General features: G+C 57.7%; 6 protein-coding genes and 2 long non-coding RNA genes across 12 annotated transcripts; 5 read left to right on the plus strand and 3 right to left on the minus strand.

Moving 5' to 3' along the window:
- The first annotated feature begins 13,925 nt into the window (after positions 1-13,925).
- Cdc42ep1 (CDC42 effector protein 1) lies at positions 13,926-21,701 on the plus strand. The gene is made up of 3 exons (XM_046429444.2): positions 13,926-14,054; positions 18,049-18,756; positions 20,165-21,701. Exons 2-3 carry the CDS (start codon positions 18,294-18,296, stop codon positions 20,821-20,823), a joined length of 1,122 nt encoding a protein of 373 aa, XP_046285400.1. The 5' UTR covers positions 13,926-14,054; positions 18,049-18,293; the 3' UTR covers positions 20,824-21,701.
- A 4-nt stretch (positions 21,702-21,705) lies between these two features.
- Positions 21,706-46,297, minus strand: Lgals2 (galectin 2). 2 transcript variants are annotated; one of them, XM_058574285.1, is made up of 4 exons: positions 46,199-46,297; positions 23,430-23,512; positions 22,119-22,275; positions 21,706-22,032 (listed from the first exon to the last, which is right to left on the minus strand). In XM_058574285.1, the coding sequence occupies exons 1-4, from the start codon at positions 46,280-46,282 to the stop codon at positions 21,886-21,888; spliced, it is 471 nt and encodes a 156-aa protein (XP_058430268.1). In that variant the 5' UTR covers positions 46,283-46,297; the 3' UTR covers positions 21,706-21,885. The 2 variants fall into 2 exon arrangements, with proteins under 2 accessions (XP_058430268.1, XP_046285401.1); XM_046429445.2 differs by lacking the exon at positions 46,199-46,297 and adding an exon at positions 26,710-26,839.
- Positions 45,214-64,633, plus strand: Gga1 (golgi associated, gamma adaptin ear containing, ARF binding protein 1). 3 transcript variants are annotated; one of them, XM_046429749.2, is made up of 17 exons: positions 45,214-45,632; positions 49,569-49,653; positions 51,393-51,468; positions 51,950-52,048; positions 52,962-53,085; positions 53,694-53,794; positions 54,429-54,509; positions 56,420-56,560; positions 56,638-56,719; positions 57,835-57,942; positions 58,809-58,961; positions 61,427-61,491; positions 61,831-62,003; positions 62,388-62,575; positions 63,214-63,383; positions 63,566-63,676; positions 63,761-64,633. In XM_046429749.2, exons 1-17 carry the CDS (start codon positions 45,590-45,592, stop codon positions 63,869-63,871), a joined length of 1,911 nt encoding a protein of 636 aa, XP_046285705.1. In that variant the 5' UTR covers positions 45,214-45,589; the 3' UTR covers positions 63,872-64,633. The 3 variants fall into 3 exon arrangements, with proteins under 3 accessions (XP_046285705.1, XP_046285707.1, XP_058430267.1); XM_058574284.1 differs by lacking the exon at positions 45,214-45,632 and adding an exon at positions 46,951-46,968; XM_046429751.2 differs by lacking the exon at positions 49,569-49,653 and having other exon boundaries at positions 45,565-45,632.
- On the minus strand, positions 62,122-69,515 carry LOC124083155 (uncharacterized). The gene is made up of 2 exons (XR_006848658.2): positions 69,255-69,515; positions 62,122-68,589 (listed from the first exon to the last, which is right to left on the minus strand). It is a non-coding gene; the product is annotated as an uncharacterized LOC124083155 (long non-coding RNA).
- On the plus strand, positions 69,491-80,265 carry Sh3bp1 (SH3 domain binding protein 1). 2 transcript variants are annotated; one of them, XM_046429747.2, is made up of 18 exons: positions 69,491-69,636; positions 70,777-70,819; positions 71,015-71,119; positions 72,143-72,219; positions 72,447-72,558; positions 72,645-72,721; positions 73,136-73,277; positions 73,619-73,687; positions 73,829-73,973; positions 74,257-74,402; positions 75,027-75,138; positions 75,384-75,465; positions 75,540-75,620; positions 76,305-76,421; positions 77,129-77,226; positions 77,507-77,660; positions 78,311-78,405; positions 79,504-80,265. In XM_046429747.2, the coding sequence occupies exons 1-18, from the start codon at positions 69,578-69,580 to the stop codon at positions 79,914-79,916; spliced, it is 2,127 nt and encodes a 708-aa protein (XP_046285703.1). In that variant the 5' UTR covers positions 69,491-69,577; the 3' UTR covers positions 79,917-80,265. The 2 variants fall into 2 exon arrangements, with proteins under 2 accessions (XP_046285703.1, XP_046285704.1); XM_046429748.2 differs by having other exon boundaries at positions 69,494-69,636; positions 73,829-73,919.
- Positions 73,474-79,504, minus strand: LOC124083154 (uncharacterized). Its single transcript, XR_009225420.1, has 4 exons — positions 78,415-79,504; positions 75,370-77,274; positions 75,007-75,157; positions 73,474-73,894 (listed from the first exon to the last, which is right to left on the minus strand). It is a non-coding gene; the product is annotated as an uncharacterized LOC124083154 (long non-coding RNA).
- Positions 80,266-83,447: 3,182 nt separating the features above from the next.
- On the plus strand, positions 83,448-89,627 carry Pdxp (pyridoxal phosphatase). The gene is made up of 2 exons (XM_046429344.2): positions 83,448-84,070; positions 88,317-89,627. The coding sequence occupies exons 1-2, from the start codon at positions 83,485-83,487 to the stop codon at positions 88,631-88,633; spliced, it is 903 nt and encodes a 300-aa protein (XP_046285300.1). The 5' UTR covers positions 83,448-83,484; the 3' UTR covers positions 88,634-89,627.
- A 10,388-nt stretch (positions 89,628-100,015) lies between these two features.
- Positions 100,016-103,185, plus strand: Lgals1 (galectin 1). Its single transcript, XM_046429345.2, has 4 exons — positions 100,016-100,153; positions 101,374-101,453; positions 102,665-102,836; positions 102,988-103,185. Exons 1-4 carry the CDS (start codon positions 100,145-100,147, stop codon positions 103,132-103,134), a joined length of 408 nt encoding a protein of 135 aa, XP_046285301.1. The 5' UTR covers positions 100,016-100,144; the 3' UTR covers positions 103,135-103,185.
- Positions 103,186-107,048: the final 3,863 nt, after the last annotated feature.

Raw genomic sequence — 107,048 nt, forward strand, 5'->3', positions numbered from 1 at the left:
CACTTGGCTGCCACCGCGCGGCCCACCTGGAAGAGGCCCCAGGGGTCCTCCTGAGCCTTCAAGGCAGCACGGCCTCTCCACCCTGACTTCAGACCCCGGACTCCAAAGTGAGAGAGAGGACATTTCTGCCCACGCCGCCGCGCAGTGGGTGCGGTTTGCTGACGCAGGGCAGGACGCTCAGTTCTCTCCTGCTGCGCAGCCTGCTGGCCGCGGTCTCCAACTCCTGACCCCACAGTTCACCCTCCAAACCCCACTTTACCGTGACCGCGGTCCCCGGACACCCAGGCTCTCCCGCTGCTCTGAGCTGCCCTCCTTCCCTCGTGGCCCCCACCCTGGACGACTCCTACACACCCTTCAAAACCCTCCTCCAATATCCCCTGCGGGGTGTGGCTTGTGCTCCTCCATCTCCCTTCGCCTGCTCGCTCGGTGCATGTCACCGTGAGCCCAGCGACATGTCCTCCCCGAGTCCTCATGCCCGGCCTCTCATCCCTAGCTATGCCCTAACTCAGGCCTCCCCGTCTCCCACCAGGACCCCTGGGCCACCTCCGCGCCGGTCTCCCTGCCCCAGCGGGGCCCCTTCAGTCCATCCCACTCCACGGCCCGATGCTCAGCTACGCCTTATCGCCCTCTGCTCCAAAGCCTTCCATGGCTCCCTGTGTCCCTGAGGAGAATGTCCAAAGGAAGGACGGTGCCTTCAAAAGCCCCCTCCACCTCCCACAGCTCTCCTTGCTCACCCATCCCGTGCGACACACCTTCTGGCCCCTGGTGCGGGCAGTGCCGGCCGCGGGTCTGCCCTCTCCCGCCAGCCAGGCCTGTCATGTGTGTCCCCAAGACAGTGCCAGCTTTCAGCAGGGAACAGCCCAGATATCACAGGGCTCCGTGGGCACCAGGTGCGGCTCCAAGCCTCCTATGGGTCACCCTCTGAGTTCTGCCAAGGAGGCCGGGGAGCAGGCGCCCCCCGGTGTCCAGCTCTCTACTGGGAAAAGCAAGGGCCCAGGGCAGCGGAACCATCCAGAAGAGGCCCCAGAGCAGAGCCTGTGCTGATGTCCCCAGGCAGGAGCCGCAGAACCGTGAACCGCCCCCCAACCGCAGAGGGATCGGCCCTTCTTCCCTGGACTCCGCAGCCATCACCCCCATGACCCCGTGGTCTCCCTACAGGAAGCTCCTGGAAAGCCGCTGCCCTCGGCGGGTGCCAGCAGCACACAGAGGGTTGAGCCAGAGTGGAGGGTCTCCAGGGAACTGGGCCTGGGAATTTCTCACCCTCCGCCCAGAAAAGAACGAATCATGCAGATTCCCGGGCTGAGGCTCTGGCCTCCCCACTCTGGCTGCCTCCTCCGCCCCTCCCCCCGGGTTTCTGGGAGGGTACTGGGCTCGCCAGAAAGCGCCCGGGGCTCTCCAGCGGCGCGTTTCCTGATTACAGATGAAACTGGGGCTTAAAGCCGGTGAATCACTGGCAGCCGCCAGCCGGGGCATGCTGGGGAGGCAGGGACCCGGCGGAGAAGCCAGCTGGGCCCTCCTCCCCGACTTGCCTCCCTCCATGGGCCATCGCTGCAGAGGCCAGTGACGCTATCTAGGAAAGGGCCCGGCCCTGGGGACAGACACCTATAAGCAACTCCTGGTAGTCCCCAGTCCCCTTTTTCACCAAGAACCAGGACAGTTCTCAAGCCCGCCCCGTGCCTGGTCTCAAGGACACAGTGACGGACACAGAGATGTCCCCACTTCAGAGGAAGGGAACGGAAGCTCGGGGCCAGGGACTCCCCAAGCCCACCACAGAGTCAGCTCCGCCTCCTCTGAGGGGCCAGCGGGACAGCCACTTCTTGGCCCAAAGGCCACAACCTTGGGAGGCCGAGGAGTGAAACGTGAGGACCCCCAACCCCATCCCAAGACTGCTGGAGGATCTTTACCAAGTGTCCAGGGTCCCCGAGGCAGGGAGGGAAAACCAACCCAGAGCCCCGGGTCCAGGTTCAAATCCCAAAAGGCTGCCTCACAGGCTACAGGGTTAGGACCCTGGACAAGTGTCTCGGCCCCTGTGGGCCTCAGTTTCCCCACCAGCAACTCTAGGTCCTACTACATCCTGTTGTGAGACTGAGGGGGCCCACACTGAGAGGTGAGGGGTGCCTCCACCCACAGCCGCTTCCTCACAAGTGACATTGAAGCCTGCCACACCCCCGTAATCCTGGCAATGCGGAGGCTGAGGCAGGAGGATCACAGGTTGGAGGCCAGCTTTGGCAGCTTAGCGAGACCCTTCTCAAAATGAAAGGGCTGGGCCTGTAGCTTGTTGGTAAGAGCCCCTGGGTTCCATCCCCAGCACCAAAAGAAAAGGGGGGTGGTGGCTTCCCCAGGAGGAAGCATTCAGAGGGAAGGCCTGTTGTCACCAGAGAGGAATGTTCCCCACACCTGCAGGGAGAAGGCTGGCCCATCCTCCCTGTCAGTCCCGCTGGTCACCCCAGACCTGCCCGGCCAGGGTGCAGGAGGGCAGCTGGCCCGGTTCTGTTTTGCTTTATTTTTTTAACCAGAGTCCCAGGGGTTCCTTGGATCAGGCAAGTCTGGGGATCCCTGGGGCTGAGGCTCAGGCTTCTTTGGGGACAGCTGGTGAAACACCTCCCGCCCACCTGTCCCGCGTCCTGGGAAGAGAACCAACTTTCTCTTTTCCTTGGTTAATGATCATGCTTTCAGGGTGGAACAGGGGCCCGGGCACCAGGTGCTTCGCTAAATTGTCAGTTAATTAATCTCACCCGCCAATGGCGGCCGAGGCCGTTACTTTCCCCTCCGTCTCACGGGGGACAGCCGAGGCCACCGGATAATAAGGAGCCCTCGGCCTCACAGCTGGAACTTGGCAAGGCCAGGATGCCCTTCTGCACCACGGCACACCCAGGACGAGCAGAGCAGCCCCAGTGCCCGGGACAAGCACAGAGCCCACGGTCAGCAGGTGGGGGCTGGGAGCTACTGTCTTCTGGGGACTGGAGGCTGCTTCCCCAGACAGAAGTGGGGCCCTGCCCTCCCCCCACCTGCAGGGCGAATCCCAATCTATTAGCTGGCTTCTCACCGAGGCTCCCGAGCCAGGGGAAGCCCAGATCCCAAGGTGACTTCAACCCACTACCCACCACTCCAGCCCCACCCACCTTCCCTTTTCACTGTCTCTGCCTTTCTCCCACCCCACTATGTCACTAGCATTTCTCTGGAAATGCCACACCTTTGGACAGGCTGTTTCCTGAGTCAGGCACACCCTGTCCCTATTTCAGGATTCTATACTGAGGGAAGCCACCTCCAGGAAGCCCTCCCTGACTGCCTCTGAACTCGATATTCCCAGCGAGCCTGCCCAGCAGCCCTCTGCAGCAGGATGGCTTCGTGCACCTCAGGGTCTGTCTCCAGGTCCTCTGAGCTGGGGACCCTGTCCGGGAGCGGACAGGACAGGAGTCACCTACTTCCTTCTGGGTCAGGTGGGGGGAGTGGGGACCGGGTACATCTCTCTCCATCTGGCCTATTTCCGCTGATTGTGACCCTCGGGTCCTCGTTCAATACCTGTTGGGCAATCCCAGGACAGATTGGCTGGGCTGCCTGGCAGGGTGGGCAAGGCCAACCGCTCTGCGGAGACGCCTCTGGCCAGCCATCTCCTGCTGTGTGCCTGGCTTCTGGTGGGGAGGGATTCTGCCAGATGCGAGGGCACACCTCTGCCAGAGCTCCCTGCTGCGGGCCCAGGCCTCTGGACAGCACCCTTTCCTCTGGGGGGCGGGTGGAAATCCCAGTGGGGGGAAGAGGGGGGCCCCCCGCTAACCAAGAGCGGCCACCCACCTCCCACCCACCCCAGGACTGAGAACGGAGGCCGGCGGAGCAGCCTCGCCGCAGCCAGCCAGGAAAGAACCCGAGCTCCTCCTTCCTGGCTCCCCTAAGCCTCCCCCGGGAAGGGGGCCCTGGGGCGGGGCACCGGGGAGGGGGCTGGGGCCAGGGGTGCTTCCTGCAGACTGCAGACATTTGACTCCCCCACGGGCCATTCCCAAGTCCTCTCTCCTCCGCCCTGTGAAGGGGAGGGTGGCCTGCCTGGGTCTGAGCGGGCTGGAGGGCCTGTGGGGCCCTGGGGGCCCCTCCTGAGGAGCTGGACTAGAGGAACTGCCCCAGGCCTGTCCAGGGCACGCCCCGGGGGTCCTGTGATTCTCATAAACAGGAAGTCCCCCCTCCCCTGCGATGGGCCCTGTGTTGTCCAGGCCCTGGGCTCTGGAGGCCGGGCACTCTGGGACTCTTGACCTCTCCGGCTGCGTTTCCTGTTAGCTGGGCCAAAGGAGAAAGGGAGACTGGGGAGGGGGGTGGCGGAGAGGCCTGAGGGAGGACAGGAGCCCAGTGGGCGCGGGGAGATGAAGGCCAGCTCCTCCGGCCCTAGTAGGTGCTCAGTGAAGCATCTGTGGCCTGCGGCGGGTGGAGAGGGGCCTTTAGGGAGGGCAATATGTTGGGGAGGGGAGACCGGGCCACCTGGCCTGGCAGTGCCCTGTGGCCTGGCCCCATGGCTCGGCATCCCTCCCATTGTCCCTGTCTGGCCCCCTGCCCCGCCCGCGGCTGCCTGAGCCAGGCCACTGTCTCAAGGCCCTTTATTTTTAAAATCCCTGCGGTGTTCCTGCCGCAGCCGGCCGAGCAGAGCCAGCCCAGCTCAGCCTGCGGCCTGGGCTCCGGGCCCAGAGGCGCCGGGGGCGGGGCATCCGGCCTCCCCACAGCTGCTGCTGCGATTCTGGGAGGGCTGCTGGGCCAGCTGGCTGCAGGGCAGGGCCAGGGACCCCTGGAATGCACCCCCCCCCTGCCCGCAGGCATTCACCCCGGGTCCTCAGTGAAAGGACAGAGGCCCCTGAGGTGGCAGCTGGGTCGCATGTGGATGCAGCGGAGAGGTCTGTAAAATGAATCTGTCTCCCACGTCCAGTCAGTGACACGTGCCCAGCACCCACTAAGGGAAGGACCTCATGGTGATGAAGAACCAGGCGCGATCCCTGTTCCAGGGCCGAGGGGCTGCAGGGGAGCTGGCAGAGCGGGGCGGGCAGTTCTGGAAAGAGCCCCAGGCCCCAGGCTGGAATTCAAGAGGCCAGTCCAGCCCTGGCTCCATGGCTTCCAGGCTGTGTGGCCTTGGGCTAGTCACCTGGCCTCTCTGAGCTTCAGGCTGCTCCCCCATAACTCGAGACAATAACAGCTACTGCGGGAGCCTGTGGTCCCCACCCTCGTGGAGCTGGGGTGAGATGGTCCCCACTCCCCACAGGGAAGGAGGTGGTGGCCGTCACATAAAAGGCAGCGTGAGGTGGGGCAGGGATGGAGAGGGGAGTTCACTTAGACCCTTGGCCCCAGCTGGTGGGACCTCTGAGCCAGTGACAGGAGCTGAGGAGGAGGGGGCCTTCATCCCCTTCATCACCTGGGGGACGAGTGGAGCGTTCTCGGCAGAAGGAACTGCAGTTGGGGGGACCATGAGAGTCTCGGGGCTGAGCCGTGGAAGGAGCTGTGGTTGTTACTACTGTTGTTATAACTGTCACTTGGCAAAGCCCAGAGGTGGCCGGGTGTCAGACTCCTGCCACAGCCAAGAGCCGGCTACCGTCAGCCGAGTGGGGCTTTTATCCACAGAGGCTGGCGCTGGCCCGACTGGTTCTGCCTTTGATCCTCCCAACAGCTGGGAGCCGTGCCCGCAGGGCTTACTGTGGTCTACCTGATTCACGATGGGGACACTGAGGCAGGCGGGCAGGATGGTGGTGGTGGGTGGCTGAGCTTTGCTGGATCCGTGATGGCAAAGCCGAGTCACACACCCAGCCCTCAGTTCCCGGGGGGATCCATGGGTCCCGTGGTGGTTCCTAGGTCATCTAGCCTTGACTCCCCCCACAAAATCTGCTGCCTCCCCCGGCCTCTCCCAGCACCCGCCAACCCGATGAGCTGTCTCCACACACAGACTCCGCCAGGAGGTGCCACTCACTCCCCGGGCTCCGGCAGAAGAATGTGGCCTGACCCTCCCGTGGGAGCCCTGGCCAGCAGGCCTTGGCAGGAGACAGAGGCTGAGTCAACAGAGGCTGGCAGGGACTCCGGCTGCCCACCACGCGGAGACAGAGGCAGCGGGCTGCCCACTCCCCGGCCTCTCTTCCCAGGAGACCCTCGCTCCTGCTGCTCTGGGCACTGGCCCGTCCAGTTAACCCCTGCAGGCCCAAGGGGGAGTGAATGACCTGCCGAGAGAGAGTCAGCGCCCCTGTGGAAACTTTCTGTGTGACCTCAGGTAGGTCACTGAATGTCTCTGGGCGGGGGTCTTCACCTGTGAGGGCCTCTTCTTACCCTGAGGGTGCTGTCAGAGTCTCTGAGTTTTAATGGCGACTCTGTCCCCTAAGCGCTGTTCATTGAGTCTGGTCAGTCTGGTCTCTGTAAGCTGGGGTGCGAATTCCCAAGTTCCAAGTCAATGGCTGGGCCCTGCTGCCCGGTGCGGATCTGAATCTGAGGAGTGACAGGACAGCAGAGTCCACACAAGGAGCCCGAGCGTCCAGTCATGGCACACACCCAGCCTGCGTTGGCGGGGCCTCCCGTCTCAGATGTCTTCTTTGATGGCAGGAATTATTCTTCCCACTTGAAAGATGAGAAAACTGAGGCAAGGGAGTGGGAGGAGTTTGCTGGAGACCCGGCTGGGACAGGCTGGACAGGCCCACCCTGCGGCAGGGTGAGCGCGCAGGACCCCTGCGCAGCCCCCAGGGTGGAAGGAGGAGTGGGCAGAGGGCGGGGCCAGGTGATTTTTGCTCCATCTCAGGGGGAAATTCTTGGCTGGCAGAGCTGCCCTCTTGGGAAAGTGGTGAGTTCCTGGTCGCCCAGAGCATGTAGGTAAAGGCCATGGTCATCGGCTGCGGGTGCTCAGTCATTCCTGCCCCAGGAGGGGGGTGGGCACACCAGGGGCAGCCTCCTCCACCCTCGGCCCTGCAGAGACCTTGGCCCCTCCCTGCGGCCTCAGAGCCTCTGCCCTCAGGACAGCACCATGGGTGCCACAGACCTGGACCCCAAGGAGTGTGACTACCTCCTCGCCTTGGTCCCTCGTGTCCTCATGGGGACCACAGACTGAGAACAAGGATAGCTGAGTCTGCCCCCAGGAGAGTCCTCGTCCCTGCAAAGCCAGGAGGCGTCAGGAACCAGGAGGCAAGGTGGGGTGGGATGAGCCCAGGAGTTGGGAGTCGGGAGGCCACAGGTTCGATTCCCGCCCTCGTGTGACCAGGCCAGTGCCTGGGCCAGTGCTTTGGCCACTTTGTTTCTGTCTCCACCACACAAAGGAGACAGTGGGCATGAGGGGACTTACCAACCAGCCCAAGTGGACGGGCTTTTGTCACAAGTCAGGAGACAGAGCCCGTGGGCAGGTGAGGGCGAGGGAGGAGGGCACATGAAGCCCCTCGGGCTGAGCTGGGCTGGGGATGGTCAGGGCCGTGGGGCGGGGCTGGCCACGGCCCACGGCCTATCTCTCAGGCCAGGCTGGACCACAGAGAATAGACCATTGTTTCTGCTCCTCAAACGCGTTTCCTGTCCCCCAGCCCCTCCTCTCCCCACCCATCCCCCTCACCCCATCCCCCGCACGTTGAGCACCAAGGTCTCCTGGAGACCCCTCCTCACGTCTCTCCAGGCCCAAAGCAGCCTGGTTCGGCTCTGAAGAACGCAGTCTGGGCACCCAGTTCACACCACGCAGGACAATGGAGTCACCTGGCCCTGACCCCTTCAGTGACAGGCGCCTCAGACCCCCCACTCCCCCCTCTGTACATCCATCTGTCCGTCCTCCTGGGGTGGGGCAGGAGGACCAGGCCCCACATCCTTCCTCGGCCCCCCTGCCCAACGTCTTGTTCTCCAGGAGGAGGCCGGCGCAGGGCTGGGTCCTTCCCCGCCCCCTGTCCCTGCACATCAGCGGCCGGGTCCAGGCGAGCAGCTAGAAGCTCCACCCGAGGACACTCTTCCACCCGCAGCCCTTTCCCAGAGCCTGGAATTCCAGAGGCGTTTCCGGCCCTGACAGCTGTCTCCTGGAGACACGGCTCTCTGTGGCCTCTCAGTCAGGCCCTCCCCAGTCCTTTGCTGCTCCCAAGAACCCTTCACACCCGGGAATGGAGAAATAGCCGGCAGACAGACTGGGACTCATCCGCTGTCACCAGGTCCCCAGGCCACCCTGGGCAGGCCCTGACTCTGAGGTCTCTGCATCACTCAGCCGACACCCCATGGCCACACGCACGCACCAGACACACACACACACACACACACACACACACTGAGTGTGCCCAGTCTGCTCTCAGGCCTCCGGCTGGCCCAGCCTCACCTGCCTCCTCCGGGCAGTCTTCTTGGGAGCACCTCGGCCTGGAGCGGGCACGCAGCGGGCACTCAGGTGAAAGCGACCCTGAGAGTGCGGCACCTTGGCTCTGCTGCAGCTTGCTGTGCAACCTCGCCAAGTCCCCAGGAGCCTGCCGAGGACCCTGAGAATCCCCACCACAGTGACTCCTGGGACTCTGGGGTAGGAGGAGGGAACATGAGAGCTGAGGTCCCATTCCGGAGGGTCTCCGTCTCCTGGCCTCCTCCGAGCACTTCCTGTCCCTGAGGTCACCGCGGTCAGGTGTGGACATGGGAGTGAGGATCCTGAGAGTCAGCAGGGTCTGTGATCCCTGCGCCCAGTGGTCCAGCCCCAGCCGGTGCCACAGAGGATCGCCCCTCCCCGCTAAGCCTGGAGCTCAGCGCCTCTCAGGGCCCCCTCCCCAGCTGACCCCTCCTGGCTCAGGTGGGCCCACCCCGTGTCCACTCTTCCCTGAGGCTGCTGTCCCCACCTCTTAACCCAAGACACAAGGCCCAGCTCCAATGTCACCTCCTCCAGGAAGCCTCTGGGCACCTCCCCTATCAGAGCTTCCGCCACTCTTCTGGCCCTTCATCCCCACCAATAGCCCAGCCTCTGTCCCCACCAGACTCTGACCTCTCGAGGTGGGACTGCATCCCTTACTCCCTGTCCCCTCAGGTCCTTAGCTCAGCAGCCAAATAGTAACACCAGCTGCCCTCCCTCACCACCAAGGACAGGACAGGCAGTAAAATTTATAGCTCACCACAGGTATCCAACTAAGGCCAAGGCCAGGGGGCCACTGTCCAAGGTCACTCCACTAATAACTTGAACTTGGGCTTGTCTGGCTTGGAAATGCATCCTGGGTCCTGGAAGGGAGAGTAGGGGGTGCTGTCCCCTTGGCCCCAATGCCAAGTCTCCCCTAAGCATACGGCACCTCTGAAGAGCTGGTGACGGCACAGACCTTTTGAAGACCCCAATGCTGCCCCTTTTCCTGGGGGTGCACAGGCGTGTCTGGGCCCCTGTGGGAGTCTAGCCAGTGAGTGCCTCTGCAGTGGTCTCAGGAGGAGGACACCTGCCCTTATGGGACTTAGTCCAGGTAGAGACAGGGACCCCTTCATTTCCCAAATGTGCCAGGAGAACAGACACTGGGCCCTGGGCCACAGATGCCCAAGGGGAGGATGGACTGGACACTTCCCTGTCCTGAGGGAACCAGGCCCCTGGGGCTGTGTCACAGGGCTCTGCTGCCCCCCATCAGGCCTGCAGACTGGGGGCCACGCAGTCCTGGGCAGGGTGAGGAGGAGGCAGGACATGGCCCGGGAGGGGGACTTTCCCCTTTGGGTGCCTAGGGATGCCCATGGCTGCTGACTAGAGCCCGGTGAGGTTTGGAGTGATGGCCTTGGGCTCAGTGAGTCAGTGTGGCCAAGTTTACCAGCCGCCATCCCAGCCGTCCCCAGGGAGCAAGTGTCCTTTGAACCTCAAAGTCTGGCTGGGTTTTAGCCAGTTCATACATCTGCTCATTGACCCCATTGATTGATCTGCCTGGCCTCTGTCTCCTGGGTGTCCAGGGGCCCATCCACCTGCAGCTGTAACCACCAGTTCATCCACTAGAACATGGCCCCTCCTATCCATTCACCTACCTGCTCCATCCATCCATTCACCTACCTGCTCCATCCATCCATTCACCTACCTGCTCCATCCATCCATTCACCCGCCCTCTTGCCCATCCGTGGATCCGCTGCCTATATCCACCCAGTTACAGCCACTCCCGCCTCCATGCCACCCTCATCCATCCTCCCTCCACCTGCCCATCTGTGCATTCTTCCCCCTCATCTGTCTACCCAGCCATCCACACAGCCAGCCGGCCATCCATCCACCATGTCCACTCACCCTCTATCCATCCAGCATTCCTCTATCCACTGCCCACAAACATCCACACATCCACCATCTGTCCATCCATCCATCCACCCACCCATCCACGCATCCATCCACCATCCATCCACCCATATATACATCCACCCATACACCTACCCATCCATCCATCCACCCATCCATCCACCCATCCATCCATCCACCCATCCATCTACCCATCCATCCACCCATCTATCTATCCATCTACCCATCCACCCATCCATCAATCACCCATCCATCCATCCATCCATCCACCCATCCACCCACCATCCATCCACCCATCCATCCATCCATCCACCCACCCATCCACCATATATCCACACAGCCATCCATCCATCATCCACTCACCACCCATCCACCAATCCATCCACACAGCCAGCCAGCCAGCCATCCAACATCCACTCACCATCCATCCACCATCCATCCACCCATCCATCCATCCAACCACCCATCCATCCACACAGCCATCCATCCATCCACCATCCATCTACTATCCATCCACCCATCCATTCACCATCCATCCACCATCCATCTACCATCCATCCACCCATCCATTCACCATCCATCCACCCATCCACCATCCATCCACCCATCCACCCATCCATCCATCCATCCATCCACCATCCACCCACCCATCCACCATCCATCCATCCATCCATCCACCCATCTATCCATCCACCCACCATCCATCCACCATCCATCCATCCATCCATCCACCCATCTATCCATCCACCCACCATCCATCCACCCATCTATCCATCCACCCACCATCCATCCACCATCCATCCATCCATCCATCCATCCACCATCCATCCATCCACCCATCCACCATCCAGGTATCGGTCCACTCGTTTCCCTTTCCATCCTGTGATATACTTACATTGACCCACATCCGGCTGCTGCTGAGCCATGTGGCCCTGATGGCCTCGTCTTTCTCACATGCACACGCCTTGCCTACTCATTAGTAGGTCCTCCTGGAGGCCCTCCTTCAAGCTGAGCCTGCCTCCCAGGCATCCCACCTCCCAGCAGCTCCCTTCCCCAGCTGGGAGGCATCTGTTCTGAATCCCGGTTGGTGATAGTGAATCTGCCAGGGTTAACCCTGGCACTCCTGGCACAGCCTCTTAGGAGAAGGAAGGGGCACTGCAGAAGATAGGAGAAAAGAAAGGGGACATGCCCACCCCTGCGTCCTTCTCAGGGACACCAAGACCCTCCCTTTCTCCCATATTCCAGAGACACACTGAGTTGGATCCTTAGGTCAGGAGTGAAGCCAGGAACAGGAAGGTGGCTTACCTGGAGATAGACTTCTACCGGGAAACAGACTGGAATGAGAGATGGGGGGGGGGGCTCTTTCCAACCTCAGTTTACCCTTCTGTAAAATGGAGCAAGGCCTCCTGACACAGATTGCCACATGTGAGCTGGAGTAGACAAAGTACCTGGTGCATAGCAGGGAGATTCTCAGCCACAGGTGCAGGGGTGCAGGGGATAGGGTAAGTGCGGAGCAGGTAACAACCACGTCCATTAGGACTGCTTTCTCGGCCAGCTACCTGGGGCTTGCAACACTCCTGCAAATACTGACAGTGGCTCTGGTACTATGCCCATTTCATAGATGAGAAGCTTGAGATGCAGAGAGACCAGGTGCTCTGCTGGAGGTCAGCCATCAGGCCAGGAATTAAGCTCAGGACCTTTGACATGACATCAACTGCTTACTGTGCCAGGTGTTCCAGGGACCCTCTGACTAGAGTGATGTATCACTTACTGTTCAACCAGGTCACCTTTGAGAGTGAAAACAAGTGCCATTAATAATTACCCTGAGACAACAGGTGTCCCAGGCAAATTGGGAAGCATGGTCTTCCTGCCCAAGTAGAGGCTCCAGACAAGTCACTTCTCTACAAAATGGAAGTGAAGACAGTATTGTCCCCATGGGACTCTCATAAAGGTTCAATGTGATAATGTATATAAGGGGCTAAAAGGCCTGGTATGCCCGGGCACAGTGGCACTCGCCTGTAATCCTAGCAATTTGGGAGGATTGCTAGGCAGGAGGATCGCATGTTCAGGGCCAGTCTCAGCAATTTAGCGAGACCCTGTCTCAAAATATAAAATAAAAAGGGCTGGGGATGTGGCTCAGCCTAGGTTCAATTCTGGGTACCAAAAATATAATAATAATAAAATAAAAGGCCTGGTATGCATTTGGTGCTCAATAAAAGCTGGTCATAACTAATACTATGACAATAGCCATGGTAGTACTGGTCCCTGTCTCCAGCACTGTCCTCCGGTCCCTCTCTGCTCTCACCCAGAGCTTCCAGCCGTACCTCCCTGAGCTGCCTGGCTCGACGTCCTGCTCCTGAGCCCTGACGACTCGTGGCCCACAGGTGACACGGAGCCCTGGCCAGTTCTCTCCTAGGCCTTGACGGTGCCACCACCGCCCTGATCCCTGTCTCTCAGGGGCAGCCGCCTTCCTCCTCACTGCCAATCCTCAGCGCCTCTGAGACTTGGTGCTCTCAGTCCTCCAGGGGACAACACGCTCCTGGGCCTGCCCCAAAGAAAGATGTCCTGGGCCTTGGTCCTGCTGCAACGCCAGGTGCCTCGTCTCTCCATCCGTCTAGCTGCAGAGATAACCCCGACCTTGATGGCCAGAAAGAGGGCTCAGAGCCAGGGGAGGGGGCGCAACCCGCTGGGGACAGTAAAGACCTTGTCTCCCCCACCTGTGAGTCATGGAAGCTCCCATCCCAGCCCCTCCTGCCTGCCCCACGGGCCCAGGGCGCCAGGCCTTTGCTTGTGGTGACTCCAGCTGTGCACGGCCATAGCCCTTCCTCTGCCTTCGGCTCCTTCAAGACTTAACTTCTCCCCTGGGAACCTCGCTGAGCCCCCACCTGCTGCAGGCCGTTGGGGACCTCTCTGATCCAGGACTCCCTGCCTACCCTTAGGGAGCTCACAGACAGAGGGGGAAGGTAGGGGGCACACCGTGAGGCAGGGGTCAGAGATCTACCTCCCCTTCCTGGGGTGAGAGCACTGGGTCCCGGGCACAGCTGCTTCCCCGTGGGGGAGACTCAGTACTTTTCTGAGTCGTGACCTCATTTACCTGTTCAGTAAACTTCCTAGGCGCGCAGAGCAGGGAACATAAAAACACCTGCCACCGACTTTGGCTTTGAAGATCCCAGTTTACAGAGGTGGAAACTGGAAGGGTAGGGAGTTGGCCAGGTAGAAAGGGACCCAAGCTGTCTGGCACCAGGTCCCCTGCTTGACCACCACACTACACCTCTACAAGGGGCCTGCCAGGGGCTCGTGCCGGGTGTGGACATGCCTGTCTTGCTGGCACCTGCATGGCCTGTATGGGGTGGAAGGGTGCCGCACGTTGGGACAAAGAGAGTGGACATCCCCAGTCAAGGTCTAAGGAGGTCTCATTGGCACTCGGATTCTAGCTTCCATCTCCCCAAAGTAAGGCAGGGAGTGGCTGGAGAGTCCAGAGCCCAGCCGGATGCCCCAGGCCTCCCCGGGAGCTTGTGGGGAAGGGTGGGCAGAGGAGAGCCCAGTGGCTTGCCCTGGGCAGCGCCCCTCCCTCCGGGCAAACTACGCATTCCCACCCTCGCCCTGCCCTGCCCCGGGGCGGCGGGCCGGGGCCTGGCCGGGCTCTGGCGGCCGCGGCAGCTTGGACAGTGCCCGGGAGGGGGCGCGGCGCGGCGGGGCGGGCGCAGCGGGCGGGCGGAGGCGCCCACACCCCGCCCCCGCCCCCGGATCCAGCCGCGGAGCCCGCGGCCAGGGCGGCGCAGACCGGCCCAGCGACTCTCCCAGCTGCGCGCCGGGACGCGCTGCTGCGGTCGCCGAGCCGCCCTGGGACCCTCGCCCCGGGGCTCGCCGAGAGGAGGTAGGAGCCGCTGGCCCGCGGGGCCTCGAAGACCCGCCTGGGTCCGCGACGGCCTGGGGACCCTGCACCCTTCTGGGCGCTCGGGGAGGGCGGGGACCGAGCCCGGCCGCGGAAGGCGCGTCCCGTGCCAATGGCAATGCCAAGGCCCTGGTGCTGCGGCGGTGCGGCCGGGACGCTTCGAGTTTTCGGGTGCTTTTGCCCTGTTCCCGGCGGGCGAAGGGGGACAGCGAATGGGAGCGGCGAGAGGCAAAAGGCGCTGCCAGGAGAGGGGCGCGCGGAGGGCCATCTGCGCGCCTCCCGCGCCGGGAGAGGAAAGGGGCGAAACGTGGGGCGTCGGGCCCCTGGGCGCAGGCCAGCGCCGAGAGCGGGAAGTTGTGGGGTCCGGGCAGACGGACGGGCACCCTGCCCCCTCCCCAGCCGCCGCATTCCAAGCTGGAGCAGCGGATGAGGTCATCCCGTCCGGTTCCCCTCCGGCCAAGGCGACCCTGCTCTTCTCCCCTCCCTGTCCCGCAGGGGAAGGTTTTATAGTAAGTCCTTCCCGGATTTCCCATTCCGCCTGCCTCCTGATTGTTTTTGCCCTACTCCAGCCATTCCAGTCCCGCGAAGTTTGAAGCCCATTTTCTAGACTAGGAAACTGAGGCTCAGAGAGGCGCCGAAGCTGGCGGGAAATCACCATCCCGCCGCGGTTTCACTCGCGGCCGGGGCTGATTGGGCTCTATCTTGGGATGGTGGGACCAGAAAAGCGTTTCTCCCTCCCCCTTGGTGGTTCCTCCCTAACGGCCCAGGGTGTTCCCTTCTACCCGGCTTGGAGTGGTCCCCCACAGCTGACCACCGGCAGCTGGCTGTCCCTTTCTAGTCTCCGTCTCCCTATCTTCCACCTCTAAGCTCCTGAACTTTGGGGGGCAGGAGATGCCAGCCCCTCACCCTCCTCAGGCACCAGAGCCTGTTTCCGGGAGCCCCCATTCAAGCCCGGGACACGCAGGCCAGTCTGGCAGTGTTACCCAGTGCGAGGACGCCCTTGGAGAGAGGGCTCCTGCAGGGAACAGTGGCCTTCAGGATGAGACGTGGCGCTGCCTCAGGGAGTGGGGGTAGGGACAGGGTGCAGCCTGTTGGTGACCCCCAGAGTGCTGCTGCCCCCGCCCATTGCCCTCCACTGTCAGACAGTCCCTGGCCTCCTCTGGACCTCTTGTGGCCTGTCCTAGTGTGTGGTCCCTGTCCCCCAGCCCCAAAACTTGTCCTGGTGCTCCTTACTATGTAGTGACCCCTGACCACCTGCCCAGGTCCCCAGTGAAGTCTGCAGGGTGAATATGAGGCCTCTGGGTACACTGAGGCTGCATGGTGACCACTCTCCCCAGGTCACAGGCACTGAATCTGCGGAGCTGAGTCTCCTACCCCCTCACACTTGCCCTCTCTGTGCTGGGCAGCCTGGCAAACCACCGCTCCCCAGCAGTCTTCACCCCAACCTTGGCCATTTCCTGTGGTCAGGAGGCTCCTAGCTAGGCCCAAACACACTATTTTTTTGCTCTGTGACCTGAGGTAAGTCATTCTCCCTTCTGAGCCTCATTTTTTCATCTGCATAATGGGTATGTGGTATTCCTGCGTGGCCGATAGGAGGGACTTCCACCAGGATACCCAGTGTCCTGCTTACTCCAGTACCTGGTGAGGCACACCTGAGGGCCAGCAACGCCTGTGATCAGCATCAAATGCCAAGTGACTGCCACCAAGTGTCCCTAGGATGAAAGATGTTAGCCTAAAGGTGTGAGATTTGAACCCAGGGCCACTCTGCTTCTGGCGTGGCCTTTCCACATCTCCCCCCTCCTTTGGGAGGACCCTGCTGGGGATGCTGTTTCCATTTTCCACCTGGGAAGGTCAGTGCCCTGCGCAGCGCCCTGCCTACCCTCAGAGCAGGGCAGGTCTCTCCGCAGCAGGCAGGTTACATGTAGGAGCACTATTTGGAGATGTTCCAAGGCATTCAGGAAGTGGGACCCTGGCAAGATTGGGAAGGAAGCTGGTCTCCCAGTCAGAATGACCATGGGGTTGAGTGGGGGCAGGAGCCCCTTTTGCTGGGAGAACAGGGGCTGCCCCAGAAGCTGGGAGTCGGGATGGGAGTGAGGTGGGTGTGGCCACAGGGCTGACACTTGCGACTCCGCCACATGACATTTCCCAGGGTGGCCTCTCCCCCACCAGCTAGTTCCTTCCCCCCAAAGACTTCATCCTTAATCTCTGGAGCAGCGAACCTGGCCCCTGCCTCGTACCTGCCACGTGACTTTGGACGGGTCTTTCCCCTTGGGACCCGCCCTCCCTGTAGCGCAGGCCACCCCCCCCACCCCCGCGCAGGCCACCCCCCCCCAGGCTGGCGGGCGGGGCTGGCGGACAGCCGGATGACGTCATGGGCTGGTTGGCCAACTGCAGGGCGCTTCACAACTTCAGCAAACATTCCGCGAGGACTTCTCGGTGCCGGGGGTGCCAGGGCCAGGGATGATTCAGAAGTCCCCCCCAGGGGGAGGAGCCAGGGCTGGGGGAGGGTCAGATGGTGGGAAGGGAATAGAATGTAGTCAGAAAACAAAGCGAGCTTTGTCCTGTGTCCTCTTTGTCTTTTATCTTGTTATTTAACCTATTTTGAATTTCAAATAACATTAGAAGGGCGGTGTTAGGTTTTCACGCTCAGAGGTGGCACAAAGTGGTAGGGGGTGGGCACTTGGGCCTCTGTCTAGGTGTTCTCGCCAAAGATGGTTATCAGCTTTATCTGCTAGGTCCTAAGTTTGTGGAGGTAAGTGACTTGCCCAAGGTCACACTGTGAGGACATTGAGTCCTAGCCTCCCTCTGGGGGGGGGTTGGCCCTTGAGCTTGGAGGTTATCGCTGGGATCTGTGATCAAACTGGTCTTGATTTGGCCCTTGCCACGTGCAGAGCCCGGGCTGGGAGGGAGGAAGAGAGGGAGGCAGGAAAATCCAGGCAGGTGCCCGCCCTCCCCGGAAGTGGGTCTGTGGAAACCAGACTGGCGGGCCCCCTCGGGCCAGCCCAGGGCTTAGGTGAGTCAGAGCCCTGGGTTCAAGTCCCGACTGGCTCTCTGGATGCGACCTGGAGCGGGCTTGGCCTCCGCTGGGCCACGGGAAAGACAGATGTCAGACCAGGATCCTGGCGTCTTCCAGCGGGACTTTCTGTGACCCTCTGGGGAAGGGGCCTCTTCAAAGGGTGCTTAGAGAAGGGGAGCTGGGGAGGATGTCGTGGGGGGGGACCCAGGAAGGGGGGAAGGAATAGCTTTGGGCACCTGCTGAGGGGCACCAAAATTTGTTCCCTGACTCCGAGGCTCCTACATCCGTTTGACGGACTGTCCCATCAAGCCCTTTGCTGGGTCCTGCTCAGAGCCTTCAGGAGGCAGCTGGGAAAAGCCACTCTGACCACAAACCCCTTTTGCAGGAAGCACGGTGAAGGCACAAGTCCTGAGGGACCTCTGGGCGGCTTTTTAGCGCTCCCGAAGCCTGCGAGGGGCCAGGGCCTCCTCCTCCTGACTTCTGGGGGTGGAAGAGATTTTAGCCCCGGAGGAGGTGTCTTGCTCCAGGGCTGGGACATGGGCCCCGCGCACCATTCCCTGCAGTGTAGACGGCTCATGGCCCCTGCCTCAGTTTCCCCCTTTGAATGCCGTGCCTTGCTGGGCACTGTGGTGTGGGTTTAGTGACTGCGGCAGGGCAGGCGCTGGCACCTCCGGCCCTGGGCAGCGGCCACTGTGCCAGCGCACCGGGCAGCCTGTAGCTTGGTGGGATTGGGCCCTGAGCGCCAGCACCCGCGTCAGCGCAGCATTTCAGACTCCTCTGCGTGGACCCCCACGGCGTGTCCCTCCTTTGAGCTCAGCCTTGGGTCAGTGACCTCCATCCGTGTTGTGGGGAGTTGTCGTTTGTTTTCTGGGCCGTTGTTTGGACCCAGGATTTCCTCCTCTGCACCAGGCCTCCCGTCACATTGTCACATCGCATTACTGTCCTCTGTCCTCCTTCCAGGTCTCCACCCCTGAGCAGGAGAGGGACCGCCCACCTTTGAGGCCAGGTCTGTGCCTTCTTTGCTCCTGGACCAAACGGGACTGTCTGCAGCTGCTCCCCCAGGGCTTGGGAGAGTGTGGACTCCCAGGGCCAAGGGCCACCCCCTGCCATCGAGAGGGGGGCTGAGAAGGGGGCCCTGAGCCTAGCCCACCAGCCTCCCCAGCCCCCGGTGGGCATGGACCAGCAGCCCTGAGCTGCCAGAGCCCATGCCTGGCCCCCAGGGGGGCGGAGGAGCCCCCACCATGAGCCTGGGCAAGCTCTCGCCCGTGGGCTGGGTGTCCAGCTCCCAGGGAAAGAGGCGGCTCACTGCAGACATGATCAGCCCCCCGCTCGGGGACTTCCGCCACACCATGCATGTGGGCCGAGGCGGGGACGTCTTCGGTGACACCTCCTTCCTCAGCAACCATGGTGGCAGCTCTGGGGGCACCCACCGCTCACCGCGCAGCTTCCTAGCCAGAAAGCTCCAGCAGGTGCGGAGGGTTGGGGTGCCACCCCGAAGGATGGCATCCCCTCCAGCGCCCTCGCCGGCTCCCCCTGCCATCTCCCCCATCATCAAGAACGCCATCTCCCTGCCCCAGCTCAACCAGGCCACCTACGACAGCCTGGTGGTGGGCAAGCTCAGCTTCGATGGCAGCCCCACGGGCCCCGCAGATGGCCGCTCCAGTTACGGTGAGATCCTGGGTAAACTGCCCCTTCTCTCTCTCTCTCTCTCTTTGGCACCAGGGATTGAACCCAGGGGAGCTTAACCACAGAGCTGCATCTCTAGCCCTTTTAATTTTTTAAATTTTGAGACAGGGTCTCACTGAGTTGCTTAGTGCCTCACTATGTTGCTGAGGCTGGCCTTGAACTTGAGATCCTCCTTCCTCAGCCTCCCAAGTCACTGGGTGCACCACCATTCTTGGCTCTATCTGCCCTTTTCTAATGCAGAGGCCCAGAAGGTTGTTGGCTCTAACCAAGACTTCCAAGTGAGCCCTTTTCCCAGGGTGGGGAGGACTAAGGTGGTGGGAACCGACTTGCCACACACACCCCCCCCACACACACACACACACACTGGTCCAGAGGGAGAAGCACTTTCAGTTCCAACTGCCCCTTGCTTGCTGTGTGACTCTGACAAGCCCTTCTCCCTCTCTGGGCCCTAGTTGGGCCTATCTACCCTTTCTTTCCCCTTTCAACTAAAGCAGCCCCCTACTGTCAAAATGGTGTCGTGGAGAGGCTGAGAACCTGTTTCTGCCTGACTCCTAGGAAGTCCACTGACCTAAGTTCAAGTCCTTGCCCATCTAATGAGTCCCTTGGCAGCATGGCTGGGATTCAGTGAAATCATCCATGTGCCAGGTGAAATGAGAGCTGGCACATAGTAGATGCTCAGGACACTTGAGCCATTAATGTTACTTAAACCAAAATTCCTGTAACTTGATGAATTTGCAAAACTGCTCTCACGGAAGTGCCACGCTGCAAGACCCGCTCACCTGGGAAGCGTGGGCCCCTGCTGCCACCTGGTGGCCATGCCTTGCCCGTGGCTTTGCCTGTTGGTGGGGGTGCTGCTCCGAACCCCACCAAGGACTGGTCCACACGAACCCTCATGCTCAAGTGCTGGAGGCAGGGGCTCCACCAGATGACCTTTGAAGGGCATGTGCCGGTCCTTAAAGCCTGTGAGGTCCATGCAGTCACCCGCGGGCTGCTGGTTCCATCCTGTGTCCACAAACCAGCCTCCTGGTGTGGGTTCACCTGCTGCCGTTTGCCAGTGTCATAGCAGGGTACCTGGGGACCGCGGCTAAGTTCACATTGGGCCCAAGAGTCAGGAGATCGGAGCGCCACCCTTCTGCTGTGGCCTTGGGCAAAACCTTTCTTTCCCCAAACAGCCTGCTTTCTTCCGCGTACTGGGAACAGGGAGCAAGACCATCTTCAGTTCCCAGGATGGCAGGAGACCAAGGGCTCCCCCATATCGGGAAGAGGGGTGAAACAGGACAGAGTGGGGAGTGACTTACTAGAGGCCACACAGCCAGCCAGGGCTCATCCTCCTGGCCCTCCCTCCCCGCGTCCTGCTCCCAGCTCTGACCTGCTTCCATTTCTCCTCTAGGCCTGGACTCCGGATTCTGCACCATCTCCCGTCTGCCCCGCCTGGAAAAGCCCAGCAACCCAGACCCAGACCGAGACAGCTCCTTCCCCACTGAGCCTGAGCTTCGCCGCTCTGACTCCCTCTTGTCCTTCCGCCTTGACCTTGACCTTGGGCCCTCTCTCCTCAGTGAGCTTCTAGGGGTCATGAGCCTCTCCGATTCCCCTGCAGCTGAGACCCCAGGCGCTGCCACAAAGCCCCCAGAACCTGCCACAAAGCCCCCAGAACCTGCCACAAACCCCCCAGAACCTGCCACAAAGCCCCCAGCACCTAACCCCACTGTAAGTCCTCTGTCTCATGGACATTTCCCCAATGGGGTGACTGCTAAGCTGGGCCCAGTGGCTGAAGTGAGGGCCAACCCACTGGGAGAGGGTCCCCGGGGACCTGCCGACATGGCCCTGGGCAGGCGTTGGGGAGCAGGATGGGGGGGCAGCCGCCACTACACCGAAATGGATGCCCGCCGGGAGCTGGTGGAGGTGCTGCCCCAGGCCCGGGGCTCCTGGGAGAGCCTAGAGGAGTGGAGGGCCCCCACGGCGGGCATCAGGGCCCCCGTGCCCAGCACAGTACAGGCCCACACCTTTGCGTTTGCAGATGCTGAGGAGGATGACGAGGTCAAGGTGTGAGTGCAGGTCGAGGGCTTGGGGACCTCATGGAGAGCCGGGGGCAGACCAGCCCCTGGCCTACCAGAGTTGGCTCCTGCCAGACAAGATGGGGGAACCCACGTCCCCCTAAACCCCTGCAGGTCTCTGCAGGGCAGACATGGGAGAGAGGACAGGAGACCCACTCTGTCGTGGGACCTGGGTCCCCAGCGGCCATGCTGAGCTAATAGGCCTCCCTTAGGCCCCACCCCAGCCACGCCCACCAGCTGGGGCCCCCCTCAAGACGTGTGGCCTTGTGCCAGATGAATGCCATGGGGACTGGGGGGGGTCCCACACGGGGCCATGTCTCCTCTCCCAGTGGCACATCTGTCCCCAGAGGGTCCCTGCTGTATTTCCCCAAAAGCCCCATCCCAGGCCACCCCCCCAGCCCTCCCACTTGTCTCAGAGAAAGGTCCTTTGCAACCCCTTGGGAAGCACCCCGCCTTCCTGTGGACCCCAGACCTGCCTTTGGGGCCTGATTAAAAAGGCTTTTTGATAAAAGGTGTCCTGCAAAAAGCTTGGGGACCAGCATTAGGTCCCCTGCAGAGACACCCTCCCCTCCTGGGAATTTGGAAAGCCAAGGTCACCCCTGGGGAGGGCTGTGGGGTGGTGAGTCACGGGCAGGAATGCCCTGAGATAAGGGCCCAGGTGGGAGCCTTATCTGCAGTTTCTGGAACAGCCCCTGCCCCAGGTGCCTGGAACCAGGTCTGTCCCACAGGGCAGCGTGGCATTTGCTCTGGCGATAAGCAGGGAGGGAGGCAGCGTCCAGTGCTAGCGTCTGAGAGCAGTCCCAGGTCCCCTGCCACCCCCACCTGGGAGACGCAGGAGTATTAAAACACGGGAGTGCCCCCCACAGGCTCCAGGAGGTGGGTTTTTGGTGTTTATTTGTTTGCTCTTGGCTTCGAGGGAGGAAAATGCGATATCCGAGGAGCAGGAACGGGAAACACCTGGGTCAAGGGTTGGGGGTGGATCCAGGACCCAAGGCTGTGAAGGGCGAGGGTCGGGGACCAGGGTTGAGAGCTAAATTCTTCGGGTAACTGCTGCCGCTCAGTTGAGCTTGAGAGAGGACACCTGGAGCCCCCCCTTCACACACAGGTAGCTCAGGTGGCTGTAGCCCAGCCGGTTGGGAAAGGTCAACTCGTACCCATCTGGGAGCTCCACCTTGAACTCATCACTGTGAAAGGCCAGGGTCACCTGCAGGGGAGGGAAGGTGTCAGGGAGCAGGAGGCTCCCTGGAAATGGGCCAGGGCTCCCCTCCTCCTGCTGTCCCTTGGCCTCACCTTGGTCTGTGACCCGGGGCTGAAGCACAAGTGACTGTCCCGATGCTCTTTCCCCCAGTTGCCGTCCCGGGTGTTGCAGACGATGGTGGATTCCTTGAAGCGTGGGTTAAAATGCAGGCCCAGCTTATCTGTCCCGTGGCCCAGGTTAATCACAAAGCTGCAGGGGAGGGTGACAGGTGGCATCTAGGGGCAGCCCCGGGTAAGGTAGCTTGGGTCAGGTCAGCTACCACAAGCTGCTTCCGGCTTGGCAGTGAGATCTGGGCGCTAGAATGAGGGAGTCAGCCTCGGTGCTATGTGACATGTTCCATTCGGAGCAGAGACCAAGGCTGCTGGGGCAGTAGCTGATGGTGACGGTTGAGAAATCAGGGGTGTCTGTCATGGGGAGAGAGCTGCTGTCCTTAGATCTCTGAAGACATTAAGGTTGACCACAAAGATCAGTCGACCTACAGGGATGAGCTCTCTGTCACTAAAGGTATGCCACCAGGGGTTGATCTTGGCAGGATCACTACGGGAGCCTGGGTTAGACCTTTGGGGAGCCCGAGAATGGGCATCCTGGGTGGTGGGCTTCTTCATCGGGGAGGCATGTCTCAGGCCTGTGTTTCTGCAAACTTGAGTGATGAGGCAGGAGAAAGGACTCCTTTATCTCTAGGCTCCTACTTCACACATCTGCCCACCACCTTCCCAGCCCAAGGGGGCAAAGTTCAGTCCAAGAAATGCCCAAGTTAGCCAGGCACACGCTTGTAATCCCGGCAACTCAGGAGGCTGAGGTAGGACAATCGCAAGTTGGAGGCCAGCCTCAGCCACTTTGCGAGGCCCTAAGCAACTTGATGAAACAATCTCAAAATGAAAAGGGCTGGGGTTCAACGCCTGGTATCAGAAAAAAAAGAAAGAAATGCCAGTGTCATCCTGCAGGCTTGAGAGCCTGGAGCAGGTGGTGGGGGAGGTGGGCCGGTGGCACCCCCTGGTGGCCGTCTCCAGGGGCTCGGGAAAGGCCGGTTGGGGTCCTTCGGGCTGGGTTAACAGAGCCGCGACCCTGGGGGTTGGCCCTCCACACAGGCACGGAGGCCAGGGGGCTGGGGGAGCCCTAGGGCTTCTCCCCCTGCCCCTTCAGTGGCTGCTGGGGCCAGGGAACAGCACGTGGATGCTCGGGTGTGAAGGCAGGTCCTGACCCAGGAGTGTGGGAGGGAGCAAGGGTGTCCAAAAGACCCCTAGGCTTGAAGTCACCCTGCGCTGACCATGCCCGGGGCTGTCCGGCCTGCCACCCCCCCACACCCCTTCTCTGCCTGTTCCCGCTCCCCCCACCTCGCTCACCCATCAGCTTCATCCGCGATCCTGCCCTTGATCTTCAAGGTTGTCCCCGGTTTCAAGTCCAGTTTTGTCATCTCCAGTTCTCCCTGGGCCCGGGGAGAAGCACTCCATGAGGAACTCGGAGACCCTCCACAGCCCCCTCTGCTGGTGACGCCACCAACTTCCCCTCCAGTGGACCCGTTATCCCCCTGCCCACGAAGAGAGCCCGGGGCTGCAAGGGGAGATGGTGGGATCCAGGCTTCCCAGAGGCCCCGCGGCCCTCTCTCCTTTGCCCTCCACCCAGCCCGACTAGGGAGCCGCTGAGGCCCAGCAGGGAAGCCTCGGTTAGCCCGCGGGAACCCGGGGACACGGAGATGATGCAGAGCAGGACTGTGTCAGCGGCCAGCCGGCCTTACCCCACCCCCATTGGGAACCTACAAAACCTTCCAAGTCCTCTGTCTGAGTGGGTCCATCAAAGGCCGCTCCAGACCTTCTTCCCCCATCTGTGGAGCAGGCTGCGGGGGGCATTTTTATTAAAGAGCCCTTGCAGGCGGAGCTCACCTAGCAAGCCCGAGGCCCTGGGTTTGATCCCAGCAGAAGAAAAGAAGAAAGTTGCTAAGTGCCCTGTGACGGATGCTGCCAGGCCTGGCGGGTAACGGCGGCCACCTTCAAGCTGGTAGCCGAGGTTCGGCTTCCTGTTTGCGAAACCCCAAGCATAGAGCCTGGCCCACGTGCAGGCAGATTCAGGGGCCACTGTCATGGTCACTCACTCCTTATTTGGCATCTCCTTTTCCACGGGGCCCTGGGACATCTACACTCTGATGGCTTCGTCCATCTCCTGATGGTTAATGGGAGGTCCTCAAACCCAGGCTTCCAAAGCTCAATACCCAAGACTCAGAAAATGTCCATCTACATGTCCCTGATGGGAGCCGCAGGGAGGGGCTGGACAGGCACCAAAGACGTAGCACCCAGGGCAGAGCTTGAGGGGAGCTCGCCCCACAGAGGAGGAGCAGGGGAGACGCGCACCCCAGCCTACCCCCAGAGGGAGGCTGAGCCCAGGAGCATGGAGCCATCCTGGTGGGCGCTGGGACAGCTGGACCCGCTGGGTGGGACTCTTGGGTTGTGACTGTATGGCGCTGGGAAGCCTCCCTGACCGCCAGATGCCAGGAGCCGCCTTCCCCCAGCTGTGACAATCAGAAATGGCTCCAGACAATGCCCAGTGTCCCCTGGGGGCAACATTTCCCTGCTCTAGGAACAGTGGGGTTTGGAGGTGGAGGCTTAAGCCCTCAGATTCAGGCTTAATAACAGCTTTTTGTTTTTTCAAAAAAAAAAAAAAATTTGTACCAGGGATCGAACCCAAGCCCTTTTTTATTTTTTATGTTGCGACAAGATCTCCCAAAGTTGGGGAGATCTTGTCTCAACATAGGGCCTTGCTAAGTGGCTGAGGCTGGCCCGGAACTTGTGATCCTCCTGCCTCAGCCTCCCGAGGTGCTGGGATTACAGGCTGGGCCACCAAGCAGAACCTTGGTTAATGCAGCAGCCACATCCAGGCTTTGGGGCCACGGACTGGATGCAGGTTCTCTCTCGGCCTCTCACTGACAGACAGAGGTGGTCGTCCCTGGGAGAGAAGGTAAGTGAGGAGAGCACCGTCCCTCCCAGATGAGAGAGGAACCCAAGTGCGCGGCCACAGAGTCACTCAGACGTTGGCTGTGCAGACACACCTGACACCAGCTGCCAGGAGCCAGCCACGAAGGCAAAAGCCTCTCCCAGAGACACAGGCAAGGACAGCACAGCACTGGTCTTCAGCCAGGGACCCTGGTCAGGTTCATGTCCTGCATGGCACTGGTGCTGGCTTGGACAGTGTCCTGCCACAACTCATATCCACCTGGAACCTGCAAAGGCCACCTGTTTGGAGTAGGGTCTTTGTGGCTGTAATCAAGATGGGGTTGAACCAGGCGCAGTGGAGAAAGCCTATCATCTCAGCAACTCCAGAGGCTGAGGCAGGAGGATCGTAAACTTGAGGCCAGCCTCAGAAATTTAGCAAGGCCCTAAGAAAGTTAGCGAGACCCTATGTCTAAATAAAAAATAAAAAGTTGGGGGCTGGGGCTGTAACTCAGTGGCAGAGCATTTGCCTCGCACATGTGAGGCACTGGGTTCTATCCTCAGCACCACATAAAAAAATAAACAAATAAAATAAAAGCATACTATAGTATCAGTCAATCAATCAATAACAAACAGGCATGGCGGCACACCTGTGATTCCAACAGCTCAGGAGACTGAGGCAAAAGGATCGCAGGTTCAAAGCCAGCCTCAGCAACTTAGTGAGGCCCTAAGCAGTTCAGCAAGACCCTGTCTCTAAATAAAATATTTTTTTAAAGGGCAGGGGGTGTGGTCCCCAGTACCAAACACCAAAAAAAAAAAAAAAAGATGAGGTCGTACTGGAGTAGGGTGGCCACTAAACCCAGTGTCACTGATGTCCTTGTCAGAGGAGGGATATCTGGACACAGAGGGACACTGTGTGAGGTAGGGCATCACTCAGTAATGCAGCTGCAGGCCAAGGATCGCCAGCCGCCACCAGAAATTGAAAGAGACGATGGGACGCTCGCCCAGAGCCCGCGGAGAGCGCGCCGGGCCCACACCTGATATCAGACGTCTGTAGAGCTTGAGAGAATGAATATTCTGAAGCACCCCCCCCCCCTTCCTTTTTGTGGTACTTGGTCCCAGCGGCCCCAGGAAACGAATATGCCATCTAATCCCCAGAGGGTGCCATCGGATTCCATCCCACAGATCAGGGAGACTGAGGCTCAGAGAGGGTCAGAAACGGGTCCAAGGCCAATCAGGAGCCTGCAAGAAGAGCCACCCAATCCCCCACAACTCGCAGGTTGTGACCTTGGCCAATTAGATCCCAGAGCCTCGGTTTTCTGTCTTCTTGTGTGTCTGGGTGCTGGTGATGGGGTCCACTGAGCCCCCCACACCCCACGGTGAGTTACAGCCTCAGCCCCGAACCTCAGCTTGTTCATCTTTCTAAAGCTCAATGGATGGTAGCGGTCGTCATCATCATCATCATCATCATCATCACTGATGAGGTAGCTGAGGCAAGAGAGGGGACACACAGGCCCAGGCTCCCAGGTAGGGCGGTGGCCGAGGGATCCGGGTGCCTGGGCGGGGGCTGGGGAGACCGTCTGGCCAACTTCCTTGCCAGGTGGAGGGGAAACCGCAGCGACACTGAACTCCAGAGCACCCTCCCCAGCCCACCCAGGCAAAGACGCGGAGGGAGTGGGCCGCAGGGGGCCGGCATCCTCACCGACATGGTGGCCTTTCTTGGTGACAGCTCCCAGCAGTTCCCAGCCGCTGAGCTCAGGTTCCCACCCCGTGGTCGACCTTTATATCCCAGAATATCACACATTAACTGCCCCAAGGCCATAAATGAGGACTTTGGCCCCATGTACCCAAGTAGCCCCCTGCCTGTCCCTCCAGGCACCCAAAGCAGAGCCACGAAGGCTCCCCGCCCCAGCCACCTCCCTCCAGCTCAGCCGCCCCTCTTGGGTGCTCCCAGGGCCCTTTGGGAAGCGGCCCCAGCTCTGGCCCCGCACAAACCACAAACACCCCGGGCTTGGCGGGCCACCAGCCTCCCCGACTGAGCCGGCTTCCTGGGCCACAGAGAGAGCGACTTGCCTATAAAAACGGCCCGAGCTGCTCATTTTCTCTGATGTCATGATTCACTCGGAGCATCTTTTTTGTTCTCTTCTCCCCTGATTATTTTTCTGTTTGTGTATGGGAAGTTTTGAAAGCAATACGTGGTAAATCCAAAGAAAACGTTCCAAAGTATCGACCACTCTTAACAGTGGAGAAGGAGGCCAGGCGGGGTGGTGCCTACCCCTAATCCTAGCGGCTCAGGAGGCTGAGGCAGGAGGATTGCAAGTTTGAGGCCAGCCTCAGCAACTTAGGCCCTAAGCAACTTAGCGAGGCCCTGTCTCAGAACAGAATATAAAAAGAGCTGGGGTGTCTGTAGGTCAGTGACCACGCGCCCCTGGTTCAACACCTGGTACCAAAAAAAGAAGAAATAAAAGCCAAGAAGAAAGCAGGAGGCTTGGGAGGTGCGGCAGGTTGGAACGCTCTGCCCTTTGTTTCTATTTCTTAGTAACCGACGTGCTTAATGTAGACAGAGACGTTAAATAAGAAGAAAAACAGCCCGGACTCTCACACCACCAGGAGGAAGCGGGCCCTGCTCACTGCCTCGACCCATTTCCTTGCCAGTGGTTTGCCGTGTGTTTTATTGTGGGCATCCCCCGCCTGCGCGACTGTCCCTCCACTTCACTCAGGAAACGTTAAAACCCACAATCTGTATTCCAGAACTATATTTCAATGACTGGGAAATATTCTGACTTTCAATGGCTCCATTTACTGAATCAATTCCCTTCTGTGGGGCATCTACATTAATTCTAAATTCTCACTATTTAAAATACTGCCACAGCCGGGCGGAGGCGCACACCTGTCATCCCAGCAGCTCGGGAGGCTGAGGGAGGAGGATGGAGAGTTCAAAGCCAGCCTCAGCAAAAGTGAGGCCCTAAGCAGCTCAGCGAGACCCTGTCTCTAAATAAAATACAAAATAGGGTTGGGGACGTGGCTCCATGGTCCAGTGCCCCTGAGTTCAATCCCCAATACTAAAAAGAAATTGAATTAAGTTTTTTAAAATATGCTACATGACGTCAGCACACAGGGTTGGTCTGCACCCTGACACATGGAGGGAGAGCGTTTCTCGAGCTCTGGATTTGGTGGCCCGACGTGTTCCTTGGGAGTGGCGGGAGCCACTCTGCCGGGTGCTGGGAGCCCGGCCCTGTGAAGGGGAGTCTGGTGCCAGGAGCGGTGGGTGGCTCTCTGCCCAGTGCTCACAGGGGACACCGCCTCATTCCCTGCCAGCCCAAGACGGGGGTGTTTCCTTCTCTCGCCCACAAGGAAGTTGATCCTTTCTGGGCCCTTCTCCTGGGGCCAGAGCCAAACAAGATAAGGAGTTTCAAAGTGCTCCCGGGCGGAACCGCCCTCAACAGAAACTGGCATTTTTCGGATTATAATAGTAATGCGAGCGCCGCACCAGGTTTGGGAAACTGTACAAAGTTGAAAAAAAAAATCTTAAAGTTCGCTTATTTGGAAAGAACGCCCCGGTGTGGGGGAGTGACTCGGGGCAGAGTTACGGCCTGTGTGCAAGGCCCTGGGCACCGTCCCCAGCCAGAAAAGAGGAAATCTTTAGTGCTTTTCTGGGTATATATTTCACATCAATGAAAAATTTTTTTTTTCAAAGGAAAAACTATAAGAGGAAGAGCATCAAAATCCCTGGCCCCCGCCCCTCCCATCCAGTCCTCTTAATTGGTAACTTCTTTTTTATTTGTACTGGGGATTGAACTCAGGGGCACTCGACCACTGAGCCACATCCCCAGCCCTATTTTGTAGTCTCATTGAGTTGCTTAGGGCCTCACTTTTGCTGAGGCTGGCCTTGAACCTTGGATCCTCCAGCCTCAGCCTCTGGAGCCGCTGGGATTAGGGGCGATCACCTCCGTGCCTGGCTCCCCCTTTTTAAAATATTTTATTTAGTGACAGGGGCTCGCTGAGTTGCTTAGGGCCTTGCTGAGTTGCTGAGGCTGGCTTTGAACTCCGGATCCTCCTGCCTCAGTCTCCCAGAGGCTGGGATCTTGGGCATGTGCCCCTGTGCCCGGCTTAAGTGGCAGCTTTGGAAGGCTGGTGTCCACCCAGCCAAGCACCTTGTCCAGCCCTTGTCCCAGGAGATTCACACGAGATTCTCAGGGGATCTTGGTTGTCTTCCCGCTTCCCAGTGGGAACTGAAATCGAAAACAGAAAAAGGGCAGGGTTGTGGCTCAGTGGTTAAGAGCCCCTGGGCTCAATCCTCAGTACCCTCCCGCCCCCCAAAAAAAGAGGTGATGGGGTATTGCTGTTATTGCAGGAGTAGGTGGCTGATTCCAGGATGAATCTGGGGCTGGCCATGTGGCTTGGCCAGCATGCCCAAGACCCTGGGTTCAACCCTCAGCAGCACCAAAAAATGCACGCCTGTCATCCCAGCAGCTAGGGAGGCCGAGGCAGGAGGATGGCAAATTCAAGGCCTGCTTCAGCAACTTAGTGAGGCCCTAAGAAACTTAGTGAGACCCTGTCTCAAAATAAAAATTAAAAAGGGCTGAGGATATGGCTCAGTTTTTTGTACCTTGGTACAAAAAAATATATAAATGCTGGGAAACACGGGTTCGGCCATCTGTCCCCGCATGGTGCCCACTTGCCCATCTGCTCGTCGTTGTCCCAGCCTGGGGTACCCTGACACAGCAACAGAAAATGGACTGAGGCAGGTGGCCTCTCTCTGCCCTGCTCTGGGCTGGTGGCCGTGAAGCCGTGAAGAGGCCCCTACGCCTGATGCTTCCAGCCAACCTCCAGTGGAGACCGGGGCTTGCCAGCGGCTGTATAGTGAACTTGGCATTGATCGTACACCACCGAGCCTTGAGGTGACCTTATGGCTGACACTCTGCTGTGGCCCTGAACCAGAGACACCCAACTAAAGGCCATCCAGCTTTCGGACCCACGGGAAATGTGAGAAATGTTGTTCTTATTTAGTGTCGAAGTTTGGGGGTCGGTTGTTCCACAGCAACGGTGACTAGTACTGTGCCAGGGGGTCCCTGCTGAAAGTCTGTCAGGAGGGACGACGGGAAGGCTCCTCACCAAAGAATCTCAGCTCTTATGTGTCCTGAAGTTCTGTGATATTCATCGTGTCAAAGAATCATCTCTTGGTTTTGCTTTCTTCGTTATTTTCTTCCTTTGTGTTGACTGACTTTTTCCTTTAACTTTTATTTTATGATTCCTGGTGTCTTGAGATTGAATGCTTAATGCATTAATTCTTCACCTTTCTTTTTACTAACAAATCCACTTCAGGGCTATCAGTTTTCCTAGGAATGCCACCGTGGCCACTTGTGATAGGCTTTGAGACGTTCTGCTCACTGCTCTAAATATCATCCTTGAATCAGTCCGATGGCCAAAAAGTTGTTCTTCGCGCTCAAAAAGTGCCGAACACACACGTATCAACGACTTACTGAATAACAAAAATAACATCGATCATCATCATCACCACTGGGAGGAGGATCGGCTAAGGAAAGGATGCTACGGAGAAACAGGAGTCTTTTTGCAGAATCACGATCTTCGAATGCCCCCTCTGGCCATGCTGCTTGGGTCGCTGTCACTGTACCGTGGGGACTAAAATGGCTACCGAAGCAGGTTCCTAGGACTCAGTGATGCTCTCTCCCTAAGCTGCCCTAGATGAGCAGGGACAGGGGCCGGCAGGGAGGACATCACCCAGCTGTCCTCAAGGGTCCCCCTACTGTAAACACAAGCACATGCATGACTTTAATCAGGATTGAGGGCATCCATAGAAGGAAAGTACAAAATCCAGCCCAGTCTTGAAGAGACCAAGCCTGGGGGCAGATAGCCGGGGCAGGGAAATAACTAGAAAACCACTGATCCCCCTTGGTGGAAGGCCTCAGGCTTCCCAGGACCCTGGGGCAAGAAAGGGTCCTCTAATGTCCTATGAGAAATCTTGTTTCTACCACTTCCTTGCTGTGTGACCTCAGGCCAAGTTAGTTAACCTCTCTGAGTTCAGTTTTCCTTTTCTGTAAAATGAAAGAACAGTGTTGAGAGGATAAAAGGAAATAATCATTAATACTTATCAGGTGTTATTTAAGATTATGATCGGGAGCACAGAGCCTCGTCTATGGAGGCTGTGGGGCAGCCTCTCACTGGCATCTGGAAGCTGTGTCCAAGCCCGAGGCCTGGGGGAAGGTTCTCCTTACAGTCCCCAGACCCCGTGTGACTCCCCAGCTCCTGGGTCCCCCCTGCCTTCCCGGTCCTCTACCTACACACATGTGCGTGATGCACACCCACGTCTGTATGCACACATATGATCCTACTTTATAGAACCATTGAATGAACTCATCAATATTATACATCAACATTTTTTCAACCCAAAATTTCATTTTTTTTCTTCTGATTTAATAAAAAATCAAACCCCTTTGGTATCAAGGACCTGAGGCAGCTTATTTGCTAAGATTGATGGAGAAGTGGGTCTTGTGGCTTCTGGGAACTCTCGCCCCCAGCCACCTGCTGTTGGGGGACTTTGGTCCTGGGTGCTATCTCCTTTCCTCTTTTCCTCCCAGAGAACAAACAGATCCACACCTCAGTGACACCTGTCACCCGGCCCCTCCCAGATGGCCTCCTTCAGAGCAGATAGAGGGAGCTTTGGGCATCAAGTGGGTCAATGACAAGTCCAGGCTCTGTCATCTATAAGCTGAGTGGCAGGTCACTTAGACCCTCAGTTTCTTCATCTGTGAACGAGAGTTGAAAGCATCTTTTTCCGATGCAGTTGGGAAGATTTTTTTCAATTAAAGATGCAGATATCTGCCTTCCCTCCAGGGAGGATTCTGAATGGCCCGCGACTAGGCCTCCTGTCCAAGAGAGCAGTGGAAGGGTGGATGGACAAGGACTCAGCCAGAGAGCGTCCAGCCGTCCTGACTGTGTCTGGGGAGCACACTCCCCTTGCTCCAGGGAGGACGGGTCTCGGGGGAAGCCAGTGTCTGTCCTCCCATGACTGAAGCTTACGGTAGGAAGAAGGATGCTGGCAGTTGACAGCAGGAAACTGTGACGCCCAAGGAGCCACCCCCAGGGACTGGACAGGTGTGCTCCATCTCTGTGCAAATCAAAACCCCCCTGGGTCTGCAGCCTCTCTGCAGCGAGTTCTCCCCCGGCACCCGGAATGTCCGCCGTTAGGATGCTTCTGAGGTCGCAGCTCGGGGCCCCCAGCCGGATGAGCGCACTAAGCGCTTTCAAGGGCCTTGGCCATGGTCTGAATGTGTCCCCAGAATTTCACGTGTAGGGAATTGAACCCCAAAGTCAAACGCTAATGTTATTTGGAGGTCACTAGGATTAGATGAGGTCCTGAGGGTGGCCCCAGAACGTCATTAGCGGCTATAAGAAGAGGAAGAGATCCCAGCCCAGTGTGTTTGCTCTGTCCTGCCCGGTGACACCCTGTGCCAGTTACAGCGCAGCAAGGAAGTCCCAGCGAGCACTGGGGGGGCCTCCGTGGCTGAGCGCTGACCTCGAAGGCGCAAAGCCCTGGGTTCGGCAGAGGGCAGCGCCAGGTTCTAGACCTCTTGGCCCCCAGAACCATGAGCCCAAACCCTTGTGTTCTGTGCGTATCTATCTTCCTGTACTGGGGACTGAACCCAGGGCTTCATGCTGGGCAAATGCTCCTCCACTGGGATGCGTCCCTTTTTAAGTTTAATTTATTTGAAGACAGGGTCTCACTAAGTTGCTGAGGGTCTTGCTAAATTGCTGAAACTGGCCTCAAACTTGTGATCCCCTGCCTCAGCCTTCTAAGTTGCCGGGATTACAGACATGCACCATCACGCCTGGCTGTGATCTGCTGTTATCACCCAGTCTCGGGTGTTTTGTTATAGTCACAGAACAGGCCACAACAGACTTCATAGGACCCTGCTTCATAGGCCCAGGACCTTCCTTGTTTCACCTGATCACCGGGTTCTGTGGCTGCTGAGCTGGCCACCTGCCTCCCCAGAGTCCCTCCAGGGTCCCTAGAGCCCAAGGGTCTTCTTACCTACCTGGAAACAGGGCTATCCTTGAGGGAGGGCGGGGTCACCCCAGCCTTCCCTGCTTCCTCCCCACATCCTCCCACTGCCCCCTGGGGTCTTTGTAAAGTGTCAAGGGCCACATCCCACTCTGCTCCTTTAAGACCTCTAGCAGCCAGCACAGTGGCACCCGCCCCTAATCCCAACAGCTCAGGAGGCTGAGGCAGGAGGATCTCTAGTTCAAAGCCAGCCTCAACTTGGCAAGGCCCTGTGTCTAAATAAAATACAAAAAGGGAGGAGGTGGCTGGGGATGTGGCTCAGCGGTCAGGTGCCCCGGGTTCAAACCTCCAGCGGCTCACCCAGAACAAAACGCAAGCTCCTTCTGGGTGACAAGGTGTGCGCCCTCTGGTCCTGGTCACCCTGCAGCCCTATTCCACCCACAGGCTCTGCGGCCACGACCACCTCTGGTCTCCTGCAATCAGAGCTCGACTCTGTGGTGGCTGTCCCTCCCTGAAGCTCCCCCTCGCAGGTGGGTGGACAGCGGGTGGGTGGGAGGGAGAAGAGGGGAAGGTGGGGTGGGTGGTGGACAGCAAGCACCCCGAGGGCTCAGGGTGCGTTTGCAGGGCACTGTCTCCTGCCGCATAGCCCCTCGGCCACCCCCTGCCCTGCCCTACTCTCCAGGCCCCTGGGCCCCCGGGGCTCCTGCTCAGGGCCACCCCCTCGTGCACACCAGGCACTGGCTGCCTTTATAGAAGAGACCAGTGTGTCATGCTGCTTCTGGGGACCTGGGGTGCCGTCCTCACAGAGGAGAGACCCGGCCCCCAAGCCCAGCTCCTCTACCCAGCCCGGGGCCCGGGGATTCCTGGGGCCACCAAGACTGCCCAGTGACAGCTAGGGTGGGTGGGGTTTTTGCCTGGGGACAATGGAAGGACAGCTGGATCCCAGCCCCACCCTGGACAAACCCAGGGGCAGGACTCTACCGCCTGGGCACCAGGCAGAGGAGAGGGCTCTCGCAGGAGGGTCCCCAGGGAACCTGTGGTCTACCTGAGCCCGAGGTCCCTGGAAAGCCCGCCCTCTTAGTGACTCCTGACCCTGGGGACAACCTCCTGACGTGCAGCTGGCCACAGCCGCTCACAGTGGTTGGCCTTTTCCCCCAGGGAACCCGCCTTCACCTCCTCCCCTTTCCAGCCACCTTTTCAAGGTGGTCAGGTGGTTCTAGGACAGGACAGTGGCAGTCAGCTCTTATTGATGACCTACTGTGCCCAAAGCCCCCGGGCTCCGCTGGTCACTAACTCAACATAATTCATGCATTTTTTTTCTAAGAATGTGACGGCCCGGGGACAGGCATATTGGGTGTTCGTTGTCACCAGGTGATGTGACAGCCCTGTTCCATCTGATCCTCACCTGCTCTCCTAAGGGCTGCCCTGCCTGTTGCATGGATGAGGAGACTAAGGGTCCGAGAGTCGGGTGCCTTGCCGGGCAGATGGCAGTCCCCGGCCTCCTGCATCCCCGCTGCCTCCAGGGGGCTGGACACAGAGTCCAGAAGGAGCCTCGTCCTGGGCTGAATTCTATTCTCCCAGTCCCTCCCTTTCCTGTCTTTGTGCCCTGTGTCCTCAGCTCTGTCCCCAGGAGTTGAGTTTTTTTTTTTTTAAGAGAGAGTGAGCGTGAGAGAGAGAGAGAGAGAGAATTTTTTTAATATTTTTTAGTTTTCGGCGGACACAACATCTTTGTTTGTATGTGGTGCTGAGGATCGAACCCGGCCGCACGCATGCCAGGCGAGCGCGCTACCGCTTGAGCCACATCCCCAGCCCCAGGAGTTGAGTTTTAAGAAGAGAAAAGAGATGTCACCTGAGGTCTCACCTGAGCCTATTTCCTTGGTAGACAATTGACACCTGCTTGTTTTATTTTTTTTCTTCTCTTTCCACATTTTTTATTAGTGCATCCTAGCTGTAATGATGGGATTCATTGTGACACATTCAACATGCACCCAATAGCAATGAAATTTTGCCAATATGGCTCCCCAGCACTCCCCCTCCCTCCTCGCCTCCCACCTACGACACATTTGGTTTAAAAAAAAAAAATCAAGATTTCAGCCCAGGTGCGGAGGCACACGCCTGTGATCTCAGCGACTGGGGAGGCTGAATCAGGAGGTTCATAAATTCAAGGCCAGCCTCAGCCAACTTATGGAGACCCTGTCTCTAAATAAAATATAACAAGGGCTGGGGATGTGCTCAGTGGTTATTCACCCCTGGGTTCAACCCTGGTACCAATCAATCAATCAATCAATTCAAACAAAAGACAGAAGTTGGAAAACCAAAGGTGGTTGGCTCCAGTGGGACCTCAACCGCTGTATAAAGGGGTAAGGTGCAGACATGCCCTACGACGGGGTGACCCCTTTGGAGCATGTGTCCGGTAACAGAAGACCCAAGGCCGGCTGTGGCGTGTTCCGCGTCCAGGGCACTGACAACAGGCGACTCAGAGACGGGAAGTGGAGCGGAGGCGCCAGAGCTGGCGGGGGAGGGTGGCTATTGTTTAAAGGGCCTCGTTTCTGTTCCAGACGGTGGAATGGAGCGTGCAGATGGCCGCACGACTCTGTGAATGTAATTAGTGCTGCTGAATTGTGCCCTTAAGTGGGACATTTACGTGACATGTCCTTTGCCACAATTTTTTAAAAATTATTAATATCCTATTCCAACTTAGGCAGATCACATGGTATATGAATCCAATCTCAACAAAGCTATTTTTTAAAACCAGGGTGTCCCTGGGGTTCGAAATGGCAACTTATTTTCCTTGCATTTCCTTTTAGGGCCCAGCAGTGAGACGAATCCCCACCCCGGCCTCAGGCTGCGGCCTCCTCCAGGCTTTGCAGAGGCTGGTGGGTGAGGTGTTGGAGAGGGATGGCATCTGTCTCCCCCTGCTGACCACGAAGGGGATGACGTTATCTAAGAAGAAAAATAGCTTGTCCATTGCTAAGTAGCTACTTCTAAAAATTGGGAAAGGAAGACACACATTTGATGAAAAAACACTTTACACGGCTCAAAAGGAACCTGCAGGGAGAAGCAAGTTGCCCTCTTACGAGTCCCCACAGACACCCAGAAGCCAATCCCTTCCAAGACTATTCCACGGGCCACACAGGTGACCACGTGCTCTACGCACAGTTCTGTTCCCTGATTTTATTCTCTTAATATATCCTGGAAGCCTGGCTTGGCGATGCCCACCTGTAATGTCAGGTACTCAGGAGGCTGAGGCAGGAGGATCACAAGGTTAAGGCCAGCCTCAGCAACTTAGCAAAACCCTCTCTCAAAATAAAAAAATTAAAAGGGCTGGGCATGTAGCTCAGTGGTAGAGCGCCCCTGGGTTCCGTCGCCAGCACCGCGAAACAGAAACAAAACACAAAAACGGTATATCTTGGAAACTGCTCCATACTACCTCCGTCTGTTAGGGGCGGGTCTCCTGCTGGTGGGTGGCATTGTTTCCAGTGGTTGGCTCTGTCTGTCTGTCCTGTTGTGTTGTTATTGTTGGTGTTCTGTCCGGGGTGCTGGGGATGGAACCCCAGGCCTTGAGCACTCCAGGCGAGTACCCTACCACTGAGCCACACCCCCGCCCTGGCTTTTGCACAAAACTGCACCTCCATCCTTGAACGCTGCCCTTGCACCTGTGTGTCCTGGCTTCCAGGGGCAGGTCACACCAACTTTGTACACCTTCACCTCCACCTCGCGGCAACCTCTGAAGTGCAATTACTATCTCCGTTGTGCAGAGGAACAAGTCCAGACCCAGGGTTGTGAGATGGTGTGCACAAAGTTGCCCAGGAATAAGGACTTGAGTCTCTGGACAGGGCTGGCAGGGGGCCATCAGCCTTGTGTGAGCCAGGAAGAGACACAACCCCCACCCCAGGGAGCGGGTTTGGCAGATGGAGGTGGGCTGGTGGGACCTATGCACAGTGTACAACTTGAACAACCTTTCACAGTGTCCCTGTGGTGTTCCTGAGTTGTCACCTAAAGGGGAATTGTGGATTCGGGTCTAAGGCTGGGGAGAAAGTGGTCGACGCATTTGCTTTCATTCATTTTCCTCCTTCCAGTCTCCACCTACGGAACCTCTGTGTGAGCAGGGCCCAGGGATGCACCAGGGCGAAGCAGTCATAGCCCTTAAGCTCATCCACTGCGAAAGGAAACTTGAAGTTGTTTAATGGCGGCAGAAGAAAGGACCACAGACCGGGGGACAGGTGACAGGACCCCACTTGGGGGTGGCACCTGCTCTGTGACTTTGAGTGACTCACTGCTCTGCTCTGGGCTCAGGTTAGGCTTGATCCAGCAGACTGCAAAACAACAGAACAGAGAATATCAGTGTGCTGGCGCCCGGGTCGCGGGAGAACTGTCACAGGAAACTCGATTGGTGTTTTCTACGGATGGACTGTGCTTACGGTCTCTAGCACAGATGGATTCACCATGAAGCCCGTGAAGACAGCATCAATGCCAGGGCCCCTTGAAATCGGGAGCAGCCCTAGAAACATGTTTGCAAGGTCAGATGTTAGGCAATTTGCAGAAGCAGGAGGATCGAGTCATGGCCGGTGAGGACGACAGTCCCTTTCCACTGACCCGCACTTTCCCTGCAAGGCCATACCCGAGTGGCGGCAGCATTTCTGAAATGTGACTAAGGAGGCTGAGTTAGTCACAAGTCTGGTTTGAAGTCAGTGGGTTTCAGTTGCGAGGCTGGCAGCCACCTAGGAATAGCTACATAGTGACGCCGTCCTGATGTGGGAACCGGCTTCCAGAAACTCCGGCACCTGACTCATTGGGTATCCTGACTCGGAGTCACTGGGTAACCACCGTGTCCATCCCAGGCGCCCGGCAGGGGAGGAGAAGGAGATCCGCCCCATGTGGAGCTGGATGGGAGGCTGGAGAATTCTTCCAGTTATCAGATGGCTAAGTTACAAGTGGACGATTCTGTGGCCATCGGAACGCCATGCCTAGGGGAACACAGCTGGGGACGCAGCCTGCGTGGTTATGAACACAGCCCGGGCTAGTCTACCTTTTGTTAGAAACCATGTGCAATAGAGTTTATAAGAGCACCTCTGTCACGTAGCACTAGAGCAGGACTGTGACCAGCAAGTGTGATGTCCTGTGAATGTTTTATTTTTATATGGAGATTGAACCAAGGGGTGTTTTATCCCTGAAACCCATCCCCAGCTCTTTTTTATTTTGAGACAAGTTCTCGCTAAGTTGCTCAGGGCCTGCCTAAGTTGCTGAGGCTGGCCTTGAACTTTTGATCCTCCTGCCTCAGCCTCCCAAGTCATTGGGATTACAGGCATGCACCATGGCACCCGACCTAATGACTGTCTTATATGTTATAATACACTCGGGTTGGGTCTTAGCATTACCAGTAACAGATTCTAAAGCTGAGAAAAACCTTTCTAATATTAAAAAATAATAATAACGAATGTTTTCTAATCAATCATGTAAGCAAGTTGACTTTGTCTTTCTCTTGGAAAACTCAGTAAAATCATTACTATATGGCTGGGCATGATGGCGCGCACCTGTAATCCCAGCAACTCAAAAGCCTAAGACAGGAAGATGGCAAGTTCAAGGCCAGCCTGGGCAACTTACTGAGGCCCTGTTTTAAAATAAAAAATAAATAAAGACTGGGGGTGTAAACCCAGAGCAGTGACACATACCTGTCATTCCAGTGGCTCAGGAGGCTGAGGCAAGAGGATCATGAGTTCAAAGCCAGCCTCAGCAAAAGTGAGGCCCTAAGCAACTCAGGGAGACCCTTCTCTAAATAAAATACAAAACAGGGCTGGGGGTGTGGGTCAGTGGTGAGTGCCCCTGAGTTCAATCTTCAGTAACAAATGAGCTCAAAACAAAAAAGACTGGGGGGTAGCTCAATGGTAGAGCATCCCTGGGTCCAATCCCCACTACCACACAAAAAATAAAATGAATAAAAAAGAACAAAAATCAAACAGGCTGGAATGTGGCTGAGAGATAGAGTGCCACTGGATTCAATCTCTAATGCCACCAAAAAGCCACAGTGCCATTTCATACAGCAGTAAGATCATTGCTGTGCAAACAGTGTGCAACTCAAAATCATATGAAAAAATATTATAGTACGCGTCAGGTAGCTGAGTGCAAACGTCTTGTTTGGATTAAATGGTTATGTTATTTGTCATTTTTAAAGTTTGTCATTTATTTAGTTTATTTCTCACTGTAAATAAATACGTAATTCTCCATCAGTGGTTTTAAGATGTTTGAAGAACAAATCGCCAACTCCAGGCGCCACAGAACGTGAGTCGCACCTGGTCCTGTAAACTGCACTTCCTACACTGCACATCCGTCAAAAAAGATTGAAAAGCTCTGGATGAGGTAGATGAGCTCAATTCTTCTGCCAGATTCTCTAAATTTGTGGGAACTGCACTGCTCCCCTCCCCCTAGCAGCTGTGACTCTGACAGAAAGACAAGGAAGTCCCTTCTGGAGCTTCTCCAAGTCTTTCTTGCTGTCCTTGGAGTCCTTGTCCTGCCAGAAGCATGGAGACAAAGTGCCAGTGTGCAGAGTTGGGTGTGGGGTGGCGGGTGAAGAGATGAAGACAGGGGCTTGGAAGTTACATGTATGTTTGGGGGAAAGCCCCAAACTAGGGAATGGAATTGAGGACCTCTCCGGGTGTGACAACAGTTGTCACTACTTGGAGCTAGCTTTCCTTCCTTCCTTCCTTCTTTCTTTCTTTTCTTTCTTTCTGAGATTTTGGGTCTCCCTCTGTTGCCCAGGCTGGCGTCCAATTTCCGGGTTCAGGCCATCCTCCTGCCTCAGCCTCCCGGGTAGCTAGGGCACCACCGCCGCGGGCTTTGGCGTTTTATTTTTAAACGTATTAAATACCTCTTGTGGTCTACAGGTTATTTCTAATCCTCCGTTAACTGCAGGCTCTGGAGGTGAAGGGACACAACTGTGCTCGTCCCGCCCTGCATCCTAAAGAGGCTTCCCACATACTGTCCTCCTCTGTCCCAGCTTGAGGAGAAGCTGGCTCGGTTTCTCCAGTCCCGCTGCCGGGCACCACCTTTGGCACCCTGCAGGCCCTCTCCGCAGGATAATCGGTGTCGCCCTCCTCTGCAGCACTTTGAATAACCCCCAAGGCGACCTGCGACGACACTGCGAGCTCACAGCTCCCTGGTCGACTGTGGCATTGTCCCTTCTGTGCTTATTAGATTACTAGAATATAAATTCTACCAGGGCCGCGCCTTGCCTCTCTTATTCACCCCGGGACGCCCGCTCCTGGCACAGGGCTTGGCATAAGGTGGGCGCTTTGCTTTTACTTGCTGAAAGTTACGCGTCAAACTCCCCTGGGCTAGAGCGCAGGAATGAAAGGACCGCATCTGCCCATCAGCCAATTAGCGAGGGGCAATATTTGCCTGTTGCCTTACTATTGGTGAGATCCAGGGTCCTGGTTTTCTTCTGGCCAATGAGGTGAGGGCCACGGTATCGGCCTCTGTGGCCACACCCACCCGGCCCGGAGACGGGTGGGAGTGGGGTTGCGGGAAGCGGACTACTCGCTTCCTGGGGGCCTCTTCACTTCCCAGACCCGTCTTCCTTCTCCCACTTAGGCTGGCACACAGTGTGGTCACTGGCAAGTGAGGCTCCACCTGTTACACCTGAGCACTCAGAGTAGGGAGGGGCTGATTTTAAAGACAAGGGCTGTGAAAGGCCGGGACGGCAGATGACCCACACCGTATAATCAGACCCTGGGACAAGTCGGCCTTTCCCGGGGATCTCATCTCAGACCCTGCTCTTGGGAGCCTGAGCAGGCAGGTGCAGTGGGCCGGAGACCACGCAGCACCCATTCCTGGTTCACACCCGCAGAGTCCAGGGGAATCTGGGTGCCCATGAAGAAAGCCAGCAGAGTAGACCAGCTGCACATTGAAAACCAAGCAGAACTTGGCCAGAGCTCTCCAGCTATCTTCCTTAACCCCTCTGGACCTCAGTCTCCTCTATAAAGTGGGAAGGCTAATAGGTACCTCAACGTACTGGCACATTGTATATGCAAAATTCATGGGGCACAGTAAAGGAGTCAAGAAAAGGTAGAAATATTTTTATCACGGAATCAAAGTGAAACAAACTGTTTCACAGGAAGATCCCTACCTATCCACCCCACCATTCCAGAACTTGGAAAAGCCCGATGAACAAGTTCAATTCTCTAGTGGCCATAAATCTACTTCCCTCGCCCAAGAAATGGCCCAGTTTCCCTTGAACCAAATCTTACTTTTGCTGTTCCGTTATTTCAGGCAATCCAGATTTTCTGGGAAAGCATTAATTGCAAACAACCAATCAGTTCATCTTCTGTAGCACAGTCATTTATATTTGCACTGAATTTATAGTTCCTTCCATCTAAAGGTCATTGTTTTCAACAAAGATAATGTATTAAATGTACAGAGAAATTGAGTTGAATTTTAATACTTGATAAGCCTATTATTATTTTTATTATTATTATTATTATTATTATTATTTTTGCTGTGCAAAGTATCCAACACAGGGTCTCATTCATGTTAGCCAAACACATCCCCAGCCCTTTGAGATTCTTTTGTTGGATGAAAAATGGCTTATACTATGCATCCTAGTTCTGATTCAGAAATATAAGCCCTTTCCCTGTCCCCTGCACATGAGCCCAGGATTTGATGTGAATACATAAGTTCCAAGGGCTCTCCCATCTTGCTGGTGTCTGCTCTCTCGTTGGTCAGCACTGAGACCTGGAATCATGATTCCTAGGATCAAGCGTGGACTTTGGGTACAGAGACTCAAGTTGAATTCAAATTCTGTTCTGTTTTTAGCTGTGTGACCCCAGAGCCTTTGTGCTTACATGCTTCACTACCTTCCCAGGGGACGTGGCACAGGTGACACACTCCCTACCACAGGCTTCTTCTCAGGAGCAATGTCAGCTCCTCAGAAGGAGTTGCCCAGGCCACTTCCCAACCGGCTCCCGCTCTCCTCACACCAGCCCATCTGGGTCCCTCCGTAATTCCTCAGCGTGTCGCTTTGGTTTTCCAGTCTTCAAAGGCAGGGACTTGGTGTCATGCAGGCTTTCGTGATGGAGGCATGTGAGGACCTTGGCCAGCCACATTACTCGGGGCCTCAGATTTCTCAACTGTGAGATCTGCATGAGGGCTAAAGGGGACAATGACATCCACAGTTCTCTGTGCCCTTGCTTCTGGAGGTCTGTCTAGATGGGACGCATGAGCCAGGACTTGTCAGGGTCACAGGCTGAGGCAGTTCCCATGCTGCCCCATCTCTCTCTCCTCCAAGTTCTCAAGGACGCCTACCGTCTTTCCTTTCCTCCTCGCCCCATCCTCACCAGCATTTCTGGAGGGTTTTTCTGGGAAGGGGCTGAGGTGTGAATCCCTTGGAGGCCAGCAAGCGCCAGTGGTCAGAGCTGCAAAGACAGCTCAGCTTTACTCACCCCTCCCAAGGGCTCCCCAAGTCAGAGTAAACCCTTTGAAAGGCGGGGGTGGGGTGGGGGGTGGACAGGAACAACTGCCAGAGGCCAAAGCCCACATTTCCCATTTCCCGTATTGGGTGGGTTCCATTCACTGGGCTCAGGTCCCCCTTCTGCATCTCCTCCTCTGACCCAAGTCTAGGCCAAGTCCTCCTGCAAAAATCGGCTTCTGATTCTCCCTCCCCAAGCCCAGCTCCCCAGGACCCACTTACAGACAGCCTTAAAGGCTTTGTTAGGCCAGTGTGGTCTGCCCCCCTTCACCTCCAGCTCTCTGGGCAACCTCAGACACAACCATTCATTCATCTAATTTATAAAATTGAACACTGTAGGGTAAGAAGGGCTTTCTCAGCCCCCCTAGAGTTCCTGGCTAGGTCTGAAATAAAACTGACAAAGACAGACGGATGGGAGAAAAGCATAACGAATTCATTTCATCCGTTTTATGTGACATAGGCGCCTTCAGAATGAAGACCCAAAGACCTGGGGTGAACTATGCATTCTGCTTAGGTTTTAAAAAAGCATCAAATCATAGAAATATGATGGGACAAAAGGGTGTGATTTAATGGGGAGACTCAGTGGGACCCAGTGGACACCCAGCAAGGCCTGTCTGTTCCCACTTGGCCTCTCATCTGGGAGGACGGTCTTGTGACCTACCACCAATTATAGGTCAAAGAATTTCTCTCTGGCAGCTCTTACACAGAAAGGAGTGGGGTCTACAGTTATATTTCCAGGTTTTATGAGTTGCTTTGAGGAAGGGCATTGGGGAAGAGGAATTCTAGTTTCCAAGGTCCACCTTAGTGGGAAAGGGGAGAAGGAAAAAGGAGGACAGGAAGTCAGAAAGACCTCCCTTGGTGCCCTCTCAGGTTTCCTTCAGCCTAGGTGCCATACTGTGGGGTACCTGCTTTGAGCCCTAACGCCTGCTAGGTACCAGTTACTCTTCTAGGCCTCAGGGGATTCACCAATCAACCAAACAGATGAAATTCCTCAAGGTGGATAGAGGTCACTCGCCAAGGCGACAGCCCAAGTTCCTAGGGGAGCAGACATTCTTCAGGGTAGAGAGACAAAGAACATAATGAATCAAAGAAAAACATAGAATGGAGAGAAGTTTAAGGAGAAAATCCAGCAGACACAGTGGTGGGGAGCCCATGGTGTGGTATTCACTTCCTGCCTACCAGGTTCCACTTCCTCTTTGGTCTCAAGGCCACACAATTTAGAAAGCAGTGAATCCAGTGCGTGCACCCAGGTCAAATCCATGTCTTTAAAAAGTGACTCTTGGGGCTGGCATGTAGCTCTGTGGTGAAGCTCTTGCCTAGCAGGGTTCAATCCCCAGCACCACAAAAGAATTAAAAAATTTAAAAAGACTTCTCACCGCGTGGATGGGCCTCTAAATCCAAGTGGTAAATGTGGTTTGCCTTTTATTTCAGTAATAATTCATTTCAATAATCAAACAAACAAAAAAGATTCCACGTGCATATTACGTTACAGCTTTTATTGAGGGATGCAATAAATAAACGTATTCCTTTCTTACAAAATTTTAATGGCCTGAGGAGAGAATTTAGCGTACCCGTCAGCTGAATGGTTGAATTTAGGGGAAAAACTGATCCGGATGAGGTCACTGCGGTTCTGCAAGGTGAATCGAGGTCACTCGCCAAGGCGACAGCCCAAGCAGAACCGGATTCGCCAGATTCCCTAGTCGTGCCTTAACCCTTCCCGGCACCGGGCCGCTGGACAGGGCACTCAGGGCAGGTTTCCCGGAATGTCGCCAGGGGGAGACCGAGAGCAATTTACCAGCCCCGCGGGGCGTGAGGTCCCCAGGCCGGGGAGGACAGGGCAGGCGAGGGAGGGCTTTGGTAGACCAGAGGCTAGGATGTCTGTCCTCCTACTCTCCTATTTGCAGGAAGGTTCCCACCAGTATCTTCTTCGCCCTGTTGCCGCCTGGGCCTCTCAAAAATCTGACTTCGTCACCACCCCTAAGGCTGTTGAACACCTCCAACACAGCTTTCAGGAGGAAAAAAAAAAAGCCGACCACGGGATCTGCGTGACCTTGCCCGTCTTCCCCAGACGCCGCTGGAGCCGCACTGAAATTCTTCCAATTCCTTGAATTCCCCTTACTCTTTCTCCCTGAATATCCTTTTCACACCAGGTCTACCTGGGGAAACCCGACTGTTTTCAGCTAAACGTCACCTCTGTGAGTCCTCCCCTGGCAAGATCCCCGGCCCCGCGCCCCACACCACCCCCTGTTTGGGGAAGTGGCCACTCCTGTGTTGCCATTATTCCTTGGGCTTTCGCCACCATCGCGCGTGACAAATATCTGGCCCTATCTTTCTCCTCCAATGCCTATCACGGAACAAAACAAATGCAGTGAGTTCATTAAACGTTGGCAAGCTGAATGCAAGAGGCAGGACAAGGGATCAAGCTGTCACCGGGACCTCTGGCAAACCACCTGGCTCTCGGGTTTGCTGTGAGGAGTAATGGACTAATGTGAGTGTGTGTGTGTATGTACATATATACATAAACACACAATATACATACACACACACACACTTATGCTTATTGTGCTTAGAGCAATGCCTGGAACACCGTAAGCAGTTACTTTCGTCATTTTCACAGCGGCCAATATGGGTTATTGCCCTTTTAAGGCTACCCTCCCAACTTCACGTCTAAACGGAAGTACCCCTAGGGCTCCGGAAGTGACCTCAGAGCCCCTCAGAAACATGGCCCCGGAGCGCCCTTCCGGAAGCGGTCACAAGTAGCTCCGTGACGCAGAACGAGTTAGAGCGTCCCGTAGGGTTTCCATGGTGTTGCCCTCAGCACCCTGTCTCTCCGCTTCCTCTCCCGCCTGAACACCGGGAACGGGAAGGCAGGCGGCGGGTCCTTCCCAGCACCGCCTCCCCGTCTGGGGGAGGGGTTGGACGAGCGGGTGACGCTCTGGGCGAGCTCGTTCGCCTCTCTATGGTGCCCAGCTCTCCTGCGCGCCGCTCCAGCGCGTTGGAGCGGACGCTGCCCCTTTAATCGACAGAGGGCGGTGCCGAGGAGGTCCCGCGAGAGCTGCGGGGGGCGGGGGGCGGTGCCGAGCCGGGGGCCCGTGGCGGATGGAGCCAGCGATGGAGCCGGAGACTCTGGAGGCGCGAATCAGTGAGTGTCCGGGAGGGGCGCGGGCCGGACCGGAACCGGAACCGGGGGCGCGAGGCAGGCCCCTTCCCGGCGGGGGCGGGGTACGCGGCGCCCCCTCCTCACGCCCCGCCCCCGGCTCGGGAGGGGCGGTGTCCCGAGTCGGCCCCTCCGACCCTGACCTGCGGGAAGACCCCGCGGGCTGCGCCGCCGCGCGGTGGCAGCGGGCACCGCCCACCCACCCATGCCGGGGCCTGGACCCCGGGCCGGGAGTGAGCTGCGCCCGAACCCCCGGGACGGAGGGCAGCCTTCAGCCCCCTCAGGCCCGGGCTGCTCCGCCGAAGAGCAGGCCCCCGAGTCTTCGCTTGGGCCCAGGGAGGGAGCGAACGAGCGGTCCCCAGGGCTGCATCTCAGACCCCGAAAGGACGCACCCTTCTCAGGCCCCTTTCACTCTAGGGCCCTGGGTGGAGCGGTACCCTCCTGTCCATCCTGGATCTTGCAACTACTCTCAGATTTGCTCTTTCCCCGTCCAGACGGGGACAGTCAGGATTCCCCCGCGGTCCCCACCGTGAGGAACCCCCAAGACCTACATGCTTGGAGGGTCCGGTCCCAGGCTCCATAAGTAAATCCAAGTTCGCTGTCACTGCCCCCAGCCCGGTCCTCTTACTCTGCATCTCCGTCCACGATTGCTTTTCCAGCTCTTGCCGAGCTTCCTCCAAAGGCCTCTGCACCTTTTCCCAGTCTGTCCCCAGAGACAGCGTCCTGTTCAGGCTTCTGAACCCCCACGCCCTCCAGCTGAGCTGCCTGTCCTGCAATGCTGAGGATCCTCAGCCCTCACTATCCCCTTCCTAGACTCTGCCCTCCGAAAGCCATGATTTGCTTCTCACTGGTCTAGTGACAGCTCTCTTCCAAGGTTTTTCCTCCTTTGACCCCTTCACTGGGCCAGGTCTGCAGGGAAGCCTCTTGGGCCCGGACATACCAGGGAGCTTTGCAGGGTGGTTTGGGGTCGTGACCAGCCCTTTTTAAGCCATTCTTGAGCAGAGTTGAACTCTGAGTTGGCCTTGGAACCACGCCATCCCCAGGGATGTGTCAATCAGTCTGGCCAGTGTGGGGAATGTGGTGGGTAAAAAGGAGGCACTCAGAGACCATTGACTGTTCCAGAATGCTACAAGTGTCCAGGTCTCAGCAGCAACTCGGAGGGTTGGGTTGGGCCCTGGTTGACTGATTTCAGGCTGATTGCAAACTTTTTAAGTTCTTTTTTAAAGTATTTATTTTATAGTTGTAGTTGTCAATACCTTTATTTTATTTCTTTATTTTTATGTGGTGCTGAGGATCGAACCCAGGGCCTCGCACGTGCTAGGTGAGCGCTCTACCACTGAGCCACCACCCCAGCCCCAAGACAGTTTTTAAGTCTGAGTGATGCACAACAGTCTCAGGTGTAGCTCAGGGGTAGAGCCTGGCCTGGCATGCACCGTCCCTGCATGGTGGGTTGGGGGCTCAGCTGGAGGGACAGATTTAGCAACAGTGGGAATTTTCAGAGAGGCCAGAGTCCAGAAACAGGCAGAAGTTGGGGACACCTGGGTTTGACTAGTTCTGGATAAATTAGGGCTGAGATTGTTTTCTCTTTTTCTTTCCCTTTGAATCCTAGCAAAATTTTGAGCTTTTCCTTAGTGGCGGTTGGAGGTAAATAATGATATTGTCACCACTTTGGAGTGACAGGGTGGAGTTGCACCCTGTTGTGAAACCCACCCTCCCTCCCTCCTCTCCCAAGGCGCTCTCCCCTGCTGCCTGCCAGGGAAGGTCTTGCCCAGATAGAGTTGAGAGGGCCAGGGCAGTGGGTCAGGTTTTCTTGGACTTTAAGCCCCATGAAGGGGAGAGCCGGTGGCCTGTAAGACCCACGCTTCCTCCACAAGTTGTTTCCAGAATCAGTGATAGTGTCCTTATTCCGGCTCACATGTCCTTGACACTTGAGACTTCCTATTTTGCCCACCCCACCCCCAGCTGAATGTCATCAAGTGGACAGGGCCTCCCTCCCAAGTCTTTCTTTCTGACTGGTGTTCCCCAGCCTTTGGCCATGTTGGGGGCCTGGGAGGCGGAGTATGTAGGGGAGGGCATATTCCTGGTATTTCCAGGGGTTCAGCAAGGTCTTCTGTTCCTTTAAGGGAATGGGAGGTCCTACTGGGCTCCTGAGACAGAAACTTAGACCTAGGAAGAAAATGCTTCACTTGATTCAGCCCATCTTCTCTGAGCAGTCCCAGGGAATGGCCACCCCCAGCGTCTTCTACGCCACCTTTTGCTCTTTGCTTTGTATTACCTTGCAACAGATAGTATGCAGTATCCTGTGTTTGTCTATTAGTCTTAGCATTGTGTTCCTCTTGCTGGGCCATTGGCCGCAGGAGGCAGGCGTTTAATCTTGTTTGCTGCACTAGGCGCAGCACCCCAGGCTTACTGAATAGATATGCCCTGAGTGGATGGCTGTCAGGCACTGGGACCCCAGGCTCTGGCCCCCTGCCACAGCATAGGGCCCCGGGACAGGCGCCACATGCTGGGTCCCCAACTTCCTCCTCTATAGATCCTTCTGTGTCCCACCTCCTGGGCTCTGTTCCCTCCACACCCAGCTCAGTGTCCAGATGTGGGCAGAACTGGCTGGGAACAGGTGAAGCTCAGAGACGGGCTGTGAGGAGCGAGGGTCCCCCTCCGTCTCCCCAGGGCCTTGCCATGCACAAAGCGTTTTGTCATCTTAAATTAGTCCCTGTTTCTTTTCTTTCTTTCTTTTTTTTTTAAAGAGAGTGTGAGAGAGAGAGAGGGAGAAGAGAGAGAGAGAGAATTTTTCAATATTTATTTTCTAGTTTTCGGCGGACACAACATCTTTGTTTGTATGTGGTGCTGAGGATCGAACCCGGGCCGCACGCATGCCAGGCGAGCGTGCTACCGCTTGAGCCACATCCCCAGCCCTAGTCCCTGTTTCATTCTGACTTTACAAGTGGGGAGTTGGAGGTCCAGGGAAGTTATGACCTACTTTGTTTCTTAAACAATGTTGGGGTCAAGGGACAAGTGTCTGGTCTTAATTCCCATCCCCTTTCTGTAGATGACCTCACCCCCACGTGCTCACAGCTGACCCCTCATTCATGGTGCATTTTCCACTGGCTGAGGGGAGAGGGGTGTACACAGTGGCTGTGACACGGGATGATAGCAGGCTTGGGTCTGCAATTCAGAGGACACAGACAAAGAACTCACCCCACACTGCTACCTGGGCAGTGGAGAGCTCAGGAGGACTGCCTGGAGGAGGTGGCGCTGAGCCACACCCCAGAGAAGGGCCAGCATGACAACAAAACCTGCTTTCCTTTCCAAGGGCCTCACACCCTCCTGTGCTCAGCTCTGTGCGTCTTCTGACTGTGAACTGGTCACAGGCCGGCCCCCAGCTCGGGTGACTCCTTCCAGTCCCTGCTGAGTGCTTCATCTTCCAGGCAGCTTCCCCTGTGCCCTGAATGCCCTGCCTCCTCATCTGGGCCCATGGCTCCTTTGCCTCCCTCTGTCAGTGACAGAACCTAGCTTCTCTTGGTCCACTGCCTGGCCACACAGCTCCTTGAGAGTGGGACCCTGGCTTCCCCGCCTCTTACTTCTGGATCTTTTCTGAGCATAAATTCCAGAAGCAGAATCAGCAGAGCTGAAGTTGGTGTGGCAGGGGTACAACTGTAAGGAAGAGGAGATAGGAGGAGGAAAGTGGCCCTGGGCAGAGCCTCCAAGAGTGGGGCCCAGTGGTGGGAAGCTGAGTGGGGGCCTGCCCAGGTCCTTACCTGTTCACCTACCGGACTGGAGCTTGGACACAGGTCTTGGGACTCTCTGGGCAGGAAGTGAAGCGAGGCCACTGCTGTGTGCTTGTCCCTCCTGCTCCCAGCATGGGGTTGGGGAGCAGGGGCTCCTCTGCCTGGCTACTCTGAGGCGCCTCTCCTCCTGCAGACAGAGCCACAAACCCCCTGAACAAGGAGCTGAACTGGGCCAGCATCAACGGCTTCTGTGAGCAGCTCAATGAGGACTTTGAGGGGTAGGTGGCCCTCTCTTACATACTCCTCAGAACACTCTGTACTTGCAGCGTGCACCTGCCTGGCCATGGGTGAAAGGACCTGCCTCCTCACTGGATGGAGCACTTCCCAGTTGGCAACAGTAGTGGGCCTTTGAGCCCAGGGCTACTTGTGTGTCGTTCTGAGTTGTGCCTCGTGGGGCCCATGTTATAGGTTAAGACCCTGAGGCTCAGGGGATGAGCAGTTGGCCCCAAGATCTGATCGGGAGGCAAGGGCACTGGGCCTCCCCTCCCCCCCCCCACCCCCCCCCACCCCGCTGGTGGAGGGCCACATGCTCCCCAGCAGACTTTTTGCTCAAGGAAGAACCATACCCACCTCGTAGAGCCACCTGGCGTGCCTGTCAGGACACACATTCTTGGGCTGCCTGAGCTTAGCTGTTGGCAGGGGCTGAGGGGTGGGCATTCTTTTTTGTGGTACTGGGGATTAAGACCAGGAACCCTTTACCACTGAGCTATATCCCCAGGCTTTTGAAAAATTTCGTTTTGACAACAGGATTTTGCTAAGTTACTGAGGCTGGCCTTAAATGTGGGATCCTCAGCCGAGCGTGGTGGCCCATGCCTGTAATCCCAGTGGCTTAGGAGGCTGAGGCAGGAGGATCCCGAGTTCAAAGCCAGCCTCAGCAAAAGCAAGGTGCTAAGCAACTCAGTGAGGCCCTGTCCCCAAATAAAATACAAAATAGGACTGGGGGTATGGCTCAGTAGCTGGGTGCCCCCAAGTTCAATCCCCAGGACCCGCCCCCCACAAAAAAAGTGTGGGATCCTCCTGCACCTCAGCCTCCTGAGTCAGTGGGGCTCTAACTGGAAATGTGTGTCCCTACAGGCTCCTCTGGGGGGCTGAGACAGGGACACAGCCCTGTGTGCTTCTTCTCTGCCCCACTTTCACCAGGGCCAGGGCTGCCTGGGGGCGAATCCCACCCTCTCTCTGCTGATTGACCTCTGAGCTCAGTTTCTTCAGCTGTCAGGTGGGAATGATGGTGCTGCCCACCTGGGGGGTGCCGAAGGCTCCCTGGCCACCTCATGAGGCTCAGGTGGGAAAGCGCATGAGGCGCTCTGTGTCACCAGTGCTCAGCAAATACTACCTGCACTGACTCCGGCAGTCATCTTTTGTGATCTGGTTGACATTGTCACCTCCTCCACCATGAAGCTGCTCTGATTTTCCCGGCAGGAAGTCCCCTGCCATCTTGAGTCCCCAGGGAACTGCGCCTGTCACTCCTGGCACATCATTCATGGGTCACTCCCTGATGGGTCCTGAGAAGGCTCTGCTCCTCTGGCCAGGCTTGTCTCTGCAGCAAGCAGGGGACAAGACCAATTGTTTTTTTTTTTTTTTTTAAAGAGAGAGAGAGAGAGAGAGAGAATTTTTTAATATTTATTTTTTAGTTCTCTGCAGACACAACATCTTTGTTTGTATGTGGTGCTGAGGATCGAACCTGGGCCGCACGCATGCCAGGCGAGCGCGCTACCGCTTGAGCCACATCCCCAGCCCACCAATTGTATTTCTTAAAACCAGCCAAAGGCTCAGCTTGCTTTAGGGCCTGCCTGGCCCTGCCCTGCCACCACCCAGCTCCCCGTCTGATCCAGAGTGGGCCTTTGCGTATCCCTGCAGAAGCCACGAAGTGCTGAACTCCCAGCGGGCTGCCCTTTCCCTCCGCTGGGGTGACGGGACTTTATGGCAACCCTGGCTCTGTGTTGTTTCTCCCACCCAGGCCTCCACTTGCCACCCGGCTGCTGGCCCACAAGATCCAGTCCCCACAAGAGTGGGAGGCCATCCAGGCCCTGACGGTGAGAAGGGGACAGAGGGTACCGTCTGTCCCCAGCCAGGTGATGGCACCAGGGAAGGCCAGACTGAGGGTCCATCAGCTCTACTTAAGAGTTCAGGGGAGTTGTAGGTGGGGGAGAGGAAGCTTTTTTTTTATTTTAATAATTATGTATTTAATATGTGTGAGGTTTAATCCTGATTTCACAGATGTAGTTTAGAATAGTGCCAAAATAGATAATGCCAACTTAAGTTTTAACAAAGAAAAAAATTAGCAAAATTGTGTCCAAGTGATGCTGGGAGGTGGCCCCTGTGGTGAAGGGGGTCACTGCAGTGCTGCAGGTGGGGTGACCGGTCACTGTACAGCCCCTGGCCACATCCCTAGCCGGTCTGACAGTCAGACGCCTCCGAGCCACAGAATCTTGGTCTTCACGAGTGCTCACCCTGGACTCATGGGGAGTGTGGGAGACACCGCCTCCTCTGGGCCCTCACCCCCCTCCCGCCCAGGTGCTGGAGACCTGCATGAAGAGCTGCGGCAAGAGGTTCCACGATGAGGTGGGCAAGTTCCGCTTCCTGAACGAGCTCATCAAAGTCGTGTCTCCCAAGGTGGGTGCCCCAGCCTGAGCTACACATGCCGTGTCAGACAAGGGCCACAGAAGGAGGACGCCCAGACAGGCCCCCTGGCAAACCCTCAGCCCCTGTGGGAACTTGTACCCAGTAGAGGCACAGATTCTTTCTCACGGCCCCTCCCATCCGAGTCCAGTAGCTTGGAGCGTCTGAGAACACTTTCGGCTGACCGAAGGCAGGCAGCTGTGGAGCTGCTCGGTCCTCAGGGAGGGCTGGTCCCAAGGAATGGCTTGTCCTGTTCAGGCTGCCCTGGCCTCGAGATTACTCCCAGGTGCAAGCCTGGCCATGGCACCCTACGTGGCCTCTGACACACGTCAGCTTCTGGCCTTTTGCCTGAGGAGTCCTCCCCCACAGGTCATGGACGTGTTCAGTGGGGTGAGCGCCCACCTGCTTTACCATTCCTTGCTCAGACCCATCCTTTGATCAGAGCTGCTATATAATGCGGGTGGTCCCCACCCTCCTCCCACAAGACGGCTCTGGAGGTAGAGCCCCTCTGCCAGCCTGTTTGCTGTTGGAACTTTTTGCGGGGCCCAGGGCCTAGAGTGCCACACTGCTGCTTCCTGGTCAGCCTGGGAGCGTCTGGCTCCTCCTCCTTGAGATCTCAAGGTTAAGTCATCCATGAGCTGTGAGCAGGCCCTGGGCTCTGGTTTTCCTGCGTTGGCTCTCCAGCCACGCCTCTATGGGGGAAACTGAGTCACAGGGAGCTGACACATCCAGTAGGTGGCAGAGCTGGGAGGTGAGATCAGTCTGCACCAGCCTAGTGTGGCAAGGGTGTGAGGACCCCAGAGTCCAAAGGCTCCCGAGGGAGTCCTGGGAGGCCGCTGGTCCAGGTTGGGCTTGCAGTGAAGGGGGCCAGGCAGTGTCAAAGCATCCCCTCCTCGTGTCCTTTAAGTACCTGGGCTCCAGGACGTCAGAGAAGGTGAAGAACAAGATCTTGGAGCTGCTCTACAGCTGGACGGTCGGCCTGCCCGAGGAAGTGAAGATCGCAGAGGCCTACCAGATGCTGAAGAAGCAGGGTGAGGCACCCAGAGAGTGTGGGGACCAGCAGCCCTCCCCCTCCAGCAGTTTCAGGGGCTTCTGGGCCTGCAAGATTGGAAACTTTACTTTCTCAAAAACATAAAGCCAGCACATGCAGTGGCACACACCTATAACCCCAGTGGCTCAGAGGCTGAGACATGAGGATTGTAAATTCAAAGTCAGCCTCAGCAATTTAGCAAAGCCCTAAGCAATTTAGCAAGAACCTGTCTCAAAAAAAAAAAAAAAAAAAAATTAAAAGGATGTGGCTCAGTGGTTAAGCACCCATGGGTTCAATTTCTGGTACCAAAAAAAAAAAAAAAAAACCAGTCAGTGGGACCTTTCTGTGGCTTTTCTGGAGCACAGCCTGGGTGGAGAAAAGGTAGCGTTGGGTCAGGCTTCTCCTCAGAGAGTGGCCTTAAACAATGGATGGCCAAACCCTCTTTTTTTGCTGTTCAGTATGGTAGGTCCAGGGTAGACCCCAGCCCCCCAAAGTCAAGAACCAGTGTGCTAGAGAGACCAGCTTTGGCCTTCTGTCTTGTACCTTCCCATCTCGCCCTGCCCTGGGGGCTGGGATCTGCTGACAGCCTTCTGACTCCATCTACCCCAGGGATTGTGAAGTCGGACCCCAAGCTTCCCGAGGATGCCATCTTTCCCCTCCCCCCTCCACGGCCCAAGAATGTGATCTTCGAAGACGAGGAGAAGTCCAAGGTGAGACTGCAGGGAGAATCATGTGGCACCTCGGCTGGTTTGGGTCAGTGGTTTCTGTCTCCTGGCTGCCTAGGCCTTGGCCTTTGGAGCAGAGGCTTCTGCTGAGCATAGTCACTATAGAGGGTGACAGGCACTGCGTGTTGACTACTTCCCATACAGTGTCCCTGCATTTGATAAACACAGGAGTTGTCCTTGGGATTGGTTTGAGGAGTTTATATATATTTAAACCTTTTATTAACAATTTATTAGCTTTTTGTTAAAGAAGCATGCACTTGTGGATAAGACATTTAGCAGCAGAGGAAGAATATTAAGCCAAGGACTGTAACATGGAGGTGGGAGTCAACGCTGCTCTCTCCCCAGCCCCAGAGGCCACTACTGTTGAGTCTCCCACCTCCTCCTAGAAAGGTTCTCAGAAAGCCCGAGTAGCAGAAGGAGCGCTGTCTGTTGAGGACCTGCCTCTGCCAGGCTCTGTGTGCAGGGCCTCAGTAGTCTTTATGGCCCCCATCAGTATCGGTCAGTCCTCACCATCTCAGAGAGCTTTAGCCACTTGCCCAGGTCCCACACCGGGAGACGGGGAGCTGGACTGTGGCCCTTGGCCTAGTGTGGCCTCACAGTTACATGCCTGTCTCCTCAGATGCTGGCCCGCCTGCTGAAGAGCTCCCACCCCGAGGACCTCCGGGCAGCCAACAAGCTCATCAAGGAGATGGTGCAGGAGGTGACAGCTGGGCCCAGAGCCCAGGGAGGAGCCACGGTGGGAGGGAGGGTGGAGCTGGGCCACTGAACTGGGACTGTGTGTGCAGAGACAGGGGACCTGCAGTGACCCAGCTAGAGGGTTGTCTCGGCAAAGGGCTGTCACTAGGGGCCCAACATGTGGAAGGAAGAATTTCCCTGTGGTTCGACACAACGTGCCCTGGACGGACTTCTACAAAACCGGTGCCCGTTCCAAAAACATAGAAATTATTGAGAGCTGGGGGTGTGGCTCAGTGGTAGAGGGCTTGCCTGGCCTGTGTGAGTAACTGGGTTCAACTCTCAGCACCACATATAAGTAAATAAATAACATAAAGGTCCATCGACAACTAAAAAAAAAAGGTTAAGGGTCAGCCTGGTGTGGTGGTGTGTCATTATAATCCAGCCACTCAAGAGGATGACAAGTTCTAGGCCAACTGAGGCAATTCAGAGAAACCCTATCTCAAAACAAAAAAATTTAAAGAGGGCCGGGATGTAACTCAGTTAGGTCACTTGCCTAACATTCTCGAGACCCTGGATTCAATCCCCAGTATCACCAAAAGAAAAAGTGAAGGGCTCTGAGGCAGACTCCGCTGGGGCAGGAGGAGGCGACTCTGTCCCCCCGGGTCTACAGCGCTCATCCAGCTGCAGCCCCCCGTGACTGGATCACCAGATCACCAGAAAATCCTGAAATCTGGGTTTTCATTTTTTTAGTGCACTGTAGTTACACATAATAGTGGGGTTCACTTTTTCATATCCTCAGTGCACATAACAGTTTTCTCCATTTCAGCCCCCATTGTTAACTCCCTTTCTCCCCTTCTCCCTCCCCCAGAACCCTGGATGTTCGCATGAAGTCTCCCACTTCCCCACTGATAGCAGCCACTTCACAGTTAATTTTTTAAGTTTGGTCTCCACAGAAGCTGCTGGTTCCTTCTTCCTGGGAAGGGAGTCTGGTCTGGGCAGGTGGCCAGGCTTAAGCTCAGGTCTTAGATGGATTCTGCCAAGGGATCCTCTGGGGACCCTGCACAGGCTCTGGAGAGTGTGTGCCCAGAGGCTCAGAGGGCAGGACCTCGGGTCATCTTGAAGGACTGAGCCGTGTGTCCACCTTTGCCCTGCAAGGGAGGTACTTGCCCAGTCAGCAGGCAGCTTGCCTCCTGCACTAGCTCTGGTTTTGTTTCTGTTTTTTCCTTTTTTCAGTGGGGGGTGTTATTGGGGATTGAACCCAGGGGTGCTCTTCCACTGAGCTATGTCTCGGCTCTTTTTATTTTATTGTGAGACAGAGTCTCACCAAGTTGCTGAGACTGGCCTTAAACTTGCCGTCCTCCTGCCTCAGCCTCCCAAGTAACTGAGATTAGAGGTGTGTGCCACTGTGCCCAGCTCTACAGTCACCCTTAAAGGCCAAGAGCTCTGCAAACTCGGCACCACCCACTGACACTGGGAAGGGCACTGCACTCACTTCTAGGTTGGTTCGGTGACCGTGACTGACCCCCTTCACTGTCAAGTACAGGAACCTGGTTTCAAGAAACAAACACAAGGAGGGGCGGGGTTGCTTGGAACCACAGGTGTGGCTCTGAGGCCCTGGTCCTTCAGGAGCACCTGGTGAGAGCATGGGACACTGGATTCCTGGGCTCTCTCTGGAGACTCTGATGAGTTTGTGCAGAGACCTGGGCCCAGGGGGCGCTGTCAGAAGGGAAGGAAGTGACTGCAGGGGGCTTCCTGGGCCACAGCACCCTGTCCCGAGTGTTGGGTTCTGTAAGGTGTAGCAGGCCCCACCTGGAGCAGATGGCACGCTAGCCACCCCTCTGCCAGACTCCAGTGCGCACTTTCTGGGGTGGGCTGGGCAGTGCCTGGCTCCCACTGGGCCTGACAGGCTTTCGGGGTGTTGCTGCTGCTTCTCAGGACCAGAAGCGGATGGAGAAGATCTCCAAGCGGGTGAATGCCATCGAGGAGGTGAACAACAACGTGAAACTCCTGACGGAGATGGTGATGAGCCACAGCCAGGGCGGCACGGCATCCAGCAGCAGCGAGGACCTCATGAAGGTCTGTCCGCCCTTCCCCACTCCCAGACTTTTCCAAAGCCCATGTCCACCCTGACACCCCTACCCTGCTGTCCCCAGGAGCTGTACCAGCGCTGTGAGCGGATGCGGCCCACACTCTTTCGACTGGCCAGTGACACAGAAGACAATGATGAGGCCCTAGGTGAGCCCGGGGTCAGGTGCAGCCCCATCCCTGAGCCTCTTGCCCGACCTTGTCCAGGTCCTGCCAGACAAGGGCAGCTGGAAGCAGCCGCCACCAGGGGGCCTCCTCCTCCATCCTGACTGTGGTGTCTCCACTTTGAGGAAGGAGGAAGCAGAGAACAGGGCTACTGCCGGTGTCCTTAAGAGACCCTGTGAGCTAGGCCCCCTCACAGACATCTCATTTACTGCCCACAAGCTGCACATTGTCTCCTTTTCACAGCTGGGCTCAGCGAGGGAGAGATGAGCCCCAGCCACAGAGCAGAACACGGTGGAGCCAGGGTAGACAGTCCCGCTGCTGAGATTGAGCTGGAAACTCAGAGTGAATCTTGAAGCCCTGTCAGTTATAGAACTGAGCCTGGTGGCCTCTGCAGGGCCACACAGTAGTTTCCTTTCCTTGTCCTCTGCCTGCATATCAGCCAGAGCCCCTGGGCAGTGGTCGGGTGGTGTTTCCCCCTCTGGTGCTATGGCACAGCCCCCGGAGCGCCTGTCTCGCCAGGCACCTGGCTTCTCCCATGAGGATCCTCAATGCCCAGGTTGCTTTAGCTCTGGCTCCCAAAGAGGCCATAGTGTGAGGACCTAGTCTGTCCCAGGCACTCCGGCCCTTGGGGTACAGCCATGTGGAAGTTGCCCAGAGTCTGCTCGAGGCGCTGTGGCCTAATGAAGGGAAGCAGTGATGGCCAGGCCACACGCCCAGCTTGTCAGGCAGCTTGTCAGGCAGTGGTGGCTGCTTGGAGGCAGGAGGCAGGAGGCAAGGGGTGGGGTAGGGAAGGACCCCTGAGGTGCCTCTGGGGGAAGACCTGAAGGCAATAGGGCCAAGGCCACCGAGGCCTGAGGCGTCCCACGCAGAGCCAGTGTGGACACCTGGAGGTAGGAGTGTTCCTGGGACGCTCGGGCAGCAGGCAGCGTGGAGGGCTCCTGAGGTGGGGTGTGAGGCGGAGAGAGCAGGGGCCTGGGGCTAGTAGTCGAGACAGGACCACCGACCCCACTGCCTGGGGCTGGGGGGCTGTGAGTGCTCCCCTCTCCCACCCGAGGCCCCACGTTCCTTTAGCCCGGCCTCTCCCCTCCTGCCTTTTCCAGCGGAAATCCTGCAGGCCAACGACAGCCTCACCCAGGTGATCAACCTGTACAAGCAGCTGGTGCGGGGCGAGGAGGTCAACGGCGATGCGGCCGCCGGCCCCATCCCTGGTGAGGAGGTGGCAGGAGAGCTGGGAAGGGACCCTGCAGGCTGGAGGCACAGAGTGGAAGGAGGCACACTGGTCCCAGAGCTGTTGACGTGACTGCCAAGGTGACCCTGGCCCCTTAAGATGGGAAGCCCCAGGGGAGAAGCCTGGACCACGTCTGTGCGAGGCTGCAGCTGGGGGGGACGTCTGGAGGGAGCGGGCATTGGGCGGGAACAGACAGGAGAAGGAGGCCTTTCTTCCACTTGGTGAATCAGGCACCTGCTCTGTGGGCTGGCTGACACCCCCAAGGCCTGATTTAACCACAGAAAGCAGGAGGGAGGATCAGGCATGAGAAGACAACGGACTCAGCTCACACCAGGGTGAAACCGCAGCCTGGGATGGTGCAGGACTGGAGTTGGCCCTGTTGGGCGGCAGGGGCACCACAGAAGCGCCAGAGTGCCAGCAGGGCTCAGGGGTGGGGAGCGGTGCCATGGGAGAAAAGGAAACACGGGCACATCCTGCCGAGTGAGCTTTTGTTAGTGACCAGTCACACATTCAGTGGTGGTCCCATAAGATTGTGTCACCTTATGACATCGTAGCATTGTTTGCTACCTGGTTTACATGAGTACGCTCTGTGGTGTTCACACCAGTGATGATATCTCCCAGAACGCGTCCCTGTTGTTAAGTGAGGTGTGACTGAGTTCTAAGCAGAAGTACACTGTGTGCTAAGGAGGGCCTGTGAGCTGATTCCAGCTGGGCTGGTGTGGCCATGGAGGGACAGCAGGAAGCCATTCTGAAGGGTGGGAGGATGGGTGTCGCTAGCCTGCAGCCCCCACGCTCCAAGGGCCAAGCGTCCACCTAGGACTGGCCCAGCTCTCCTTTCCCACCCAGGGAGCACCTCGGCCCTGCTGGACCTGTCAGGCCTGGATCTCCCTCCCACGGGCACCACCTACCCAGCCATGCCCCCCCACCCCGCGGACCAGACCAGCCCTGAGCAGCTCAGCACCTCAGTTTCTCTGCTGGATGATGAGCTCATGTCTCTAGGTGAGGGTGGAGCCAGCCCTGGAGGAGGGAGGGGAGGCCCTGGCGGTGGGCATGCGCTGGAGCATGATGCCCAGGGCACACCTTGCAGCTTGCCAGGCACCAGCATTCTGCACTCCAGATGTGGATCTGGTGAGGCATGAGGTGGGCGGAAGGCCCAGTTCATGGCTGAGGAAGCCAAGGTTCAGGGAAATTAGGAGTGAGGTCACACAGTCAAAGGGTGAGGCTGGCCAGCCTCAGGAGCCCTGATGAGCAGCCACACCCAGGCTCGGCCACCTGCAGGAAAGCTCAGGGACTTCCCTCCTCGGGAGCCAGGAGCTACGGGCACCCAAGGTGCTGTGTGACCCGTCTCAAGCCCCTCTGGGTGCAGCAGCCCCACCCGGGAGCCTAGAAGAGGCATGAATAACATTCTCCTCGTGATAGCCACTGAGGTCAAGAAAAGGGCCCCATCAAGGAGTATGTGGGGGTACGTGGGAAAGCCAAGGCTTGGAAGCTGAGAGCCACGCTGCATTTTCCTGAGCCAGTTCTTGAGTAGAAACTGAACCTGGAGCCAGGGCTGCAGCTCGGAGCACACGCTGGGCATGTGCTGGGTGCCATCCCAGCATCTTCTCTCACACACACGAAGCGACAGCTGACTGGGTGGCAGGGTCTGCCTGGTGTTCTGGAGTGTTCCTGCAGCATAGCGCCCAGTGCCGCGTTGTGTCCCAGATAAGCCTCCGAGCACCCCGGGATGCAGGTGGGATGCAGGTGCCGCTCGGGTCCCTGTTGTGCAGATGAGTCAGCAGGAAGGGCTCTGGGGGTGAAGTGGGCTCCACTGCTCTCCTTTGTTCCGTTTAAGAAAAGGGCAGTGACTTACAAAAACTTATGAGATAATAATGAAAAATTTAAAAAAAGAAAAGAGCAGTGTGGACTGTGGTCTCCCCGCCAGCACCTGCCTAAGAGGCTGGCTATGACCCATCCAGAGCCCGGGGTGACCTGTGGCAAGGATGCTCATGCAGGTTGCTTTTGCCTGGCAGAGCTGGGCCAGGCAGCGGAGGACAGGGGAGCGATGACAGGACTCTGTCCCTGTGGCAGAGCAGCCTGCGCACGCGAGCAAGGTGTGCTGCTTGGCGTTTCCTGTCCCCCAGTGGCTTCCGCAGAGCTCTGTGCCTCCAGCTTCCTCTGGTTTCTTCTCAGAGGCAGAGTGTGGGAGCAGGAACCAGAAGTGCAGGCCGCTCACAGCCCAGCCCTGGGGACGGGAAGGGGAGTCTGGTCCTGATTGCTCCCTGGGGCAGGAGGGGTGGGTGGTGGTCAGGGCTCCTGTCTGTCAGGGCTCCTGTCTGTCAGGGCATTCTGGCCTGCTCAAGCGATCTCTCGGGTCTGAGAGCCACTGCTGTGGCCTCAGTTCAAAGGTGAGACCCAGGGAGGCCAAGTGACAGAGCTGCCTACAGACACCAGCAATCAAGTTCCCTGATCAAGTCTGGATTCTGTCACTTTTCCAACTGTGTGACCTGGGGCAGGTGACTTAACCCTTCATCCCTTAAAGAATTCACACCTACCTTTTAAGGTCATTTGAGGATTAAGCAAGACCCACTTTTTTTTTTTTTTAATACCTTGAGACATGGTCTTGCTAAGTTGCTGAAGCTGACCTCAAACTTAAAATCTTCCTGCCTCATCTGTGTGCCAGCACTTCCAAAGTGCCCACACTCTGGGCACAGCAGATGTCAACAGTGACACTGTTACCTCTGGTCTCAAAGGGCTGTACTAGCTGGAGACCCAACAGTCCCAGCTTCTTGGAGCCCTCTCCTCTGCCTGCCAGAGGGCACTTCTGTTTGGACCTACCTCACTCAGAAATTGCTGGAAGCAGGGTCATACATCTTTTCTAGATCAAACTCCAGAGTGAGCGAGGCTGGGGGTGTTCCAGGTGCAGGTCAGGCTAGTTAGTGACCTCCTGCTGACCAGCAGGCCAGTCCCTAGAGCCATCCAGAGGGCCCAGTGCTCCTGGACACCAGTCAGTTGGCCTTATTGATCTATGCCAGGGGACACATGGGGACACTGAGGCTTAGCCGCCACAGTGCTTGCTCAGGCTGCTCAGACGACATCCCTTGAATCAGCTATCAGGCAGGAGGACAGTGCTGACCCCTGCTTGCCTGGACCTGTGTGGTTAGGAGTCTCTTCCCCTCACCACCACCCCAGCACCCCCCTCAGCCACCAGCTGAGGAACATAAGGGGAAGTCCTGACTTCTGTCCTTGAATCGGCTTCACAGTGGCCCTGCTGAGAAGAGAAGCACATGTGGCTACAAAATGGGCTTCTGGGACTTCACTATTTCTGTCCACCACTAGTTCCCTCTGAAAGTGCGGGTTTCTCCCTTCCGAGCCAAGCTTCTCAGAAACAGGGGGTTGGAGAACCCCAGATCAGCAGCCATGCCCAGGCCCCTCACCCCTGTGCACCCAGTCCAGCCACTTCTTTTCCTGTCCTCCTTCCTCAGGCCTGAGTGACCCCACACCCCCTACAGGCCCCAGCTTGGACGGTGCTGGATGGAACAGCTTCCAGGTAGGAGTGGCCTGGACAGCCCCACTTATCCCAGCCCCTGGGGCAGTGGGGCAGGGGGACAGGGAGGAGCAGCCTGAGGGTGACAGTGAAGGGACCTTGGGCTCCCTGGTGGCACACCCAGGGAAGAGAAAAGCAGTTTGTCCTGTCCTCGCTGTTGGCTACGTCACACCCAGGCCCTAGCCTTGGCTCTCCCTTGGGGCATTAGCCCAGTCTTGGGGTCCCTGGAGGGTGACTTTGAAGTACCTGGAATGTGGAGTCCCCAGCCACTCAACCTCACGACAGGGCCGGGACCCTGTCCCCTCCTCAGGAGCCCCTCCAACCGCTTTCTTTGCCCCACAGTCCTCAGACGGTGCTGAGCCTCCAGCCCCTGCTTCAGCCCAGGTCCCCAGCACGGACATCCGGCCACCAGGACAGATGTCCCTGCCAGCCAGCAGTGGCCTGGATGACCTGGACCTCCTGGGGAAGACCCTCCTGCAGCAGTCACTGCCCCCAGAGGCCCAGCAAGTGCGGTGGTGAGGGCTGCCTTGCCGACTCGGGAGGGAGCCTCCGTCCCCTCAGACCAGCCGCTTTGGGCCTGCACAGGCCCCGCAGGAAGGCTCGTCATTCCCAGAGTGACCAAAGCAGGCTCAGTGAAGGTTCCAGAGTGGAGTTTATGGAGAGAATCTGTGCCCACTCACATGTCCCCAGAAGTCCCCAGCAACTGGAAGGACACAGAGCTAAAGTGGGCAGTTGTGGGGGGGTGCCGGGGGAACAGGAGCTGGCCATTCTACTGGCGAGGTGACCGACGGCCAGAGAGAGAGTGATGTGTGGGGATGGGCCAGGAAGCCCAGCCTTTCCTAGTCCCCTGATCTCCTGACCACCAAAGAGTCACTTTTAACACACTGTTCCCCAATAAGGGAGAAGCAGCAGCCAGCCCCCCGGCTCACACTCCGGGACCTGCAGAATAAGAGCAGCTCACCCAGCCCCAGTGCCACCAGCCTCCTCCACGCCGTGTCCCCAGAGCCCCCTGGGCCTCCACAGCAGCCCCTGCCCACTGAGCTCTCACTGGCCAACATCACTGTGCCCCTGGAGTCCATCAAACCCAGTGAGTGGGGCAGGGTGGGAGGGGGAGGCCGGGCCAGGTCAGTGGCTGCCCCCTGGGCCCTGCCATTGGCCACCTCAGTGGGGAGCACTGAGCAGGCCTTTCCTCCTGGAGCCCAGAGCAGTTGCAAAGCTGCTGCGTGAGCCCAGGTCCTGCAGCTGGGGCTCCTGGGAGACAGACCCTGGCCCGGCTCCCCAGGAAGGCAGGAGTCGGGATACAAAGGTTTGGGCCCCAAGATTATGAAACCAAACTGTAATAAAAATGCAGGTCCAAGCCTGGGACATGTCCCCCAGGAGCACTTGGAGGCCACTGCCCAGCACCAGGTCCTAAGCAGACACGAGGGCTAGCTGTCCTCTCATCCTGGTCGTCTCCATGAGCTCACTGTGACCCAGGGTATCACGCCCTCCATGTCCCTGTCTTACCAGTAGGAAGACAGCTCAGAGAAGGGGAGTAGCGGGGTCACAGTGAGTGTGTGACCCAAACTCAGCACAGCCCTTCGCCCCAGCTGGGAGCCACAGGGGCTCTGCTGCAGGGGCGTCCTGCCCCTGTCTGCGGACCAGGCGCACTGCTGCCCCGGCGGAGGCAGGCTGGGTGAGGGGTTCGCTCACTGGGGAGCCCATCGTCCCCCCTTCTCTCCACAGGCAGCATCTTGCCCGTGACCGTGTATGACCAGCATGGCTTCCGCGTCCTCTTCCACTTTGCCCGCGACCCGCTGCCTGGCCGAGCTGACGTGTTGGTGGTGGTGGTATCCATGCTCAGCACTGCCCCCCAGCCCATCCGCAACATCGTGTTCCAGTCAGCGGTGCCCAAGGTGACGCTGCAGGGCTGGGCTGGGGAGCCCGCTGCCTGAGGACAGGCAGGGACAAGGTCTCCCTTCTTTGCTGGGGGTAAAAGGGAGCCAAAGGACAGAGTCCCTCAGCGGGGAGCTGGCCTGGTTCCTCGGGCCATGGGAGGTGACCGGGGCTAGCTGTGCCGTCTGCCCTCCTGCCACAGGTCATGAAGGTGAAGCTGCAGCCCCCCTCAGGGACGGAGCTGCCGGCGTTCAACCCCGTTGTCCACCCCTCAGCCATCACTCAGGTCCTGCTCCTCGCCAACCCCCAGAAGGTGAAGGGCCCAGCTGAGCCGGGCCGGGCTGTGGGCGGGGGCCACCTCTCCTCCCCTAACCCTCCGCCTTCGCCATCTGCCCAGGAGAAGGTCCGCCTGCGCTACAAGCTCATCTTCACCATGGGCGACCAGACCTACAGCGAGATGGGCGACGTGGACCAGTTCCCCCCGCCTGAGACCTGGGGCAGCCTCTAGAACAGAGGGGCTGGGGAGAGGAGAGGACAGGGGCCAGCGCTGTGCAGCCTGGGGAGAGGCTGTGGTGGCCTGGACACCCTCTGTTCTCCGTGGCCATGTGCCCCTGGCCTGGTGCATCTCCCCCCACCCTGTGGCCCCAGGTGACTCTTCCCCTCCTGCTTTGCCTCCCCACCTGCTGAGCCAAACCCAGCGGGAGGTTGGGCCTGGGTTTGCACCACCAGGGTCCCCCAAAACTGGTGGGGTCCTGGAGCAGGGAGGGCTGCCCAGCCATGGAAGGACTTGGGTCTAAGGGAAGAAGCCTGGCCATCGGGCCCAGCCCTGACCCCAGCCCGGGTGGGGTCTTCCCCACCTGTCTCATGCCTTATGGGAAGGCCCAGCCATAAACGGGAGGTCAGGCTGGAGCTGGGGACCAGCCAGGCCTCCTCATAGGAACCCAGTGACTGGGGGACACCCGTGCCCCCACTGTTTGCACTCTGCTGTGTGGTTTGGCTCCTTTGCTTTTCTTTCGGAGTAGCCGGTGGCTGCAGCCCAGGCCCTGCCTCCTGGGGGCCTCTCTTCACTGCGAGGTCTCTAGAGGGACTGTGGGAGCCCGGGGTGAGGCCGGAGGGTGGCCCAGGCAGGGCTCCCGGAGCTCTCAATTCGTCTGTGCTGGGCCTCCCGGGGCGCCTCACGCCTGGCCACCCATCTGCCCACGGTCAGCAGTGGAGGCGGCGGGGGCGGGGGCGCAAGTATTTATGAAAATAAAACGTCCTTGTTCCTGGACCAGCCGCTGTCTTGGCCCTACTGAGGCTGATGGAGAGAGGAGGGGTCCTGGGTGGGGCTGCCTGTGAAACTCTGTCACCATCTTGGGAGGTCAGCCATGGTGTCATCGTCCCCCCCATCCCCCCTTGCCCAGAAGAGGCCCTGCTCAGGGGCCTGTGGCTGCTGAGCCACCAGAGCGTCCCACCCAGCGGTGGGGGGTGGGGCTGCTGGGAGCTGCTGCCTGTAGGGGAGTCCGATGTGAAGGGGGGACTGCCCTCAGCACTTCCTCCTCCTGAGCTCAGCCCACAGGGCCACACCGCCCTGGAGGGACCCTGAGCCCCAGCTCCCCTAGGCCCATGGTCTGTGCAGAGATGGGCCTGGAACCCCAGCAGAAGGCCATTCCCCAGCTGCAGCTTACCCCCACCCAGGGTGGCCAGGGTGCAGACCCCGAGCAGGCAGAGGCCACGAGGTGAGGAGACCCCAGCCCCGCCTGCCATCCTGAGCCGGGGTTCTCTCGTGAAGGGGAGGCTGGCCATCACCTCTCAGCAGACACACTCCCTAAGGACCTGGGAGATCCCACATTTATTTAAGAAACCAGTTTTACTTTGTGGAACCCAGTGTTTTCCTGGTTTGAACTTGGCTGCTGAGCCCTGTCCACAGAGAACAGCCAGGTCCACGCTGGTGGTGCAGGGTGACAGGAGACACGTCCCCACTGGGGCCTCTTCCCTATCAGATCTCCACAGTGTGACTCGTGCCTGTGTCCCACCTGAACAGGGCCGTGTGATCTCATCCTGCTGCCCTTCCCTGAATGCTCCAACACCTCCAAAGTAACCGCAGTTGGAAGGTGCCCACCTGGAGTCTCAGGGTCACATCTCAATCATACTGTCCCTGAAGGGCTTCAGGTTGGCTTGGAGACAGCATGGTGGGCTTAGAGTTGGGGCTGGTTCCAGCTGCTGTGCTGGTGCTGGCCTGCCGTGTGACTACTGGACGTGCTTCCCTTTCTGGCCCTGAGGTCTCTTGTTTGAAAAGGTGGGAGGGACCCACTGGGCCTAAAGGCCCTTCAGAAGAGTCCCTGAGCCAAAGGACCCAGGCAGTTAAGGGACAGGGAATCCCTTCAACCTCAGACCCTCTGCCCTCCTGTCCTTGTCCACCCATTGCTGCCCACCAGGCCAGTCTTGTTGGGGTGCCCCAGTGCAAGGCAGGCCCGGTCTTCAGCTCACGCTGGCACCCTAGGGGTGGGGCAGGGCAGGACATGGGCTAATAGCAGTCTGAGGGTCCCAGCAGGTTCTGACCAGAGGAGGGGCTCTTGTCCCCACCGCCTGGAAGGCCCTGTGTGGCTTCAGGCAGGCCTGGAGTTGGACTGGGCAGGGTGCTCAGGGGAAGCAGCTCTTCTCCTGAAGGGTGACCCCCACCACCATGCCAAGACCATGGGACTTCCCGACATGGAAGCCACACTCTGGCCACCGTTAGGCCAGGGCAGCAGTTAGTGTTTTGGTAACCACGGCATACTGCTCACCTGTTCAGATGCCAAGAGCAACAGGGAGCCCTCCCCCGCTCCCTCAGTCTCCGCAGCCTCATAGCCAGGGCGCAGGACCCAGGAGGCCAGCCTGGCCCGAGGCCACACCTGCAGCCCCTCCATGAAGTCTCAACTCCCCTGGGAAGACAGGAACTGAGGCTTGGGCCAGCTCTGGAGGTCACACATGCAGAACCTGGGGTCTGCACCAACAGTCTAGAGAGGAGCTGGCCACCAGGCGCAGGGCACTCCCGGCCCCGGAGCCTGCTCCTCCAGCCTCTGTCAGCCCTGACTTTGGTCCTCTGGAGCCGGGGGCAAGGGCACACACTATCCCGGGGCTACTGATGGGAGGCCTTGTGCCTCAGCCCCACCTGAGGGTTCCTGGAAAGTCCTTTGGCTGGGGGCGAGGGCAAAGGAGTTCTAGAATCCCAGAGAGCACACTGGTGCCCAGCTGCTCTGGGCAGAGGCCACACAGCGCAGTGCCAGGCTGACCACAAACTAGCAATTTGTACAAGTGTCTCAGATGGGATGCTGCCCCCGCCACTGCCGACCTCACAGCAGCCGCTGCCCCGCCTGCACCCTGCCTCCCCACAGACACCTCTCTGTCACACATTTGTTGGTGCAGGAAAATCCGTGCCAAGACCGCGGGGCCCCTCCAAGTGGCCACAGGTTGAAGCAGGGGCGAGGGCCAGTACTAATGGAGTTTCCAGGCGTTGCCACCACGGAAAGGAAAGCAACTGTGGGCTTTGGGGCTGACATCTGCCCTCTACCACTCAGACAGCAAGGGGCCCTGGGCCAGTAGCAGCAATCTCATCTGTAAAATGGGGACAAAGACAAAGCTCACTGGAGGATGTGCTAAGGACTGTGGGAGGCAACAGACTCATCTCAAGGGCGACCTAGGAGGAGTGGGGTGAGGGCTCCTTCCACTCGGGGCTTTCGGTGGGCTGGATAACAAAGGAAACCAGAAATGGCCCAGGCACTTTTCTAAGCATTTTCCACATTAATCTGTTTAAGCCTCCCAGCCCCCATAGTCCATCTTACCATGGGGACACCGAGGCAGGGGGTGAACCATCTTGGGCAAGATGGCCTCAGACCAGCTCCATGACCCGCTACAGCTCTATCCTCACAGTGGTTGATGCCAGGTCCTCTCTTGCCATTTGGGTGGACTATGTCCACAGGGCTCCCAGGACTACACACACTGCTGGGCTCCCAGGGATTCTGCATGGGCCAGATGAGTGCCAGGACTCCCCCCAGGAGGAGACACAACCTGGTGTAGAGCCAGGTAAGTCACAGGCCCCTTGGTTAGGAAAGGACGTGGGAGGGGTCAGCTGGTGACCTCTGAGGCCTTTCCCCACCTGCATTTCTTTTTGTTTTGTTTTTGTGGTGCTGGGGATTGAACCCAGGGACTTGTGCATGTGAGGCCAACACTCTACCACCTGAGCCATATCCCCAGATCCCACACCTGCAATTTCTAAAAATTCCACAATCCCTGTGATCCCAGCATTCACTGATGGAAACCGCATCTGATCACAACATCTTTCCAAGGACAGCTTCAGACCCAAGCTCTGGGGCTTCCAGCCTTCTATGACTCAACAGCCCCGTGTGACATGAGAGGCCCTAAAACACACCGGTCGTCCAGTCAAGAGGTACAGCAGCCCAGGCCAGGTCAGAACCAGAAGTCTCCTGGGTCAGGCTAGAGGGGAACCTGGATCCCTGGCTAGAGGGGACGGCCTGATACGATGCTGGCTGTTTCCACAGAAGCTGCAGCTAAGTCCATGTGGACAGGTCCCCTCCTAGACCAAGCCAGGCCTCACCCTCAGGAACCTTCAGACCAGATGAGTAGCTGGACAAGCCCAAGTCCAATGTGGTTTGGGCTGGAGGTTGAGCTAGCTGAGGGCAGGAGCATGGTGGAGTCCAGAGACTTCCCCAGGGTGGGAGAGCTGGCACCTGAGGTCAGGCTGCCAGCCTGGGAATCTTCAGCTTCCCAAGGCTGTGCCCAACAGGTTGTGCCCATTGCAGAGACAAGAAAACTGAACCACGAGGAAGTTCTAGGATCTGGCTAGCGGGAAAGGTGGAAGGGAAGGACCAGAACCCCGACATCCAAACCCAGGCCCACAATATGCACTCGGCTCACCAGGGCTTCCCCACACCCTCCCCAGGATCCCTGGCCAGAAGCCTTCCTGGGAGGGAAAGGAGGTGGGGAGGGATCCCCTCACCCAGACCTGAGCCTTTGATCCTGGGGCCAGGATTCCACTCAGGTGGGCTCCCAGCTGGGAGCAGCTGCTGGGTTCCATCTCAGTTCCTCCAGCCTCCATGGGGCCTGCCAGACCCTCCTTCAGGGACTGGAGGGCGGCCAGTTTCCAGTGAGCACTCTGTAGGTACCAGGCCCTGTTCTGGGCACTGGGAATGTGGAGATGTCTGAAGCCAAGGTGCTCCCACCACAGACAGTAGGCGCTGGGCAGAGCTGGAACAGAACAGAAACTGACTTCATGAAGTGGAGGGAGCTGGGGCCTCTCCCGCACACCCTCCCCGGATGCCTGCCGGCCACACTGGGAAGGGAAAGGACAGCTCTTTCTCAGTGGCTCTTGTCCTGTATAACCAGCAGTTACCGAGTACCTGCTGGGCAGGCCAAAGAGCTGACTCCGGGAAACAGCGCCCACATCGTCCACTTACAAAAGGGCAAGGGCAGGAGTTAGGGACGTTTGCCAGGAGGAAGGAGAGGAGAAGGGGCTTTACAGATGCAAGAAATTGTCCCTGCTGAGGTCCTCCACAGGGGGACAAGAGCAGGAGTTGGGAGGCTGGAGGAGCAGATGGGCGGGGTCAAGGCAGCAGTGCACTAGGGACAGGGGCGCAGAGTGCCAGGGACTTGTCCCAGGGTAACAGCAGCCGGTGGTCCCAGAAGTCAAAGCTCCCAGCCCGCCAGCCAGCAGGGGCAGCGGACAGAGGTGCTCCGGGACAGGGAGCCGGGGCCGCATCCCTCTGCCGGCCCCAGGGACAGCACGGGTCAGAGAGGCCCCTGTCCTGGGCCTCCCTCCCAGCCGCGGAGCCCTCCTTCCCCTTGAGAGGGGTGCAAAGGTTGTTTGTACCCGAGGCCCGCGGCGGCGGAGGGCGGTGGCGGCCGCGGCTTACCTGCTTCCCGCCACGGGCGGGGCCAGGCGGGCGGGGAGGAGCCGGGCGCACGACCTGGGGACCGCGGGCGGCCGGCCGGCGGGACACTCGCGGGGCGGCCGAGCGAGGGTCGTGGGGGGCCCGGAAGCCCGGGGAGAGCGGGACGACAACTTGGAGAGAGGAGTGACCTGGGGGCCGGGGGCGGAGTCGGCGGGAGGAGGCAGCCGGGGCGCGCGGCCCAGGAAGCCGAGCGCCGCCCACCCATCCGGGCCAGGCGGCGCGGGAGGCAGCGCCGGCGCCCGCCCCGACCCCCGCCGCGACCCCGCGCCCAGGCCGGCCCCACGATGATGAAGCGGCAGCTGCACCGCATGCGGCAGCTGGCCCAGACGGGCAGCTTGGGACGGTGAGTGTCACCCGCTTCCAGCCCCGCTCTCGCCCCGCAGGACCCCAGAGGGCGCGGAGGGTGGGGGACGGGTGGGGGAGGCGGGGACAGCTGGGCAGCCGCCCTCCGGCCGCCAGAACCCTGCCCTCTCCTCCCCACCGAGGCCGCCGACTCCCAGGCAGAGCTGGCCTCTGGGGAAGGGGCGCCCCAGCCCGGATTGGAGGGGGCTGCTCGGGGGGAGACCGCCCCGACCAGGGACCTGGCTCTTCTCTGCCTCCGCAGCCTCGGAGTGATCGTCCCCCCTGACCTCACTTGTGCCCTCTGGACAATGGGGACAGTTAACCACTTCTGGCTGTTAGGTGGGGGAGGGACCCTGTCCTGGTCTGGAGAGAAGCCGCTGTCCCTGTCCTGTCCCCTCCTGTCCCCTCCGCCTGCCCACAGGCCTCCTGCTTCTTGGTCCTGCTTCTGCTTTTCTCCAGCCCAGGTGGAAATGTCCCCTGGTCTCCCTGCGCCCTCCCCCAGCTCCTGAGCTGGCGGAGGAGCAGAGGCCGGAAGTTTGGGGAGCCTCTGAAGGCCTGTCCTCTGCTCCTTCCCCAGCTGAGTTCCCCATTCTGTGGTCCCAGGGGAAGGGACCGCGTGTCCAGAGACCAGTTCTAGTCTCACACTGGCACAACCGCCTGTGTGCGCCTGGGCAGCCAGGCCACCCTTCGAGGGGCCTCAGCGTCCCTGTGTGTCCCCCAGCGGGGACCCAGAGGCTGCCCGCCCCTGCCCACAGCTGCTGTCCAGAGTCTCCTGTGCCCAACAGCTCAGAAGTCCCCGCTCCCACACTTCCCATTCTGGGGCCAGCCTAGGCCTCCTCTTTCCGGGCAGGCTGACAGTCTGCAAGGCGAGCAGAAGAGAGGCCTTGCCCCTGCCACCCACAGCCGGGCCCTGTGGCCCTCCCACCCACTCAGGACACAGCCCCGGGTGGAGGAGGAAGTCATGTATCCTCTTCCACCCCTTGGAATGTGCTCCAACTGGGATGAGGCAGGCAGGCCACCCAGCGTGGCCCCACCTGGGAGGGGCACTGGAAGCACCTGGGGTCCCTGTGCCCTGTGGGGGGTGGGGCAGGGAGGCAGGGGTTCCTCAACCTGCTCCACATCAACTGTCCCCTCCCTGCAGCACTCCTGAGACTGCCGAGTTCCTGGGTGAGGACCTGCTGCAGGTACGTGTCTGGGCCCGCTGAGGGAGGCAGGCCTGAGCAGGCTGCCTCAGAAAGGCCCTTGGGGACACTGGCTGGGCCCCACTGGAGTCATTCCCCTTGCTGTTGGCTGCGGGGTCGCAGGAGGAGGAAAGAGAAGGGAGTTTCTGCTCTAGGGAGGACAGCCACCCGCGGCCCACAGCCACCTCTCCCTCGCAGGTGGAGCAGCGCCTGGAGCCCGCCAAGCGAGCAGCCCACAATGTCCACAAACGGCTGCAGGCCTGTCTGCAGGGCCAGAGTGGGGCCGACATGGACAAGCGGGTGGTGAGTGGGGGTTCCTGGGAGGACCCAGGCAGGAGGTTTCTGTCCAGTGCAGGGGCAAGGTCAGGGCTGGGCTCTCCCTTGCCAGTGTGAACCTCTGCACCTAGGTCAAGAGACTGCTGTCCCAAGGCCCCTGGGGAGGTACCTCACTCCTGAAAGCCCTGGCTTCCCCATCCCTTCCTGGCCCTGCCCCTGTGCACCATCCCTGTGGGCCCCCCGCTGGCCTCTGACAGCACCTGAACCTTTCTGTCCAATCAGCTCACAGAGCAATCTCCCTGGGCAGCCTTGGAGGGAGTGGCTTTCATGCTGGATTTTGAGGGACACTCGCTGGTGTTATCTTGATCCCTCGATGCCACTCTGCTGCTAAGACATGATCAAGCCTGTCTCTCACGGGGTGCTGAGAGCCCCAGCGGGAGATGCTATTTACAATGAGGAAAATAGGCTTAAAGTCCCTCACCTAAGATCACACAACTAGCAAGGGACAGAAGTCCGGTCTGACCTTTGGTCTCTGATCCCAAAGCTAGGTGCTGTCTGTCACTCCAGGTGGGAGAGTGGGGGAGTCAGTCAACAGTTTAATGTGGCCAGAACATGGGGTTGGCAAGAGGGTGCCGTGGCAGGTTTGAGCTCAGCACTCAGAGGTGGCCAGGTCAGCCAACTGTTACACCCTGGGGCAGGGGAAAGAGTCCCACTCCAAGGCTAGCTCCTCCTTTTTTCCCTCCAACTGTGTGACCTTGGGTAAGTTCCCTACCCTCTCTGTGCAGTAGTTTCCTAGTCCTTGATGGGACTTTGGGATTCCTTCCTGCCCAATTAGGTGACTTCTAGAAGGGAGGGAAGGGGACCTCAGATAGGGGTTCTGTACGTGGTTATAGGGAGACGTCACCTGTTCGTCCCTGTCATTCAGTCTTCACCACCCCCTGTGTCTGGCCCTCCTGGTCCCTCCCCCTGCCTGGGGCTTGCCCGAGGGAGCTCAGGCAGGGTGGGGGGCAGGTGCCCTCATGCTCACAGCCCACCCCACATTCCCTGCAGAAGAAGCTTCCCCTCATGGCCCTGTCTACCACCATGGCCGAGAGCTTCAAGGAGCTGGACCCGGATTCCAGCATGGGGTGAGCAGAGAGGACCCCACCCTCATCTGAGGATACTGGAAAGTGATCCTAGGTTGGGAGGGGTCCAAGTCGGCAAGAGCATCCACACCAAAAGGTGACCGGCTGGGGACAGGGTCCCATTTGGTGAGGGTGGCCAGGCCTGAGAGAGCCTGGAGGAGGGGCCCCACCAAGTGCTTCCAGGTGGGGCGAGGGCCGCGGGACTCTGGCCCACGGGCGCTGTTCCACAGGAAGGCCTTGGAGATGAGCTGTGTCATCCAGAACCAGCTGGCCCGCATCCTGGCCGAGTTTGAGATGACCCTGGAGAGGGATGTCCTGCAGCCACTCAGCAGGCTGAGTGAGGTGACCCTGTCCCCTGAGCCAGGTCCCACCCTCCCCAGCTCCCAGCTCCCTCCCTCTGCCCACCGAACCTTCCCCTCCCTGCGCAGGAGGAGCTGCCAACCATCCTGAAGCACAAGAAAAGCCTGCAGAAGCTGGTCTCTGACTGGAACACCCTCAAGAGCAGGTAGGGCCGGGGCCTGGGTCAGGCCACAGCTCTGAGACCCCTGCCACACTAGGAGACTGCAGGGCCCCCTGGGTAGTGTGTGCTTGGGCCCATGGCTGGTCCGAGGAAACACGTGTGGGGAGGGTACATGAGAGGCTGTGTACGTGCTGGTGACAGCCAGTGTCACGGGAATCCCAGTGTCACGGTGACCCCTAGGAAACCTGCAATCTCCAAGATCCCTGAATGGCCAGGAGGCCCGTCTTGCTCCCTGAGTTTAGTGGTTGTGATCACCACAGCCAACACCAGGGGTCGCCCCAGAGCACTCTCACCCAAGCCAGGAACCCTAGAAAGCCGTTGGTCAGGTGTGCGGAAGGGACCCTTGGCTCTGGACATGCCATGGGGCTGGTGACCACCCCCCGTTGGGATCACCCCCAGGCTCAGCCAGGCAGCCAAGAACTCAGGCAGCAGTCAAGGCCTCGGCGGCCCAGGCGGCCACGGCCACCCCACCACAGCCAACAAGGTGGAGACGCTCAAGGAGGAGGAGGAGGAGCTGAAGAGGAAGGTGGAGCAGTGCAAGGTGAGGCACCGGGCGCAGGGTGGCAGCTTGGGCACTGTCCCCGTTCACAGATGAGGAAAGGGAGCTCAGAGAAGTGACATGATTCTCCAAGGCGGCAGAGCTGGGATCCAGGCAGAATCTGCTCGGCCACCACCTCGTGGGCACCACTGTCTGCACCATGCCAACCCCCGACAGCCTCCACGCAATGATGCTGCACTTAATGACCCTCCAGCCCTTGGAGGGAGACCGTTTGGCTCTATTTTGCAAGGGGGAAATGGAGGCAAAGAGGTTTGCTGATGAGTGAGTGACGGGCCGATTGCCCCAGCTTCATCTGGCATACGCCTTCCCCTCTCTGTCCCAAGGATGAGTACTTGGCGGATCTGTACCACTTTGCCACCAAGGAGGACTCATATGCCAACTACTTCATTCATGTGAGTCCGAGGCCCGGCTTCGCCATCTGCCGCTCGGCGGGTGGAGGAAGGGCCAGGGCCTGCGGTGAGGCAGGGGATCCGCTCTGTGGATCTTTCTCAGCTTCCCTCACTTCCCTCGGGGATGTCTGTCTGTCCCCACAGCTCCTGGAGATTCAGGCTGATTATCATCGCAGGTCACTGTCTTCACTGGACACAGCCCTGGCTGAGCTGAGGGACAATCACAGTCAAGCAGGTGGAGACATGGCTGGCCAACCCCACACCCCCAACTGTGCCCTGCCCAGAGCCAGTTAAGAAGCTTGCACTTCATCCTGAAGGGCAATAGGGAGCCATGGTTGAGTTTGGAGCAGGGGCAGTCTGGGTCAGGTTTGTGTGGACGGGTTGCTCGAGCCACTGTGAGCCTAGGAGTCAGAGGGAGGAGAGGGGCCTGGCCTAGGCAGAGGCAGTGGCCAGTTCAAGAAGTATCATGGGTGCTTTCAATGTGTGTGTGGAGTAAGGGGTAAGGTGATACCACCTTGAGGATACTGGGGTGCCTGTCTACCCTGGGTCTCTGACCAGTCTCATCCCTGCAGACCCCTCCCCTTCGATGACGGCCACCCCCTTCTCCAGGGTGTATGGGGTGTCACTGGCAAGCCACCTGCAAGAGCTGGGCCGGGACATTGCCCTGCCAATTGAGGCCTGCGTCCTGATGCTGCTCTCTGAGGGCATGCAGGAAGAGGTGGGACCACTGGGGCAGCGGGGGGCTTTAGGATTTAGCATTGGGACTGTTAGGCAGCCCTGTCCTGGGGCTGTCATTCCCCGGTTAGAGCACGGGTCCCCAGAGAAGGCCCAGACTCCTACTACTGAACCGACAGCCTCCACGTGATGATGCTGCACTTAATGACCCTCCAGCCCTTGGAGGGAGACCATTTGGCTCTATTTTGCAAGGGGGGAAATGGAGGCAAAGAGGAAAACCTGCCCAGAGTCACACGAGTAGGTGTCATTGCTGCCAGGAGCTCCACAGTGCCGTCACTGTCACATGCTGGCCCATATCTGTCCCCTGCACCTTAGCATTGTGGGTACCTTGGCCCTTTCAGCCCATGCTGGGCCTCCCCTCTACCCCCGCTCCTCGCCAGACTCCTGTCTCACAGCTTTCCCCTGGGGTTCAACCCTGCCTCTTGCTCAGAATTATGGGCTTTGAGAGCTGGAAGGTCCACAGACCCTGTGGTGTGCACCCGCTGACCAGCCAGCGGCGACACCGAGGCCAGTGGGGGCCTGCAGCGGAGGCCAGGGCCTCCCGGCCACCAGCCTGTGCGTCCTGCCGGCCCCCTGTCCACCCTCACCTGCTGCTCTTGCCCCGCAGGGCCTCTTCCGTCTGGCCGCTGGGGCCTCGGTGCTGAAGCGCCTCAAGCAGACGATGGCCTCGGACCCCCGCGGCCTGGAGGCGTTCTGCTCAGACCCCCACGCCGTGGCAGGTGCCTGCTGGAGGGAGCCCTGGGCAGGAGCAGGGACATGGGGACACTTGGGGCTCCTGTTGGTGATGACTCCCCTGAAGTACATTCTCCCAGCATCAGGATCACTAAACATTTTGCCAAACGGGTCTGAGGCCCCAAGAAACTCTCAGGCCTGGACATGTCGATGTGACACACGGAGAGCTGGGGCCTGGGGGTGCAGAGAGGCCATTTGGGGGCTGCCTCTGAACTTACCCTGCTCCTGCCAGGTGCCCTCAAGTCCTATCTTCGGGAGCTGCCAGAGCCCCTGATGACCTTTGACCTCTACGATGACTGGATGAGGGCAGCCAGGTGAGGACTTGGGGTGGAGAGGAGGCGGCTACAGAGGCTCAGCCTTGGGCTCACCGGCTGCTCTCCCTCCTCAGCCTAAAGGAGCCTGCGGCCCGGCTGGAGGCCCTCCGAGAAGCCTGTCACCGCCTGCCCCAGGAGAACCTCAGCAACCTCAGGTGAGCCTGGGCCACCTCCACCTCTGGCCGTCCCCAAGTTGAGTCTAGTCCCAGAGACTAGCTGGGACTCAGGAGCCCCGGGCCTCCGTCCAGGTCTGTCACTGTGTCCCAGGCAGTAGTTCTGAAAACAGCTTAGGTGTACTGGACATACATATATTTTAATACTATTATTGAAATAAACGAATCCTACACCCCTAAGCCACGCCCCTGCCACTGCTGGCCCTGGGCAAGAAACTTGGTGTCAGCACCTGGTCATTAAGTCCCTGCCTCAAGGGTAGCTGGGAGGACTCTCATCCTAGCCCTTGCCAACACAGTTGGGCCAGCTAAACTATTAAAATGTTTAAAATCAGCCAGGCGCAGTGGCGCACACCTGTGATCCTAGTGGCTCAGGAGGCTGAGGCAGGAGGATCTCAGGTTCAAAGCCAGCCTCGGCAACTTAGCAAGGCTCTAAGCACCTTAGTAAGACCCAGTCTCTAAATAAAAACTAAAAAGGGCTGGGGACGTGGCTCGGTGGCAGAGCGCCCCTGGGTTCAACCCCCAGGACTGTAAGAGTGAGACAACAAAAACCCTGTGAAGCCCCCTGTTTGGAAACCCTGGGCTGGGAAGTCCTCGGGACTTAGGGGCATCCGTGGGTGTCCGTGGCCCAAGATGCTCTGCCCGGCCCAAGCCAACCTCCTGCCCCAGGTACCTGATGAAGTTCCTGGCACGGCTGGCCGAGGAGCAGGAGGTGAACAAGATGACGCCCAGCAACATCGCCATCGTCCTGGGGCCCAACCTACTGTGGCCGCCTGAGAAGGAAGGGTGAGGGCCAAGGGCCGGGGGACCAGGAGGGAGCAGTCCCCTCCCCAGCCACCTGCTGTTTACCTTGCTGGGCCTCAGTTTCCCCACCATGGAGTGGGTTGAGCATCTCCTATTCCCAAGTCTGCTGTGAGGAGAAGCCCAAAGGGACTAGGGACCCCACAGAGCTTTGGAAACAGGCATTCTGGGGACTGGCGGTGATGGGTGGTTGACAGCCTGGTGCTGCAGCTGGGAGTCCAGAGCTCCTGTTCTCTCTCCACCCCACCGTCCAGATGGGCCTTGGGAAGTTACCCTGTGGACCTCCACTTCCCTGTCTGCCAACTGGGGAGAAATTATACAGACTTCCAAGGTTTTATTGGGGGAACTAGATGAGATAATGAATGGGAAATGTTTTATAAACTGTAAAGTGCTGACAGGAGAAGAATCATCATTACATAAGGGGCCACAGACAGCACAAAGATTTCGTCCCAAGTACTGAAATCGATTGTGTGGACCCAAGACTTGTGGGGAAGGGGCCCGTGATCGACTAGTGATGTCTGTCATGGGTGAAGAACAGGGAAGTGATCCGTTTGCCTTCAACGGATGGTCTCTGAGCTTTCTGAGAATTGGGACTTCATCTGTATGTCCCCAGTGCCCAGCACAGGGCCAGAGTTGGGGCCACTGAAATGATACCTAGTGGATGACCCTCTGCATCCCCCGTGTTGTGCCAGGGACCAGGCCCAGCTGGACGCGGCCTCCGTGTCTTCCATCCAGGTGGTGGGCGTGGTCGAGGCGCTGATCCAGAACGCAGACACCCTCTTCCCTGGAGGTGAGTGCTGTCCTCGGGAATGCCTCCGTGGTCACCTGCCTCCCAGCCCTGGGCCCCGAGACCATCCTCAGTCCTCGGGAGCTCATCCGGAGCCTCCTCTACCCCGAGCCTCAGTCTCTCTTCTGAGCAATGGGGGTGATCCTATCGACCTCTTGGGACTGTCACCAAGCTCATGTGGGGTGGGAGGTGAAGCCCAGGTCCTTCACAGGAAGGGAGGGTGGCCCTGACCCTGAGAGGCCGGTGGAGACCTGAACTCGAGACCTGCTCCTCCCGTCTCCAGACATCAACTTCAACGTGTCAGGCCTCTTCTCAGCCCTCGCCCCTCAGGACAAGGTCAGCGACAGGCCTGCGTCTGAGGAGCTGCCACCTGTTGCTGTGCCCACCCCAGCTGCCACCCTGGCCCCAGCCCCAGCTTCAGTGGCCCCCAAGGAAAGGTGAGGAGGACGAGCATGCATGGCCCTCTGCCGGCCCTGCAACGTCAGCGAGGCACCCTCTCCTGGGATGTGGGAAATGTGATTATAGCATTTTCAGCCCCGAGCCTGGTCCCCCAGTGTGGAGGGGGTGGTGGAGACTGAGGCCATGCCCCTCAGCCTCGCGCGTCCCCTTGAGTGGTGTTGACGGAGCACCTGCTGTGTGCCGAGCACGCTCCAGGCCCTTGGGATTTAGGAAACTGGGAGGAGACTTTTCTAGAATTGATGTACACCTTCTAGTCTTCTCCCTGCTCCTTTAAATCTGGAAGAGGTCGTGGGCATGCTGCTTCCATAACCCAGCAGGTAGCACTCAGGTCCCGCGGATGGCCGGGTCCACACCTTAAATGTCCTCAGATGAGCCCGTCAAACACTGCCCTTAGAGCTCTTATTCCAGGCCACAAGGTCACACGGCAAGCAGGGACTCAGAGGCCACAAACCCTGGCCAATGCCAGAAGTATCTTCCCAAGGAGATCTGACCTGGGGACACATCCCCAGAACAGCCACAAGGTGACGGGAGTGAACTGGGGGACCCACTCTGCCTGAGTCTCCCCAGGATCCCGGTGACTTCTGGGACACAGGCCAGCTTGACCCTGCTCCTCTCCTTCCTGTGGCAGGACAGAGGCTGAGGCCCCACCCCGACCAGCCTCCCCCAAGGTCAACAGAAGCCCCCCAGAGACAGCTGCCCCAGCAGAGGACACGGCTCGGAGGAGTGAGTTACCTGGGGTGTAGGCAGAGAAGGGGACAGGGGGTGGGCAGCCCCAGTCCAGCCCAGCTCTTTAGACCACAGGGGCCAGGAACAGAGGTGGTCAGAAGCCCACGTTTTGCCACCTGGGCAGTCCAGGGTCAAATTCCAGTTCTGTGACCTTAGGCAGGTGACATCATCTGCCTGGGCCTCAGCCTCATCTTCTGTGAGGTGGCACAGTAACCGCCCCTACCCGGGAAGGCTGTGTGGGAATGAGCTGGGGAGTGGGGCTCGGGTTAGGCAGCGTGAGCATGGGTGTGTCCCGGGCCCCCAGAAGCCCAAGACCACGGAGGGCAGAGGGGCAGGGCGTCTTCAAAGGGGACGGGGAGGGCCCCTGGGCACCTCTGGTTTGTTCACCTGTCAACCTGGCTGAGGTGGCCTGGGGAGCAGGTCAGGGGAGTCCTCCCCAGGCCATTCAACCCCGGGAAGCCCTCCCTGCCAGGGTTCTGGAGCTTTCCACCTGGTAAACTCTGTTGAGCTGAGAGGCACCGGAGCAGTGTCAGGAGGTGCCAGGCCGCGCAGGGACCTTCCTGGAGGAGGGGGAAGATGTTTGCTCAAAGCGGGCAAAAGAGTCACCCCAGGTCCCAGCCAGTGGAGCTAGGGTCAGGGTCCAGGCCTCCTCCTGGCTCCCCCCAGCCCTCGACTGCTTCGGGTCAGAGCTGTAGGGGGGACGGTCTCTGAGAGCCGGAGTTTCTGAGAGGGGAGAACAAGACCCAAGTGTCATGGGGACAGGTGGCACACGTTGATTGGATATGTCCCCGCACTGTGCCCACGGGCTGATTAGGTGGCCACGCTGGGGTCAGTTCTAGTGATGGGATCAGGCAACCAGCAGCAAAGATCAAAGGGTCAAGGTGATTTCAGAGGACAAGTCCAGTGAGGAGAGAAAACTGGGCGACGTGGCAGAGGAGCAGGGAGGGACCGGGCTGCTCCTCTAACCCGGTGGCAGCACAGGGGCTGGAGGGCTGAGGAGCTTGACAGTGACCAGAGGAGGGGCCAGCTGGGAAATCCCCGGCAGAGGGGGGCAGCGTGTGGCCAACTGACCTCGTCCCCCTCCTTCCCCCGCAGCCAAGCGCCCGGCGCCAGCCAGGCCCACCATGCCACCTCCACAGCTCTCTGCCACCCGCTCCTCCCCGCCAGCCCCGCCCGTGTCCCCTGGCTCCAGCAGCCCTGTGACACCCCGAGCTCTGCCCCGCCGTCTGGTGGGTAGCAGCCTCCGGGCCCCCACTGTGCCACCCCCGTTGCCCCCTGTCCCCCCTCAGCCAGCCCGGCGCCAGAGCCGGCGTTCACCACCCTCTCCTGGCCTGGCCTCCCCGGGGCCAGCCTCCCCTGACCCAGTCTCCATGAGTCTGCCTGCACAGGTGGACCTGGGGGCCACCACAGGGGACAGAGGAGTCCCTGAGGCTGCAGCTGCGGCCCCCACTCCCCCAGCTGTGCCCCCTCAGCCCCGGCCCAGGGGCCTAGCCTCGGAGACCGATTGAGCAGGCAGCTCCTCTCTGGCTAGCCCTCCGCGTCCCCTCCATGTCCCCTCCCGCCTGGACCTCCCAGGACAGCCTTGCCCCTCCCAAGGAGTAGCAACCTCCAGCTTCCCCCCACAAGTGCCTTTGTGCCCACTGGGTCACCCCCACGGCCAGGAGGGCTCAGGACAGTCCTCCACGAAATTGCCTTTTCCTTGTCCAGCCTGGACCACCCCGACTCCTCACTCTCTGGCAGGGTCCCAGGGAAGCCACCAGAAGGAAGGACAGGCTTGCCTGCTCATGAGACTTATTTTTCTCTTGCCAATATATTTTTTATAAGGCTGGTCAATAAATTATTTTGGATAAAACTGGAGCCCTGCCCTAATGATAGTTTTTATTTTTTGTCCTCAAAATAAAGAAGCCACTTTATAAAGGGAAGAATGACATGTCCCTTGGCTCCCTTCTTCCTTCCAGTCTGAAACGCTAGCAGCCAGCGCGAGAGCTTCCTCCGAAGCTGCGCCCGCCCCTGCTGTGCTTCTCTGTGCAGGTTCTGTTCAATCCCCCAGGGGAGTGGATGCCCTTAGCTCCTGCAGGGGAGGAGATTGAGGCTGGAAATAAGTGACTGCTAAGGTCACGCAGCCAGGCGCGGGCCTGGGACCGGAATGAGGTCTGACGATTCCCCACAGCTGCGCAGTTCACTCAACTTCCCGGGAACACTGATTCCTGGTAAGAGACAGTCCCACCACGATGGTGGTGTTCTGAGGGTCGGGGGACGCTCCTGTGAGCACCAAGCACCACCTTGTGCACAGACATGCCTGGCAGTGCTGGCTGCTGCTACTGCATTTCCCCACCCCGGGCCACGGGGGGCAGGCAGGGCTCCCCAGGAGCAGGAAGGAATCCTTCACAACCTTCCCAAGGCTGCTGTGTGGCCGGCCTGCGCTGGCTCCCCAAGTCAGGCCTGCACCCAGGAGCCTGTGTTAGTAGCCTAGTTAGGGGGGACCCCCAACAGACCCTGAGGTGTGTTCATGGGAGGGTTCATCAAGGAAGAATTCCTGGGGGAGGCAGCATCTAAGGAGAGTCCTCCAGGAGCCAGGCAGGTGAGCAAGTCGAGGAAGAGGAGAAACATTCCAGGCAAAGGTCAGAGGCCAAAGGCCCAGGGCACTGGGGAATAGAAAGTAGGGGGGACTAGGGGGTGAGGGGAAGAAAGGGTTAAGCCTCCAGTGGACACAGTGGCCCACACCTCTAATCCCAGCTACTCAGGAGGCTGAGGCAGGAGGATCGCAAGTTTGAGACCAGACAAGAATGGGATCGTAATTAGAATAAGATATACTCCATGTATGTATAATATGTCAAAATACACTGCCATGTGTACCTAAAAAGAACACATTTGTTAAAAGAAAAAAAAAGTTTTGAGGCCAGCCTCAACAGTTTAGCACCCACAGCAATTTAGTGAGACCCTGTCTCAAAATAAAAAATAAAATGGGCTGGGGGCTTCCCTAAATTCATTCCCCAGTACCAAAAATAGATTGGTCTGGGGTTGTGGCTCAGCAATAGAGCGCTTGCCTAACAAGTGCAAGGCCATGGGTTCCATACTCAGCACCACATGAAAATAAAATAGGGCTGGGGTTGTGGCTCAGCAGTAAAGTGCTCGCCTAGCTCGTGCAAGGCCCTGGGTTCCATCCTCAGCACCACATACAATGAATAAAATAAAAGTATTGTGTCCAACTACAACTAAAAAAAATAGTATAAATAAAATAAAGTTTTGTGTCCAACTACAACTTAAAAAATAAATATATATTTTTAAATAAACTAAATAATTAAAAAGTCATCGAACTGCCAGACACAGTGGCTCACACCTGTAATCCCAATTACAGGAGAGGCTGAGGCACGATGGCAAACTCGAGGCCAGCCTTGGAAACTTGGTGAGACCTTGCCTCAAAATAAAATTTTAGCTGGGCGCAGTGGTGCTGTTGTAGGGACAGACGAGGCAGGGCACCCAAGACAGCAGGAAACAGTTTTATTTGGCTGCAGCCAGCTTCAGAGGGCACAGCTTTTGCTGTAATCAGTCAAGCCCCTGAACCCCGAGTTCAGGGAGTTTCAGAGTTTTATCCCCAGCGTGTAAGGGGAGGGGCTCAGAAGCTCACAGTCTGCAGAAGTTCACATAAAAGCAGCTTTTTCTTTCACTGTTCTGGGCTAGTTAACCCTTCGAGGACAACACCTGAGAAGGGGAGAGCTTCTTCTCCCCTCTCTTTCCTCCCCTGCCAGCTGTCACCATGGAGCCCAGTTGTAACTTATCTTAACAATGTAGACAGCTCTGTGAAGCCCAGCTCAAGGCCAGAGGCCTGGTTTGCACATTCCTACAAACTACTATATTGGATACATGTTTGTGAAAAACTAGTCAGGGAGTGTCCAGCACCTGGAGTGCTGGTATCTTCTCGGCCAGTGGCCAAGTAAACAGGGCGAGGCGAAAATAGGAAGTTTATCTACATTGGACTCTTTCGCAGGGATTCTTTTGCTGACAGTCCTAAAATCAGCCATGGTGAAGAGGGCTTTTCTGTGGAGCAAGGGGGTGCCACTTCAGTGCATGCCTGTAATCCCAGCAGCTCAGGAGGCTGAGGCAGGAGGACCATAAACTTAAAGCCAGCCTCAACAAAAGCAAGGCACTAAACAACTCAGTGAGATTCTGTTTCTAAATAAAATACAAAATAGGGCTGGGGATGTGGTTCAGTGGTGGAGTGCCTCTGAGTTCAATCCCTGGAACTCTCCCAAAATAACATAAAATAATATAAAAAATTAAAAAAGGAGCCAGGGGTATACTTCAGTGGCAGAGTGTTTGCATAGCATGCGAGAGCCTTGGGGTTCACTCCTAACTCCTCCCCCCACCGCCAGCCAAAAAAAAAAAAAAAGCATCGAACTGACATTTCAGGCCTTAAGCATCTTATCAGATGTAAATTACACCTAAAAAAATAATAAGTTTCCCAGGGGACTCTACAGCACGGCCAGCATGGAGAACCACTGGCCTAAACTAAGGCTCCCCGCGTCTAAGACACCATGTGCCTCTTGTCCCAACATTTTTCTCAGGATTTGCTTAGAATTGGACCACGGTCCAGAGGTCAGTGAGATTCGAGCCCAAAACGTCTCTCCTAGCATCTGTTTTCCTCCTAGCAACCACTTCTCCTAAGCTTGTGATTGGCTGGCGACGGTGAGGCTTCTTTGCTCCGCCTCTTCTCTTCATAGCTCCTTATTTGTTAGAACGAGCATCCGTCTCCCAGCCTCCCACCCCTTTAAAGGAGCAAGTGGGAGTTGAAACTAGCCTCCACTAACCCAGCAGAGCGAGGGGGCGGGGCTAAGGGCCAAGCCGGTTTTTCATTGGTGCCCTCCTCTCGGTGGCGGCAGCAGTGCCGCCCCTTTCTCCAAGTTCTGTACGCTAGCGGCCGCGCTCCTCTCGAACACTCTTGCTCCCATTGGCCGCAGGCCAAGCCAAGACCCCGCCCCCTGCCCTTCCAGCGCACTGATTGGCCTGCACTTCGGGCGAGCGCGCCGTGCCCGCGGAGGGAGAGCGGCCCGGGCGTGCAGGCAGCCAGCCGGCTGCATGGCGCGCTGCGAGCGGCTGCGCGGCGCGGCCCTGCGCGACGTGCTGGGTCGGACGCAGGGGGTCCTGTTCGACTGCGACGGGGTGCTGTGGAATGGCGAGCGCGCCGTGCCGGGAGCTCAGGAGCTGGTGGAGCGGCTGTCGCGGGCCGGCAAGGCGGCGCTGTTCGTGAGCAACAACAGCCGGCGCGCGCGGCCCGAGCTGGCTCTCCGCTTCGCGCGCCTGGGATTCGGGGGGCTACGCGCTGAGCAGCTCTTCAGCTCCGCGCTGTGCGCAGCGCGTCTGTTGCGCCAGCGTCTGCCCGGGCCGCCGGACGCGCAGGGCGTCGTGTTCGTGCTCGGAGGCGAGGGGCTACGTGCCGAGCTGCGCGCCGCGGGGCTGCGCCTGGCAGGGGACCCCGGCGACGACCCGGGCGTGGAGGGCGGCGCGGCCACGCGCGTGCGCGCCGTGCTCGTGGGCTACGACGAGCACTTCTCCTTCGCCAAGCTGAGCGAAGCGTGCGCGCACCTGCGCGACCCTGAGTGCCTCCTCGTGGCCACCGACCGCGACCCTTGGCATCCGCTTAGCGACGGCAGCCGGACCCCGGGTGAGCGCAGAGCTGGCAGGGAAACAGGTGGAGGGGTGACCACCCACCCCTGGGGGCGGGTACAGGTGGCCAACAGGAGAGATTCGAAGGAAGCCCCCACGCAGCAAGAGCCCAGGGTGCTTTGTGTCCGCACCTGGTAATTCCTACCTGAGAGGGGCAGTGATGGGGTCCCTGTTTGATGATAAGCCCAGGGAGTTAGTTAGATAAGCAGGTGGAATCCAGGTGTCCTGGACTTCCGGAACTAGCCTCCTGGGCTCCTGTCATTCTTGCCTTATCCACCATGGGTTCGGGTTTGGAGAAACCTGGAAAGATCGTCTCCTCCCCCCACCCCCGTGGGAGGGTGGGAATAGCATTCCCAGAGGCAGGCTAAGGCAGGTGTGTGGACAGCAGGCAGGTGGAGTGTGACCTGACTTCCAGCTCCATTTGTACGCTGTGTAATCTCTTTGGGTTACATAAGCTCTAGGAGGCTGCCTGGGTGCAGAATGGAAATGCCGGCCACGGCCAGTTACACCTGAGGGAACAGTGATGCAGGGGGAGTGACTGGCACCTAGTAGTTGGTCAGATGGTGCCTGTTGTAGCCGAGTCCTCCCACGTGTGAGGAGCTTCATGAAGCACATTGAAGTCTGTTTTCATTTGATTTACAAATTATTCCAGAGATGGGAGGATCATCCCCCTTGCATTTTTTGATACCAGGGATTGAGCCCAGGGCCACCGAGCCACATCCCCAGCCCTTTTTTGTATTTTATTTAGAGGCAAGGTCGTCTTGCTGAGTTGCTTAGGGCCTTGCTAAGCTGCTGAGGCTGGCTTTGAACTTACGATCCTCCTGCCTCAGCCTCCCGAGCTACTGGGATTACAGGTGTGCGCCACCACACCCAGCTTGTCCCATTTCTTAATTAAACCGAGGCAAAGAGAAGTCCAGGCAGAGCCAGAACAGGCCCAAGTCATAGACTCCCTCTGAAAAAGTGAGCTGCCCAAGAGGACACCATAAGTTGGTGACAGAGCCAGGGAACCCGGACTTGGCTCTGGTGATACACCCCGTCCAGAGCGCTCTTCCCTGCTGTCTTCTTGGGTGCTCCACCCTTCCCTGCTGTCTTCTTGGGTGCTCCACCCTTCCCTGCCTCTCTGGGGGTCCCTGCCCCAGACAGTCCTTGATACCATATCCTGGGGGCAGAGTAGTATTGAATGCGGGGAGTAGGCCCTGGATAGTGATGGGCTATCAGGGAGGGCCTCCTGCTGAGAGCACCTGGGAAGACTTCCTGGAGGAGGCAAGTTAAGGGCAGGGTGACAGGGAGCAAGGAGACACAGTGCTATGATGGGGTGGCAGGAAGGGATTCTCTAGCCCCCGGCCTCTTCTGGCTCTGCCTTGGACTTACTTGCCACTTGACCCCATCAGCCTCAGTTTCCCCATAAATCTGCAGGGAGGGCCGCAGAAGGTGGTCACGGCTGCTGAGCTCCCCGCCTGCGGGCCACGCTGGGAAGTGTTTTCCCTGGAGTCCCCAAGGCTCAGGTTAAGGCTCTGGGGGGAGGGGTTCCCCAGGGCCAAGGAAGGGTGGTGTGGGGTGCTGGGGAGAGGTGCCCTGCCAGGCCTCCCTCCAGGCTGCTGCTTAACCAGCCCACAGGGTCTGGGTACCCATGAGGCTGGGACCACCCGCCCTGCTGGTCACTCCTATTGCCTCGAGGGGGAGGCAGAGGCTCAACACATGCAGCGCTGAGGTCATGTCCTGCAGGACTGAAGAGTGCCCATTTGAAACACTATTTCAAAATGGTAAAAGTGTTAACAGAGGCCCCTCCTGTGCATCAAATCTAAAATAACACTGTTCCCCCACCCCACGGGCCTCCTAGATTGTGCATGGACCTTGTTGCCACACGGCAGCCTCTTGAACTGCAAATACAGTTATCAGCGGCCAGACAGCAGCTGGGTTGCGGAAGGTGATTGGTGGACACTGGCGGCCGCCCAGGCAGCTGGATCCACAGACTTCCCTACCCGTGCTCACCCGAGGAAGGACTTTTGTTGTGTGGGCTGCTCTGTCCTGTGTCTGGCATCGGGTTGGGCCTCAGTAAATATGAGCAGAATGAATAAAGTGGGACCTGGAGCCCAAGGGTGACCACTCCGTCTTGGGAAAGGAAGGTGCTGGTGCCTGAAGCCTTTCTTGAGCCAAGAACACCACTTTGGAGTGACTCAGGGGAGTCCTTCCCATCCCATTCTCAAGGAAACAAGCAGCTGGGTGTAGCTCCTGGTAGAGCAGCTTGAGTTCAGTCAGTGCGTGAGTTCGGTTGCGGCACAAAACAAACCAACCGGAAACCAGGCAGGTGTGCTCCGGGGCAGGTGCCAGGGCGAGGCTGCTGCTCTGGGGTCCTGCCCTCCCTCCGCCTCTGCCCTGATGCTGTGGTACTGGCCAAGTTCCTTATCTGAAGGCTGCAGGGCTAGGGATTCTTGCTGTCCCCACCCATTCTTCCTTTCTGTGCCTTTGGCTCACCGAAGTGGAGTGTTGTCAGCTGTAAGGAGGGAGCGGGGGCCCAGGTGTTTGGGCCGGGCGGTTGGGTGCTGAGAAGTGGTTCACGGCTGGCAGAGCTCGGTTGACGCCGCTCACTGGCTTGGGGGTGAGCGCTCACACGGGGCTGGTTCAGATCTACCGCTGGGCGCGGGAGGCCCCTGACCTCAGAGCTGGGGAGATCCAGTGGCATCTCGGTCTTCACAAGTGTAAATGACCTCAGCGCGCAGGTTGGTAAACGTGTGGTACGGTGAACTGTGTGCAGTGGGACACGCGTGTAATCCTACTGGGAGGCCGAGGCAGGAGGAGCACGAGTCGGAGGCCACCTGAACAATTTAGCAAGCCCTGTTTACCCTGTCTCGAAATGTAAAAAATAAGGAAGGCTGGAGTTGTAGGTCAGCGGTGGAGCGCCCCCAGGTTCAGTCCTCAGCCCTGCCAAAAAAAAAAGGTGATATAATAATTAGTTAATGATGGGTTTTGAGAATCTATTTTTTTTTCTCTCTCTTTTCCCCAAGCCAGGAGCTCTGCCACTGAGCTGCTACATCCCCAGCCCTTCTTATTTTTGAGATAGGGTCTCACTAAATTGCCCAGACTGGCCTCCAACTTGGTGATCCTCCTGCCTCAGCCTCCCAAGCTGCTGGGGTCACAGGTGTGTGCCACTGAGGCCAGTGGTAGTTGACTTTTTTAGTTGTGTCTTCTTTTAACAACTAGCTCACAAAATTCCCCATAAAATGAAACCATCCACCCTCCCAAGCCAGCCCAGCCAAAGACTGGGTAAGACCCACCCAAGTGCAAGGTGCTTTGCTGCCCCTGGGTAAGTTCCTTGATGTCACTGAGCCTCAGCTTTCCCATCTGTGACGCAGGACCCATGAGCACCAGCTCAGCCTCTGACAGTCCAGGACGTGCCTAGTAAGTGGGTCCTCACGTGGTCACCTCGTCAGGACGCCAGTGCGAAGGGGCGAGCCTGTGGGACAGGCACAGGACTCCCGTTGTGCAGCCGGCTGGTCCTGGGCGGGGGCAGGACTGGCCTTTCCTGACAGGCCACCTATTGTTGGACTCTTGGGCTGGTTCCACCATTTGGCCTGTGGTGGTTACTGTAGCCGCACTCTGCGGACGTGTAGCGTTTTGTATCTAGTTGGCATTCTCTGGTGATCACTGCCCTTGTCTTCCGAGGACAGAAGTGGGAACATTCTGCCCTGCTGCAGTCCACACAGGCTGGGCCAGTTTCCAGTGCCAGGAGCCACAAGTGCCCTTGGTGATGTGCTTTTCTTTTTACAAAGCCCTGGCCCCTGTGGTGCCCACAGCATCCCTTTGGAGGAAGGTATTACTTGGATTCCTGTTTTGCAGCAAGTCCCTGGAAACTCCAGAGAGGTTAAGTGGCTGGCCTGGAGGCACACAGCTGCCAGAGTAAAACAGTGAACTTGAGGCAGGACTGACTGAATCAGCCCCGTTTACCTGCAGTGGCCCCTTGAGCCCTTACAGTACCCATGGGAGATGAGTGTCATCAATCTCCTCTTTAGAGCTGGGGATTCGGAGGCACTGGGAGGTTAACTAGCCCTCCCGGGAGGAACGGTGGAGGAGCCGGAGCACAGGCCTCTGGGTGTGGGGTCCGTGCCGCCCACACACACCTGGGAGCCTCCGACCGCCGTGCCCGGCCTTTCCTGGGCCACACTGCCTCCCAGATTCTGGCTCCAGGGCCTGGTGCCGTCCCTGCCCCCTCCAGCCCCGCTGACCGCTGCCCCTTGTCTCCACAGGCACCGGGAGCCTGGCAGCCGCAGTGGAGATGGCCTCAGGGCGCGAGGCCCTGGTGGTGGGCAAGCCCAGCCCCTACATGTTCGAGTGCATCACCGAGCACTTCAGCGTGGACCCTGCCCGCACACTCATGGTGGGCGACCGCCTGGAAACCGACATCCTCTTCGGCCACCGCTGTGGCATGACCACCGTGCTCACGCTCACCGGCGTCTCCCGCCTGGAGGAGGCCCAGGCCTACCTGGCGGCTGGCCAGCACGACCTAGTGCCCCATTACTACGTGGAGAGCATCGCGGACTTGACCGAGGGCCTGGAGGACTGACCCACCAGCCACAGCCCAGCCCCGTCCTCCCCTTTCCGAGCCTGTAGGTGGAGGCCCGGGGCAGGAGTCTCCGCGGCCCACAGCCCCCTCCCCTGGCCTCTGCACTGGAGGCTGGGACCCAGGGAGGGTCTGCAGGCCGCTGCCCTCTCCCAACGATGGCCAGGCTCTCTGCTGTTCCAGGAGCTGCCCCAGCAGCCTGAAGTCTCCCCTGGCCTGACCCAGCCAGGCGACCTTACCTCTGACCCAGCCAGGCGACCTTACCTCTGACCCAGCCTCCCCCTCCTTAAAACGTGGGCGCTGGTGCCAACTGAGGATTCCCTGCCCCTTCGCCCTCCCTGGGGCCTCCAGAGCCCTGCCTGTCCTTGGGGTTCGTCCCCTTGGTTCCTGACCCGTCGGAGGTCTCGCAACCACAGCCCCTCGCCCTGAGGGCACCATTCTGAAGCCAAGTGACAGTGGTTCACTAGTGTTGGGTCCTGAGTGGACCAAATAGGAGCTGAAGGAACAGTGACCCTTGCATGTCCTGGAACCCAGGGGTGCCAGTCAGAAGGCTAGGTGACAATGATCGGAGATCGTCCTAGGTCCTGGGTGGACCCATCAGTAATAACGACCCACTGGTCTCTTAGATCCCAAATAGAATGATCCAAAAGTCCTAGAGACAGTGGCCTCTTGACAATCTGGGTCCAAATGGACCAGCCAGGGGTTCCGAGTCGGTACATAAGGGGCCAAGTTTGAAGATACCCCTCCCCAAAGACTGTGACCAAGAGCCCCACCCCTGCCTGATCCCGGTACCTGTCCCGTGTTGAGGTGGCCACGGCTCGGGCAGGCTTCTTTGCCCCCTTTGTGGTCAGTGTTTGCTGTGCCACCTTTACCCCCCTCCTGTTATTTATTTATTTATACTGTGTGAACTGTCAGTGGGGTGGGGGGCTGGGCCTTCCCTGCCCCCTCCCGGTTGTAACCAGTCCTCTCTGCTTAATAAAGTCTGAGTGGGAGTGCACACGCGTGTCTGGTCAAGGAGCGGGGCCTGCCTTCCCGAAGCTCGCCCACCCGTGACCTTGCCCACGGGACGATCTGCAGGTTCCGGAGTGTTCTCTGCTGCAGTAGTGCCCTCACTTTCCACCTCCACGTTAGTGAGTCATTTTTCTTTCTGGTGGTGCCAGGCATAGAACCCAGGCCTTGCCCAGGCAGGTGCTCTGCCAGGGAGCTGGGCCTGCACCAGTTTCTTTCAGCCCTTTGGAAACCCTCGGGTCTCTACCACCGTCCCCCACTCTTCCCGTTTCACAGCTCAGGAAGCTGAGGGTGGGGGTGAGGCCAGTGCCTTTGGGCGCACCGCTGGGCTGTGACTTGGACTTGACTGCGGACGCTGCAGCCCCTCTGGAGAGGACAGGAAGGTGCAGGATGAGGTTCCCACCCCCAGCAGCTCAGGTGAGATGCTCGGGAGTGTGTCCCCCTGCTGCACCCCAGGGCCACCAAGGGCAGGGACGGGATTGCTCCAGGCCTGTCTTGACTTGCCACTTGTGCTTTCTCGAGCTCCTTCCTGCTCAGCTTCAGTGTCTGCAGAGCCAGGGCTGGGGTTCCTGCCCGGGACCCTCTCCCGCCAGGATTCTTTGGGGGAGAAGGAGGCCTGGGCAGAGCCTGGCTGCAGCATGCCGTCGAGAGGTGTGGGTTCTCTGAGGTGCTCTAGGAGGCTTGTGCAGACAGCCAGGTCCCCGAGAGGTGGTTCTGGCACCCCCCAAGCAGCACCCAGTGTCCCAGGGCAGACTCTCATTGGCTGGGCTTGTGTCACTTGCCCACGTGGTAACCCATACCCTGGGGATTGGACACAGCTGTCTACCACCTGGATCATGGGCCTCTCCCCCAGCCAAGGTCCCAACCGGCACCTGAGAGCCATCCCCTACCTTCTTTGCCAACGGAACCCTGACGTCCCTGGGGTGTAACTGGAGGCACCCTCCTCCGAGCAGGGAAGTAGATGAGTTTAAAGCTTGAGTTGAAACAGTCACGGTTACTTGATTTCTCCTGGTCTCGGTGGTCCTAGGTGTGCCGTAGACAGTGACCGAGGAGACGTAGGGGTCTGCTGGGAACTTGTGGGAAGGCTCACCTCACTGTTACAGGCCACGGTGAGGGGCTCGCTCTTCTCCGCTTCAGATGTGGTGCTGGGGGCTGCCTCGTGATTCTGCTGCAGGTGGCAGGGCAGAGAGGCCAGAAGAACTTACAGGTGTTTCCCCAAAACTTTATTATTATTGAGACAGGACCTCACTGTCGCCCAGGCTGGCCTCCAACTCCTGGACCCGAGGCGGCGTCCTGCCCCAGCCCTCCTAGTGCTGGGCCATGCAGGCTTGGGCCTCTGTGCTGCGCCACCCCACTTTGGTTTAGAAGTTGCAAACCAACACAAGAGTGCAAGGATGGCACCAACACCCCCAAGTCCTTCACCAAGTGTCGCCAGATGTTCATATTTGCCCAGTTTTGCCAACAGCTCTCTTTCTTCATATTTGCCGCAGTCTGGCTGGGCACAAATGCCGCAGTCTGGCTGGGCACACAATCACGAGCCACCACACAGCTTGTAGATTCAAACAGCAACTCTTTATTCCCGAACTCACACCAGCCGTCTACAATCACGTTCTGGGGAAATCCACGTTCTCTTCCCAAATCCACCTTCTCTCCCAAATTCACCTCCACTGGGCTTCTATCTCCAAAATATACTGTCTGAATCCCGTGAGAACTCAAGGGGAACTCAGGCAGCAGGATACGCCCTATTCCCAGCAGGAATAATCTTAAACCTGGAACCTAAACTGGGAACGCCCTAAACAAGATTATCTTAAAACCGGGAACACCCTAATCTGCCTTGGTCCTTGAGCAAGGTTAAGTACATTCAATGTCACTGCAACATGGGGTACGCTGGCAAGGAAATTGTCATACTTACTTGGCTAATGGCTCCCAGCACATATTTACTTTTTTTTTTTTTTTTGGTACTGGGGATTGAACTCGGGAGCACTCGACCACTGAGCCACATCCCCAGCCCTATTTTGTATTTTATTTAGAGACAGGAGGGTCTCACCGAGTTGCTCAGCACCTACCTCCCTAATGCTGAGGCTGGCTTTGAACTCGCGGTCCTCCTGCCTCAGCCTCCCGAGTCCCTGGGATCACAGGCGAGCGCCACTGCGCCTGGCTGACATATTTACATTTCGAACCATTTGAAAACCTGTTGCAGATGTTAACAGGCGTTACCAGGGTTCACTCCCCAAGTCCTTCAGCTGGTCCTCGTAAGGTCAAGGACTGGCTACGGAGCTGCAATCCATGATTGCTCAAGGACTAGATTGCTGATGCTTTCCCCGAACCACTAAATAATCCTGCCAAAAACCTCCACAGCCCTCGACTTAAGAGAACACTTTCCCTTGATTGTAAAGTAATTTCGTTGAGTTTTCTGTAACCTGTAGATACAAACCTCCTGGTACACAAGCGTCAGACGCACCAGAGAAAACGCTCAAAGATCGCCATGTACCACATGAGAGACTTTTTAAACACTTTTTTATCAAGACATAATATTTGTATCTCTCTACCATATAACTTTAAATATACTTTTATACTTTTGTTTTAGACATTATCTCTCTATCGGGATCATATTGAGCACTGACTGACCTCTAGAAGAACTTGGAAACACTTTCAAAGTGAGAAAAACCCAACCTACAAAGTTGTTTTCCAGTGGAATGACATTTTTATGACCAACCAAGCTAATATTTCATGAAGTTTGAGCACAGTAAATGAGTTAATTTCAGCTTTGAAGTTTTATGTTTTGGGGCCAATACATTTCCCCCCCACCCCCCTCCGCTTTGAGTCTCAAATATTTTCTGAGCTTAGCTTCCTGTGAGTCTTTGACTTCAAAATAAAATGCTAAACTAAAGAGGCTCAGACCTGAGCCCTGGAGGGTCAGGCCAATTAAGAAAAAGGTCTGGGCTCCCCTCAGAGGAGGGACAGTTCCCCAAAGGAAGTGGGGGGTCTGTGATCACAAGGGCGACAGACCCCAGATGAGAGGCAAAGGGCCAGCAGCTCACTGGAGTGAGGAGGTGGTTAAACGGGCAGGTGCCCAGGACCACAGCCTTCTCTCCTTGGCTCAGATCCCTGGGTGGGCTCAGTCAAGGGACCACCCTCTCTAGATGGTTTCTGCCCCATGAAACTGTGTCACGAAACAGGGGAACAGACACCTGGCATGATGGGAAACCTAAGGCAAGAGGACCAGAGTTCAAGGCCAACCTCAGCAACTTAGTGAGAACCTTCCTGTCTCGAAAAATGAAATATAGCTGGGCACAGTGGTGCACACTGGCATCTCAGCAGCTCCGGAGGCTCAGTCAGGAGGAGGATCCAGCGGGTTCAAAGCCAGCCTCAGCAACTTAGTGAGGCCCTCAGCAACCTAGCAAAACCCTGTCTCTAAAAATAATAAAGGCTGGAAATGTGGTTCAATGATTAAGGGCCCTGGATTCAATTCCTAGTACCAAAAAAGTAAATAAAAAATAAAAATATAGTGCCCTGGTTCAACCCTAGTACTGGAAGAAAAGCAGGGGGCAGGCCAGGCCTATCTCCCGGGTCCCTCCTACTTGATATCTAGGACTCTGAGCTGGCAGGGCAGGGGATGGCGCCTCTGTGGCTTCCAGCTCTCCAGCCAGTGCCAGCTGGAGGAAGCATAGCCTCCATCTGGGCAAGGTGGGAGGGAGGCCTCGAAGGGCTGCGCTGGTCCAGATTCCATCTGGACAAGTGGAGTCCATTTCTCAGCAGCAGCCAAAGGCCAGGCTGCAGGGATGGGGCTTCCAGAGCACTACCAGGCGCTCCTGCACCCAGGGGAGCAGACAATCCCGGTGCGAGGCCTGGCCTTGGGGGCCACAGGAGTGAGGGCGCATCCTTACACATCACACCTCGAATGCTCCAGGCAGCCAGGAAACCTGGGAAGGTGGTCATGCTGCTTTCCAGGCCTGGGACGATTCAAAGAAGTCACACACCTGCAGCCAGGCGGACCCCATTCAAACCTGCCTCTCCTCCCGATTCTGACTGTGGCTTCCTACTCCTACTGAAGTTCCACCTGGTGGCAGCCACCAAGTAGGGGGTGATACGGTGAAAGGAGATAGTCACTATTCTAGAGGACTCTGGAATCTTGAACAACTCCCCCACCCCAGCCTAAGCAAGAGGAGATTGCTTGGCACCAAATGGGTCTGAGGAGGTCCCCTGTTTTGTGGTACTAGCAGTCGAACTCGGGGGTACTTTACCACTGAGCTCCATCCATCCTGGCCCTTTATACTTTTGAGACAAAGTCTGGCCTCTAACTTAGGATCCTCCTGCCCCAGCCTCCCCAGTTGCTGAGATCACAGGCGTTTGCCGCCGGGCCCGGCTCCAGGCAGGTTCTTGACTGACATGTTGAGGCACAAGCAGAGGAGATTGATTGAAGGACAGCAAAGCAAAGGCAGACCCATCCCAAAGGCAGGGTGCAGACACCCCTCACCTCCCCGTGACAGTGACAGTGACAGTCCAGGTGGAGCTCTCTGACCATACACAGGATTTTCCTGGGAAGAAAAGTACAAGTTTGCAGCAAGCTTCTGTGGAAATCAAATCCCATGTCAATGTTTGGGGTTCAGATTGTTTCTTCCTGGTGGACAGTCCAGCCTGAAGTCAGTTGTGGGCAGCGGGTGTAGGTCTCTGAGTCTGGTGACATTTAAATTGACTCTGCTTTTGTTCCAGCTGATCTGGTATGACATGTGCTGGAGATTTGGGGGATTTTTGTTAGTCTAAAAAAATAAAAATATAATGTATTTACGTATATATTTTTATGTTTTTATATTTATATTTTTGTATATATATTAGAGACAAAGTCTCCCTAAGTTGTTTAGGGCCTCACTAAGTTGCTGAGACTGGCTTTGAACTCGTGATCCTCCTGCCTCAGCCTCCTGAGCCGCTGGGATTGCAGGCGTGCCCGCGGCACCTGGCAAGGGGCTGGCTATATTCAAGGAAAAAATCCTGTGGGGTCTCAGGAGGGCTGCTGGGTAAGTGACTCCTTGAAGGGTGTCCCTGGGAGGTACCGCCTGTGGGGCTGCTTAAAAGATCCCGAAGGGCCCCTCCATTCAGGAAGGAGTGGAGCCAGTGAGGAGGTTTTCTTAGGACCCGAAGAGCTGGACTGAAAATCAAGTTTTTATGTTTTAATTTTTTTTAAGAGAGAGAGAGAGAGAAAGAATTTTAATTCTTAGTTCTCGGCGGACACAACATCTTTGTTTGTATGTGGTGCTGAGGCTCGAACCTGGGCCGCACGCATGCCAGGCGAGCGCGCTACCGCTTGAGCCACATCCCAGCCCCAAAATCAGGTTTTTAAATCTGCAAGTGAAAGGCTCTGCGAGTCAACTGGCCTCAGGGTGCAGTGGCCACGCAGTTTGATTAGGAAGGCAGAGAGTTGAGCTCCAGTATCCACAGGCTGCCACATCAAGAGTCTCTGAGCCTCTTCTGTGGTGACGTCCCGAAGGTCAAAGGGGACTTGAGAGGCCTCAGGCATCTGTCTTCCAGGGCACCTTGATGGGGCAGATGGCCTCCTGTCCCTCTCCGGAGGTGAGGCAATCTCTTCCCCAGGGTCCCCCTCTCTATGAAGGGGGCACGGCCCCTGTGTCGATGGGCCCTGCTGGGGACAGTCTGCCATGGTGACATCCTCTAGGTCTCCAACTCTTTTCCCTCTTTGGCGTGGAGCCCTTGGATATCATCTCTGAGGGGCCGGGCCTGTGGTCAGGGCAAGCCCTGGGCTTGTTCTCCCGTCGCTGTCTCCAAGATTTCATGGGGCCCTTTATCTTTTTGTTGAATGCCCCAATGGTCAAATTTAAAAATTGGGTGACAGGGGACTGAGGACCCGGAGTTGGCTTTTGAAATTCTCTCCTCAAGTCTGCAGCTGGTGCCCAGGAGACTCCATCCCTCCTGAGAACTTGGGTCAGTGTTCGTTCACTTCTTAAGGTTTCAGTCTAATCAAGACCCAAACAGGTTCCCATTCTCTCCCCGAGTCACTCCCGGGACTTGATCATGACTCACTGGTTTACTCACAGATCTTTCTCGTGCCTTCTACTAACATGGGACCCTACGCCGGGCCTTGTAAATCTGTGCTTTGAGTGTAGAAATTTCAACTATTTAATATGGAATCCCAAGTGAGTTTACAGGGATAGACGTTGAATTTCCCATATTTTAACAGCTGAAAGAATTTCTAACCTGCAGGTGGAGATCAAAAGGAAAGAAAGAAAGACTATGAGATACTCAGATCCCCCGGAGCTCCGGTACCCCAGTTCGGCCAGCCTCACCTGGCTGCTGCTGCCACCAAATAGCCCGAGGACGAAGCCTTCCTCCTGGGGCAACATTTGCTCCCCACATCCCTGGAGATACCCCGAGTTCTCAGGGGAAATGCGACCCCTCTGACTACCAGACACTCCAAAGCTTCTGAGTTCTGGTTCCCAAAATTAGGAAAACCAGAGCCCCCGCCCCACCCCTTGAGTCTTTAAGTTCAAAGTCTAATCTCACCCAAGTGAGCCCTGAAACAAATTTCCTTAAGAACAGAATAGAAATGACACAAAATCCTCACAAAGAATTCTTTGGGGCGGACGTGGGCATGAGGCACACAACAAGATGAGCCTAAGGGGAACCGTCTGGTGCCAGGGAGGGGCAGCCACTGGGTCCTTAAACAAAGCCAACAGGGGGGTGTGTTCTTCAGAAATAATCAAACCCTGCAACTGGGCATTTTCCTTTGGGGCTGTGCTGGTGAGGCGTTTCAGAGTTTCACAACTTTACATGGGGGGGGGGGCTGGGCGAAGAGAAATGCAAGGGCAGTGGGAGACCTGGAGGGATATAAATGCTAAAAATGAAAAGAGGCTGGGCGTGTCCTTTAGGAGGGTTCACTCCCAGAGGCCGCAGAGCAGGGTGAAGCAGGAGCTCAGCTTGCACTGTGAGAAACAAAAAGCAGCAGGTCAGAAACAGAAACTCTGCAGCATGAAATAGGAGAAAGAATGTAGCCGGGCAACCCCAGCACCAAGGGAGGCTGAGGCAGGAGGTTCATGAGTTCAAGGCCAGCCTCAGCAACTTAGCTGAGGCCCTGAACTACATAAAAAATAAAAAGGGCTGGGGATGTGGCTCCGTGGTTACTTGCCCCTGGGTTCAAAGCATTCAGTTCAACTCAGCACGGGTGGTTCCTCAGTTTAGAGTGCCATCTGGATTGCCAAAGGAATGTCCCAGGATCTGTGAAGACCCTTCCAAGGGGAGCATTGGGTCCTCAACTCGGCCAGGCAGGTTCTAGGCTTACACCACTGAAAAGACACGTTGAGACACACCAAGAGCAAGTCACAAGCAAAGATTTGTTTAAAAACAGCAAAGCAGATCTGGTGTGGTGGCACACATGTGTAATCCTACCAACTTGGGAGGCTGAGGCAGGAGGATTGTGAGTTCAAAGTCAGTCTCAGCAATGGCAAGGTGCCCGGCAACTCGGTGAGACACTGTCTCTAAACAAAATGAAAATGGGGCTGGGGATGTGGCTCCAAGGTTAAGTGCCATGGGTTCAATCCCCAGTACCAAAAAAATAAAAATTAAAAAAAATCTTAAATAAAAATAAAACACAGCAAAGGTCTACATACCCCAAAGCAGGGTGCAGAGACCCCTCATTCAGGGAAGAGAGCGATGTCCCCAGGGCAGAGCTATCTGACTATACATAGGGTTTTCCTAGGAAGAAAAGTACGACTTTCCAGCAAGCTTCTGTGAAAATTAAACCCCACATCAGTCCTTTGATATTTGGGGTTCAGAATGTTGCTTCCTGGTTGAGCAATCCAGCCTGAAATCAGCTGTGGGCTCCCTGTGTAGGTCTTTGAATCTGGTGACATTTAAATTGACTATGCTTTTGTTCTAGTTGATCTGGAACACAGGCACGCACTGGAGACTTTGTTCATCTAACCAAAGGGCTGGACATGCTCATGCTCGTAGATCTGGGTCTCTAGTAAAGGTCTCTGGTTTTTTGGGGGGCAGGGGGAGTACCTGGGATTGAGCTCAGGGGCAGTGGACCACTGAACCACACCCCCAGCCCTATTTTGTATTTTATTTAGATTCAGAGTCTGAGTTGCTTAGTGTCTTGCTTTTGCCATGGAGGCTGGCTTTGAACTCTCCATCCTCCTACCTCAGCCTCCCAAGATACTGGGATTACAGGTGTGGGCTTCTATGCCTGGCATGGGTATCTTTTGTCTCCCTGAGAGCCCAGTTATCCATGTTAGGAACCAGAGGGCAAGTCCTCTCAGATCCCCCCAGGAAGATAAACTCAGTCTGGGAGAAAGGGCCCTAAGGGCCAGAGGGAAGTTGAAACCTGAGATGCCTGAGTCACTGACCCGAGTCAGGCCCTGTGTGACCCTTGAGCAGGAGAGCAGCATTTCACAGGCCCAGTTTGCAGATGGGGAGACTGAGGCAAGCCGGGAGCCCGGGCAGCCAGGATTCCCTGGGGGTGGGGGAGCACAACAGGGTTAGAAGCAGAACCCAAGTCCCCAGACCCCAGTGGGGCCTTCCTGGGGACCTGCACCCTCGGCCATGCTGCTGGACCCTGACGGAAGTGACCCGTCCCTGCCCAGGAGCAAGCACTCCCTGGTGCTGGCCACTCTCCAGGTCACTCCTGGGCTGGGACAGGCGCCCTGCCCAGAGCTCCTCTGGTCCTGGGTCTGGGGCACCTCCTGAGGCCCCGTTGTGACGTGGCAGGGAGCATCTCTGGGAGAGGAGTGGAGCTGGGCTGGTCTGGCGGCCCCTCCCTAGGACTGAGGTTTGGGGGAGGCACACAGGAAAAAGTGAAGCTTCTGTGGTTGGGTTACCAGGCGACACTGGCCTGGGGAGAGGGAGGGGGCTCCTGGGTGCAGCCCCCTTCTCTGGGTCCCCCACACAGAGGGCGGCCCTACACACACCCCTGTCATCTGGTGCAGGGGGGGCGGGCTTCAGTCATCTGGACAAAAGTGGGGTGTGGGGGGTGGGGGCTCGGCTGGGGAGGCCGGGAGGGGTGGGTGGGTGCTGGCCTGGCCTCCAGATGTGACTCACTCCTAGTCGCATCTCCCTCCCTCTTCAGTGCTGTCAGTTTAGAAGGGGGGTGGCCACACAGAGCAGGTCCCCTTGGCAACTCCCTGGCAAGCCCTCGTGCCCCTTCCTTAAGCGGGTCCCGAATGTGCGGTGACTGCCCGCAGGCCCCCTCAACTCTGCTGCGGAAACCTTCCCCATATCCCATGTCTACTCTCAATACTCACCCTCCCTACAACTTTCGGTGGCTCCCCAGTACCCTCAGATGAAACTCTCCAAGCCCTTTACCTGGCCCACGAGCCCCTTCAAGACCGGGTACAGTTGGCTTTCTTCCAGTCTCGCCCCCCACCTTCTCCTACATGCTCAGACGCTCGCTCCCTGTCCTCAGGCCTGTGTCCTGCGGGAAGGCCAGTCTTTGAGACCACCTGCCTCCCTTTCTCCATCCCACTCGCCTTAGAACCGCCCGGTTTCTTCATCAGCTTCTTGGTCAGATTCCACCTAACCTCAACCATGGGCTCCTCGGGAGGGACAGGGACTAGGAGGGGCTCCTCTTTGTATCCTCTGAAGTCGGAGCAGGGTCAGGCACACAGTAGGTGCTCAGGAGAATATCTGCTGTGCACGTGGGGAAGAGGAGGCTGGCTTCAGACAGGAGATGGGAGGAGCAGGGGTGCACAGAGTGGAGACCCCAACCCCTCAGGGCCTGGCGCACCGCGGGCCACCTCCCAGGCCTGCGCTCCCGGGGGCAGCGACTCTCAGAGAATCCCCGGCCGCCGCCTCCGCCCAGGCAACCCGAGGTGCAGGCCTCAGCTCACAGCCTCACCCTGGCGCGGGGCCCAGCCTTTCTTTAGCTCAAAGTGAGCAGCGAGTCCGGCAGCTGCAGGCACCGCTTCCGGGGCGGGGTGGGGGACGGGTGGGGCCAGGGCCCCGTGGCCACCGGCCCTAGCCCTCCGCAGTGGCACTCAGCGGGAGCCACGCCCTGGCCCTCCCAGGTCGCAGCCTCTCCCTCCCCAGCTCTAGTTCCCTGGCGCATCCTGCGCCCCCTCAGCCCTCTTCTCTGGGCGCCCCCTGTGCTCAGCTGCCGGCCTCAGGCCCCTTCCCGCCAACTTTTGGGTCTAGCTCATCCTCAAACTATTTTCCGTTGGCTCCCCCCAATCTCTGCCACAGCATAAGTTTTTTTTTTTTTTGATGGGGGGAGGATGAAGGATAGGAGGTGGAGTGGGACCCTGGGGGCGTGGCTGGGAAGGAGGGAGGGGAATCGCTACTCTGATTGGTCACCTCTGCTCCAGAATCGATTTAGAAATTCCATTGACCCCGCCTTGGTGGCCCCCATCCCAGTCCTGACTTGCAATTGGCTGAGCTTCCAGGGGGCGGGACTCAGCGGGTCCGGTCCAGTTAAAAGGGTGGGAGCGGCCGGGCCCATCTCTCTGAGGAGTCCTTTGACAGCCCTGCAGCAGACCCCGGGAACACCCTCTAGGCTTCACTATGGCTTGTGTGAGTGTGGGTCCCCCACCCCAAGGACTGGGGATAGCGGGGAGCAGATGACCAGGGGAGTGCAGGGCCATTCCGAAGCGGGGCTCTAGTCCCAGCTGTATGGCCTTGGACAAGTGCCTTCTCTTCTCTGATCCTCAGTGGCCACATCTGTAAAATGGGGGTGGGCGCCATGGTCCCCCAGGGCCTTCTGTGGCTTAAGAATTTTCTGGTTGCTCCAGGGTGGGGCAGCGGAGTTGATTCTGCCAAGGTCCCACATTCTGCGATTCTGCAGCTCAATTCTGCAGCTCGGAGAAGTGGGAGTTTGAAGGGTGTGGCCACAGTGGGGGGGCACTTTGGTCCAGGCCACTGTCCTTTCCCCCTCTTGCACTCCAGAGCCTCATGTCCCCTCCCCCCCCTGCAGCTGTCTCCAGTCACTGCTCCAGGGCCAAGTCACCCTCTGCTCCAGAGAGCTCTAAAAAGTCTGCAGGAGCCAGGGGGCTGCTGGTGGAGGTTTCCCTGGGGCCGGGGGTGGGGCTGGTTCCTCTGGGCTGACCAGGTGGGGGTGGGGAATCCCACTTGAAGAGGCTGGTGAGGGAGGGAAGGGGAGGCCGGAGTCTCCCCAGGCCCCTAGGGAAGGCTTCTGGCAGAAGGAACTCTTAACTCCAGTTAACTCCTGCCCACCGCCCTGGTGCCAGGGCTCATAGTGCCAGGCAGTGCCCTGCGTCCTGGTCAGTCTCCTTAACCCTGAACCATCCCCAGGGGCAGCCCTAATCTTTGGGGGTTCTCCCTCCTGCAGAAGGGCCTGGCCATAGTCCTCGGTGTCCTCTTTGGCCCCTGCACCTCTCTGCAGAGAGGAGCTTGACCCGGATGGGGGAGGTTGCTGTAGCCCCAGGCCATTTCTCCAGCAGAGGGACAGACTCCTCCAGTGTCACCTTGGGAAAGTGTCTGCACCCGCTGCAAGTGGCCTCTGCTAAATGAGGGGCATTGAACCCCGCCTCCCAGGCTGCTCTGAACCAGGTCCCGCAGCCCAAGGGCAAGATCCAGAGCCCGAGCTGGGGAGCACCCCATGTTTCAGAGTCCCTGTGGGGAGAGGGGCTTTCCCTGTAAGAACCTGTCCTGTCCCCCAGGCTTCCCGGTGGCCTGGTCAGAGGACATAGGGTGGGAAAGACCCCACTGCCACGCCCAGCCGCCCCAGGAAGCCACCTCTCCCTAACCCAGCGGGCGGGTCTTGTGTGCCACAGGGTCTGGTCGCCAGCAACCTGAACCTCAAACCCGGAGAGTGCCTCAGAGTGCGCGGCGAGGTGGCTCCCGACGCCAAGAGGTGAGGGGTGACCGCCGGTGGCGGTGGGAGGTAGCGGGGATGGCGATGGCGGGGATGGCGCTCCGAGGCCTGGGTGGGGCGGCGGGGTGGGCGTGGCCGGCGGGAAGCCCGCTTCTCCAGTGGGTCCGCGGCCAGCTGCTGGCTGCGTTTCTGGGTGAGTCACTTCCTCCGCGGGGTCTGGCGCCCCCACCATCCTCGCCCCCTCCCCCCTCCCAGCCTCTAAATTAAACCAGCTGCGGCCTCATCTTTACCTTGACTGGCCCCCTCCCTTTCCGACTCCGGGCAGGATCTGAGGCTGGGGCCTGGAGAAGGGGACAGAGGGGCGCCACCCACTCTCCCTTAGAGACCCTCCTTCCTAGGGCTGCTCGTCCCTGGCCCACCCTTCTGTATCTTCAGTCCTTCATTCGCCCATCCAGGGCCCTTCCTCTCAGCAGCCTTATGACCTTGGACCAGTCAACCAACCTCTCTGGGCCTCAGTTTCTTAATCAATAAACACGGGGGCAGGGGTGAGCTGGAGGAGGACAGAGGCTGGGTATATCAATGATGGCGGTGATTTCTTTGTAAGAGACACCCACTCTTTTCACACTCATCGCTCCACGAAAAGAGCCATCTTTTTCTTTTTTTGCGTGATGCTGGGAATCAAACCCAGGGCCTCCCACGTGCTAAGTGTGCACTCTGCCACGCGCCACACCCCAGCCCAAAAAACCTCTGATCATTCATTCAGTATATGCTGTGTCCCACTCAGTGCTGGGCAACAGGGATTCAGAAATGTACAAGACAGGACACTTGCCCCCCCAGAGGTCACCATCTGGAGGGGGTCCCTGAGCTTGACCTAAAATGTTAGATCACCGGCTGGGGATACCACATGCACAAGGCCCTGGGTTCAATCCCCAGCACCCCAAAAAAAAAAAAAAAAAAAAAGGTTAGATCTGCAAGAGTCTGGGGCCATCAGCACAGCAAAACCCTTAGAGATCTTTCTTCTGCAGCCCCCATCGTGCAAGCGAGCGAACTGAGATCCAGAGAGGGTCAGAGACTAGCTCAAGTCACACAGCAAGGCCAGACTAGAGTACGGATTTCTGGTCTGGTTGGATGAGTCTCCCAGCAAGGAGCAGTAGTGGTGTACCGAGTGACAGACTGGTCTGCTTTAGGGACTGACCAGAAGGTAGCCTCAGCTGGCCAAGGTATCCTCAAGTTCACCTGTTCTTCCCTAGTTTCGTGCTGAACCTGGGCAAAGACAGCAACAACCTGTGTCTGCACTTCAACCCGCGCTTCAACGCCTTCGGCGACGCCAACACCATCGTGTGCAACAGCAAGGACGGCGGGGCCTGGGGGGCCGAGCACCGCGAGCCCGCCTTCCCCTTCCAGCCTGGGAGTGTCGTGGAGGTGGCTGGGGGGTGGGGAGGGCCCTGGGGGGTGCTGGGTTTGGGGTCTCTGGGCCTGGGCCCCACCCGGGGTCCCTCCCTCACTGCCTGGTCACGGGGTCAGCATGGCTGGGTCCTGCTGCGGCCCGGCTCATGTCCCTCTCCACCTCCAGGTGTGCTTCTCCTTTGACCAGACGGACCTGACCATCAAGCTGCCAGATGGACACGAGTTCAAGTTCCCCAACCGCCTCAACCTGGAGGCCATCAACTATGTGGCAGCAGACGGCGACTTCAAGATCAAGTGCATAGCCTTCGAGTGACACCAGCCGGCCCAAGGCCGCCAATAAAGGCAGCTGCCTCTGTTCCCCTGAGCCAGCCTCCTGTGTGCGTGTCCGTGGGTGAAAGGTCCCCTTCCCCAGGCCTGGCCCTGCCTTCACCTCCTCCATGTGTACCGTCTCCCCCGGGCTCCCCAGACGGAGCAGAGCTCAGTACACCCTTGAAGGCACCATGGAGGGCACTGAACCCATTAGGTCCTGGTGCCAGGTGGGATGGGAGAAGGTGGAGGGAACAACAGCCCCCTCTCATTTACCTTCAGGAGCTCAAAGACGTGGAGTCAGAAGGTGCAGCAGCCCTCTGCCTGCAGCTCCAGCTACTTAGGAGGATCACCTGGGCCCAGGGGTTTGGGGCCAACCTAGCAAACCGTCTTTATTTATTGATTGTTGTGCAGTGCTGGGGTTTGAACAGGAGACTCCATTTAAGGGGATAAAAAAGATGCATGCTTATCATTCCTGCAACTTGGGAGGATGAGTCATTAGGATCACAAGTTCAAGGCTAGCCTCAGCAACTTGGTGAGACTCTGTCTCAAAAGGAAGAAGAGAGAAAAAAAAGACTTTGGAGGGAAAAAAAACAACAACCTGGAGTTGAAGGAGGGGCTGCCAGCTGTGTGGTCTTGTGCATATTAATTGACCTCTCTGTGCCTGAGCTTATTATTTATAGAAAGGGAATATTACACACAGCGTATCCTAGGGTTGTTGTGAAGATTAAATGAGATGTCACATGAAGGAGGACAAATTCAGTGCGTGGCTCATGGCAAGTGCCCCGTGGGTGGTGGTTTTCCCTTCCTCCTCACTGCACTGCGTTTTGAGATGTCATGACTCCAGTTTAAAGGAGGAAATGGGCTCTGAATGCAAAACAGGAGCCCTGGTCCTGTGCCAGGCCCAGCTGAGACTGAGCGGGCCCCATGCATTCGAGCTCTGGTGCCCCTTTGCTGGAGCAAGGACAACTGGGAGGCTAATCTGAAAGCCATGGTCCCCTGACCCCTATTGCCAGCCCCCATTTCTGTGCTAGGAGGAGCTGGGGAGGTAAGTGGACCCCTGCAAAGATCCCAGAGGTAGAGGCCAGCTAATGTGAGGCCTCCTGCTGCCCACAGCCTCTTCCTTGGGGCACAGGAGAGTAGAGGTCACTCTGGGCCTGATGAGGCCTCTGAGCTGGTCCTCCATGGTTTTCAAAGAGGATGCCTCTTCACGAGCAGCCCGGCTGTTACCTGGTTGACAATGCTGACCTCAAACGCCCGGTGCTCATGAGGGACCAGGGAGGGTGGCTCCGCTTGTTGCTGGGCCGCATTTTTCCAGGGGCCCTTCTACCTCCCTGGGAAACAGCTGTGGGAACTCCGTCAACGTTCTGGAAGTCTCAAGTCAGAACGTCACCAGGCTCCCCCACACCCTGGGCACAGTCTCCTGAGCCGGTGGCAGCTGCTTAGCCACTCTTGTGCTCCAGGACATCTGGCACCGGCTGTGTTGCCTCAGTGTTCTCACCCATAAAATGGGGGTCACTGTGGATGGATGAGCTGCATCTTGGTGGGTTCCCTGGGACCTGGTGGGCCCACCTCCAGAGAGGGCCAAAGAAGAGGCATCGCAACGGTGGCGGGTCCCATGAGCCACACCCAATCTCCACGCTCTCCTGGGGCTCCCAAGGGCGCCCTCTGCTGGACACCAGGGAAATGTCCCCTAGGCTGCCTCAAATTGTTTTTTTTCTTTTTGGTACAGGGATTGAACCCAGGGGCACTTAACCACCGAGCCCCATCCCCAGCCCATTTTTTTTATATTTTATTTTAAGATAGGGTCTTGATAAGTTGTTCAAGGCCTGTCTAAGTTGGTGAGGCTGGCTTTGAACTAGAGATCCTCCTGCCTCAGCCTCCTGAGCTGCTGGGATTACAGGTATGCTCCATAGCACCTGGCCTGTCTCAGGTCTTCGCAGTCCCCCATACTGATTCTCCAACACTAGCCAAGCACGCACTCTGGACTGGGACTACAGTGTGCAGAGGAGATCCCTGGGGCCAAGAGGAGACCACTGAGCATGAAATCAGATAGACCTGTGTTTAAACCTCACTCCACTGCTATGTGTCCTTGGACCAGTTACTCAACATCTCTGAACCTCAGTTTCCTCATTTGTCAAATTAATACTAGTATCTTCCCTGTGGGGTTGTGGGGATTAGCTGAGGTAAGGTATATAAATGTATGGTGCCTGGGAGGATCACAAGTTTAAGGCCAGCCTGGGTAACTTAGGGAGACCCTGTCTCAGAAAATAAAAAGGGCTGGAGCCAGGCATGATGGCCCACACCTGTAATCCCAAAGGCTGGGGAGGCTGAGGCAGGGGGATCACATGTTTAAAGCCAGCCTCAGCAACTTGGCGAGGCCCTAAATAACTTAGCTAGACCCTGCCTCAAAATCAAAAAAATAAAAAGGGCTGGGGATGCGGCTCAGTGGTTAAAGCAACCCTGGTCCTGTCTCTGAGGGAAAGGCAGAGGGAGGGGGGGATGTATTGTGCCTGGAACCGACAGGGGCCCTGTAGATGTGACTCCCCTCACCCGCTTTGAGACTCAGGGTACCCCAAGAGCCTAAGAAACTGGGTCCAGAGAAATTAAGAAAAGCTCTGTTCTTAGACCCCTGGACGTCACCTGCATCTCCTGCTCTTGCCTGTGATCTCAAGCAAGAGACTGCATCTCTCTGAGCCCGTATCTCTCTGAGCCCGTTTCCTCCTCAGCAAAATGGGGATCATGCCCCCCAAGAAATGATGACGTGACCAGCTGAGTAAGTGGCAGCTGCCACCGTGATTCTCTCTGCTCATCTTTATCATCATTTCTATTCAGAGAACATGCCATGTCCCGCTGCTCCTGGCACACAGTACACGATCAATAAATGCAAAAATAACTTTAAGAGAAACCCAGTCAACAAGGGTGGTGGGTGGTCCTTGCCTCCCTTCCTGGGACAAAGGAACCTGAGACTCCCTGCAAGGGTCTGGAGCAGCGGAGCCAACCCAGGCGGCAGACTTCACTCTGCACTGGGTTCATTCATGGTTGTGTCCTCCCCGAGCCCCGTAGGACCTGTGGCTGGGGCTGGGCTGGGAGAGGGGTGAACCTGCAGAGCCTGCCACCTGGGTCCCAGGCCAGCAGCTGACTCACTCATTCCTGTCTCTGAGCCCGACAAGAAGCCCTGGGAAGGTCGAGCTGCTCTGTGTCTGGGGCAGCAGGCAGTGGGCGGCTCTGATCCCATCGCTTATTGTGTGGCTTTGGCCAAGTCATTTTCCCTTTCGGAGCCTCTGCATTGTCCTTTGTAAAGCAGGGGTGACGGCTGCTCTGGGAACATGCCTCAGCCCGAAGTCCAAATGAACGGACTATGGAGAGGGAAGGGGGTGAGAGAGGCAGGTTTCTGTTTATCAAGCAGTGCCTTCCCGCTTGATCTACAGCCACTCTGAGTGGGGGAGGGAGACTGTGACATATTACCCCCCCCAGAGGGTATGTTGGCTACTGGGCGAATGTCCTGCAGACCAGTGGCCCAGAGAGCTGGACAAGGAGGCCAAAGAACCAGGTTTAAGTTCCAGCTTTGCCCCAGTCCCTTCTCTCAGAAATAAGTTTGCTTCTTCGTGTGCGCAGCACACAGTACACACTCACACCCCAGCCCTATTTTGTATTTTATTTTGAAACAGTATCTCACTGAGTTGCTTAGCGCCTCACTCTTGCTGAGGCTGGCTTTGAACCTGCGATCCTCCTGTCTCAGCTTCCGAAGCTGCTGGGATTACAGCCGGGCACCTCCACACCTGCTAGCCCAGGGATCTGCATTTTAGCAAGCCCGCATGTGATCTAGTGCATGTCAAAGCTCCAGAAGCGCTGTCCTACAATAAACCTACAAAGTCATGAAAGTTATCGCCATTTTAGGAACAGGGTGAATGAAACACA

The sequence above is a fragment of the Marmota monax genome, unplaced genomic scaffold, assembly GCF_021218885.2.
Source record: "Marmota monax isolate L192 unplaced genomic scaffold, Marmota_monax_Labrador192_F-V1.1 WCK01_AAM20220418_F8-fsc00051, whole genome shotgun sequence".
Classification (NCBI taxonomy): domain Eukaryota; kingdom Metazoa; phylum Chordata; class Mammalia; order Rodentia; family Sciuridae; genus Marmota; species Marmota monax.

Excerpts from the sequence above, each read along its gene's own strand:
- Lgals1 (XM_046429345.2), top strand. Across the intron at positions 101,454-102,664 it reads GTGGCTCCCGACGCCAAGAG|TTTCGTGCTGAACCTGGGCA; the intron begins GTGAGGGGTGAC and ends GTTCTTCCCTAG. Across the intron at positions 102,837-102,987 it reads AGCCTGGGAGTGTCGTGGAG|GTGTGCTTCTCCTTTGACCA; the intron begins GTGGCTGGGGGG and ends CTCCACCTCCAG.
- Sh3bp1 (XM_046429747.2), top strand. The coding sequence starts at position 69,578 with ATGATGAAGCGGCAGCTGCACCGCATGCGGCAGCTGGCCCAGACGGGC. Across the intron at positions 73,974-74,256 it reads CTGTGCCCTGCCCAGAGCCA|ACCCCTCCCCTTCGATGACG; the intron begins GTTAAGAAGCTT and ends TCATCCCTGCAG. Across the intron at positions 75,139-75,383 it reads AGACCCCCACGCCGTGGCAG|GTGCCCTCAAGTCCTATCTT; the intron begins GTGCCTGCTGGA and ends TGCTCCTGCCAG.
- Gga1 (XM_046429749.2), top strand. The coding sequence starts at position 45,590 with ATGGAGCCAGCGATGGAGCCGGAGACTCTGGAGGCGCGAATCA. Across the intron at positions 56,561-56,637 it reads GCAGCGAGGACCTCATGAAG|GAGCTGTACCAGCGCTGTGA; the intron begins GTCTGTCCGCCC and ends TGCTGTCCCCAG. Across the intron at positions 62,576-63,213 it reads CCTGGAGTCCATCAAACCCA|GCAGCATCTTGCCCGTGACC; the intron begins GTGAGTGGGGCA and ends TTCTCTCCACAG.
- Cdc42ep1 (XM_046429444.2), top strand. The coding sequence starts at position 18,294 with ATGCCTGGCCCCCAGGGGGGCGGAGGAGCCCCCACCATGAGCCTGGGC. Across the intron at positions 18,757-20,164 it reads AGATGGCCGCTCCAGTTACG|GCCTGGACTCCGGATTCTGC; the intron begins GTGAGATCCTGG and ends TTTCTCCTCTAG.
- Pdxp (XM_046429344.2), top strand. The coding sequence starts at position 83,485 with ATGGCGCGCTGCGAGCGGCTGCGCGGCGCGGCCCTGCGCGACGTGCTG. Across the intron at positions 84,071-88,316 it reads CGACGGCAGCCGGACCCCGG|GCACCGGGAGCCTGGCAGCC; the intron begins GTGAGCGCAGAG and ends TTGTCTCCACAG.
- Lgals2 (XM_046429445.2), bottom strand. The coding sequence starts at position 26,829 with ATGGCCTTGGGGCAGTTAATGTGTGATATTCTGGGATATAAAGGTCGA. Across the intron at positions 22,276-23,429 it reads ATCGCGGATGAAGCTGATGG|CTTTGTGATTAACCTGGGCC; the intron begins GTGAGCGAGGTG and ends CCTCCCCTGCAG. Across the intron at positions 22,033-22,118 it reads GCCCCGGGTCACAGACCAAG|GTGACCCTGGCCTTTCACAG; the intron begins GTGAGGCCAAGG and ends CCTCCCCTGCAG.